This window comes from Dryas octopetala, chromosome 3 (genome assembly GCF_963921425.1).
Source record: "Dryas octopetala chromosome 3, drDryOcto1.1, whole genome shotgun sequence".
Taxonomy (NCBI): domain Eukaryota; kingdom Viridiplantae; phylum Streptophyta; class Magnoliopsida; order Rosales; family Rosaceae; genus Dryas; species Dryas octopetala.
Window position 1 is genome coordinate 11,928,367 of NC_141368.1, and position 142,163 is coordinate 12,070,529.

A 142,163-nucleotide genomic window follows, 5' to 3' on the forward strand; every position below is an offset into this window, starting at 1 on the left:
GAAATTTCCGTCGAAATTTCCATCGAAATTTCCATCGAAATTTCCTCGAAGCTCGAAATTTTATTCCTTGTTTAGATCAAAGATTGTCAAGATATGAAGATGTCTAAATATCTTTATTTTAGAGACAGAGCATTTTGCAGCTAGTAATCAATCTGTCCTCTCAACTACAGTAGATTCATAAATTTGACTTGTGCTCAACTTCCACCACTTTATTATGACAACTACTCAACAAGTCTGTACCACTGAAAAAAAAAAAGTATAACAATCTGAACATTATTGCAACAATTCAACAAAGGGTGACAATTCTGAACATAGCCATGGTGTACAATAAATTATACTCATCATTGATGAGAAATCATGAATACTTTTTTATACATATATATAATTCATTCACTTTTTTTTTTTTTTTTGGGAAATTAAAAGTTATAAAATTTGAGAAGATGATAGATAAGTACTATATCACCCAAGCTGTGAGTGCCCGCCACTTTTTTAATGGGCAAAAATTCCAATGTGCTTAGGCAACTACAGATGATGAATTTGAAAGGGAGAAACTAGCTACCCTTATTGTAGGTGCACTTGAAATTGTAGCTGTACAAATCAACCATACAATCATTCACATTCTTTGTTTCTTTAGTTTGAATCATTCATTCCATCATGATCAGTTCAATTCTTGGGTTTTACTCTCTTTTTTGTGGGCTAGCTTCAGGATGGTCATACACTCATTGTCTCATACTCTTTACAAAGCAATGCAAATTGCAAAGCATCAAATGGCAGAGAAGCATACATCGATATTACCCAATAAGTGGAACCTTTTACACAAAAGTGAAGGATATAGAGGGAGAGACTTGGCTGGGAGAGAGAGAGAGAGAGAGAGAGAGAGAGAGAGAGAGAGAGAGAGAGAGAGAGAGAGAATGGTGAAAGGGATTTTTTCTCCCAACTTTCTATCTCATGGTGTCACTGGACCCAACCATCCATCCACACCACATTCATACATATACACCTTTTTTTTCTTTTGAGAGCAATTTTTGATGAGAAAAGTATTTGCCTATTTGGCTTTAGACTTTTGCTGTTAAATTTGAAATAACTTAACTAGTTAACTGTGTGTGAAAGGTTTTCCCTTTTTCTCTTTTCGTATTTCTACCCCACATTTTCAATCCCAATTATTATAAATTCAAAAGGAAGAAAAGCTTAGCTAACCCATGTTGAAAGTTGGAAACCCAGTCACTGGATCCTCCCAGTCTGGGTTACTTCGATGAGCATCCGATTCTTCATAAAATTGCAGAAATGTTACTTTCAATATATTCTTCATTTTTTTCTTAAATTTAAAAGTTCTAATTTGATTCTAATTTGGTTGGGGCACTAATTATATTTTTAGAACAAATCGAAAACAGGAGCCTTTTGTAAATACATTTATATCTACCACACCAAAAGTTCTTTTCCAAGAAACATTTTTATACTAAAACAAAATAAAAGGTGAATGGTTTATGTGGTTTGATCAATTTCTCACTTTAGTCTTTAATTATAATTTAAAAGTTTCAACCAAATTCTTGTGGTTTACTTTAGTTTGCAATCAAGGTCAAATTTCCAATTTTTTTAACGGTTTGATGACATGAAGACGAGGTGATGACTCTAGAGTCTAGATAGACACCATGGCTATTTTGGTTATTATGCATAGACTTTAAGGCTGCCACATCATCAAATCGTTTAAAAAATGAAGAATTTTACGAATTTGATCTTAATTGCAAACTAAAGTAATCAACATGACTTTGATTGAAAATGTGTAAGACCACGGGACTAAATAGAAAACGACCCAAATTACAAAAAACAAAAAGTGTAACTTGACCAAATACAAACAATAGCAAATTTCTATAAATCAATAAAATATTTTAATATAACATAGTGGTCAGTGTGAACATTTTTTCTCATAATGGTCACTCTGTTTTATTATTTTGTTCTATAATGATCAATAGACCCAGCCCACTTGCTAATGTTAAGTAACATTCGGCTACAATAATGACCACATTGTCACACCGACTATTGACATAAATATAAATATGCATGGTAGTGTCAGTTTAGAAATGAGGTTTAGAGTTTAGAAATAGTATTTAGGGTTAAAAAATGAGATTTAAGGCTTAGAATTGTGATTTTGGAGCTAATGGTTTAAGGTTTAGGTCTTGGCTTTTGGACTCTTCTAAAAATTTGAGAGCTAAATCCTCAAATGTTTTATTACGTAGCAATCAAGCACAAATTTAGTACAAATTTAAATCTGCAAGTAGTGTATACTTATTGATTTATTATAATTTATTTTATTTCATTTTGGCCAATAATGACCAAAAATAGAATTACAAAAAAGTGGATTGAATAATATGTAAATATGAATATATTTTGTGATTTATTTGTAATTAGCCCTAATAACAATGACTCGAAAATAAATGGATCTGTAATAGTCTTTTTGAAAAATTATTCCCCCCCAACCCAACCCAAGCCAACCCAAGGATTACCAAAAGCTGGTATCCCCATCAATGCCATCATCCTCACAGGTGGCATCGGATAGATAAGTTTTATTCACTACTATATGATATAACATGTCCACGTGTTATAATAGTTTCCCCAATCTCTTGTATTTTATTTGCATCATTGGGTGAACTTCTCTGACCACTCACTAGTCACTAGACTCACTACTTACTCGGTATGGATTTAATTCCTTTCTTTTCAATTTTTGATTTGATGGAGTTGATTGAATAGTAAGATATCCACATGAGAAGCATATTGTCCCCCCGCCAATTTTCTTTGCTTTTGTGCTACTTCTATTAAGACCATATCACCGAATTTTCTTTACTTTTATGCTACTATTATACTTAAAATCAAAACGAGGTTGATTGAGATTATAAAATATAATGCTTAAAGTTTATATTATTATTATTATTATTATTATTATTATTATTAATTTTTTTCTCAAAAAAAAAAAAGTTTATATTATTTTTTTCTAATAGCCTTCAAAAATCAAAATTAGAACTTTAGAAGTACAATATGTACACAAAAAATATGGAATACTCGAGGCGAGATGTAGTCCATAGATAACTAGAAAGAGACAATGCTTTAAATTAGAAACAGCAACCAAGTACGTAATCGGTAATCCTTAAAGATTTTCTCAGACTTTTCTAAACAGTTGGTGGCAGAGGCCAAAACCTCACAATAAACAAAGGCCTGAGGATGACTTTGGAAGTTTGGAAGCTGCAACAAATTAACAATAACAATAAACAATTGGACCCCTTTAATAGCCAAAAAAAGACACAAAAACATTTTTTCCCTAAATTTGGGTGAGTCGTGTGACAATTGATAAGCATCCAAGTAGAGGCTGAAAAGTTCAAGAGGAAAGGAGTGATATATGCGCGGCAATCCAAAGAGATGATGCAACTGTTTGCTAAAGAAAGTGGGATCCTACTGTCACTTTTCCACACTGGACTAGATCACCAAAATCATCCAATTTTTGTTTTCAACTTTTTAAGACAGTGGGGCCAAATTGACAATGAACCAAGAAAATTAGGGTGGTGCTCCTCTTGTAGGATAGAAAGTATAATTTTCATATTAAAGTTCCATGCCTTCTTTGAAAGTCTCTTGTTGCACTCATTTGAAGACCCACCAAAATATCTTGGCCAAAATATACTTGAATTACAGTAAAAGATCGATGCTCTCTTCAAGAAACAAACTATTACATATTATTCATAAACCAAACAAAATAAATTTACTATTTCTTAAGATACTAACTCTCATCTCACCAATTGATTGGAAAATGTCCAAATTCGAATCCTCATATCCTCCAAAATCTTCCATGTTTCAATGCGACATTTAAAACATCAAAATAGCACATATTTCCTTACCTGACCTCCTCACCCTAACCATCCCTCTATTGGAACTGATTGGATAGCACCATGGTTGCCCTTTCCTTTTTTAAGGCAACTTTCACTCACTACCACCTATGAAGATTCAATTACTTTTCATACAAAATATTGAATGAATTTCAATTTAATCTATAGCTTTTGCCTCTTCCATAGACTCTATAACCCAATTTTTTGGTAAAATCTAATCTTGATACCAAATATCATGGTCTATAGATAGACCTTATCCTTATACAACCAAAAAGAAAGCTACTCAAAAACTCGTGTACAATTCAGGATAAGAATTCTCTAATGCGGGATGTGAAGACTGTTCGAACTTTGTATATGACCTTTCAAGTACCGTCTCACATCACATATTAATTCCGCATCTTTCATCCCATGTTAGACAAAACCCTCAATCTAAGATATTATAATATCTTTTTTATATAGGACATTTGTACATAAATACCATATTTCTTACTACTGCAAGTGGGAAACAGTAACTTTCCTCAGTCTCTGTTTCTGGTCGAACCAACCTCGTCTTGTGATAGTACAATACTGACCACTATATCAGGTTTGGGAATCGGATATGAAAACAGAAAAGAAAAAGAAGAAAGAAAAAACCAGAGGAAAATGTGACGTCGATTTTCCACTATCTTCCAAACCAATGTCACAATGGTCATTCAAGAAAGAAGAAAACAAGAAGCAAAAAGGCAAGCAAGAGGATAAGCGAAAAGAATAGGGAATACATTAGGAAAGAACCAACCATTCACATTTTACTTAGTTTTTCCCTTCCACATGGCCTGGACCCCACAAGCCAATAAGATTACACACTTTTGGTGCTATGGTGGACCCACCAAGTTTTCTCTGCCAAACAGCTAGCACAAAAAGGAAGGGATCTACTTCTTTGAGTCAAAACAATACACACACACAGATGGTCATCATGTTTTTGGATACTATAGCCAGGACTATCTAGTAGTTGCGAGACTTTGAGAGACCCTTGTTTTACCTGACAACCCCCAGGGCTGTTGGGCTGGCATGCGCAATCATATGTGCTTATCTGCTATATTGTTTAACCAAACTTGGCAGCAAGTGACACGGTCTAGCCTCATGCTTTCATGGTGATGCTGATGAGGAAGGGTTGAGCACATGCTGCTGCTGCTGCTGGTCGTTAGGAAAGCCGATATCCTCAAACAAACCCTGAATCGTAATAGGAAAAGGAAGTGGCTGGTGTCAAGCATTGATTAAGTTATAACCAAGGTTGCAAGCTACACAAACCATCAAAGGGGCACATGATATTATCACAACCTACCCACCCCCCCTCTTTCCAAAAACCATCTCCTGGGGGCTGGCTCCTAAGTTAAACTTTTACTACAGTCCGAGAGAACTTTTTTCTTCATATTACAACAGGATTATTCAAGTTATTTTATCAAGTCCCGGTGGAAAAATTAACATGACGTTCTTATCACATGACAAATACAACTATGAAAAAAAAGCAAACCATAAAAAACATATATGTGATGAATTAAAGATGCATCCCAGGAATTTAGTCATATATGGACCTACCATGGCATCATTGATTGCATAAGCCACACAGTAGTGCTCCTGAAAATCAGCAGTTTGGGAAAAAACTTAGAAAAAAAAGTTAATGAATATATTGATGAACATTTGACAATAAACCTCCACTGCCCCCCAAATAAAGGAGAGATGGAGATAACCCGAATGAATAAATCAGAATTTTCAGTATCAAAGTATGGGTGACATGTTCAGCCTCCCATAAACCGGACCAATGGTTGCTTGTGGCCCTACACACTCTACGTCACTGGAATCACTGGTCTCATGACTCATGTACCTGCATGCGGACGCTCACACGTGCATAAGTGCGTGCACACACAAACACAGAGGGGGACCAATTTAACTAATCTAGGCCCACTACTTCAAATCCATGTCAAGTTTCTTTTACCAAAAGATTGTAGCATTCTGTTTTCTTTTACAACAAAAATGAGGAGTCGACTTGCCTGCATCATGTGCCATTCTTCAAATTCATCGAACAATTCCAATCGTTCAATCCTGAACAACAAGACATCACATATGAGAATCTTCCCATGAATATTTCAGAAATGATAGTGAGTTTCCTGATAAAAAGAGCAAAAGCATGGGCAGAGAAAACAAAAACAGAAAAAGAGAGAAAAAAAAAAAACCCTTTATATCCTAGAAACAAGAAGCTTTAGAACCTTGAAAAGCAGAGGTGGTACCACAATATCACAATCATAGCATCTTGGTACAACCATATAACATCAAGGGAATTTTAAAAAATACTGATAATCTTATAAAGGCTAAAATCAGGGAAAAGATTTCCAGAGAGAGGCCCAGTGGGTTCTCATTTTCTGTAAAGTAAGAATCTAGAAACCCACTATCTGGCCCTTCTCAGCATTCATCATCTGAACCCAAATTTGAAGTTTTTATTCTAGGAATACTCTCAATATGTTAGAAATTAATATCTTCTCCCAAGGATAGAATTGCATATTGAATGAAACATTAAACCTAGATGCAACTCTAGCTAGCAAAACTTATCACTCACGGACTCAGAGTCCTACATGCACATAACTGGCATAACAGATTTTGCATGTCCACTCATGTGCATCTCTGCTGACAAGTATCTACTGTAACCAGATCCATCTTCCAGAGGGAGAATCTTGACATATCAGAATAATCAAATTGGTTACTAGAAGATCAAATTCATAGTAGTTAAAGACAAATATTAGCATTTTTTTAAACAAGCAGCAAAGACAGGCTAAATGGGGGAGAGGGGAGGGGGGGGGGGAGACACCACTTTGCTACGCAGGCCAGTCATATCAGCTACATTTTGAGATGATAGACAACAGGAAATCTTACAAGAGCAATGAATGCAAATCTAAGGTTCTGATTTGTCTAGGCAGATTGCCAATCAACTAGCAAGTTGAGAGAATACGGTTTAATATGAGTTAAATTTACCATATCACATAATCTACTGAGCCAAGCATTAGCATAAAACCTGGAGTAAGTAGCATTATGCGAAGTGGTTCCACTCCCATCATAAAGGGGAGGAATACGACTTTGCTACACAGGGCAGCTATCTGTCACATTTCAAGCCAATAATACGACCAGAAATCTAATGAGAGCATTGATAGCAGATCCAAGGATCTGACTTGTCTAAGTAGTTTAATAATCAATTAGCAAGTTAAGATGGTGCAGTTCAAATACGTGTCCAATCTACAGTATGACATATTCTATTGAAGCTGCATGGTTAACTTGGACTATCTAAAGAGAGGTGCGTTAACCAGTTTTACTGAAACTCTGAACTCCAAAAATTCAAGCAGGATAAGATGACTATCAAAAAATTCAGAAGGCGCTTAGTTTCACATATTTGTAGTACTTTAAGTTATTAAATAAAGAGTAGACTTCGATAAATGCTAACCCAAGTTTTCTGGTAAAAGTTATGAGATGGAAATAGCAATAAAGCATGTGTGGGTGATTTAAAAGTGAAGATTGTCCTCTGCGCTCTCTAGCTCTATTTAATAGTTGTTCTGCTCATTGCCTTTGTATTGTTTGAGTAAACCCTCAGGTGAACTGCTGGTTCACTATTTTTGTATAGTTAGTCTTTTCCATTTATAAAATCATTCTGCTTCCAACACCACCACCCCCCCCTAAAAAAAAGAAAAGAATGAAGCATGTCATTGCAAAGATGAATAAGCTCCTAAATTTCCAAGGTATACATTAGACATACCTGCGTCTTTCTTGAGCTTCAACAAAAGTACTATATACTCTCAGCATGTCCCAGGCAACAGCCCTCTGAAATCCCACACATTTAAAAGTATTATATAAAGATAATATTGGATGAATAAAAGAAACCCCAAAAATAAAACAACAAACTTTAATTTGAAAGGAAGCCAAATTTCAATAATCAACAACAGAAACGTCTCAAGCTACAAATACTTAAGGAGTTCATTGTTCAGTATGTGAATTTACTATTTGACCATCAAATAAGAAACATAAAATTACTATGACCTACAACTTGAATGCCTTCAGCGAACAATATCTCGAGAGAACCTAAAAAATGTCACATTTTTATTTGTACACATCTAATTTCATTCCTCCCAGGCTTCATTTGAGGCTAGATTGATTACATAATTCATTAAAAAGAGTCATTCACTGTTGTAAATTGTGTGATGCAGCCATACCCAAAAGAAAAGTTTCTGGTGTATCATCATATACATCTAAGGCAATGAATCCAGGAGATTATAGTTTATTGCTGAAAAATAGTATCTTATAAAATCTACCTGCCATCCTTGGTCAATAAATAGTTTTTCCTTTGCCTCTAATGTCGGTGTATCATGTATGCCCAAGAGTGCACAGCCTCGACTCTGAAAATACAAACACAATAGCATTATTATGTGCATATCAAATATTTATTGCAGATAAGATGAGATAGTGTTGAGCAACATAGTTTCACCTAAAGGGTTAAAAAAATTTTACAAGTATCATAAGCAGTGACAATTGTTTCCGGACCGACAAGGTGTAAGTGTCTAGCCTAGACGATCTTCAAATGATAAGCATGTGTTTTAATTAATTTATCTATTTATTCTTTTCTTTACAAGAGATTTTATTGAAAAAGAAAAAGGAAAAAAAGAAAAAGAGATGGTACACAAAAGGTAAACGTTATTGCAAGATTTTGCCCTGCTCTCAGGCAAACGCTGGGAAATGGAACAGAAATTTTTTCATGCTTATCACAGAACCTGAATTTTGTAATTTGAGGTTGGGCACATCTTATAATAATCTGATGAGAAGATCTCTCGTTAGATTCATTTTGGTTCAATTCCTTTTTCATTCTAATTGTGTGCTTTTGTATGAGCAATCTCCTTACCCTGCTTTTTAATTTTTTTTTCATTACATTTTCTACCTATTATTAATGAATTGAAAGTTGAAATAATAAAAAGGGGAGGATCTGTAAGGGCTCAAATGAATACACTGCTGCATTCTAAAGAGAAGAATTATTAAAAAATAAAATGCTATTAGAAGAAAATAAAAAGAGGCAAAACAGACCTCCAAGTTTCTGATCATCTGGTGCCCAAAAGCATCATCTGGATGAATCTGTTGAAGCAACACCATGAGATGTAAAGAAAACCATACATGTAAGAAACGCATATAAAACCACCACTTTAAAATACTTAATCATAAACCGAAGAAGGAAGACACCAAAGTGAAAATTTCCGCACACACAAACACCAAAAAGGCTTCTTAAGTTTAAAGAGGCATGTAACCTGCTCATATAAGAAAAATACAGCCGTTGAAAACGTTTTTGATGCCCAGCCAACTATGGCACGACTTGAATCTGGATCCAAGTATATCAAAACGCATTCTGCAATTATAAAAGTTGGCAGGCTGATAATAATATTAGAATAAATCAATTTCATCACCATCTCAAGACGAATTAAATGACCAGATTTCATGATTCTGTAAAGGAGACTAAAAAAAAAAGAAACAGAATTGATTTTTTATATTTTTATAAGAAAATTGACTGAAATCATTAACAAATATTGCAGGTTCCCATGCTTTTGGGCCACAATGATTATTATTTGATATGGAAGTATCTGGATAAGCCATAGAAGAAGACTCAATAACCTAAAACTCCAAAGAAGTGGTCAAAGTGTGGTAGTGAAATCTAATTCAACAACAAAGGAAGAAAATTGACTCTAAGCACATACCTGGGATCCATACCAGCCAAAGCTATAACATCTTTTAAATGTGGTATGTTGCGCAAATCAACAGGGAGTAGTTTATAGTGGTCACTGAGTACTTCTCCTCTCTCTGCAAAGTAAAGATGCCAAAATGATGTACCAAGAACAATTTGAATATTTGAATTGTATAAATAGGAAAACTAAAAATAACTTGACAATCCTAAAGATATGATTCAAAGTTTTCAACCACAAGATAAAGGGGAATCAGCCAGGAAACTTTTACAAGCACTCCAATGAACAATGCAGCCTTGCATAATTCATATAGGTACATAACAAATCAAAGAGAGCACTCCAAAAACACATGTAGTCAATTGGGAAGCATTCAACCTTAGATTTATAGCATCAGAAACACAAGAGTACCTACCTCGTGAGATTGATGCTGTTGCACTAATTTTGTCCCTCAAAAGACTGCAGGTTTCAATAAGTGTGGCCTTCTTACTGGTAACCTAACAAACAAAGACCATATATCTTAACTTTCTTGTGTGGTATTGATGTAAGTAATATTGCAGAATTGAAAAACAATAATTCACTGCATTAGATAACTGAAATTCTAATAAAGTCCATGCAGACATTTGACACTTGCTCAGACATGACAGGATTGGTTAGCATGAATTCATACACCAACTATTCACTCACAAAAATTCTAATGTAACTTGCTCCGCAAAGAAAAGTCAGTACGTTACCAACATAAGTACAAAACCGTTGGGATAGTAGTGATGTTTCATAATTCTCACCTCCTTAAAATCCAGCTCAACATATAAATATGGCTCTTTCCCTTCATCCTGCCAGAAAAAAAGGATCAAAGAAAAATTGTGAATACACCCATAAATACATACACCGTAACTGACACATGAACAGAGGGAACAAACAAAAGTAAAAAAGAATCATGCAAAACGTATTTTACAAATACAAAGCTAAAATTAAGAGTAGTTGCAACAATTTGTGCTTCCAAGTACAAAATCAGACACAACCCACAACATAAAACACAGGCACCTGCAACTGAAAATATGTGGTATCAAAGCCAGCTCCAAGTGACAATATCTGCTTCTTCACGTGACCCTTTTCGCCGGCATTTCTTTCAGTATCAAGAAACTGGTTCATGAGCTTCCGAAGAGCAGCCCAACGGGCAAAGTAGCCTTCAATTTTATATGCAATATCAAGAAAGCAAAGAAATTAAAAGCAATAAGTGGGAATGAAGTAGCTAACATCATAAGTTGTCAACTGTTAAATATATTTGATGGAGCAACTGAATCATACCACGGTTAATAATCGGAGATCTTCTCACAGGTCTTCTCACAAACAAATGGACATAATCGTCTTTCATGTACCCCTTTTTCACGCAGGACCTTTTAGCCATACAGTAGTTCAAACTTAGCATTTTGCATCTAAACTAATTAAGCACCAACAGTGACACACTCACACTTGGAATAAAATTTCCCTCAATTGTTTCTTTAATTTTCTCGGCAACCAAACAGAAGGTATGCAGACACGCATATACAATTCGACCAGAACAAAAATAAATTATATGCAAATTTTGGAGGCAAATCACAGCAAACAAAAAGACTCTGATAGGCGTAATTGAAAAGAAGCTGAAACTTGAAAGATCAAGGTTAAGGGGGCGCACAGTTTGCTGGCCGAAGCGTCGTCGTTTGTGGCTTGAACTGCTTCTCTGTTGCTGCGCGAATCAGCCATCGTTTCGAGATTTGGAGGTTTTTCTTTCTTTTCCTGGTTTTGCCTTTTGGGTCAGTTTGTTTACTACGCGGCCTTACTACAATAAATTATAAAACTAGTATCTAACAGACTAACACATATTAATAAAAAAAAAAAAAAAAAAAAAGCTAATTACATATACTACCCCAAACTATGCCTATTTAACACTTTGCCCTCTGACTAAAATTTTGGCATTTTATCCCTAAATTCAATTCCATAAAACCGGTAAAAATTTAATTTCTTCATTAGTTAAGAACAGGAGTAAAATTTCGATCTGAAAAAATTTTTAATGGAAATTTTGATTTCGACAAAATTAAACAAAAATAACGAAAATTGCTATCAAAATACATAAATTTTGAATGAAACTTGATCATATGTTTATTTAATATATTATCTACAACATTGATAAAAAATATTGAAGAAACTAAATTATATAATAGGTTTCATGTGATATAAGATGAATATAATGAGTGCTCGAAGTTAATATTGTTAAAAAAATGGGTCACTAATTAATAATTATATAAATAATACCTCAAATTTATTTATATTACAATATTAAATCATGAATTAAATAAGTATTCAATAAGATGAATATAATGCATGTTAGAGGCAAATACTGTTAAATAAAAATGGTTCACTAATTAACAATTACATAAAAATAATAACCACTTTTTAAGAGATATAAATGTATTACAATTTACTGGTTTAGAGTTTAAAAACTATTAAACGAAGAGGGCTGTTATTTGCACACCCTTCTTAATAAAAAATAAAAAAAAACAATGAGAAAAGACTAACACACCCCTTCTTTCTTAACACACCCCTAATTAGACTCCAAAAAAATTTCAGACCCGTACAAACCAGTCGGACCGCGACCCGACCCGGCTAGATATTCGTCGTCTGGCCACCTCCCGACGCGAGACCGTTCAGGATCTCTTCGTCTTAGCAGCGCCGACCTCCCTGTGGGGTCCAATCCTTCATCCCGCTGCCGTATAATCTGGATCGAAGTCGAGAAGCTTCGGCTGCCACCGGCTTTCTTCGCTGATTCCGGTCGTTTTCTGCCACCAATGGAGGGGGGAGTGGTCGGATGAGGGGGGGAGGGGCTGGGTGGGTTGGGTGAAGGGGGGGAGTGGTCGGGGGTGAAGGAGGTGGAGGTGTGTGTTGGTCTGAGTTGGGTGAGGGAAACAAGGAGGGGTGTGTTGGACTTTTTTCTTTAGTTTTTTATTTTTTTTAAAAGAAGGGTGTGCAAAAAGAAAAAAATGGGTGTGCAAATAGCAGCCCTCTAAACGAAACTCCAAAACGGCCAAACCAAACTCAAAACAAAATTCCAAGCCTTTTTTTTTTTTTCCCAATTATCCAAAGACCTCAAATCCCATCAACCCTAAACCTTTTTTTTTATTCTTTTTTATTTTTTTTTCTTTCCTTCCTTTTCTTTCCCCTGTGACTCTCTAGTCTTCCTCTCAATAGTCTTTCTCACTTTCTTTTTTTTGGGCCACTGCATTAGTCTTTCACTCTTTCTCACTTATCTTTCATTCTTTCTCTTTTACCTTTTTCCTTTTTATGCCCCAAAAGTCAAAACTGCTCCTAGCCTTCCCCACTCTCCTTTCTCTCTGTTTTTTTTTCTCCTCCTCCTTCTCTCATTTCTCTCCACAGACTTCACCCCCTTGTCTCTCTCTCTCTCTCTCTCTCTCTCTCTCTCTCTCTCTCTCTCTCTCTCTCTCTCTCTCGGCATCTCCATCACCAGCCCACCTTCACCTTTACCCTCACCCTCACCTTCCTCTCTTTCTCCCTTATCTGCCCCTGTCGCCTAAACCCACCGAAAACTCAGCCCCCTTTTTTTTTCCTCCTCTCCACAGCCTCAGCTCCCAAGTGAGAGAGAGATCTGAGTTTAAGAGAGATTTGGTCTGGGGCTGGGAGTTAGTCACAATAGCAAAATTTTGAGAAATTTTACAAAAACAGTCGTGCTCCGTGTTCGAAATTTCAGTGAAATAATACAAAAAAATAATGGATATGAGATAAAATTTTGGGACCCTAAAAAAATGAAAATATTTAAAAAAATTAAGTTTATAGAGGGTCAATCAGGGACTGCTTTTTTTTTTTTTAATTATTCTTTCTTGCAAGTTGAACACATGACTTGCTTGACCGACACATGGATTAATTTGCAAATTGAGAAAAACTTAGGTTAAACTACAACTCAACGAGTCTCTCTATGCGTTTAATGACCTTCTTTTTAATTATATATATATTATATATATATATAAGGGAGGGGAGGGTATTGTTGGTGCACAAAATCCTAAATAAATCGGTCAAACTAGACCTAGAGATGGAATATGATCCAATTCAATTTCGATTATTTTTTTTGCTCAATTGGAATAAATTTTGATGCAAATTATAAAAATTTAATTCAATAGAAAAGTCGAACATGATTAAGGGCCAGTTTGGTATTAATGTGAGAAAAAACAATTGTGAAGTAAAACAGCTGTGAAGTAAAGTCAGCTGTAAAGTAAAGCAATTGAGTGTTTGGTAAACTATGTTTTCAAAAGTGCTGTGAGTGCAACAAACAGTATCAAAGTGTTTGGTAAATGTTAATGTAAAAGTGCTATGACTGTATATAATTACTAAAATGGACATGATGCTGAAAGTGTCTTTCACTTATTTGTTTGGTAAAACTAAAATGTTTTTATGTAAACTATTTAAAACCCCCAAGTTTGAACTTGGTTATTTATAAACCTCCACCCTTAATAAAACTATTTTCCAACCCCCTATTGGACATTTAATCTCTCCCAAAACCCCCTAGTCAACTAATAGTTTGACCCATATTTTTTTAATGTTCCAGTTTTACCCTTTTTTAATTTATCCCATTGATTATAACACAATAGGGGTTAGAATCACTCAACTCACTCAGACTCTCCCTCTGTCTCTTTGAGTTCTGTACGTTCTCTCTCTCTCTCTCTCTCTCTCTCTCTCCGCGTGGCTGTCCCCGGTGCTTGCTCCGTCGTCCGGCGACGGTTGCCGGCGATACCAGTCCCGATCTTCTCGTCTCTCCTCCCTCTTCCTCCCCCTGTATTCCACTCGCCATGAAAGCTAGCGTCCACGCCGGATCGGGTCTAGGCAGACTCGAGCTCCCTCGCCGGAGATCCGCCAGTTCCGGCGACGAAGAGGTGTCGGACCGTCATGGATGGCTTCCTCTCGTCGTCCTAAGTCCACTGGTGCCCTCAGAAGATTTGGACGACCCCTAAGTCCGCCGTTTCGAAGGAGAGAAGCCGGCGACATCCTCGCCGGCGATCTCTGTTTTCCGGCATCCATTTCCGTCGAGTCAGGTACTAATATTCTTCTCCTCATTGTACTCTTCAATTCTATGTGTTTGGATTGGACCAATTGTTGATGAATCAAAAAACCCCAAATCGAACCTCATTGTGTGTTGTTGTAACTGTGTATTGTTGTAAATGTGTGTTGCTCCAAAAATGTTTGAGTTCTGTGTTCTGCGTTTTGTGTTCTGTGTTTTAGTTTACATTTATTGATTAAACAGTTTCAGTTCGTGAAACAGTTTCAGCTCATGAAACAGTTTCAGCTCGTGAAACATGAGTTTTAAATGAATTTTGAATGAAATTATGGTTTTGAAATATGATGAATCAAATTTGCAGGTAGAAACAGATCGAGGCAGTGGCGGCTGTCGTTTACTCGTCGCGCGTGAGGTGATCGGATGACGTTGTATTGTTGGCTACTCCTCTCATCTCAATGACTTGTTGTATTGTTGGTTTTTTTTTGATAAGGTTGCTGTGTTCTTTTTAGTGAAACGGAATTCAGTAAAGGTGTAACTATTTTAGTGAAGTGTAATTGTTTTAGTAAAGGTGTAATTGTTTTTTAATTAAGGTGTAATTGCATTTTAGTCGAGGTGTAATTATTTCATCACTTAATTTAGTTTCAGTAAGTGAATTCATAACTGAATTCTTCAATTTAGTGTAACTGAATTTCTGAAATTCAGTTTCAGTGTAATTAAATTCTTGAAATTCAGTTTCAGTGTAACTGAATTTTTGAAATTCAGTTTCAGTGTAACTGAATTTTTGAAATTCAGTTTTAGTGTAATGAAATTCAATTTCAGTGTTTGATTTTAGTTTTAGTGAAATATTGAGTTTTAGCAAAAACTTCAATTTCAAAAAAAAAAAAAAAAAAACAATTTCACCAAAATACAGTTACAGTGACGTCAGCATGTGTCAGCATGCGTCAGCGCGCGTCAGCATGCGTCAGAAGGGTAATTTAGGATTATAAGTTTTAGGGGGTTTTGAAAGAGTTTCTAGATGGGTGGGGGTTTAAACAAATTTTTTTGGTGAATAGGGTATTTAAAATTAGGCACTAAATGTTTTTTTACTTATTTTTTAAATTTGTGGCTACAAATTTTTATTAGCATTAATTTTTTAAGAACAACATTATTAAATAAGTATTCCTATTATTTTTTTAGGTATATTATAATTTTAATCGTACAAATAAAATATCATAATTAATTATCAAAATATAAAATATAACTAACACTGGACATATTTTTTAATTTAAAATAAACAAATAAAAATTATAGAAATCAATAAGGGTATTATAGGTAAAATAAAATATTCATCGTTGTTGTGATTCACTGTAGCTTTCAAAAGCACTTAGAAACTTGCTTTCTGTTTTTGCTGTGGGGAGTTGAGAATTGTGGGGGAAAACAATTTTTTATTTTTTTACCAAACACCAAAACTGCTGTAGGTGATTGAGAATTGGCATCCACAGCAGCTTTTGGGTCCTCCACCGTAATCCCAAACGGAGCCTAAAATAGTTCAATGAAGAATAATTAAGTTAAAATTATTTTTATTATTGTATAAAATATTATGTTAACTACTGTATCGCTCAAAGGTCCATACTGCGTGAAAAGACGATTACGTCCATTTGTTTGTGAGAAGAACATGATTCTCACCCACAAACAAAGCCTCACCTCCCATGCTTTTTACCTCAACCTGCTGCGAAATGGGTCGATCATTCTTGTTGAACACTAATTTGTCAACCATGAAGCCCTCCATCCAAAACTACTTTAAGTCAATGCCTTCCTTTGGTTTTTTAATAAATCTTCGAACATGCCATAGGTGGTCTCCCCTGGGTTGCATTTCACAAGCTATGACCGAAAAGCAACAGCACCATCACGATGTGGGAACCAATCATTCGTACAGGCAAGTATCTTGCTTCCGACGTGGGTTTGATGAGATTTTCAAACCACACCTAACTGGTTATATGAAAAAACAAATCGATATATTTAAGTATATCAGTTTTTCTTTCCTCTTTCTCGCACACACAGCCAGATGTGTCTACAATGCTCGATCCGCGCGCATGATGGGCGACCCGTCCGGAACTCCGCCCTCCGACCACCGCACGGCACAAGGCGATTGGCGACAGACTCACCTCGACGGCGCCGACCTGTTTGTGCCACTCCCTTTCCCGGCCGACCAGCACACGTGGCGGAACAAGGCTTCAAAGTCGCGCCTCCTTTGCTGGAAATTTCCTCTTTCCAGCCGACTTCGCCCACCTCAGAGGACAGTTTTGGTATGCTTTTTCTCATCTCCTCAAGCTCTTCAAAACCCACATAGTCTTTCAAATTATAATTCGTTATTTTTTGAGTTTCCATGTTAGCCACCTTAGGGCCATCGCGGGTCCATTCATTCCGGCGCCCTGGAGGTTTTCCTTTGGGTGTTTTGACCCATTTCAGGCCTTGAGAACCTCTAGAGACCGACCCCAACCAGAAAACTCAAGGAAAGTTTGTGTATTGATAAAAAAACCCATTTGGGCCGCCACCTTGGATGGCCACCAAGGTGTTTCTGACCACCCAACGACTGCCCAATGGTTTTGTAACCGTTATAAGACTGCTAATAAATTGTTTGTTCATTCTAGAAGACTCGACCCACGCCCGTGATGAGCGAGCAAGAAAACTGGCAACATTCTCACCTCCCTGGCTCCGACATGCCTATGCCATTCCCTTGACCGACCGACCACTCCGAAAAACTTCGACCACCTCAGAGGACAGTTTAGGTATGGGTTTTCTCCTCTCCTCGAGCTCTTCAAAACCCTCATAGTCTTTCAAATTATAGTTCTTTATTTTTCGAGTTTCCATGTTAACCACCGCGGGTCCATTGATTCTGGTGGCCTGGAGGTTTTCCTTTGGGTGTTTTGACCCATTTTAGGCCTAGAGAACCTCTAGGGACGAACCCCAACCAGAAAACTCAAGGAAAGTTTGAGTATTGATAAAATACGCATTTGGGCCGCCCAACCTTGGGTGGCCACCGTGGTGTTTCTGGTCACCCACCGACTTGCCAATGGTTTTGTGACCCTTTTTAGATTGCTAATAACTTGTTTGTTCAATCTATATGACTCGGTCCACGCCCATGATGGGCGACCCAGCTGGAACTCCGCCCTCTGACCACCGCACGACGCAAGACAACTCGCGACAGACTCACCTCGCCGGCACCGACCTGTCAGTGCCATTCCTTGCCCGGCTGACCACCACACGCTGCGGATCAAGGCTTCAAAGTCGCACCTCTGATTTTAATTTGTATGATTTTATATTTTGATCTTTTTAATTTATATGATTTTATATTTAGAATGAACTAAATTTAAGGAGGGTGTACTCAATCCAGATTTTTAAAGACTTTTTTTAAGTGACAGACTTTCATAGACTTTCAGAATTATGATAGACTTTCAAAGAGTTTTATAGACTTTTATAGACTTTCATGAAGTTATATTAAAAAACTTTCATAGACATTGATAGATTTTCAATGACTTTTTGATACAAATATTATTGTGAAATATTGTAAGATAATAGCATCCGTATATCACAAAGGGCAATGAAAACGCAATGAAATCAAACAGAAGGGCAATGAAAAAGTAGTGAAATCAAACAAAAATTGACAAGTTGATGAAAGAATAATCTCCAAGAAATCAAGATTGTTAAGAAACCTACTAATATATTGAATGATCTAAAACTGATTTTCAATATTTGTCAAAACTTACTATTCAATGTTACATGGATAATGTTAAATTCATGTAACGTTGACGAAAACGAACTTCCAAGTGTGAAGACAATTAAATTAAAAAATAAAATAATACATAATGAGAAATGCATATAAGTTTTAAAATTTGAAAGAAATAATGTTGTATTACTACTTAACATATAAGTCAAAAATTTAAAAAATGTTGAATTAATCTCTTTATTATTGTATCTAACAGATAAATCTAACTCAAGTCATCCTTGAAACTCTCAACGTAAACATACAAAAAATAAAAAGGTAGAACAATATATAATAATTGACATGTTGTAAACCCATAAAACTAACTTCTGGAGCACTGAAGTCTGGAGTTAGAACCGTATATGACAGGTCTATTTATATGTAATGGCATAGTGATGGGACAATATAAGGAATAGGTGTATCAATGTTGGAAGGGACATACACGCGCGCATGTAATGCTAAAGGAGGCGGAGAGAGAAAAAGGGAAGTCTTTCAAAGTCTTGAGGGGAAATGGAAGAGAAATAAGAAGATTTGGTATGTATACTTTGATGCCAAAAGTCTTTCAAAGTCTATGGATTTGAGAAATCTGTGAAAGTCATTGACATTTTGAGTACTGTATGACTTTCATAGACTTTTAAAAAGTCTTGATTGAGTACCCCCTGACTTTCATAGACTTTTTAAAAGTATATAAAAGTCTTAATTGAGTACCTACTGACTTTTTAATTTAACAAAAGTCTTTAAAAGTCTTGATTGAGTACACCCCCCTTAGTTATTTGGTGGAAGCTTTATAATATTATGTGATAGAGTACTTGATCTTATATTGATGATAAAAGCTTAACTCTCGTATCTCCAAATTTCCGGTCTCATTTTAGAAAAAGGAAAACAATTACTTAAAAAGCTTTGTTACTTGTTTCTATAATTATGACCTTAATTTTAGTCTTGTCTTCAGAAAGATATAATGGGAATGCTTATTTCTAAACTTCTTTGTTAATGGTTTTTTTTTTTTCCTCTTTTGAGAATGAATGCCAAGATGATTAAATGACACCAGTTTATGGAGCAAATATAGGCCTTGTTTGATTTTAGTTAGTTCGAATGATGTCTGGGCTGGGACAACTCTGCCCATAATGGTTTGTTACTCCTCTGGCCCCCTGTGTAAAAAACAAGAAAGAAATCTGCATATAAAGTAATGGCCCATAATGATTTGGAATTTGCTAGTTCACTACTTCTATCTTTCAAGTCATTGAAATCACTGAAATTGGACACTGGTCTACAATTTCATTACAATGCAGAGCATCTTTTACACCCCTCAGGGGGACTGAAGCAACCTAATGGTGCACCTAATGACAGAGTATTGAGTTCTATTGTCATAGTAAATGGTCTCCAATGTAGCATAGCCCTTTACAAACCTGAATGTTCCGGTCCTTGACACCACCGCGAGCTCTTTAAGCCTCTCAAACTAGCAGCCGATGCCTTGTATCTCAAGGGAGCTACCATTGTATTCCACATTGGTGAACGCAAGTGACATTGAAACGTGCACATTAGAGCCGGACAATGACGAGGCCACAATGATGCCTTGGGCTCGACCAACTTGGGCTAAGTGGCTATCAGGGGTTTCTGTGATGGGGTCATCAAGAGCAAAAATGGTGCCAAATGAGGTGAAAGACTGAGGTTTGCGTTGGATGCCAGTGATTGGGACAACACTGGCATTGGGTCCAGATGACAAGTCTTGCAAGTAAAACAATAGCATGGTTTATTTAGGCCTTTGAGCCTGGGCTAGAGATGTGAGCAAGACCAGAACCAACAAGGACATGGCCAGTTTGGTGGGGCTTGAAAATGGGTATAATGCCATTAGTGGGGAGATCAACAACAAATTGATGAACAGAAAAAGAATTGGGTAATCAATTTTGTTTGTACACAATGGTTGGTGCACACAGTGGTGTTAATTTATATATGAATGAGAAAGAGACGATTAAAGTTAACCATTTCTCTGCTAACCGTCAAAGTAAAATGTTGAGTGAACACGTGAATATGATGTTGTTTTATGAGACGTTTCTAAGATTTGATGGGTGTACCATGTGAGAAGGCGAACTTAGAGCATGTCCTTAGTACCGTTACCCTGTGGATAGAAATTCAAATTTGGGATCAAAAAATTAAAACATAGACGTGAAGAGAGAAAGAGCAAAAGGCTACAGTATTGTAGTGAACTAATTATGTGTAAACGGTTGTATATATCGTCTCTTATAATAAGTAGTCACATAGCTAAGAATGAACTTGTGGAAGAGAGGTGTATACACCAATTACAAACCAAATTTTTCTTTAGTTGAAGGAAAATTTTCCTTTAATATTTAACTCAAGCATAATTGTATTTGTTGGGATTAAATTATTCTCTTTAATTCATTGGAGTGTTTTTATTTATAAGCTGCAAAATTGCAGATCAAGAAAGATGAGCCCGATCTCATCATATTTGGGGGACGTTTTATAAGATAAAGGTATATTTAGGGCTGGGGTTGGTACGGTTACCGAACCGCCAGGCCCATACCGACTACCGACCGACTATGGTCGGAATGGGCAAATTCCCAACCGCCACCACTATCTCCAATGGCGGTAAACCGACAATTGGTCTTACTGACAACACGGTCAGGTCGATGCGATGCGGGCCCATTTCGAACCAATTAATGGGCCTTTTTTGGGTTAAATTTAGGAGGTTTTTAGCCCATTTTTTGGCTTAAAACAACCAAAAAATCTCATATACCAGCCCATAAGCCCATTTTTTGGGTCTAATACAAGCTTCTAATAGTGGAGTCACTCAGTTTATTTATAATAGGAAAAAGGCTAATGCCTTATGCTTCTTTTTGACGTGGGATTATAGCAAAACAACTAAACAATTAACATTTTAGTCTTTCACCATCTCTCTATCTCAGTCTTGCACTATCTCTCAGACTCTAAATTCTCTCTTTGACAAAAAAAAAAAATCTCAGTTCTTTTTTCTCTTGCTATCCTTATTTCCCACCATCGCTCTCCCTTTCTCCCACCGTCGCCTTCCTTCCCTATGAACCTTCAAGTTTGCGAAACACAACACTCATCGATCTGGGTCTTAAAACGGGAAAATGGAGGCGGTGGCCGGAGAGGATAAGGGTGTTAATGTTATTGTGGTCCAGATTGCAAAGCAGCCCCGTAACCCCGTACTCACTAAGTTTCTCTGTGTCTCATGCAGTCACGCTACCCTTTCCTTTTCCCTCTCCCTTTATCTCAGATTGTATATAGGTAATTGAGTTGATTGGGTTGATTGGGTTGATTGGCCTCTGGGGTTGTTGATTCACATATGGGTTGTTGTTGTTGTTGGGAAATTGATTGGGTTGTTGTTGTTGGGAAATTGAGTTTGAAATGAGAAATTGGGTTTTTGTTGTTGTTGTAATTAGGTCGAGTTTGCAGGTCGACGGAAAGAAAGGAAGCCATAGAACAGAAGAAGAAGAAGAAGAAGAAGAAGAAGAAGAAGAAGAAGAAGAAGAAGAAGAAGAAGGTCGGATCGGTATCGATATATCGATGGTTTGGGATTTCCAAACCTCCATCGCCACCGCCCACAGTCGGATCGGTTGGATTACCGCCACCGACTATTCGGTCACTCGTCAGAACGGTTTTGTTCTGAGCGGTTGCGTCGTTTACGGTGTTTGGATCAGTTTTCTCGGTTAGCCAACCCAGCCCTAGATATATTAAACTAGGCCCATGTATATCATGTCATGAAAAGGTTGAAGTTATAGCATGTCCTTAGCGTTACCCTTTGAATATGGATGTAGATTCAAATTTAGGATCAAAATTCAAACATATATTGGTGTGAAGCAGAAAGAGAGCAAAAAGGTACCTTAATGTAGCGAACTTGCTTAAGAAGCTACCGTATTGTAGCGAACTTGATTGCACTAGTAGTATGTATGTATCTTATTTCACAATAAATTATCACATGACTAGTATGTGAGTGGTTGTTGTAAAAGAAAGATGGTGTATACATTGGTTACAGACAAAACCTTCTCAAGTTGAAGGGGTTAGTCGATGTGCCCATATTCAACTCAAGTATAAATTTTGAGATTAAATTACTCCCTTTAATTCATTGGTAAGTTATTGTAGACACCAAAATTTTGGTAAAAAAAAATTGGCAAAAACTAAAAAATTTCACCATTTGACTAGTCAAAGATGATTGGTGCAAGCTATGGACCCCACACACAAGTACACGTGGCACATGACTCATCAAGATAAAGCGGGCCACCGAAGATGATATATGTCGACATCTGGGAAGGCTATCAATCAAATCAAGTCAAAGGCTAAATTAAGGAATAAATTGTCCTTAATTAGTTAATTGTCTAAATTAAGGAATTCATTGTCCTTAATTAGTTAATTGTCTAAATTAATTAATGACATTGATTCAAATCATGAGTTTTGGTGTTGTAAATGACAATTCTAGGTTACTCACAACAGTTTTGGTGTTTGGTAAAAAAACAAAAAATTGTAGTATCGTAGGTGTGCAGTGAATGAAAGTTGTTGGGTCCATTAATTAAAATTTTTAGTTGCCCAATATATCCTTAATTTTATATTGATGATTAATATGGTATTTTATTTGTACCATTAAAATTACAATATACCTAAAAAATAATATGCAAACTTATTTAATTATTTTGTTTTTAGCAATTTTAATGTTATAAATTTGTAGACAAAAAATTATAAACAAGTAAAATGCATGTTTTTTATCAAACAAATAAATCAAAAGCATTTTCAGCATTATGTCTATTTTAGTAATTATAAATAGGCACAACAATTTTATATTAAAATTTACCAAACACCTTGATACTGCTTTTTATACTCACAGAATTTTTGAAGACATAGTTCACCAAATACTCAACTACTTTACTTTACAACTGATCTTACTTCACATTTGTTTTACTTCACAATAGTTTTTTATCACACTAATACCAAAATAAGCCGTAAATCAATTCAGTTAGCTCATATTTAAATCAATCCAGCCTTAATTTCATAGGTCAAAAGTTTAATCCCACAAATCAAGGGATTTTAAATTGGAGACTCTAAACTAAGAGTCTCTCTCTTGCCTATAAATACAGGCGTTTAGTTCAGAAGAAGGACCTCTGAAAACTTTGGCAAAATTCTGACAAACTTTGGCCAAAGATAAAACACCTAAACACTCTCAATGTTCTTCATAAAGCTCATCGAGAATCAACAAGCATAATATACACATGCCAATTCTTTCACCACCAAAGCCGAAGAACCACTGCCACGTGACACACCTCGTGGTCAAAGATTGATCAAGATCAAACCTCAACGGCCCTTGATCAAATTTCAACCGTTCTAGAAGACTTGAAGATTCAACCATTCGATTCAAGAATAAGTGTTCATCACCCTTGAGTTAAGCACAACTTTGGAGAGCGAATTAGAGGAATATTCTTGTAAAGAATAGACACACAGATTTTTTGGTCAATAGTAATTACATTAGAAGAAAAGGGAGGGGAGAACCCCCATACCCCAAATACAGCCAAAACAAACTAAGGAGAGAAGCAGTTATAGATAATAAAGAATAAAGATATGAATAGGGAGAAACCGGCCTAGCAAGCAAGGTGCTTCTATTTATAGAGACAATGAGAGGCTTAAATGATGAGGATTGAGTCTATTTGAATTCAAAATCAAATGCCAATCTCTTATTCAAATAACATGATCTGATCTTTATTTTTGAATTGGCATCTAATCCTTTCCTTTTTAAAACGCTTTTCCTCTCATTTTGAATGCATCCAACGTGGGTTTATATCTCCAACCATATTTTTTTAATTTTTATGGTTCAACAAAAGTTGAAAAACCCTTTCTTCTTTTTCTGTTACAATTAACCCTTCCTAATATTTGGCTGTAGATTATATAGACAATGTGGGAACGAACAGAGCAAAAACAAACAATTGAGTATACAGCTGGAGATTACTCATTTATTATAATATATGGAGACTAAATTACTAATCTTGAATCTACTTTTCATTTGCATGTTTTAGTTGCCCATCCTCTTCCAAAAGTTTCAGGATCAAGCTAGTAGTATTGTTTCTAGCTTAGTCTTTTATTTCTGAAGTCTAAGTGTGGTGTGAGCTCTGCAAGCTGCCACTAAAGGTGCTTTAAGTACTTCCATAGTTTAGAACTATTGTAAATATTTAGAAATTGAAGAATGATCTTAATTGTTGCATACATATATCTTAGCCACTTTTTCCAACATTAGATAAGCTCTTTTTCATGTGAGTTAATTGCTGTATATATTTCTTACTAATTAATTAGCATTTAGGGGTTTTTCAATATATATATGTTTCGTTAACCGCACTGTATGCCAATTGATCCTTAATTAGGCCCTGAGTTACATATAGAAAAGCTGGCTAACACTCTATATAGTGGGTTATATGAGTTTGCACAATATTCCTTAGAAGACACATGTTTGCACAATATTCAGATAGCCGGAGACACATGTTTTTTCAAAAACTGATATCAATCTAGTGGTGTCTATCAGGATTTTTGTAGTAGTGTTACAGAAAACAGACTCTCTCTCTACCTATGTATTATGAATTTGTTATATAAATAATGGAAGATTAGTTGAGGTAAATAGAAGGACAATTTGATTTGAGAATCAAATAAGTGGGAAATCAAGCAAATTATCTTCAGCAATTATATAGACCATAAATATGGTAAACAGCAAGCGAGGTATCTTTCTAGAATGGAGGTAGTGCTCCTCTTTTAACTTGTGATCAACTTGGCCCCATATAAAGGATGGACGACTTGACTTCAAGTAAAATTTAACTTATTAGTAAAACTTATCCAAACACTAGCTAGGCAGAGGACAAACAAATTAAAACTATACTAATTAAGACATCACCAGATAAATGGATAATTAGAAGAAACTTGTGGTAGAGGTAAAGCCAACCAGCAACACCAGGTCAACAAATTATTTACACTAGTAAAACTGAGCTACTCAGATTATTTTGATGAGAACCACATATGCATTTTACTGTGGTTTCCTATTAACTTCATAAATTTTCCCCACAACCAAATAATAATTGAGAAATTTAGATCAGAACAAGTGGGACGAATGGTCCAAATTAAGAGAATTGTATTTTGCGGTCACTGACTGTTTCCTTTTGCTTTTGTCCACAAAAGGGTAGGCCTATCTGTAAGTTGTCCCTTTAACTTTTTGACTTATGGGTCGTCCACTAATATTTATCTCTGCAATTTCATATCAGTTTCATTATCATCAATACCAAAGATGTAGCTGATGCTCTCAAGTTCACACATCAAAAACCAAATTAGTCGTCAACTGTTCTCAATTCCATTTGCAAGTTAACAAGAAATCAATCATGGCTTTGGAGGTCGTGGGTGGAGCTTTTCTCTCTGCTTTATTTCAAAAGATGGCTTCTGGGGAGGTCCTGGACTTCCTCAGGGGAAAGAAACGGACCCAAGGATTACTGGACAAGTTGAAGATGACGTTGTTGTCTGCTGATGCTGTTCTCCAAGATGCCGAGGAGAAGCAACTCACTGACTCAAGAGTCAAGCAGTGGCTCGAGGGGCTTACAGATGCCGTCTATCATGCTGAGGACATGGTGGACAAGATCAAGACTAAAGCTTTAAAGCGCAAGCTCAAAGCTGAATCTGGGAGTATCAAATATAAGGTACTAATAAAGCCCATCTCTTCTGCGTTTCATGCTTTTGACACAAAAGTAAACTCCAGGATAGAGGAAATTCTTGACATGCTAGACTCCATTGTAAAGCAGAAAGACACCCTTAATCTGAAATCAGATGATGGACACACAACATCAGAAACAATTCTACCACCTTTTTTGGTTGGAATGCTACCACCTGCAACTACTTCTAATTTGGTAGATTCTGATTTCTATGGAAGAGAAAAAGAGAAGGAGAGCTTCCTCCAGTTATTGCTATCGGCTGATGCGACTGGCAATAAGATAAGCGTGCTTCCCATTGTGGGCATGGGTGGTATCGGAAAGACCACCTTTGCTCAGCTCATATACAACCATGTTAAAGAGACAAAACATTTTGACCTCTATGCATGGGTTTGTGTTTCACAAAAATTTGATGCTGATAGAATTACACAAACAATTTATGAGTCAATCACTAGTGAAGAAGCCTCTGATATCACGAATCTAGATATGCTTCAATGTAAATTGAAGGAAGCCTTGATGGGGAAGAAGTTTCTTTTCGTTCACGATGACGTATGGAATGAGAATTATGATAATTGGAATCCTTTATGGCGTCTTTTTCAGTCAGGAGCACATGGAAGTAAGATTATTGTCACAACACGCATTCAAGGTGTAGCATCTATGATGGGCTGTACTCCTCAGATTCGTCATTTAACAGAAATAAGTGAGGAAGATTGTTGGTTGCTATTTGCAAAACATGCCTTTGAAAACGCAACCGATAGCGAACGATCAAATCTTGAAGTAATAGGAAGAAAAATTGCTAGAAAGTGTAAAGGTCTTCCTTTAGCTGCTAAGTCACTTGGAGGTCTCCTACGCTCTAGATTAAATATTGTGGAGGAATGGGAAAAAATATTGAATAGTAACATATGGGAGTTATCTCCAGAGAAGAGTCATATTCTGCCAGCTCTATGGTTGAGCTACCATTATCTGCCTCCATATCTGAAGCGTTGTTTTGTTTATTGTTAATTCAATCTTTCCAAAGAATTATGAATTTGGAAAATTAGAATTGATGTTGTTATGGAAGGCTGAAGATCTCTTACAACCCAAACATAATGAAATGATGGAAGAAGTGGGAGAAGACTACTTCAATGATCTAATCTCAAGGTCATTTTTTCAGCGTGCAAAGCATTCAGAGTCAAAGTTCATCATGCATGACCTTATTAATGATTTAGCAAATTTTGTATCTGGAGAATTTTGTGTTAGGTGGGATGATAATGAATCTCCCAACATTGTGACCAAAACTCGTCATTTTTCATATATGGAAAAATATGGTAGTCATGGCTTTGACAAATTTGAGGCTTTATATGAAGCTAAGTATTTGCGTACTTTCCTCCCATCTCTAGAATATTGGTTCGATGTTAGGCTCCGAATGCCAGATGCCAAGGTACTACATGATTTCTTTTCAAAGTTACAATATTTAAGAGTGCTCAATTTTGCAAGGTATGATTTGAAGGAGCTGCCTGATTCAATTGACAAATTGAAACATCTAAGGCACTTGGACTTGTCTTACACTTCCATTCAAAAGTTACCTGATAGAGTGTGTAATTTGTATAATTTACAAACATTATTGTTGTCCTATTGTGAAGCTCTTACTCAGTTGCCAATCGACTTTGGAAGACTAATCAACTTGCGCCATCTAGATATTGAGGGTACTAAAGTACAAAAGATGCCACCACGTATGGGAAAATTGAAAGACCTCCGAGATTTAAGTTACTTTGTGGTAGACAAGCATACTGCAGGGCATGACATTTTAGAGTTAAAGGAGCTTCAGTTTTTGCGAGGAACACTTCGTATCTCGGGACTTGATAATCTGGTTCATGTAAAGGATGCTTTAGAGGTCAACATCATGAGGGACAAGAAGTATCTCAATGAACTAGTTTTGAGATGGAAACCAAGTATAGTCGATGATTCACACCAAGAAAGAGAGAGAGAAGTTCTTGAGAAGCTCCAACCTCATACAAACCTAAAAACGCTTGTTATTCATTCATATGGTGGGACAACATTTCCAAGTTGGTTAGGGCCGGAGACTCCCAACTTGACGGAGATAGTAATATGTGGATGTGAGAAATTGAGGTCGCTGCCTGAAGAGATGCACAGCCTTCTCCCATCACTTGAGTCTCTGTGGATACAAGATTGTCCAGAATTGGAATCATTTCCGGAAGGGGGATTGCCGTCAAAATTAAAATTTCTTGAGATCTATTCTTGCAAGAAACTGATGGCAAAGCGGATGCAGTGGGGTCTACCAAGACTCACCTCTCTTACAGACTTGACACTTGGCTTCGAAGATTGTGAAGAAGTAGTAGATGATTCATTTCCGGAGGAGGGGCTACTGCCCACCACTCTCACTTCTCTCTTGATCTCCGATCTTTTGAATGTTAAGAAGATGGACAGCAAAGGGTTTGTACACCTCAACTCTCTTAAAGAGTTGGGGATTTTGAGATGCCCTGAGCTGCAGTGCTTGCCAGATGAAGGGCTACCCAATTCTCTTTCTGGTCTATGTATCTTGGGATGTCCTTTGCTTTCAGAACGGTGCGAGAGAGAGAAAGGGGAAGAGTGGCCCAAGATTGCTCACATCCCCAACATATCCATCGATCACAACCGCATATGATATTGTATGAGAATGTGTTGATGGGTCCCACTCCCACCCAGTTGTGTTGATTGTAATTATGCAATTCCCTCTCAACAGGTAATGTTCTGCAAACTCGACCTGCTTCTTTGTCATCGGCATTCTGTAACGTAAAGTCCATTTTGCATGTTTCATTTGCCCATCCTCTTCAGAAAGACTGTACGACTGTGCAATTCTTAATTTAGTTTTCATAATCCAATTGCCAATGCGTCTTCTTCGTTATATATTCAGAAGCGAATTGAAACTGGGTATTGATTGAGGGATTACCAGCGTTAATGCCCTCAACTTCCAATTTGTAGTGATCTATAATTCTATATATACAAGGAGCTGCTATTAGACTCTTTTGTTTCTACATACATGAATTGACTACTTCTACATGAATTGACTCTGTACATGAATTGACTACTTGTAGACTCTTTTAGTCTTTTGTTTGGTTCTAGATTACTCATTTATTATAATATATGGGTACTAACCTGAATCTAATTTCCATTTGCATGTTTCAATTGCCCATCCTATTCTGCTAAAGCTTCAGGATCAAGCTAGCTGGTAATACTAGTGTTTTTATCTCTGCTATACATATTGCTGGTGTGGTATCAGCTCCGGATGTTGCAACTATATAATATGCTCCCACTACATTAAGGTGCTTCACTTAATTCCATTTTTGTAAACTTTAATTTGTATATATTCTGAAATTGAAGAATGAGATCACGTTGTAATGCTAATTGGTGATTAACCTTAGGTCCTGATTTATACTTAGAAAAGATGGCTAATGCATCCTCTTTGTTCTCTGCTCTTATACATGCAGTACCTCTGTAACAAAATTTTTTCAGAGGCCATCAATTCTGGTACCCCTTTAGGACGCCCTGGAGAGCCACGAGAGGCGCCTTCCTTGGGGGCATCTCTGTGCCTCTTACAGAACTGAAAAACCTAGTTGTGTATATATATACTGGGAGACTTGGAGATCACACTACTAGACTCTTTTGTTTCTAGACACATGAATTGACTACTTTGTGGATTGTATTGGAAAGTTTTAAACTGATTTCCCAACAGTATGCTTGTATACTTCTTGCTCTTTTATTTAACATCCTTGTCATTGATATATTTTGTAAGAAATATTTTACACGAAGGAACGAGCTCTTTTGAGTTTGGATACTGAAATGTTTGCTCTAGAGGTTGGTTTCACTTGCGCTCTGGTACACAGCCACACAGCACTCTAATAAGTTTCTAATGTTTCTATTATTTCACTTGCTCTTTTGCACCTTTGCTTCTTTGATCTCGGTGAAATTTTGCTTACTCTTTGCATTTTACCAGCAGCAATATCATTAATCAATATATTCAAGTCCAGTGGTTATTTTTTCTTAAACAAAATATGTTTGAGTAGTTTGTGGTTAAGTTGGCTAATTATGCTATTCTCACTTCATCATTTAAGTATTTTTCTGGGAGTTGAGATCTATATATACACAAGTAATGAAACAGAAATATGAAAAATGGTAATGGAAGATGAAAGGAACAAGAGTGTTGAACTTTTATCTCTGAGTGCATTTTACCTAAGAATATTTTGCAATTCTTAATTTGTTTTCATATGCACTTGCCGACCACTTTGCGGTAATTTTGTCCTAGATTGTAATAATGCAACCGATTGTCCTGCTAAGTAAGTAAATTAGTAATTTTCTTTTGAAAGTTTTTTTTTTGCCCACTAATTTTGTCTTGAAAGTTAGAGTACTCTAAATTTTTTTATTAAAAATTAAAGTGCTTTCTATAAATATATTTGAAAGAGTTTTTTTTTTTTTAAAAGTAAATTACAATTTAGTATCTCAATTTTACATGTTGTTTCAACTTAGTACCCTAATTTTGAAAACTTATAAAACAGTAGCTCAACTTTCATTTTGTGTCAAAATAGTACCTTCATTAGTTTTTCTGTCAAATAAACCGTTATTTGCTGACGTGGCAGAGGTATTTTTATTTTTTTCCCAAAATTTAAAAAATAATAATATTTTTAAAAACTTTTGAATAAAAAAATTTCTTAAAATAATTGAAACTTTTAAAAATAAAAAAAAAACAATTTGGGGGGAGATGGGAGGGGGAGGGTCGGGGGGTGGGGGGGTGAGGGGGTTGGGTAAGGGGGGGTGAGGGGGGAGGGGCGACGAGACTGGTGGATCGGGCAGGGAGAGGGGGGAGGATGGGGTGGGGGCAGGTTGGGATGGCTGAGGAAGGCTGGGTGGGGGTGGGAAAGGGAGGGGATAGGGTTGGGGCTGGGGGGAGGGGGTGCAACGGGGGCTGAGGGTGCGACGGGACTGGGGTGGGGGGGGGAGGGGCAGGGGAGAGGGCGGCTCGCCCCCTCCCCTCCCAGCCCCCACCCCTCCTCTCCCCAACCTGCCCCTTCATCCTCCCCCCTCTCCCTGCCCGACCCACCCCTTGCCCAACCCCTCCACCCGGTGGGGTGGAGGGTGGGTCAAGCAGGGAGATGGGGAGGATGGGGGGGGGCTGGCTGGGGAGGGGAGGGGTGAGGACTGGCTGGGGTGGGGAGGGGAGGGGAGGGAGATGGGGGCGTAGGGCATGGCTGGGGAAGGAGGGGGAAAGGTTTTTTTTATTTTATGAAATTTTTTTATTCAAAAGTTTTTAAAAATATTAATATTTTTAAAATTTGGGAAAAAAGACGAAAATATTCCTGCCACGTTAGCATATAACGATTTATTTGACAGAAAAATTAACGGATGTACTATTTTGACACAAAATGAAAGTTGAGATACTTTTTTACAAGTTTTCAAAGTTGGGGTACTAAATTGAAACAACATATAAAGTTGAAGTACTAAATTGTAATTTGCTCTAAAAAAAAAAAACATGGACCTATCACCTATGTGCTTCTTCAAAAAGTACTAAAGAAATCTGTTTATAATCCAAGAACACTTATATATTTTTTTTTTTGCCAAGAATCCAAAAACACTTTTAACCTATGAAAAATCCATGTACTTTTTTTACTCTATTTTATCTTTAAAAAAGAAGAAGATTTTTCAATTTTTAAGGGTAAAATAGTAATTCAATGCTTATACACACTACACAGACACCAACCGAGCTTTGAGCAATCTCTGGGTTCGAATAGAGAATCGTCTATGCAGCTTTTATTTGGGGTGGTTCTCAGAAATCCTCTCTCTGTCTCTCAACACTGAAAACCACTGTTTCCAATTCCCTCACTAGTTACTCCAAAACCCCTCTACTCTATTTTCTCTCCCAATTACCTCCAAATTCAAACTCTGCAAAAACCTAGCCTCCCACTTTTCAAGTTTTCACTTTTCACTTACCGTCTTATATTTTTTTCGATTTATATTTTTGTGGTGTAAAGATGGACATAGAGCAAACTATTTGCACCAATGGAGGGATGACTTGCATTAATGGCTTCAACTTCCAATTTGTAGTGATCTATTAGCTACAAAGCTAGACTCTTTGGGTGTGTAATTTTCAATTTTGTGTGAACTTTGGGTGTGTAACTTCAGGTGGAGTTAGTGCATGGTAGAAAGTACTGAGCTGAGAAGCATGAATAAAGAAAATTGATCTTTAATTTGTTCAGAATCATAAGAGAGAGTGTTTAAAACTATAAGCTTTAGAAGATGCTTTACCAAATAAAAGGCAATTGTCAGCAAATTAAGAGCAGAGAAGAAATTCTGTTCTGCAAGGAGCTGTAAGAACTCTGATACCATGTAACTTGGTTTTTCTTATTAACTTAATAATAGACAACTTGAAACATCTAAGGTACTTGGACCTGTCTCAGACTTCCATAAAGAAGTTACCTCGTACAGTGTTTAATTTGTATAATTTACAAACACTATTATCGTCACATTGTGATGCTCTTACTGAATTGCCAACTAATTTGGGAAAACTAATCAACTTGCGCCATCTAGATATCAAGTTTACAAAGTTACAAAAGATGCCACCACATATGGGAAAATTGAAAGACCTCCAGATATTAACTGATTTTGTGCTACATAAGCATAGAGCAGGGTTTGACATTGTGGAGTTAAAGGAGTTTCAGTATTTGCGTGGATCACTTTGTATCTCAGGACTTGGTAATATCGTTCATTTTAGGAAGGCTTTGGAGGCGAACATCATGAGGGACAAAAAGTATCTCGATGGACTAGTTTTGAAATGGAAATCAAGTGTAACTGCCGATGCACAAAAAGATAGAGAAGTGCTCGAGAAGCTCCAATCTCATACAAATCTAAAAAAACTTACAATTGATTCTTATGGAGGCACAACATTTCCAAGTTGGTTAGGACATCATTCTATGATTGAGCATATATGATTGCCCAAATATTGTGTTTTTCTCCGATGGGTCCCAGTCCCAGTTGAGTTGAGTTATAATTGTAATTATCCAATTCCCTCTCAATCAGGTACTTTAATTTCTGCAAACTCTGCTTCTTTGTCATTGCATTCCATATTTATGGGTCTATATATTGAAATTCCAAATGTTTAAACTGGAGTCCATTTGAGAAGAGCCAAACAAGATGTCATCATGGTTCAACAGGGAAACATCTTCAAAATTTTCATTAAAATAATAAATTTTGCATGCCATTTTAGAGCTTGGATGAATCATAATGCTCTGTAACTACTAACTAGTTAGTTACTGCGTTCTGTTTCTAGACACATGAATTTACTTCTTGTGGATTGTATTGGAAAATGTTAAACTGATTTCCCAACAGTAAGCCCCATGGTTGTCGATTATGTAACAGATATTTTCCTCATTTTTGTTCTCTGAATTGATTTTCTCTTTGGAAAATGCTTGCTCTGTTTTTCAGGACTCAGATAACTTTTTAATGTTTGTATTTCACTTATGCTCTGTTGACCTTTGCTTTTTTCATCTAGGTACACCTTTGTTGCATTTTAGAAGCCTCATTAATCTATATATGCAAGTCCCCAGTAGTTATTCTTTCTAAAAAAAGAAGGTTAATAGAGACTACCATTCTTTCTTTCCTTCTTAATTTGACAGCTTGAAAGTTGAAAAACCCTTTCTTCTTTTTCTGTTACAATTAACCCTTCCTAATGTTTGGCTGTAGATTATATATAGACAATGTGGGAACGAACAGAGCAAAAACAAACAATTGAGTATACAGCTGGAGATTACTCATTTATTATAATATATGGATAGTAAATTACTAATCTTGAATCTACGTACTTTTCATTTGCATGTTTCAGTTGCCCATCCTCTTCCAAAAGTTTCAGGATCAAGCTAGTAGTATTGTTTCTAGCTAAGTCTTTTATTTCTGGAGTCAAGTGTGGTGTGAGCTCTGCAAGCTGCCACTAAAGGTGCTTTAAGTACTTCCATAGTTTAGAACTATTGTAAATATTTAGAAATTGAAGAATGATCTCAATTGTTGCATACATATATCTTAGCCACTTTTTCCAACATTAGATAAGCTCTTTTTTTGTGAGTTAATTACTGTATATATTTCTTACTAATTAATTAGCATTTATGGGTTTTTAGATATATATATGTTTCGTTAACCGCACTGTATGCCAATTGATCCTTAATTAGGCCCTGAGTTACATATAGAAAAGCTGGCTAATGTATCTTCTTTTGTTCTATGTTCTTTGCATGCAGCTTCTAATCAGTAAACAAAAACTTTTTGCAGGTGTCTTGCTTGGTGGCATTTCTATGCATACCTGCAGCTTCTTACATACTGACATTGTTGCCTCGCTAGCAAAAAAGAGATTGTGCCCTTTGTAAGAGATGTATCTTGTGTAACTGCTGTTTTCAAATGTTTTCAAACTTGAATTATTGTTTCAGCTGATTGGTCTTCTAGGATTCCTTAAGAATAGGTCTTCCAGTTTTATAGATAATTAAGTCTTTTACTTGTATATATCTAGCGGCTGCTGTGAATAAAGTTTTAAGATTTTCCAATCACCTTTTTTGGTTAATCTCTATATGGTATCAGAGCCATAAAATCTCTCCCCTGTTAATCTTTTTTTTTCCTTCTCAACTCAATGGCAACACCTCACGCCATTCTCACTTCCAACAATCATCAACTCCTCACCATAAACACAGCTGCCCAAACTCCCATCAAACTCACCTCCACAAATTATCTTTCTTGGAAAATTCAATTTGAATCCTTATTTGTTGGCTATGATCTTCTGGGGTATATTGATGGTTCCACACCCTGCCCTCCCCAAACTCTCACCACAGACACTGTCACCACCCCCAATCCAGCCTATCGCACTTGGGTACGCCAAGACAAATTAATTCTGAATGCCATCATTGGCTCTCTTTCTCCAACTCTTATTTCATTTGTTGCTCGTGCCACCACCTCCAGGGAAGCTTGGAACACCCTCTCCAACACCTATGCCAAACCAACTCGTGGCCGCATCAAGCAAGTCAAAAATCTTCTTAAAAATCCCAACAAAGGCACTATGACTATCACTGACTTTCTTCACTCAATCAAAGCTCGTTCTGACGAGCTTGCTATTCTAGGTGCCCCAATGGATGCAGAAGACCTCACTGAAAAAATTCTAGATGGCCTTGGAGAAGAATACAAAGAACTTGTCCGGGCCGTTCAGGCTCGTGACAACCCAATCTCGTTTGAGGAGCTTCATGAAAAGCTGCTCTCCTTTGAAGCTTCACTTCCTGTTCACTCAAAGCCCGAGCTTCCCCACCCTATTACAGCCAATCCTGGCAATCGGACATCTTTCACCACCAACAATTGGCGACCCAACCAATCAGGCACCACTTGGCGTCCCAACTCCAATTCCTCCTCTCAACCAGGTCAAACCACTTGGCGTCCACCCTCCCAAAATTGGCGGCCATCTTCTACTTCTAGCCCCTCAAACCGCAACAACAATCGGCCTCCACCACGCCCATATCAAGGCTACTGTCAAGTCTGTGGTGTCCAAGGTCATACTGCCAAGCGTTGTCCATCCTTTCAATTTGTGGCTGTTCAACCCTCCTCTGCTGCTGGATCTCCGGCCAATACCAGACCGTGGCAACCTCAAGCTCAATTTGCAGCAAGCTCTAACACCAAACCAAATTGGCTACTCGACAGTGGAGCATCCCACCATGTTACTACAGACCTGAGTAACCTGTCTCTTCACACTCCATATCATGGTTCTGATGATGTTATGATCGGTGATGGTACCAATCTCTCTATCTCTCACACTGGCTCCCTCTCCCTCTCCTCAACAAACCATTCCTTCACTTTAAATGATGTTCTTTGTGTCCCTAACATGCAAAAGAATTTAATCTCTATCTCTCAATTTTGCTCCTTAAATAATACTTCTGTTGAATTCTTACCGTCTTGTTTTCATGTGAAGGACCTTAGCACAGGAAGCATTCTCCTGACCGGCGGTACCAACGCAGGCGTGTATGAATGGCCAGCATCCTCACCTCCTGTCACTTCCCCAATCTTTGCACTCTCCCACATCAAAACCACTTCTTCAAATTGGCATCACCGCCTTGGTCATCCAGCCTTTCCTATTTTAAAATTTATTATTTCCAATTATCATTTACAATCTTCTTCTCCCATGCCAAAAGAATTCTCATGTAATGCTTGTCATATTAATAAAAATCATAAGTTATCTTTTTCAAATTCTTCACTTGTCTCTACTAAACCATTGGAAATAATCTTTTCTGATGTATGGACCTCCCCAATTTTGTCGCAAGATGGTTTTAAGTATTATGTGATATTTGTTGATCATTTTACCAAATATATATGGTTCTATCCTCTCAAACAAAAATCAGATGTGCATGACATTTTTCAAAAATATAAACCTCTTGTAGAAAATTACTTCAAACAAAAAATAATCACTATTTATTCAGACAATGGGGGAGAGTATATCGGTCTTAAACATTTTTTATCCCACCATGGCATCACTCACTTAACTACACCACCTCATACTCCAGAACACAATGGATACTCAGAAAGAAGACACAGACATATTGTGGAAACTGGCCTGTCTCTCCTTTCTCATGCATCTATTCCCACCACATTTTGGCCCCATGCCCTTGCCACTGCCGTTTATTTGATTAATAGAATGCCCACTCCTGGACTTAACTTTACATCTCCATATGAGGCAATTTTTCAAAAGAGTCCTAACTACTCCAAATTGAAGGTTTTCGGCTGCCTATGTTACCCATGGCTTCGACCATATACATCTCATAAATTAGAACCTAAATCCCAACCTTGTGTATTTTTGGGATACTCTCTATCCCAAAGTGCTTACATCTGTTTCAATCTCTCCACCTCCAAAACATATGTGTCTCGCCATGTCCAATTTGTTGAAACTAATTTTCCATATAAATCACTCCCTACTGACCTCTCCCATTTAGCCACCACCAACCCAGCCCAATGGTTTCCACCTGTCACTCCCATTCCCGTCCCTACTACCCCGTCGCTGGTCACCACCACGCCATCAGTGGACCGCCCTCAGGAGCTGCTGTCTTCAACAGGTCAGTCACACTTTCATTCCACTGCACCATTACTGCACAATCCTATCTCAATCTCTCCAATACCACAAGCCCACACCGAGCCCACATCACCCATTCTACAAACCGAGCCCACCCCACCCATGCCACACACCCAGACCACCCCACCCATGCCACGAACCGCGCCCACCCCCCCTATGCCACGAACCGAGCCCACCCCACCTGCCCTGCAAACCAAAGTCCAACCTTCACCATCTCCACCCCCACCGCCACCACCTCCCACCCGCCACCCTATGCTTACCCGAGCCAAAAACAACATTGTTAAACCAGTTCAAAAACTCAATCTTCATGCCATTAAGTCACCATCACCAATCCTTGAACCCACCTCTATCACTCAAGCCATCAAAGATCCTAACTGGCGTCAAGCCATGTCTGAAGAGTACAATGCACTTGTTTGTAATGGAACATGGGAGCTTGTTCCTTCTGCCGGTATTACCAATTTGGTAGGTTGTAAATGGGTTTTCCGCATTAAAAGGCTTTCTGACGGTTCCATTGACAGGTACAAGGCTCGCCTTGTAGCTAAAGGCTTTCATCAACGGCCCGGTGTGGATTTTCATGAGACCTTCAGTCCAGTTATTAAGCCCACTACTGTTCGATTAGTTCTCAGTATTGCTGTAAGTAATGGGTGGTCACTTCGGCAACTGGATATCAATAACGCCTTCTTGCAGGGTCACCTCACCGAAACTGTTTTCATGGCACAACCACCAGGTTTCGTGGACCCGGATCATCCAACACATGTTTACAAGCTACATAAGGCCATTTATGGTCTCAAGCAAGCCCCACGTGCCTGGTACCATGAGTTGCGCCAATTTCTCTTACAATCTGGGTTCCGCAACTCCCATTCAGACACATCTCTTTTCATATATAATTGCTCTGGCTCCATTCTTTATTTATTGGTGTATGTGGATGACATTATCCTAACGGGTAACAATGTTGCAGCTGTCACAGAGTTTGTTGCTTCCTTAGCTGGTCGCTTCTCTCTCAAAGACCTTGGGTCCTTATCTTATTTTTTGGGTGTTGAGGTTCTTCCTCACTCTAATGGTCTTTTACTTTCACAGAAGGGTTATATTGATGACTTGCTGAAACGCACGCACATGCAAGGTGCCAAACCGGTCCTAACGCCATTGCCTACTAGTTCTTCTACAATTTCTGTTGCCCATGGCACTCTTCTTCTTGACCCCACTCAGTATCGTGCCACTGTTGGGAGTCTGCAGTATCTCTCTCTTACTCGGCCCGATATCTCCTACGCCGTCAACAAGATGTCCCAATTTATGCACCGCCCTACTACGGACCATTGGGCTCTTGTGAAACGCATCTTGCGTTATCTCAGTGGTACCATGTCCAAAGGCCTTCTCCTTCACCGCAGTTCACCCATGTCTCTTCATAGTTTTTCGGACACTCTTCATGCATTTTCAGACGCCGACTGGGCTGGTAACAGAGACAATTACTCTTCCACTGGTGCTTATCTTGTGTATTTGGGTAAAAATCTGATTTCCTGGAGTTCTAAAAAGCAATCCACTGTTGCTCGATCATCTACCGAAGCCGAGTATCGCTCTGTGGCGGCTACTTCTGCTGAACTCCGTTGGGTGTGCTCTCTTCTGTCTGAACTTGGTATTCCCGTTTCTGCTATGCCTGTAATATATTGTGATAACGTGGGTGCCACACAACTCAGCTCCAACCCTGTTTTTCACTCTCGCATGAAGCATGTGGCTGTTGATTACCACTTCATCCGGGATCAGGTACAATCTGGCATGCTACGGGTAGCCCATGTCTCCTCTGTGGATCAACTTGCTGATCTTCTGACCAAACCTTTATCTACAGCTCGCTTTCAATTGCTCTGCTCCAAGATTGGCCTCTTTGATCGCGGCTCATCTTGAGGGGGCATGTAAGAGATGTATCTTGTGTAACTGCTGTTTTCAAATGTTTTCAAACTTGAATTATTGTTTCAGCTGATTGGTCTTCTAGGATTCCTTAAGAATAGGTCTTCCAGTTTTATAGATAATTAAGTCTTTTACTTGTATATATCTAGCGGCTGCTGTGAATAAAGTTTTAAGATTTTCCAATCACCTTTTTTGGTTAATCTCTATACCCTTCTAATTGGGTCAATAGACCCCCAATCTCTCTGCTCTTTGTTCTGGACAAGGATGGCTTACCTTGTCCTCCGAGGATGGTGCAGGTTGGAGCTGTTGATTAGTTTCTTGTTGCAGGCAGTTCTTTCTGTTTTTAAGCTTAGTTTTTCTTCTTCGTTTTCTTTGCTTTGGTTTTCTGTTGTTGGGGTTCAGAGCTGGGTGCCATCTCCTCTGAACATTCCCTTTTGGTTGTATGCTTGTTCTGTTTTGTTTCTTCAATGAAGTATTTTGACCAAAATAAAAACTGAGCATACTATTTGCATTGATGGCTTCAACTTCCAATTTGTAATGATTTATACTTAGCTACTAGCTAGACTCTTTTGTTTCCAGATACAGGTATTGACTACTTCTGGATTGTATTGGAAAATTTTGAATCAATTTCTCAATAGTTTGCCTAATGATTTCTTGCTATTTTGACTTGCTAGCAACTAGACAAGGAATTAGTTAATTGGGAATAAGGCTCTGATACTATATGTCTAGACAATCATTAGACTTCCAAAGCTACCTTAAGCTATTAGCTAGGGAAGAGGCCAATATCAAGCGAGCTAACACTCTATATAGTGGGTTATATGAGTTTGCACAATATTCCTTAGAAGGGAATTATTCAGATAGCCGGAGACACATGTTTTTTCAAAAACTGATATCAATCTAGTGATGTCTATCAGGATTTTTGTAGTAGTGTTACAGAAAACAGACTCTCTCTATATATGTATTATGAATTTGTTATATAAATAATGGAAGATTAGTTGAGGTAAATAGAAGGACAATTTGATTTGAGAATCAAATAAGTGGGAAATCAAGCAAATTATCTTCAGCAATTATATAGACCGTAAATATGGTAAACAGCAGGCGTGGCATCTTTCTAGAATGGAGGTAGTGCTCATCTTTTAACTTGTGATCAACTTGGCCCCATATAAAGGATGGACGACTTGACTTCAAGTAAAATTTAACTTATTAGCAAAACTTGTCCAAACACAAGCTAGGCAGAGGACAAACAAATTAAAACTATACTAATTAAGACATCACCAGATAAATGGATAATTAGAAGAAACTTGTGGAAGAGGTAAAGCCAACCAGCAACACCAGGTCATCAAATTATTTACACTAGTGAAACTGAGCTACTCAGATTATTTTGATGAGAACCACATATGCATTTTACTGTGGTTTCCTATTAACTTCATAAATTTTCCCCACAACCAAATAATAAATTGAGAAATTTAGATCAGAACAAGTGGGACGAATGGTCCAAAACTCCAAATTAAGAGAATTGTATTCTGTGGTCACTGACTGATTGTTTCCTTTTGCTTTTGTCCACAAAGGGTAGGCCTATCTGTAAGTTGTTCCCTTTAACTTTTTGACTCATGGGTCGTCCACTAATATTTGTCTCTGCAATTTCATATCAGTTTCATTATCATCAATACCAAAGAAGTAGCTGATGCTCTCAAGTTCACACATCAAAAATCAAATTAGTCGTCCTTGTTTTTGCTTGCTCTCTTCAGAACTACCTTCTCTCTCAACTGTTCTCAATTCCATTTGCAAGTTAACAAGAAATCAATCATGGCTTTGGAGGTTGTGGGTGGAGCTTTTCTCTCTGCTTTATTTCAAAAGATGGCGTCTAGGGAGGTCCTGGACTTCCTCAGGGGAAAGAAACGGACCCAAGGACTACTGGACAAGTTGAAGATGACGTTGTTGTCTGCTGATGCTGTTCTCCAAGATGCAGAGGAGAAGCAACTCACTGACTCAAGAGTCAAGCAGTGGCTCGAGGGGCTTACAGATGCCATCTATCATGCTGAGGACCTGGTGGACAAGATCAAGACTAAAGCTTTAAAGCGCAAGCTCAAAACTGAATCTGGGAGTATCAAATATAAGGTACTAATAAAGCCCATCTCTTCTGCGTTTCATGCTTTTGACACAAAAGTAAACTCCAGGATAGAGGAAATTCTTGACATGCTAGACTCCATTGTAAAGCAGAAAGATACCCTTAATCTGAAATCAGATGATGGACACACAACATCAGAAACAATTCTACCACCTTTTTTGGTTGGAATGCTACCACCTGCAACTACTTCTAATTTGGTAGATTCTGATTTCTATGGAAGAGAAAAAGAGAAGGAGAGCTTCCTCCAGTTATTGCTATCGGCTGATGCGACTGACAATAAGATAAGCGTGCTTCCCATTGTGGGCATGGGTGGTATCGGAAAGACCACCTTTGCTCAGCTCATATACAACCATGTTAAAGAGACAAAACATTTTGATCTCCACGCATGGGTTTGTGTTTCACAAAAATTTGATGCTGATAGAATAACACAAACAATTTATGAGTCAATCACTGGTGAAAAAGCCTCTGATATCACGAATTTAGATATGCTTCAATGTAAATTGAAGGAGGCCTTGACGGGGAAGAAGTTTCTTTTCGTTCACGATGACGTATGGAATGAGAATTATGATCATTGGAATCCTTTATGGCGGCTCTTTCAGTCAGGAGCACATGGAAGTAAGATTATTGTCACAACACGCATTCAAGGTGTAGCATCTATGATGGGCTGTACTCCTCAGATTCGTCATTTAACAGAAATAAGTGAGGAAGATTGTTGGTTGCTATTTGCAAAACATGCCTTTGAAAACGCAACCGATAGCGAACGGTCAAATCTTGAAGTAATAGGAAGAAAAATTGCTAGAAAGTGTAAAGGTCTTCCTTTAGCTGCTAAGTCACTTGGAGGTCTCCTACGCTCTAGATTAAATATTGTGGAGGAATGGGAAAAAATATTGAATAGTAACATATGGGAGTTATCTCCTGAGAAGAGTCATATTCTGCCAGCTCTATGGTTGAGCTACCATTATCTGCCTCCATATCTCAAGCGTTGTTTTGTCTATTGTTCAATCTTTCCAAAGAATTATGAATTTGGAAAATCAGAATTGATGTTGTTATGGAAGGCTGAAGATCTCTTACAACCCAAACATAATGAAATGATGGAAGAAGTGGGAGAAAACTACTTCAATGATCTAATCTCAAGGTCATTTTTTCAGCGTGCAAAGCATTTAGAGTCAATGTTCATCATGCATGACCTTATTAATGATTTAGCAAATTTTGTATCTGGAGAATTTTGTGTTAGGTGGGATGATAATGAATCTCCCAACATTGTGAGCAAAACTCGTCATTTTTCATATATGGAAAAATATGGTAGTCATGGCTTTGACAAATTTGAGGCTTTATATGAAGCTAAGTATTTGCGTACTTTCCTCCCATCTCTATCTCTATCTCTAGAATATTGGTTCAATGTTAAGCTCCGAACATTGGAGGCTAAGGTACTACATGATTTGTTTTCAAAGTTACAATATTTAAGAGTGCTCAATTTAGCAAGGTATGATTTGAAGGAGCTGCCTGATTCAATTGACAACTTGAAACATCTAAGGCACTTGGACTTGTCTTACACTTCCATTCAAAAGTTACCTGATAGAGTGTGCAATTTGTATAATTTACAAACATTATTGTTGTCCAATTGTATATATCTTACTCAGTTGCCAACCGACTTGGGAAGACTAATCAAGTTGCGCCATCTAGATATTGGGGGTACTCAATTACAAAAGATGCCACCACGTATGGGAAAATTGAAAGACCTCCGAGATTTAAGTGACTTTGTGCTAGACAAGCATACTGCAGGGCATGACATTTTAGAGTTAAAGGAGCTTCAGTTTTTGCGAGGAACACTTCGTATCTCGGGACTTGGTAATCTGGTTCATGTAAAGGATGCTTTAGAGGTCAACATCATGAGGGACAAGAAGTATCTCAATGAACTAGAATTGAGATGGGAACCAAGTAGTATAACCGATGACTCACACCAAGAAAGAGAGAGAGAAGTTCTTGAGAAGCTCCAACCTCATACAAACCTAAAAAGGCTTTTTATTTATTCATATGGAGGGACAACATTTCCAAGTTGGTATGGGCCGGAGACTCCCAACTTGACGGAGATAGTAATAAGCGGATGTGAGAAATTGAGGTCGCTGCCTGAAGAGATGCACAGCCTTCTCCCATCACTTAAGTCTCTGGAGATATATAATTGTCCAGAATTGGAATCATTTCCGGAAGGGGGATTGCCGTCAAAATTAAAAATACTTGCGATCTATTCTTGCAAGAAATTGATGGCAAACCGGATGCAGTGGGGTCTACCAAGACTCACCTCTCTTACACACTTGAGACTTGGCTTCGATGATTGTGAAGATGATTCATTTCCGGAGGAGGGGCTGCTGCCCACCACTCTCACTTCTCTCTGGATCGATGGTCTTTTGAATGTTAAGAAGATGGACGGCAAGGGGTTTCGACACCTCAACTCTCTTCAAATGTTGTGGATTTGGAGATGGCCTGAGCTCCAGTGCTTGCCAGATGAAGGGCTACCCAATTCTCTTTCTTATCTAAGTATCTCGGGATGTCCTTTGCTTTCAGAACGGTGCGAGAGAGAGAAAGGGGAAGACTGGCCCAAGATTGCTCACATCCCCATCATATGGATCGATGGGAAGCGCATATGATATTGTATGAGAATGTACGTGTTGATGGGTCCCACTCCCACCCAGTTGTGTGAATTGTAATTATGCAATTCCCTCTCAACAGGTAATTTTCTGCAAACTCGATCTGCTTCTTTGTCATCGCATTCTGTAACGTAAACTCTATATTATTTGAACTGTACTCCAAATGTTTGAACTGGACTCCATTTCAGGAGGCCCAAACAATGAGGTCTCACTCTCATCATGCTTCCACGGGAAAACATCTTTAATTTTCTCGCTAGAATATTAAACTTCAATCTGCTTTCCATTTTGCATGTTTCATTTGCCCATCCTCTTCAGAAAGACTGTACGACTGTGCAATTCTTAATTTAGTTTTCATAATCCAATTGCCAATGCGTCTTCTTCGTTATATATTCAGAAGCAAATTGAAGAATGACATCACATTGTAATGCTAATTGGTGATTAACCTTAGGTCCTGATTTATACTTATAAAAGATGGCTAATGCATCCTCTTTGTTCTCTGCTCTTATACATGCAGTACCTCTGTAACAAAATTTTTTCAGAGGCCATCAATTCTGGTACCCCTTTAGGACGCCCTGGAGAGCCACGAGAGGCGCCTTCCTTGGGGGCATCTCTGTGCCTCTTACAGAACTGAAAAACCTAGTTGTGTATATATATACTGGGAGACTTGGAGATCACACTACTAGACTCTTTTGTTTCTAGACACATGAATTGACTACTTTGTGGATTGTATTGGAAAGTTTTAAACTGATTTCCCAACAGTATGCTTATATACTTCTTGCTCTTTTATTTAACATCCTTGTTATTGATATATTTTGTAAGAAATATTTTACATGAAGGAACGAGCTCTTTTGAGTTTGGATACTGAAATGTTTGCTCTAGAGGTTGGTTTCACTTGCGCTCTGGTACACAGCCACACAGGACTTTAATAAGTTTCTAATGTTTCTATTATTTCACTTGCTCTTTTTCACCTTTGCTTCTTTGATCTCGGTGAAATTTTGCTTACTCTTTGCATTTTACCAGCAGCAATATCATTAATCAATATATTCAAGTCCAGTGGTTATTTTTTCTTAAACAAAATATGTTTGAGTAGTTTGTGGTTAAGTTGGCTAATTATGCTATTCTCACTTCATCATTTAAGTATTTTTCTGGGAGTTGAGATCTATATATACACATGTAATGAAACAGAAATATGAAAAATGGTAGTGGAAGATGAAAGGAACAAGAGTGTTGAACTTTTTGTCTGCCCCTGTTGTGGCTTCATGTTAGAGGTGGCGCCATTAGTAATCTCCCGAAAAAAATTCGTTTTTGTTCTTTTATGAAATATTATAAATACATCAACTACGAAACACTTATTTTAATTTTGTAAGGGTACTTTTGTATAAACCTATTAGGTCCATTAGTTTATTGTGATTCAAAATAGGGTACTTAATTGTAATTTACAACATTACAAGATCTAATATGACAACACGATGGCCTGTTCGCACAATAGCTCTACGGTAAGTCTTTTCGTTGGAAGTACATAATTTTTTAGATTTATTACTCTCTAGTCTCTACTACCAAACAATTAAAAATATTAACCATAAATGCAATCAATAACACAATTAAGTTAAAGGATAATTTGAGTGCTTGATTTTTTATATTCATTTTTTATTTGAATCTGAATATTTGTAAGATTGATTAGGTTTTTCTATAATATGTTTAAGTATGTTTTAAGAGATTTATTGGTTGAATGTTTAAAGTTAGTGTTTCTTTATTGAAAAAAAAAAATATATATATATATATAATGTAACTGCAATTATAATTGCATATGCACTTGCCGACTACTTTGCGATAATTTTGTCCTAGATTGTAATAATGCAACGGATTGTCTGCTAAGTAAATAAATTAGTAATTTTGTTTTGAAAGTTTTTTTTTTTGCCCCCTAATTTTGTCTTGAAAGTTAGAGTACTCTAAATTTTTTTATTAAAAATTAAAGTGCTTTCTATAAATGTATTTGAAAGCGTTTTTTAAAAAGACATAGACCTATCACCTATGTGCTTCTTCAAAAAGTACTAAAGAAATCTATTTATAATCCAAAAACACTTTCAACCTATGAAAAATGCATGAACTTTATTTACTCTATTTTATCTTTAAAAAAGAAGAAGATTTTTCAATTTTTAAGGGTAAAATAGTAATTCAATGCTTATGCACACTACATGGACACCAACCGAGCTTTGAGCAATCTCTGGGTTCGAATAGAGAATCGTCTATGCAGCTTTTATTTGGGGTGGTTCTCAGAAGTCCTCTCTCTGTCTCTCAACACTGAAAACCACTGTTTCCAATTCCCTCACTAGTTACTCCAAAACCCCTCTACTCTATTTTCTCTCCCAATTACCTCCAAATTCAAACTCTGCAAAAACCTAGCCTCCCACTTTTCAAGTTTTCACTCACCGTCTTATATTTTTTGCGATTTATATTTTTGTGGTGTAAAGATGGACATAGAGCAAAAGCAAGAGGAGCTCATCGATCACTTCGTGAAGCAAGCCTCGGCTCTCGACGGCTCTGCCCTTTCCTCTCTCGTCACCGAGGCCACCTCCCACCCTTCTCTCTTCGCCTTCTCCGAGATTCTCGCCGTCCCTAATGTTCTCCAGGTTCCTATTCTTTCCTCTTTTGTTTTTTTGTGAATTTTTCTTTTGCTATGTCTCTTTGGCTGCTGTTGCGTCTGCTTTGGCATAGAGTTCTCAGATATGGGTTTATTTTATCTTTTGTTTTTCTTTTTGAAATTGGTTTTCTTTTTCACTTAGAAAGTAAAAACGAACGGAGAATGTTGAATGTTATGTTGGGAGAGGATATAATCACTGCAAAATTCTGGGTTTCCCATTAAATGATTGCTCCCGTTTTGGTTGAGAGAAGGGTTTTGTTCTTTTAGGAGTTGGGTCTTTGATAATGAACAAAAGCTGTCTAAATCAATTTGTTTGAAGCCAAAAGAAGCATAAATTGTTTCTTGTTATTGCGTTTTCTTACTATGAATTCATTATATTCATTAGTTGTTTGACTGTGGAATATGTGCAGCTTGATGGAACTGAAAATTCTATGTACCTGGACGTGCTTCGTTTGTTTGCACATGGCACATGGAGTGATTACAAGAGTAAGTATCCAAAATGTGCTTCGTTTATTTGCCCATGGCACCAAAACAATTAGTGTTTCTTTTCCACTTTCATGTCTATTGGTTTAGGGTTTGTGTCTGAAACGTAGTTGATTTATAGGTGATGCCGGTCATCTTCTGCAATTGGTCCCTGATCAGGTCCTAAAGCTAAAGCAGCTTACTGTGCTTACACTGGCTGAGACAAACAAGGCATGATTTCTCAAGTGCATAATCCTCTTTTCTTTTTCCCAAAGTGCATGTTTTGGTTGTGATTACATGGAAGTTGTCACTTTTGGTACTTGATTTTGTACATGCTTAAAATAAAGTCATCATAGAAAAAAGAAAGGCATGTTCACGTTTTACCTACTTTAGCTAAGTTCTACCAGCAGGAATTCCATTGTTTTAGACTTAGTTACACTGGGAGCAAACGAACTGCAGTTTACTGCTTGAAATGAAATGAATTCTGTTTGTAATAAATTACAATGCCTGTTAAAGTACTGGAAACTCTGAAAATTTATTTTCATATAATTTTAGGAGTTAATATTAGTGGATACCTTATCCACTGTATTGTAAATTTTGTTTCTTCTTAATAAAAGTTGTTTCCTATCAAAAAAAGATTATATGAAAAGTTATTTGGAAATTTGGAATGTCAGAAGTTTATTAGGTCCAAACCCTGAAAAATAGTGCTTTTACATGTCTTAGTCATCTGATGCCTGGCTCTAGATCAGATCATGAGATTGTTTTTCCAAAGGCCTTTTGATGGAGAAAGTCTATAACTTTGTAAGTATGTAAAGTAACATTACATTGGATACTAAAATTTATCCCATTCTTCTTAGAATTATAATATCCTGACGCATCTCTTCCTTACAATTATATCTGATGCACCATGCATGTTTTTATTTTTTCCCCATTCAGCTACTCTTTGGGGGTTTTCTTCTAGGTCACTATTCAGTAGAAATCATGCTTTTGTATGTTCAGGTGTCTCATAATGCCTTTCTAAAAAATCTTGAAAGTTTTTCCAGGTACTGCCATATGATCAACTAATGCAGGAGTTAGACGTTGTAAATGTACGTGAACTCGAGGATTTTCTCATTAATGAGTGCATGTATGCGGTAATTATATTCATCCTTCTACATCAATTTTTTTCCCAATATATTAAAACATGCATTTTCTACTGGACACCGTATAGAATGCTGTTGAATGAGGAATCATAAAATTATTGGATTATTATTCAAATACATTACAAGTACAAGAAACCTTTCCATTAGTTTAACAGGGTACAGTATACTACTTTGGACTCTCCTCTCTGTCTGCCAATTTGGTTTGGTGTGTGCATGAGCAGTGAGCCTGCACAATGATGATTTTATTGTTTCTACAACAATTAAAATAATCTGTCTACTTGCTCGTGCAACAATATTCTTTTGAATATTGAACAAGTGTCTGAAAGTTGGTAATATTAGTTTTGGTCTATGAAGCACGGATATTCCAAATATTGCAGGTGTGGAGTATCCATTACGGATATGGCCCTGATTCCCCCTGATACACTCCGACACTTATCGGATACAGATTTGGAGTATTCGGTTGACATTTTTGTAAGTTTGATTTTGGATTTAGCGCAATATGCGTTGGTTATGTGCGCATCAGAATACAAGGGGTGTTTTCTTTTTCAATTTGCCTTTTTTCTTTTAAATTTAAAATGGGGTTGTCAGAGGGTATTTTTAATAAGTTTTGATTTATTTTTATTTTTTAACCTGATGGTCTGAGTAGTATTTAAAATCTTAAGCGTTAATATGAAATAAACAGCAGTTTCTTTTCTGATTATTCGCATGACAGAAGTACTAAGGTTGGTTTTTTAGCTATTTGTAAAGAACTAATGAGTAATCACATATGAATGATGGAATGAAATCAATGGATATGATTATTCTTATTATTATTTTCTTCTGTGTTCTATTGTTATCTTTTAATTACTATCGTTTTGCACAAAATAAATAATGAATAAAATTCTTGCTTTCTTGGTTTTGCAGATAACTTTTTAAACATATATAATAGAGTATATGCTATTTTATTATCCTATCCTTGTTGTGGTATCATATCTCATATTCGTACCTGTGAAGCATGTTACAGTGGTTCCTCTTCTATCTCTATCTCTCTTTCTCCCTGCCCCCTCTCTCTGCGCGCTTACATGCTGAATACGGTCCTTCCCTTTCTAGTAATAATATGTAATTAATATATGTATGTGAGGGATGGGGCTGATAGGCTATTTTTTTTTTTTTTTTTGGGGGGGGGGGGGGGGGGGGGCGGTCTGGTTGGATAGTTTAACGGATTTAACTGAAAAATTGGAGCGAAACATGAAGGAGAAGTGTGCTGATTATTACTTGGATTGTTTTCTTTTAGGGCATAGTAAGAGGAAAGCTGGACCAATTGCGAAAATGCTTTGAGGTTTGAGCTTTTTATTACTTTAGATCTTTGGATTTCTTTCTCCTTGTTTTGTTTCCTACTTTCTTTCTTCTTTTTGGTTTTGTTCAATTCTCTGTAAGGAGTATCTAATCTGTTATTTCCTGTGAAGTGCAGGTCCAATTTGCTGCAGGGAGAGATCCGAGACCTGGACAACTTGGGAGTATGATACAAACACTGTCCAACTGGTAACATCTCTATTTCAATGGAATTGGTGTAGTTTCTCTGCCCCTCTTGGGTTGTATGTCCAATATGCATTTCTAGAACATCTTCTTATCCAGGAAGTGATTCTCCAACACATGAAATTATGTTCTTCTGAAGCCATTAATGTCCGATCTTGATTGCTTGATAATTTCATGACCAATGAGGTGTACAATCTCATGCTATGGTCCGTGGAGTTTATCTTACAAATTTGCTAATAATGCTTTGTATGACCATTTGTCACTAAATACTCTTTGTTTATACCAACTAGAAAATATAAAAAAATTAAAAAAAATAGTACCATTCTAATGTAGTAATACATTCTTACTTCGGATCTTATTGACAAAAGTAGACTTCCACTATGCTGACTTCTAAATCTAATAGTATTATCTTATTTTTTCTATAAATGGAAACCTAGGTTGGTTACATCAGACAATCTTCTTATCTCAATACAAGAGAAGATAAGGTGGGCTGATACTATGACTGAAGCTGCCAAGGAACACAAAAAAGAAATTGAAGATAAGGTGGAAGAAGTAAAGAAGTCATTCTCCCTCAAGGTCAGTTTAATCCAGTTTTATTTTTTGAATTGTTTCTGCAAGTAATCCTTTCCTAGTAAAGTGGATGAGTTGCATTTGATGATTTGGACATTCGATCACCAAAAATAAGATAGTGCTTTTGTGATGAGTTATTCTGAAGCTAAATGGGGGACATCAGAGTAGAGGAAACAATTAAAAGAAGGAAAAATAGAGAGAGGGCAGGGAGGGTGGGGCTTAGAAGTTGGCTTTGTATCTTGTACTGAATACATGCTTTAAATGCTTTGTTGTTTACAATGCATTTACTACAATAACACGGGTTAACTATCAGAACTGCTCCGTATCCTAAATGTTGTTATGTCTTGCAAAAATGCAATTTGCAGCATGCTCACTCATTTGTGCATGCATGTGTCTGTCTGTGTGCATGGGAAGGGAGGGGGAAGGGAGGTTAAAAAAAAAAAAAACCCAACCTGTTCACTTGGAGCAGTTTCTGGTGAAAGGTTCATAAAGGTCTGTATTAACTTGGTACCGGAAATGCAATTTGTCTATTCATAATTAGATGTGCAGTTTGCAGCTGTATATTTCATTCACAGATGTGAGAGATCAGCTGGATGTTTATTTTTGTTATTCCGACCTGTTTATTTGAATCTACAGTGTTAATCACTAGATGAATGAGTGGTTTATCCTTTGCCACTCCACACACAAAACACCTCCCATAGAGTTGATTAGAGAATGTTTTGTTTCATTTTGGCATATGTTGGTCGATGTGTCTTACTTACGTTGTGGCAGAAGTTCCACACTGTAAGCAGGCCGACATTGACTTCCGGGGGCACGAGGAGATCTACTCCGAACCTGGTGGAGTGATGGACTATGAGGAAGACCGAAGTCGACCGAAGAGGTAATGCAGTTAGACTCCCCACTCACTTAGCTCTGTTTTTGTATTGACAACTGTGTGGCTATTATTTTTTTAAATCTCTCTCTTGTCTCTCCCTCTCTCTAAATTGATATCTAAATTCATCCCTTGCCACCATCCTCCATACAGTAAATATTTTAGAGCTTTTTTACTGCCAAAATTAGCATCTGCAATATTTATATCTTTGGTTTGGATCATCAATATGATTTGACTTCATTCAACTGTTTGACCTGGAATTGCAGGAGACGGCACCCAATATATAGATGAGAGTTTTGAGGTGGAAAGGATAGTGCTTAGGCAAGTTCAAGTAGCCTTGATTTTGTTCATGGTTTGGACTTTGGAGCAGTGACGGAACTTGGAAAGGACTAGGGGCCATGGCCCTTGCAAACTTATTATTGAGCATATTTGTTCTCATATTTTCTTTTCTATTTTCTTAATTTTGTGAACATTACAGTTAAATCAAATGTGACCTAACTCAAATCTCACAACATCATTTGGATTATTCTTTGTTGTTGGTAATATAGTTTTTTCTTTTTGGCATTTAATTGACCATATTGCCTTTTTTCTTTTTCTTTTTTATTTATAAAAGACTGGGTTATTTGAACCCAATTTGTATCTAATTCTTAGCCGAACTTTTTGAATGTAATTTTTTCCCCACATTTATATTTGATAAAATAAGTGGACCAAATTTTTTTTCTTACACAGATTTGAACGTACCCTCATCCTATGTCGTTTGAGTTAAGGTTCAAGTAATAATTTTGTTAAATTCCAAATGTGGAAATCAAAAATACAAAACAGGCCATTGCAAATATTATTTAATTGTCAATTTCCTTTTTTAAAATTTTTTAATTTAGGGATATGGAGCGATGTTCTGTTGAATTTGCTGGTCATTCTCTCCAGCTTCCTTTAAAGTTGTAGAAATTTTTGGTACGACATGAATACATGATGGATATAAAAAAGGTCAAACAGAGAATGAAAGTTTGAATTTAATTTAATATATTCGTCAGAATTGAATTTCGCAAAAAATTAATTATTATATATTAATAGAATTTTTCTTTCATTGGTAAGGAGTAAGGACTCAGCAAAATGCTATTTGCCTTTTCTTTCTTATTATTTTTTCTTACTAATTTTGAATTCATAAAGACACTGTTGACCCAAAAAAAAAAAATAATAATTCGCTTTTTCTCGTCAAATATGTCCATATGCTGTTCAATGCAGTGGAACGTTTTTCTATTGTTCTATGCAACATGTGGAAGACATGGTATGCTTGCTTGTGTTTCATTTCATTTCTATAATATGCATTATGCTTGCTTTTGGTTCCATTGGGATGATAAATAACATCAAGTATGTTATGAAAACAAATTGCTTAATCTTACTACCGACAAATTATTTACTCTTTCCCAATAACTATTTTCCTTGTTATTAAAGCTCTAATAGATGAGTTATTATCAACAGGAGAGTTAGAAAAAAAAATCGTTCTATCTCAACATAGAGATTATATATACACTGTTCTATATCAAGATAGAGATTATATATACACTTGTTACATAAAAGTTATATATAAGAGATAAAAAAGTTTTCTACCACGTGCATACACTCATTATCTTTATTTTTTTTATCACATTATTTATCACGCAATGAAAAAAATAGAGACAATAGATAAATGACCGCTTCTCTCTTGCAAAAGCCATAATACATAATAGTTGCTGATAAAAGATATTTCAAGAGAGAGCTTTGTGGATAAAAAAAAATAGTGCACCTTTTTTTTTTTTTTTGTTGATGTGAAAGAAGACTTGGATAAACCAAAAAAAAAAAATTTACTCCCGAATATTAGTCAGTATAGGTCATATTATTTTGGATTTATAAGCAAAGAAATGCTTGATACTGTTACGATGTGGCGTATCTTTAGAGAGACAAAATCGATTTTCAAGGCCTTGGCAGACCTCAGTGTCTTTTATTTGGTTAGAAAAAATTAAGGAAATGCTTAGTAACAAAATGAGATCAAGATAATGAAGTTAATCTTCGCTTAAGAATATTCTGATTTTTTAATTTAGAGTGGGAAGACGAGTTGAATTATGATGGCGAGTGCATGAGATAAAAAGGCTTTACCATTATTAGAAGGAGTTGAATTATGTTAAATTGCTTCATATAAAATAAAAAAATAAAAAATCTGAAGGAGTTTATAAACGTAATCAAAGATTGACAATTTTGTTTGCCGGAAATTTCTTCTATCATAACTTCATAAGTTCATAACTCAACTAGAAAACAGAAAGAAAATATGAGCATTCAGATGGACACAAGACCATCACATGTACAATTCGTCAACCAATAGTTGGTTGCCAAGTGTGAATGACCCCGTTTGGAACACATGAAACTCTTCATGAGCCGCTTCATCCAACTCGGCTTTAGCCGCTGACTCGACTCCACTCCTCCTCCGCTTAAGCTTCGGCGAGCCGCCATCCGACGACCCGGATGACGAAGACGACGGCTCCGGTGAGCCACGCTTGGGACCCACACGACGAGCCTCCTCCAAATCATGAGAGCCAATGAGGTGAGGAAAGTTGAGCTTAGCCTTGGAGCCACGCATTTTGAAAGCGGCTCGGTCGTAAGCCAAGCCGGCATCCTCAGCCGTCTCGTAGGTTCCGAGCCACACTCTCGTCCCGTTCTTTTTAGGGTCTCTTATTTCCGCCGCGTACTTCCCCCACGGCCGCCGCCTCACGCCCCTAAAATGCCTCTCACTCACCCGCTCCTTCAGCTGCGAGTGAACTTCACGCGCCGCCGCCGTCGCCACCTCTTCGAATTGGGTATTGAATGCTTGAGGCTGAGGCTCTAATATCATCTCCAAATCATAGTTCAAGGTTCCCACTGTATCACCCCAGCCCTCTACCTCAAAGTGACTGCTGGAGGTTGAAGTTGGAGAATCGGCCAAAAACGGTTGCTGGGTATCAAAATCATCATCTAGAAGATGTTGGCGGATTGATTCCAAGAGAGCCCAGTTGGAATTTGAGATGGTTTCTGTGGACATTTCTGAATATTAGTTGATGGGTTTTGAATGTAGTGACTGAATCTGTGATCTGTAAATCTGATCAATGGCTTTTGAAGCTGTTTTGATTGTACTTGGGAGCCTTATCAGGCTTTCTATATATACTACTACATGGTGATGTGGGGGAGGCTTATTCGACTTTTTGCTTGTGAAGCGTGTTATTATAATATTGATCATGGGGGCTACTTCCATGAAACTTCACTATGCTTTGGCAGCTTTGCAGCGGAGGTTTTATCCATCACATGTTTTATATGCTTCAAATAACGTTTTTTTTTTTTAACCAAAAAAAAAAAAATAACGTTTTTTCCCCCCTTTTTTTATTTGTTTGTTAATTTGTCTTTTTTTTTTTTTTGTCCAAATGTTTATTAATTTGTCAGATGCTTGGATTCGTTTATTAATAAAGAAATAACAAAAATATTTTAATTTCCATCCTTCCAAAACGTTTCTTAATAATTGGATATTTAGATGCCCATATTGCATTGGTCCTTCTAAGAGTTTAACCTGATTTTCAGTTCAGTCTATATAATTCAAAGAGTTGCAAGCGTACCCATATAGAATTATAGATTAGTTTAGTTTGAGATGAAGGGGAAAAATTCAACTCCATTTGTTTAACTTTTTGACTAACATGCTGATGCAAAATTGTAAAATAAACATAAAAGCTATTAAGGGACTTACGTAAAAATCATGACATATTAATTATAGAGGTTAAAAATATAATATCGAGTCGAACTATAATGTCTGCATTACTTAAAAAATTAACAGAGCTAATTTATTCAAATTACAATATTTTCATTTTTTTTTTTAATAAAAGATAAATTCGGAGAAAGAAATCATTATAGGGAGAATGGGCGATTATGGTTTTTCTATAAATTTATTTGCTTTCTTCCCTATTGTTTTAGCTTCTTTTGTTGAATTTCTTTTGAAGAACAACTGCGGTTTTTTCATCCTAAGACTTTTGACTTTTTTCTCTTTAACAGAAAACCCTTATTTTATTTTTGGCGTTTGTTGATAGCCTCCACTCCAAAAGGTATTTAATTCGCTTTAAAACAAAGGTATCAACCACTTGCATGCCTATATTCATCTCATCTGTCTCTTTCATAGTGAAGAATATTTGAGGTGTAGGTGATTGTCTAATAATAGTATTATATATAGTGGTGGCTGCCTCACCCAAATAATGTTTTATTTGCCTTATTTAGTGCATTTCAAATGGTGGCTGCTAAGAAATATATGATCACGACATCACAACTTGTTTGTGCTTTCACGACCGGAGCATGTACGTTATATTGATAGTGCATGCCTTGTCACCTTCTCCTCCATTAATTAGAGCTACTCCAACACTTATGCTCTTTATATTTTAATTACGTGTTAATTAACAAGCTCATTAATTAGATTAATATTAAATCATGTGTTAGCATATATGTTAATATCTTATTTGTACAAAATAACTATACTCCAGAATAATTTTAAATTTAAATAAATAAAACATTATGTACTATATCATTGTGAATCAAATTTTGTATCATCTCTCAACTTTGGACCAATACTCTTCAATTTAACCACTTAACTAGGTTCAAGTTTAAAGATTTTATCTTAAAAAGTCTCCATATATACAAGCATAAGAATATTTCACTTAATATTAAAAGATAATTAGGCTTAGATCCTTTAGAAAAACAGTTTTTAGATGGAGACCGGGAGTGTTTTAAAATTTATAAAAAAATTCTTTTAATTCATAATAATTTATAAGAACATCCTTTTAATTCATAATAAAGTCATTTTTAATTTATAAGAAAATCATTTTAATTCATAATAAAGTCCTTCCCCGATTTGAAGGGTATTTCCCCCATTCGAAGGGTATTTCCCCTCCTAGGGTGTAGAATGAACTTTGTAGAGGCTGCATGTTAGGTTTTAACTCCGACATTTTGGGCTCAAAATCTTGAAGTTAAAACTTAACATAAAGCCGTCAAAAAAGAAAAATAAAAAGACTTAATTAAAAACTCTAAATCACTACTAGTTTTAGTCTAAAAAAGACTCATAAAATAGACTGGACTCTAAGTCTTCCTATATTTAATGACACTTAGTCACTTATAAAAATGCATCACTTTATATACCTAAGGATATTATAGTGGATCCACACCATTCATAACATTAGCTACTTAGTTGATTAAAAATGTAATCATTACTTAAAAAGTTTTCTTTGGCTCAAAAAATCATTACAAGAATAACCCCATTACAAAAGTATTCTCTCATACACTTTTCTTTGGTAAATAGTATTCTCTCACATATTGCGGCAGGGTCACTAATTCTTCATTAATTTTAAGGGGAAAAGGAGCAGTACATTTCCTTTGAACTGAATCCATGCACTTTTCACATTGATTACAAAATTTACAAGTAATAATGTAATATAATTAATCAGGATAATGTAAATTCAAAATGCTGCTGTATGTTAAATTATCACATTAATTGTTGTGGACAAGTACTGGGTACATGTGCCAAGTTGTTAATCAGTGAGGCTCGAGTGCTCGACAAGTCTATCTCTAATCTGTCCTGCCTTCCTCTCAAGTTCCAAAGTATGGGCCTTGCGTGTTGATCAGAGGCAGAGCATCTTAATTTGTATGGAAACGTGACATATATATGACAAATTGCTATTGCCTGCCATTTGCCGATACCATATATGCATACATGTTTGCTTCATAATTAATTATTGGAATTAGCCTTGTGGAATTCACGTATGGTGTTTTTATTTTTTAATTCTTGACATTTTTTTAACATTAATTACTGGTTTTTCTTCTACTTTAAGTTCACTTTTTGTGCCACTTTATGTTGATAGTAGTATAAAATTGAAATTGAAAATGTCTTGCTTCCCCTGTGCGCCTCCAAAATTTACCACCCATTAATTAACCAAAATCTTATTAATATAATTTCTTTTGCTTTTACAGTTTTACTTGGTCCATTATGATTTTTCTTTTTTTCAAATGGTCCACATGCATATTTAAAAAGAAATTAATAAGATAAGAATGTGGGTATGCTGAATTGAAAAAAAAAATGATGTAGCTAGGTAGCTAGCTAGGGAAGGTCGTTTACTATGATTTGGTCATATGTACATGCAAGTTCATGAAATTCAACTGCGGAACAGGGTAAAGATGGACAAAGAGTTGAAAATAGTAGTAATTAAGATATATGTGTGTATTATTGATTGACTGGATGCATGGTATATGGGTTTTTGGGTAGGTCTTAGTGGTGAAAGACAGTTCATACTGAGGGTCACAAGTTGCAGGCAAGTATATAGTCGATTAATTAAGTTCAATTATTTTAGTTGAGTTGAGCATGAATTGAATTCAATGCACAAATTGTACATATATTTAACTCTAATTGGGTTGTGCTTGATTCACTACAATGGATTTTATGGAATCACCATTGACAGTCCACTCCTATTTCTTTTTATTTTTTTTCATCATAAAGAGGGTTGAACCTTCTAATTCTATCCTCGATCACCCAATTCATCCTCTGCACTTTTAATAAAAATTCGTTTTTTTTTTATAAATATATTGTTTGATAGAAAATAGAAAAAACGTCATCCCCCTCTCAAAAAATGGTTATTTTGTGAATATTCGTTTCTTATTTATTTAAGGATTTCTCAAAAGATTTGTTGTAGATACTTGGTGATTAATTTAAGACATGCAAGTTATATCTCTAAATTTAATTAATCTATAATTACTTGTGAAAGTAGTTCTAATAATACCAAGATTACTTTATTTCTTTTTTGTTCTGAATTTTATGAAAGAAATTAACAATAGTAAATTGGAAAAAAGATATATTTAATTAACTGCATAAATAATGAAGTTTTTGTATGTATTATTATATGAAATATGTACTCAAAAAAATTATATGATGCCCCTTTGAAATTTTTGACTTCACCACTGTTCTTCGTGCCTCAAATAGTTTCAGCAAATAACGAAAAGGATCGAAAACAGCAAAAGTGGTTCATTAATTAATTTATGTGAGGCCTTTCTTCCTTTTTTAAAATAAGGATCGAAAAGAAAATGCATGCTTAAAGTACAGTTGCAATTACATACACAAAAAACAACTTAATTGCTAGAGAGCTTGAGTGAGGCCTGCGATCCCCTTCTGTATATAACTCGAAGCAGTAATCATCTAATTAATACAAGCACTTTGATAACTCATATTAATTAATTATCTTATGGAATTTAATCCCATTATGCACTACATATATCTCAAGCCGCCGAGCCAATCCCAGCCTTGCTCCGCTTGGGAGACTCGTTATCCGATGTGGACACCGACGAGGACGACGTTGTCGAAGACGAGTGTTCGGGCGAGCGGCGCCGCTTCGGGGTTACCCTAACAGGCTCCACGTTATTCGAGCCGATCAAGTGTGGAAAATTCAGCTTGGCTTTAGAGCCGCGCAGCTTAAAAGCGGCTCGGTCGTAAGCCAGCCCTGCATCCTCGGGCGTCTCGTAAGTCCCGAGCCACACCCTCGCGCCGTTCTTGGCCGGATCTCTTATCTCCGCCGCGTACTTCCCCCACGGCCTCCTCCTCACACCCCTGTAATGCCTAATCACTTCTCTCGGCGCGTGCACCTCACGCGCCACCACCGCCTTTTGTGTCTGCTCCCTCAATTTAACCTCCTCGGAGGTAACCCATCCGATATTTACAGCGTCCGCCTGCACGTTGTCATCGACTTTTAGCGGCAGGTCCCACCAATTCTCCGTCGCAAAAAGTTCATCGAAGCTTGATGAAGCAGTGGTGCTATGGAAAAACACCGGAACGACGTCGTCACTGCCATAACTCATTGCCGGCGGCTCCATATCGCCAAGAAGATGTTGGCGAATGGACTCCAGCAGAGCCAAGTCCGATTCATCTACTTCTAGGGCTGTGTGTCCGTACATATTTGTACTATGTTATATATGTATAATGCACGTAATTAACACGCAGTTCTTGACTTGAAGGGTTTGAGTAATCTTGGGTCGGTCTCTGTTTGTACAGAAGATTTAGAGAGAGCGAGAGCGAGAGAGATCTAGAGAGAGAGAGAGAGAGAGAGAGAGGAGTTATTGTGAGTTTGTGATTGATTTTTGCTACAAAAGCTTTATATATAATCATCGTGTCATACGTAGCTTCCATGGACTTTCATGGCTGTGCGTGAAATAATTAATAGGGATCACTCAGAATTTTTTAGTCACGTGACTCACGTGCAAGAATTATGTAATACTTAAATTAGTACTATTTAGTACAGTAGTTTTGGTACAGTGGTTGTAACGTACTAGACTAATGTACCGAAATTTTAATGTATTATTTTATATTTTTAATAAAGATGGCCGGTGTGTGTAAAAATAATCGGTTTATTTTCATATTTACTTTCTAAAACTACTGTTTTGTTTCATTTTATACTCTTAAAGTTTTTCGTCTCAATTTACCTTTATGTTTTTCACGTGTCTTAAATAACCAAAAACTGTCAAGTCAGTCAATTTCATAATCAATTTACCCTACCATGTAAATGCCACGTCAACAATTAAAACGGTAGAATGAACGCAATTGATGGTTTCAGGTTATATGAGACGCAGAGAAAATTTATAGGGGGTAAAGTGAGAAAATAAACTTTAAGAGGATGAAGTGAGGCGAAACTATAGTTTAAGAGTAAATGTACAAATAAGCCAAAATAATTTAAGGTTTTATATAGATTGAAAATACACTTAAATGATTATACTTATTTATAAAAGTTCAAAGTAAATAATAAAAATACATACATATATAAGAAAAGAATGCCACTGATCAACGTTAATACTAATAAAATTTTAATCATGTCTAGATCTCCAAATAAATCCAGTTAAAATCCAATGCAAATCTGATACTAATTGGATATGGATTAAAATGTAAAATTTGATAGTCCGAATATGATCTGAATATGATAATCCAATTATACATGAATTCGGATTTGGATATAGGTAAATTCGATCCAAATCCTATCCATTTTCAAGCCTAGTTGTAGCATAACCATATCTAATGGTGCAAAATGACTATTGAGTATACCATAGTGAAAAAGTAAACTCATCAATATTTAATGGTCAAAAAGTAAGATCAAGTATCCTCAACTTATTTTTATTTAATCTTGAATCTCCACCTTTTATTATAAATCTAATAGTATGTGATTAAAAGAGGAAATTGATTCATATATAACACCTTTTGTGAGTGTGTATGAAATTCCATCCATGCATTTAATTATAACCTTTGGATTTGTAATATATGGCTAGAATTGAAACAAGTTCAAACAACAAGAAATTTCCAACTAATGGATAAAACTATTTGTAGCACATTTTTTGTACCACACTGATACCAAATTCCCAAACAAAGCTAAGATTACCTTGCTTATGTGTCTCACCTCCAAGAGTATTATATGCACCAATTACTATCCTAACTGACGTGACAATATTTTATTTGTTCATATATAGATTCATTTTCTACATCATTAATAATAATAAGTAATAAACGGGGACATCTTTTGGTAACCTATTGTTAGGAAGAAAAAAAAGTTGATACCTTTAATAGCTAGGTATCAATATATAATCCATTATTGTTCTCACCTCTATTACAAATGTTATATTAACATAAAAAAAAATGTGATACATTTAAAAAAGCTTTTTTATAATAGGAATAGGTTGAGGCTGACTTGACAATCTAAGAAATAGAAATTTTATTAAAAATGGAAAAATGTTTATATGATGAAGTATAAAATCATAGGTGTTATCATATTATTAAATTGAGATACCAATTAAGTCAGCCTTATCTGTATTGCACGAAGTTTCTCTCCTTAGTATTACTCTTAAATAATCCAAGTATCATAAAGACAAAACCTAGCTGCTAGCCTGCCACCCCCAAGCGCACTCTTCTCTCTCCTCAACCTTATATCTCTCAACCCGGTATTACCAGGGGTGGGGGCGGTGGCTCCTGTGTTCCTCACAGGCCCGTTGCTCCTACCCTTGCCTCTCCCTTCTCCTTCTCTTTTTATTTTGTTGTTTTGGTTGGTACTATGTGATACTATCCTCCCTCTTTGTGAGATCTTTTTCACCTCTCCATGTGAAAGTTTTCTTTTCAATAAAGAAGAGATTTTCTAATCGCTCTGGTTTGGTCTATCCGTGGCATTGTGCGCGATTTGTGCGTTGTGCGACATCGGATCCTGCTTTAGCGACGCTTATTTGCTTTCTGGAGATCTTTCTTCCAATTTGTCTATGGTTCTCGTCACAAGGAGTAGGGGTGTCACTTTTCTCGGTGGTACCAGTCCTACCGGTTAATATTACTGCCCGATCTGCCACCTTGATCTACTGTCAGACTCGATTTAGAAATGTTTGTTGGATTGTGGACCCAAACGCAATTAGTTTGCTAATTTCAATGGTACCTCGTTGGCTCCGCTTGAATGCTGTAGTGTCTGCTTAATGCTGACGTTACAAGATCGGACTCTTATTTCGTTGTAAACGTTTAGCTTGTTTGCTCTATTATTGTAGGACTTCTTGCCATAACTTTGTATTTTCTATGCCTTTTTTATTGTTTTAATGCAATGTTATTGCTTTCTAAAAAAAAAAAAATCCAGGTATCATAGATAGATTACATGGACTTTTATGGCTGTGCGTGCAAATAATTAATTGACCACGTACTCTACATATTTTAGTCACATGCAGTAATTGTGTGATACTTAAATTAGTACTAATTTAATCATTAAATTATTGAAATGATTAAGTTAATTGGATTATATGATTTGATTTAGATTTTGACAGCGTGGTATGTTGGATTCCATTATTCCAGGTGACGTTTGCAGCCGAATAGGGGCAAAAGCTCCACATCATGAACAACGGTCCATAATTTGTCTTATTACATGTGTGTTAAACACATGAACATTAATTATCAACTTAATTGTCATGTATTTGTATCTTCTTGGAGTTGGGATTAAGCAGCTGGTAGGAGACCCGTTTCCTTATATTATTTTTCTTTTTGACTTATCATGGATATTTAGATCTGGAATAAGAGAGATGTACTGAAGGTGACATCCAAAGGGTTACACTGAGATAGAAATTGTGAGAGTGTGAAAGTACATATATAATGAAAACAAAGTGTAGGTAGGGCTGACTGGCTTGCTAATTTTGGTCACTCTCAGGACATGGGAATTGTTTTTTGGGATCGATCAGTCTCCTGAGGCTTGTACTAGATTTTTGGTTGAGGACTCTGTGGGCCGGGTCTTTCTAGATCGAGCCTGCCTGGTTCCTGGCTAAGCTGTTTTTTAGTTTAATTTGTTGCTTATATCTTGCTAGCACATTGTTCTTTTTGCTCTTCTGTATTGTTCTAACAGAAATGAACAATTTATTTGTTCTAACAGAAATTAAAGTACTCTTGAACACAATTTTCCACCCTAAACCAAAACCTGAACATTATTTTGATTACCTATACCATAAATCCTAAAATACTTAAACTTGGACATAATGTCATCAAAGAAGACGTGGCCTATTACAATTTCGTTGCCCAAAACTTCTATGCTACGAATATTGGCCACAAAATTGCATTATTTTGTAACAACACTTTATGGTGACCAAAAATTGGTTTTATAAAACAAAAAGTTAACTATTATGACATAGAGAGCCAGAAATAATCTAGGATTAATACTATAATCTCCATTTTAGACATGTGCAGTATGTGAAACTCTTGTTAATTAGTCATCAAGATTCGATTTTCGTTGATGAAGATGTAAGGCAACACAGCAATAATATTACTATTTTTGGAAATTAAATTAGGTTTGGAGTGTGAAACACGTGTGGTCACTGGTCCACTGATCAGAGCTATTTCAAATGCGTTGGGAATAATCAAATGCCATCGTGTTTCAAAGTCCACAATAACATTTTTATTTGTTTTTTACGTTTTATTTATTGAAAATTATTCATTTTGTTGTATACTGTGATTTTTGTTTTTCATGGATATTATTATATAATGCATTTGCATGTGCGATGTTTTTTATTTTTCTTCCTTATACGCACAGTTTTATGCTATATCAAAAATGTACTAGCAACGTATATATATACATTATACAATGAGCAAGTACTATTATTTATGTTTGAATATTTATAACATATGATATTCATGGACCTCATGATGTATTTTTATTCCTTTCCAAGTTTACTTCTTGGTTTCAATACACAGAATTACAAGAGCATTTGACTTAACTTGGTGGTTGGATAAATTAAAAAGTAATTTTGGAAAGTTTTAAGTTAAACGTACTACTGATCTTTCCCATTTTTTAAGCTATGCTGAAGTTTAGCTAATCAAGAAAACTTAGATGATCACCTTTAATTAATAATTAACTTAGTGCGTGCCATGAATGGTTAATTTGCTAGTTGTCTAACACTTGGTTTTGATTTAACTTAATGATAGTAAGTAGACGCAACTTGCTTAATTAAGTCGAATTTAATTTGTTTTGGGCTATTAGCTTTCTGTAAGGAGAAATGTCAATGTCACCTATATATGCGTGGTGGAGTGATAGACAATTATTGATCGGTATAGATTTTATAGTGAGTCTCAAATCAATTAATGATTTTGTAGTCGTTCATTCACGCGTATTAGTGTGATTGTATATAAGGAGCTTTTTAATTATGTACGTAGTAGTTACAAATTATATATAGAATAACATTATTTTGCTAACCTGCTTGTCTGAATAACACATTCAAATAAGAATTTATCTAAACAGTATTTTTCAGATTAAGAGTTTGATTATGCCAAACTGTCTAATGAAAGTTTTTTTTTTTTTTTTTTTTTGGTACGTTGTCAATTATTTTATAAAGATCAGATCTCTAGATGATATACACATGAATATTATTGAATATCTAGGAGGAAAGAAAACGCATGCAGCATGCCAATGGCCAATTGTGCCTGACACTGGTGTACCGTGGCTTGCTAGTCCCCAAGTGCACAGTAAAGAATATTAATTAAACTTCGAGGATCTTGAAAATAGTAATCAAATGTCAAATTAGATATTGGTTTAGTCATTACAGCTAATTGTGTTTGATTAGTGATTAGTAACGATCCTGTTAAAGATTGGACCTGGCTAGCTAGATTCTTGATACAAATTTAGACTATTAAAACCACAATATCTATATAGAAAGAAGTTATCAAATATTATACAGATCCTCAGCGTAATTTGACTAAATCCCATAGAAATTAGCAAAATAAAGTCTTCTTTTGTGCTGGTAATTAAAAGTGTGTGTCGTGTGTGTTCATATATAATTGATATTAATTGCAAAGCTTTGAATATTAAAACAGGCCAACTCGTTTCAGTCGTTTGTAAACAATTTTACGAGAATCTGCTTTATTTTCATGGATTCAGATTCTCTATTAATATCTTATGAATGTGCTAATTTTATACTAATAAATTAAAACTATGTTACAGTTAATAAACACTGATTTTGATTCCTATATACCCATTTGGTCATGCTCATTTGGAGTCCTTTGCATTTTGATTCATTCTCATTTTGATTCATGCTCATCCCCAATTCTTTCACATTTTAATTCATACTCATTCTGATTCCACTTTAATAAGCATGCCTTAAATTAGCGCTTACCACTTTATTAAGGGAAAAAAAAAAACTAGAGTACTGCTGCTACTATCACTAAATATGTTTATCAAATTCTCTTCGCAAGATAATGTGACCCGGCAGTAATAATTTATTAATTAAACTTAGTTCCACTCTAAGAATCATTTTATGATACTCACACGGTAAACAAATTTTGTATAATTTTATAATTCCAACATTTTTTTTTTAATCTTCTGAACGAATGTACGTAACACCTTGATGAGCCAAAATTGGTCATGTACTTTATGCCATGTTCATAGGTAAAGAAACATGGTGGCCGGTGGCCGGTGGACTTTGAACCTCATCCCGCATGGCTGGCCGGCTAGATGCTTCAAGCCTTCAAGAAGGTTGGGCCAGAGTTGCTCGACCAAGACTTATTGTATCTTGTTTGTTTCTTCTTGATTTTACCTCCCGTATAAACAGAAAAACAAAAAGTCAAACAGTATGTTCCCGTGGTGCAACTTAGCAAGAAATTTTTCAATGTAACTAATACACCGTTATATGGTGTAATCAATTCAAAATATAAGGGTATTATTAGATGGTATGTTTATATTAATATAATATATAGTATTAATAATATTTACTCATATTATGATACATATAGACATTTAAAAATTGAAATTTTTTTAAAATAAAACAATCTTATATGACAAATTCGGAATTGGCTGTATATCTAATTTAAGTTATTTAACCAAGAAAATGAGTTAAATTCAAACAGAACTTTCAAAATAGAGCTAGGCCACAAAGTTAAAAAAACAAAAAATAATTTTTTCCAATTCTTTGGGTCTCATTTGCATTATGTGTCAATTAAATCATTTTTGGTAAGGATGTAATCAATCTTCTAGTTAGTGTTTTGTTCTTTAGTTAAGCATAATTAAGGCCGATGATATTGTATATGCATGACCAAGGTTTCTCGATCGATTTAATGATCCATTTTATGCATGTGTCAATAGCCCACCTCTTTTTTTATAATTTTTCTTATGCATGTGTCAATTAAACCACGAAAAGATTATTATAACAATTTAATGATACCACTTCTTCAAACTTGAGTGACTTGAACTCTTCAAGAAGAAATTGTTATAGACCGATAATTTCTCATATGCTTTGTTGATTCAAGCAGGTTTTCGATTAAATATTTCTTTTCTTTTTTATTGTCCTTTCATTCATCTACCAAGATCAATTAAATAAAACAGAGGGGGTTTTGCTGGCGATCAAATGCCTTTTTCCATCAAAAAGAAATTGAAATGTAAATCAGATTGTAGTGTTCTCTTTGCCTCTTTGAAGATTTTTTGGGTGTCTGTAGGCCTCGTTTTGTTGCTGCTTAGTCTTGTTGTTTGGGGTCCCTGACCCCGCAGCCAACCAAGAAAAAAAAAGGTCTCCATATTCATATGTTCTTTTCAAATTATGAATGCGACAGTACGTGCTATTAAGTTCACAATCTCACACGTGTTTATAGTTTTTCATGGAAGCAAGAATGTGAATTAATGCTTTTTGCTACACACGTGTCACGTACTTCATTGTCTTTGATTTTTGCCGTTCTGTCAACCCATCAAGAGGAATCAACGAACACGTTCACACGGTACATGTTGATGCAAAGTTACATCCGAAAGAATTTAGAAATTTATCTTAAAATTAATTGGATGGAAAGAGTAACTTAAATCTTTACAAGTTACTATACAAGGTTATACATTTTCAATGTGGGATAACGCTTCACATTCTCACACTCCCCCACACGTGTGGCGTTACTTAAGCTAAACACGTAGACAACTCATATTGGGTGATGTAGAACTTGTGTAGCCACTCGGCCTAACACACGTGGGTGAACCTACTCAGATACCATGAAGAAATTTAAACATTCATCCCAAAATTAATTGACAATAAAAAAAATAGCCTAAATCCTTATAAGCCATTATGTAAAGTTATGCATTTTTAATATGGGATAATATTTTACATTCTTACAACATCAACTTATAGAGATGTAACGCAAACCGGTTTAAATTTACTCTACCAAAATTTCTGAAATAGAGAAGAGATAAATGCATGATACTAGCTAGTCTCTTAATTTGTTTTTTTTTTTCTGGGTCATCAGTGTGAAAGCATCAAGTTGTCTCTCTTCTTATCTACAGGATGATGATATGATTGTAGCTCACTCATGCTGCTTGTCAAAGAAAGCTGTCTTGTTTTTAATAAATAAAAAAAGCAATGAGTAATTTGCTTCTTATCCGAGAAATTTTGTTTTTTTCTTTTTTCATGCATATATGCCAATTAGTTTTTTTTTGTTTTTTTTTTCAAAACTTTGCGAAGTTTTCATACTTTTGAGATGGGAAAAAATTTGCTCTTAATGGATATGGATGTATATACATCTTCTTTGTCTATTTCACGTGATAAGTTATGAGCTAGAGAAATAAATATTACAACTGTGTTTTAGTCTTATGAAATCTTTTTAAAATCTTCTAATTTATGAATAAATTTTTTTCCTCAGAAAATTCGAGTTAATTTATTTAGGTGTTTGCTTACTGATAAATAAAAAAATAATTCATGACATGCACGTGATTTATAAAGCTCTGAAATTTCATACAAAGGATGAAATTAATATGAAGTTATGTAATTTAATAATAAATTATTATAGAAAAATATTATAGAGACTATATCATTGGAGAGCAGTTTTGCTCACCTCCTTTAACTCAGGTGTATGCTCACCTCCCATCTAAAATACTGCCACGTGTTTAAAAAACTAACTATGAGTTAACTATTGTATTTAATTATTTATGATGTTATAATGATGAGAGAGAAAAATAATTTGACAACTCCTTTCTTATTTTATCCTTATCTTTTATTACTCAACTTTTTTTTATCACCCGTTAATTTCTCTTTTCTCTTTTATTTAATTATTTCTAATAATTTTTACTTCTTTTGTTTTTTTGCACTTCTCCAGTACACCTCTAGTATTCAAAAAATCACATCCATTTTTTTGGGTCTTCTCATGTATACACATTTATCTATTTTTTTAATTAATTAAAAAATAAAAATATTCTAACAACACATTTGCAATATGAACAAAAAACTCATTTGCAAAGTTTAATCTATGTTGGCCAAACAAAAATCTAAAACAACTCATTTACATACATAGAAAATCCAATAAAAAAGTTACATGAGTTCAAAAAAAAAAAAAAATTATGTCGTTGCAACTATTCTTCTCTCTTCAAATGCTGCAACACCTTGGATTGACCTAAGAATTTGTTTGATCTGAAAAGGTCATGTATGAGACAAGAAAGAAGAATTCTTAGGCAACAAAAAAAATGTGTTGTTGGATTATTTTTTTTAATTAATTAAAAAAGTAGATAAAAGGTGTATACATGAGAAGACCCAAAAAAATTGGATGTGGTTTTTTGGGTACTGGAGGCATACTAGAAAAGAGCAAACAAAAAAAAATCAAAAATTATTAAATGCATGTGGTTTTTTAGATACTAGAATAAATAAAAGAGAAAATAAAAATTAATAGGTAATAAAAAAGTGAAAAAAAGTTGAGTAATAAAAGATAAGGATAAAAGTAGAAAAGAGTTGTCAAATTATTTTTCTCTCTCATCATTATAATATCATAAATAATTAAATACAATAGATTAACTCATGGTTAATTTTTTAAACACATGGCAGCATTTTAGATGGGAGGTGAGCATACACCTGAGTTAAAGGAGGTGAGCAAAACTGCTCTCATATCATTGTACCACATTTGTGACTTTCTAAGCTAAAAAGAGAGAGAAGGAGAGAGGAGAAGAGATCAAAAGTGATTAGGAAGCCACATCATGTGGTATCACAAATGTGGTACAATGACATGCTCCCTACCATTACCCATTATTATAACATGGTCTTATATGCATGCTTTTGTTATGTCTTTTGAAAGCATACGCATATATATAAACTATACGATCATACGGGGGTACATCTCTATCTGTATCCTCCAAAGGACCAAAACCATTCACTACTACAAAGGCTCAGAGAACCTAAACAACACAATCACTGTTTCTATATTTATATATCACATACAATAGTAAAGAATGGACTATGATTTTGCTCTTTTGGAGTCCATTCACCAACATCTTCTCGATGATAATCATTTTCACACTCTAACAAGTACTTTTCCACCACCAATGGATCATGATCTGGGCACACTCTTCTTGGCCCAGAATTGGACCGACTCTGTTGACATGGTGGGTGAGTCTTCTAACTCTGGATGGAGTCCATTGGACCAAAACGATGCCGTTGCAGCACTACCCATTAAGTGGGAGGCACCAGAGGTGGTAAATCAACATGCGGTGGCGGCGCGTGATGTTCACGCGCTGCCCAAAAGGAGGCAGAATTACAGGGGAGTGCGGCGGAGGCCGTGGGGAAAGTATGCGGCCGAGATTAGGGACCCGGCTAAGAACGGTGCCAGGGCGTGGCTCGGGACTTACGAGACGGCTGAGGATGCGGCTTTGGCTTATGACCGAGCGGCGTTTAAGATACGCGGCTCGAAGGCTCTTCTCAATTTTCCGCACCTCATTGGTTCCGGTGCAGCCGAGCCGGTTAGAGTGACTCACAAGCGGCGCGCTGCGGAGTGTTGTAATTCGTTGTTGTCGTCGTCGGATGGTGGTAACTCGCCGAAAGCTATGAGGAGGAGTGGGGTTGGGTCGGTGGCTGAAGCTGAGTCGAGTAAAGGGAGCCGAGTGATGGCGTTTGAGTCGATGTTAAATGGTAGTAACTTGGTGTTCTCATGACCTAATTGTGGGTTTAATTTTTTTTGTTTTTTTGCGCTTCTAGTCAGAGTATTATCGTCACGTTGAAATTGATCATTTGAATAAATAATTTGAAGTTTGAACCAATTAGTTATTAAATTAATGATATTCATCTCTGCAATATTGAAGAGAACTTAAATTTAAATCCACCTTCTTCAACTAAAATAGTAACAATTAACAGTAGGTTCACTAATATTTATATACATATATATGAATTCTTATATATAAAGACAAAGTATATTGTAGTATATTTTGTAATTGTAGGTTCTTTATTACATATTTAAGATTTAATTGGTTGTAAGTTCCTTATTGCATATTAATTTCTAATTTAATTGTGTAGGTTCTTTATTAGTCTATTTTATATATCTAAGTATTGGGTGCGGTTATTTAGCCCCATTAATTTATTAATAGCCCCAACACTTTAATGAGAATATAATTTCATACTCTACCATAATGTAAATTTATCAATAAAGACATACTAATTAAATTAAAAAAAAATCATTTAAGTCAAACTCATCATCCATCCCCACCAGCCAGCCAATAGCCCTTCCCTGTCGTCATCTCATCGTCGGCAGATATGACCGGCAGCCCTCCATCGCCCCCCTCTCTCTCTCTCTCTCTCTCTCTCTTCCTATTTCTATTTCTATTTGCAGAACCACCAAAGCAAAGGTCTCTCTCTCTCTTCCTATTTCTATTTGTAGAACCACCAAAGCAAAGGTACGTGGTGGATTGGTGGTTCTACGTTCTTCTTCTTCTTGTAGCAAAAAAAAAAAAAATGACCAAATTTGATTTGGCCTCCATTGTAGCAGACCAGAGAGAGGAATGAAAAACAGAAAATGAGAGAGAGAGAGAGAGAGAGAGAGAGAGATGACGCCGACTGGGCAACGTCGCAGACATCTAGATTGGGCGACACTGTATTGTTGTGTGGGTAGGGAGGGAGTTTGCAGAAAAAATTTAAGAATGAAAAGAAAAAAAAAATAAAGGAAGAATAAGGAAAGAAAAGGAGGAGGGGTTGGGTTTGTATATAGATCGTAGGGATGATTTTTTTTATTATTATTAAATAGGGTTAATTTCAGTTCAGTACCTCAAGTTTGCTTCAAATTTAATTTAGTACCTCATGTTTAAAATCTTGTAATGTCATACCTCATCTTTCCAATTAGTTGCAATGTCATATCTCCGTCAGTATGACTGTTAAAAGATCCGTTAAATGCTGATGTGACACTTACGTGGCACTCCCACAATGCTGACTAGATGTCACGTAGTCTGACAACAGGCTATGTCATACCACGTGGCATAAAAATAATTAAAAATCTAGAAACATGGCACATCATACCACATAATTATTTTTAAATTTTTAGATTTTAAATTATTTTTTATACCACTTGGCATGATGTGTCATGTTGTCAGATCACGTGACATTTATTCAGCATTGTGGGAGTGCCACGTAAGTGTCACATCAGCATTTAATAGATCTCTTAACAATCATACTGACGGAGGTATGACATTGCAACAAATTGAAAAGATGAGGTATGACATTGTAAGATTTTAAACATGAGGTACTAAATTGAAATTTGAAGCAAACTTGAGGTACTGAACTGAAATTAACCCTATTAAATATGTCTGAAGGGAAAAAAAAAAAAAACTAGCAGAAGGAAGGAAGAAGAAGGACGAAGGAGGAAGAGTACGTATGTGGTGGTGGTGGTGGTGAGTCTGTTTGTTGGGTATAAAAAAGAATAGGTTGAGTGTATAGTATTAAGTATGTTTGTTGGGTATTAATAAGGGTGTTTTTGAAAAAGTTGTTGAGTATAGTAATAAGTTTTTATAACTTTAATTTTGGAGTTGAGTGTAAAGAGTATGGTGGAGATAAAAATAAATTAATTGAATCTAAATAGCAGCACCCGTTAGTATTTATAGATAAATTATTTGGAGTTTATTTCTGTTCGACCACCACCTAGAAATAAATTATTTGGAGTTTGTTTTTGTTTTTACTTTTCAAGGCCATTTGTTTCTAGAATAATTATTGCAGTTATTTATTATTTCAGGATCACCTATGTCAACATTAAAAGCACCAAAATTTAAGGAGCAATAATAACCTTTTTAAAAAATAAATAGTCAAACAATGAAGAAAACGTTTAACATGTAGTTGAGGGTACGTATAAAAAAGATTTACAAAATCTAAATTTTAAGAAAATATTGACTAGAAAAGAAAAAAAAATATATATATATATAAAGTGGATGAGTTGTCAATAAGTCAAAGAGTCTAACACATGAAAAAAAAAAAAAAGAATTTTAATTGGATAAATATGAGTTTGAAGGTGATTTTCCTAATTTACTATCTTTTTTTTAATTCAAACAAGGAAAAAAATAAGTGAAGGACAAAACATGCCCTAACACTTTTTCTTTTATTTTTTAATTTTTTCATGAATGCTATTATTTCTATAGTTAATTACAAAAAAGTCCACTTTTAGAGCCCTTTATACAAAAAATCCACCTAAAAAGTTGAATGATAAATAAGTCAACATTATATTTTTTTCCATGGTTTTTTTTTTTAAAAAACTAAGCAAATTGCTACAGTAACAATGATTGCTACTGCTAAACAATAGTAATTAATAGAGTGTTTTTACAATTTAAATAGTTACTGTCCAACAGTAATAATGATTACTAATGCTATAGTGTATTTTGACAATTTAAATAATTATTATTTTACAGTAACAATAATTATTATTGCTTAGCATAATAGTTACTGTCCGATGTCAATAACAATGATTGCCACTACCAAACAATAACAATTAATTGTCAATCAGCTTCTTTCTTTTTCCTTTTCGTCTCCCAAGGCCTGGGCATCAGATCCCCTTTTCTTATTTTCTTATTTTCTCTTTTTTCTTATTTTCTTTTCTCTCCTGCGCATGTGGCCCTCATCTTCTTCTTCCTCAATCTCTCTCTCTCTCTCTTCTCTCCCTGCATCCTCTCTCTACCTCTCCTCTTTCTCTCAGCCCCGACCTCCTCCCTCCCCTTCCCCCTCTCTTCTACTCTTATGTCTTATTTTCTCAACTACCTAGCTACCTCCACCCCCAAAAATATTTGAAGTCATAATCCTCTCTTCTCCACCCTTCTTAAATTAAATACCCCTTACTAGAAAACACTATTCCCACCCCTCTCTTCCTCTTTCTCCATAGATCCTAACACTACTCCTTTGTCATTCATTATAAGGTTTGGATAACAAATTTCTCACCCACGATAAACTTGATCAAACATTAATTCTATGTGTTGTTGGGATCAACTCGCCGAGATATATCAAAGATAAGGAGGGTGACGCACTCGGATCAGTGAGATTTATCATATTTTTTAATAGAAATTATTTGAAAATAGTATTTCAATTGGTCGACTGTACTTGTTGTAATAATTATATTCTATTAATCAAACTTTAGGTAATTAATTAACTGATTTATTTAGTTAATATTCTCTTCTGAGAACATGATTTTGTCGGGGTGACGACTGACCACCACTCCAGTGCTCCACTATAGTGTCGCCTAATATGGCCAATATCCACTTCAGAGCAAAGTCATTAATTAACAAGTAAGCTTTGTTTAACCTTAGTGGTCGATAACCTTTCTCTTTTGCAACATTCAGATTAACTTATTTTCTATATTTTCAAGAAAATATATTTTATAAGTTTTTGAGTTTAGCCCAAATGGTAAGGGTGAGTGGAGTAAGTATTAGGATTAGACTCGATGTAGGATTCGATTTCCATAACCAAAAAAAAAATTTATATTTCTTTAAGACCTACCTTTATTGACGCATATTCTTTTACTGCATACTTAGAGAGAATTTTTTTTTTAAAAAAATTAGCTTTCCAAATTAAGGAAGTACAAATTAGTTGGTCAATTTGAAGAGTGTATATAGTTTAGCAGATTTGGATCATCTTCTAATTGCTTGTGTGCTAATCTCATACTAATTAATTAAAATGCTTCGTTTTACATTGTAGTTACATGATCGGAACCGTTCATTTTTTAGATCACTTTTAAAGATCATCTCTGCAAAAAATCAACAAAATCGAAAATAATTTATTTGTGCAACTGTTATCGAATAAATAGACGGTGAGTTTAATTGTAACTAAACCGTATTTTTTTTATAACAGTTACACAACTAAACGAATTCTGATTTGGTTGCTATTTTGCAGAGACGATCTTTAAAGAGTGATCTAAAAAATGAATCGATTATGAGCATACTCTGTAAAACAGCGCAGTTTAATTAATTAGTATAAGATTAGCATATAAGGAATTATCAGAGAATCTGAATCCGAGGCTAGCATTGAAAAGAATGTGGCCAAAGTTGATCATTTCCTTTTTGGGACTTGTACTCAAATTGGTAAAGAACATTTGCTCATACAAATAAAGATAGACTTTCAAGAAAATAAAAGGGAAAAATTTACAAACAGGACACATACTTTGATGGTTGTTTTATTTCAGGACATTAATTTTGCTTTGTGTTAATGAAGGATACATACTTTCATTTTGTGTTAATTAAGGACCATGTTTTTTTTCAGTTTTTATCTCAACTTTGGCCCGACGTTGGACCCATCAAAACTCCACCAAATTCAGAAAAATTATACTAGGTTTAAAGATATGCATCTCCTCTTTACAACCATATAAAGATTACCCAAATCAGATCTCTACAACTCCAGATAATCGGCCCTAAAGTAGGGTACCCGAAATTGTTTGATCTTCCAAATTTTTTTTCCAGAGGTCCGATTTGACAGTTTCGGATACCCTACTTTTGGGCCAATTATCTGGAGTTGTAGATGTTCGATTTAAGTGATCTTTATATGGTTGTAAAGAGGAGATGCATAGCTTTAAACCAAGTATAAGTTTGCTAAATTTGGTAGAGTTTTGATGGGTCCAATGTCGAGCTAAAGTTGAGATAAAACATGGTCCTTAATTGACACAAAATAAAAGTATGTGTCCTTCATTAACACGAATCAAAATTAATGTCCTGAAATGAAACAGCCATCAAAGTATGTGTTATGTTTGTAAATTTTTCCCAAAATAAAATTACATTATGGTGCTTACTTCGCAATATAATTATTCGGCAATTTAAATCGTTAATTTTTTAAACTTTTTTTAAAGATCATATCTAAAAAATCAATCAAAATATTAGAATTTTTGATTATTTGATAATTATTAAGGAAACTTCGATTAATTAGGTCCATCAAGTGAACAGTTTTTAGACTAAGCCGATAGTGTTTAAAATTCATAGTCAAATCCTTTATATTCGTAATCAAGTCATTTTATGTCACCTAGGATTTTTTTATTCCAAAATTGCCTATATTATTATTTTAAATATCTAAAAAGATAATTCATGAGATTTTAATCTCAATACTTTGTGGGATTTAAATACCACAAATTAAGAGATTTAAATTCCACAATATAAGAGATTTAAATCTCAAAATTTATTATATTTTAATTTTAAAAATCTCACAAATTATGAGATTTGAGCTCTAAACTTAAATTCTACTCAAATCTCTAATTTACCCTAACTTATACAATAAACCCAAAACCAATATCCTCAAGCTTAAATACATGGATTTGTACATTTTAATTGGACCAAATACATTTGTTTGTCCATTTCAATACATTGTACCACTACGCGGTTTGGTACATTTTAGTTGTAAGTACCCAAATATCAGACCAAAGGTCAATCATATAAGGAAGTTGAATCCCAAATACGCTAATTGGTACATTTAGGTGTACCAAATACATAGATTGGTACATTTAAGTTGCACCAAATAAGGACTTGATTATGAATTTGAAATCACTGCCGGCTTTTGTCTAAACACTATTTTTTTAAGGAACTTAAGCCTAATTAGCAATAATAATTTGAGTATTTCTGAAAATAATGACTAAACATTTTATCATTAGACCATATTGTGAAGCAACCTATAATGTGATTTTTTTAAAGGAAGATTAATTTTAGAATACTTATAGGAATGCAGCTTTTAATTAAGAATATGACTAATACTAGAGAGATCATATCTTTCGATTATATTAGCTGATGATATTTTTCAATTATTTTAGTTGATGGGTGTACCACAGGGATGAGAGTAGACCTTTTCCAAACTAAATAAGGCAAATTTCAATGATTTCTAGCTTTTCTATAACGCACCAATGCCACCAATACAGGTACTCTCAGTTTAGCTGATGATCGAAACACCAGTGAGAGGGTGTGCACAACAGAATTATTGTCATTTTTTTTTTTATTGGACAGTCTGGACAGATTTCTCATGATTTTCATTGATTGTTCATCTGATCATTTTGATTGTATCTTAAAAAGGAATAAGCATATTATGCGGTTGGCATGTCTTTCACAAGTCCCCAACAACTACTTTTTTTTTTTTTTTGCAATATTTGCTAAATTAATAAAAAGATTCGATTTCAGATTAATTATTTAAGTACTTAAATTGCAATTGGCATTAAACTAGGGTTCGGGAACTGCATAAAACGTGTACGTGTTAGAGGTTTTCTTTTAAGATATAGGTAATAGAGATGCATCCATCTTTATATTTATAGATGTCTACATTTTTCTAGAGATCAATTATTTTCTTGTTCTTTCCCATAGTTTACAATATAATAAACATTACTTTAGTACATGTGCATTTTACAGATATATTTCTCTTCTATAACATGTGATAATCATGGTGCTTTTATTTAATTATTTTTCTTAATTCCTTCCCCTTTTGGTACCCTAGTCACAGAGATGGCGGCAAAACTCTAGCATACTCCATATTATAAAATTTCTTTAAAGTTTATTGAAATTAAAAAAAAAAAATCTATATTATACCATACACAAAAAATTTTATACATTTCCATTTCCATTGTTTTTTCAAAAGCCGGCCAAATTAAAACCATACAATTCGTGCAAAAGGGGTGAAGGTATTTTTTAATGACTTATATATGCTTCAAAGTCATTAATCTTTACTGAAACAAGAACAATATGAAACTACTTTTTTTGTTGGGGGTACAGGGTACTGAATGAAAGTGCTTTTTAATTCTCTTTTCTTTTGCCATACTTTTTAATCCGGCCTCTTAATTCATTGCCTTTAAAGTATTGCATTAAATACTCCTAGAGGGATGTTTCTTGATAGAAAAATCACTCGTAGACATGGTATTATTTTCCTTTTTGGAAGTTTCGGCAACTAATAATTAGTACCTAACAAAAATAAAACTAGCTAGCTAGTGATATATAGTTTTGTTCTTTAGCAAGAAAAAATACATATGATGAAGATTATTCCTTTTGAGAACCCAATAGAAGTGACATATTATTAGTAATTTATAATCGTTTCTTATTTTCTATTTTGTAGTGTGCATATGATGCATATCTCAACCCATATATATATATATATATATATAGGGGATATTGGACTATGATATGGATCATGTTATAGCTAGCTACAACCAACCAACATTGGGATAGAATAATCAGGCCAAAAATGAACTGTACCATATTGCCATCATTAATTAGCCTAGTTGCAATCACTGATTTCAAAAATATATATAAATAAATACACAAACTGACCAATAGATTAATTTATCCTGCTACGTTATTAAATTATTTCATTAATAAATCAATATTTTGCAACATAAATCTGCATGTGACCAAAACTTGGAATCAATGAAGGCTATGGAAGCATCATGGAGACAACAACTATTAATTAAATAAGTTAAATAACAACAGATATTACAACATACCCCATAGCTCACACACACATATATATACACACAAACACACACAGCTTAAAACCACAACTACATCCTCCAAAACCATATATTCAAATCCAATTCTAAAACCTTAACAAGCAGAAACCCACATCCAGAAAGATGTTTGGAGAGAGTACTAGTTTTGAAATGGAGTCTGATTTTGCTCTTTTGGAGTCCATTCGCCAACATCTTCTAGACGACAATAATTTTGATGCCACTTTGCAAACTCCTCCAATGTATTGCCGGAGCTCAAGCCTCAGTGCCCTTTTCTTGACGGAAAGTTGGAGCGACTTGCCACTAAAAGTGGACGACACCGACAACATGGTCGTTTACGGTGCTCTGCACGATGCTGCCGGCGCGGGGTGGAGTCCGTCGGATCGCGCCAATGATGTTGTTGTGGCAACGCCTGTGAAACCGGAACCCCGAGAGGTGGTCGGGGAGGAGACTGTGGAGGCGCGTGAGACTCAAGCGCCACCGTCGGGGCGGCACTACAGGGGAGTGAGGCGGAGGCCGTGGGGGAAGTACGCGGCGGAGATTAGGGACCCGAAGAAGAACGGCGCGAGAGTGTGGCTTGGGACTTACGAGACGGCTGAGGGTGCGGCATTGGCTTACGACCAAGCTGCTTTCAAGATGCGCGGCTCCAAAGCCAAGCTCAATTTTCCTCACCTTATTGGCTCAGAAGGATCCAAGCCAGTTAGAGTGGCCCCGAAGCGCCGGTCACCGGAATCTCCTTCTTCATCATCGTCTTCCTCTTCGGATAGTGGCGCACCAAAGGCCAAACGGAGGAGCGGGGTTGGCTCATCAGTGGCTGAAGCCGAGTCGGGTAGTGCAAGCCGAGTGGAGATGTTTGAGATGAGTCAGCTGGCTGTTGTTGATCAATGGCTAAATGATTTTAACCCTACAGTACTCCCCAAGCCACAAGAATTATTGATTGGTGGTTATGATTAATGCTTGGTTAATTGCTTAATTAGAGTTGGAGACTCTCTAATTGTAAAGTTGATTTATTTTTTTTTTTTATTACCACCCCTAGTTTTGTACATAATGGAGGCTAGAAATAAAAGCCTGAGTTTCGCATCATCCTTGCCAATTTCTTATTTTTCATGTTTTTCCTGTCGAAATTTAAATCCCAACTTTAATTTTTATTCATATATCAACCTACTACATAAATATATTAAGAACGGTTTCTAGTTTTTGTCAAAATAAATTAAAACAAATGCCCTTTGATAATTATATAAGTACCAATCACATAAAGGTTGCAGGCCATATCAAGCAATATCAAATATTAAATCACATAAATAATTTAAAGCAAACATAAAAAATTATATATCATCGCTGTCCAAAGTTGATCTGCAAAATCTTCGATTACACATAATTATATATCTAAGTTGACTTTGGCTCACATATCTACTTCATTTAGATTTTGTGAACTAATTGTTTCCATTTCATATATTCCGGTTGTTTTTATTATATTCTATTAAGTAGAACTACGTACTTAATTGCTCCAAAAAAAAAAAAAAAAGTAGAAGTACCTATACGTAAGTATCTTATTTCTCACAAAACGACCATATACCATAACAAAATGACAAAGCCCGGCCCACCGGGGGAGTTTTTTTTTAGGCCAAATTTTCTACGTATTTCTTCAATTATGCATTTATGCCTTAAAATCTTACTTTTCTTCCAGTTTTCCGGGAATAATTCCTTTTGATGGCTTTCAATAAAATACATATCAGCTCCCTTTGGTCTATCCTATTTACGGTTTGAGCTTTTGATCATCCAGGTTTTCAGAGATTTAAAGAAAAGAAAAATAATAAATTGATAAGAATAAACCCAATGCCGCATCAGGATGTGGGGAAAAAAATTTTCAAAGAAAGTTTATTTTATAGGTTTTGATGGAAGAAAATATGAGCTCTTATAGGTTTTGTTTCAACTCTATATTGGCTTGTACGATTATCCACGCCGTCTGATAATCTCCTTGCTAATGAATCTGGAAACAGAGTTACAATCATGGAGTTTTCTTTCTGATACAGTGATACACTGATACTGGGTTATCATAAAGTTGAATTTGGGTAAATAACATTATTTTAATTTTGGCCTTTATCATCATATGAGCTGGCAATTGATTTAATAGGTGGACCAATCAAAATAATTGGATACACCACACCGTACTATACAATAATTTATCATGGTGATGAGCCCATACTTTTGTTTGGTGGTCATATGTAATTTCCTCTCTCACAATATATATTTGGAAACCACCGTTATACGATGAGACAATCATACATGTTGTCAGAGGATGATCATATATGTCGATCACATGAAAACTCCTCCACATATCATGAAGGTTGCACTTGCCAGCTCAATATTGGTCTAAGCTGACCCCATGACAGCATTTGAATTAATTTTTATTTATCTCACAGCAAATTTGAGGAGAATATCTCGCACGTCATGTTAATTAATTTTACATTGAATAATGACAAGAAGTGACCTTGTTTATTTTTCTTATAAATGAGACATGTCACAGTGCTATTATTTTGCTCAGATATTTCTCCATTATTATTTTAAGGGTCGGAGGGTTCTCGTCCGAAACCATAAAGTACTATTCTCGCTCACAATTCGGTATTTGTCTTGTAGGGTATTCACCACTTGGAGCATGGAAAAGAGAAAAGCGCATACCCCTCTTAGGTTTGACCGTTGGTACTTGACTTTTCAGCCAATTTTGGTCATCAACCTTCATTGATTCAACAAATGATCGATTTTTATTAACATGTATTGTAATGAAATTGTAAACAATAAATCATATCATGGATTGATATGTATTTCCTTGTATTTAATTACGTCCATTGGTAACTAATTAAATTGATAGAGATAGCCTTGTAGTTGTTTTGTTTTGTTCTATTTCTTTCTAGTTTTCGTGTTTGTATGAACCTCTTGTAGTCTTTTGGCTGACTTTCTTTTAATTGATAGAGGTATTTTCATTGCCCAAAAAATAAAACAATTACGTCCATTGGTAGATCTGTGCAGGGACGAGTGAGCTCTATCCCTCAAAGCATTTCCTAATTTTATTATCAATCATATTTTTCTTAAAATAACAGTAAGATACTTAATAAAATGCTACAAATTAAGAGAGGTTGAGGTAGGTAATTGGTTATATATCTTTCTTATCCCGTGAACAAAAGTTCTTAGGTCGGATCTGCACGCCATTGATATATATACGTCATTTCTCTCTCTCTCTCTCTCTCTCTCTCTCTCTCTCTCTCTTAATTGGTTCAAAATTGTTTGATTATCTTGTGATCATAGTAAGAGGTTGATGCGCAATACATGTATAAATATCTTTCGATCAACAGTTATCAATATATATAGGCTAATAGTCTACTTAGATATATATTGCAATTCTAAAACTTTTGGCATTATTTGAGAGAGTTAATTACACTTATACCTCCTGAGGTTTATCATCTTTTTACATACACCCCATGAGGTTTCAATAATTACACATACACCCTGAGGTTTTAAAACTGTTACATATAACCCCTACAAAAGAAAAAAAATAAATAAAAAAGAAAATATTTGTATTCAGGTTGGACCTTATATCTTGAATAATCTTATTAGGCTATTTAATCCCTTAGCATGCTTTTTTGCATAATTTCTCATCATTTTTGTCTCACTATAGGGGGTTATATGTAGCAGTTTTAAAACCTCAGGGAGTGTATGTATAATTATTGAAACCCTAGAGGGTGTATGTGAAAAGTCGATAAATCTCAGGGTGTGTAAGTGTAATTAAGTCTTATTTGAGAAGATAAGGACGGACCACACATGTACTTTTGGGCAAAATTCACTAACACATTTATTTTCATTTAATTTGTAGTTACCAATTTAATTACATAGAAGAAATTACAAATATTCAAAGGTTGTTATGTGTGAATCTTGAGTACTCTCATAAACCAAAAAAGAAAAAGAAAACTAACCAGCGCATTAATTTGTGATATATATATGACTCAATTTGAAAATCAAGACAATTTATATCCACACCAAAAATGTCTCGAAAATGAAATTTAGTTCATAAATAAAGTTGGAAGTTGGAAATGTGAAATGATAAAATACATACATGCACAATAAAGACAAGACAAGTAAAGAATCCAAATCCATATACAATACAACTGTAATAACTTTTATTTGTGTCGTTGAACTTTTATTCCTCTTTGCCTTCACTCAGTATTCGATCACTTCATGTTGGGTGAAACTATTGTCTCCAGGTATAAAGCCACTTGAGAAGAGTCTATGTCCCCATTCAATATAGTTCGGAATTTTCTGTGTACCGGATTGTATATCACTAGCTTCCTCTGATGCAAGAGCATAAGAATTTCACCATTCTTCAAAATGCACAAAAGTGACATTAATCCCATGTATTCGGAATCCATCTTCTGCGGAATGGTTGTGAATACAGTCCAAGATGCCTTCACCCCGTATTCCTTCATAACCCAGACTTGATAGTCAGACCCATGGGGACTGTGAAGCATACTCAGGCATCCTCCCAGAACCCCCAATCCATAGAATGAGAAGTTCTTGTCACCATCACCCGGTAGTTCCACTTGGCGGTACGTCTCATCTACTAGATCAAATGAAACGATTACGAAAGGCCTCTGATCACGATCATGATCATGATCGTGATCAGCAGTACTAGTAGTCTTTCCACGACGGACTGCCCAGTGGAAAGCTCCATTCAAAAGGGTACCAACCACGTTAAACAAGAAATAACAAGGGAGGCTTTTGATTCTTCTCCATGCATTGGTCTTGAAAGTAAAGATGTCGATTTCGGTGAGGAAATTGCCATCCTTACTAGAAGAAGTGGCCCTCACTATTTTACAGTCATGGTTGCATGAATCATAGCCAAAACCATAGAAGTAGTCCTTACCCTGAGTGAAGCTCACGCTTGGTACTTCATGGACGTGCCTGGTGGATGGATTGTATGTGATTATACGTTCAGAGTCGAGCACCAAACATACGAGGCCATTGCAAGAACCAACAATCTTGATGTCTTTAACTGGGTGCCTCACCGATACAGCAGCTTCTACTTCTGCATTTGTATCTGCATCTATTGCTTCTGTTGCTGGTGTATTATTCAGATTGAGCTGTACATGTATATGTACGGACTGAAGGAGGGATGACGATGATGAGATGAGCACATGATCAAGATCATGATGGTGATCTTGTTTGGTCGTCGTGGAGCGGATTAGGTGTGACTTGACGAACTTTGGGTCGGAGATGAGAGCGAGCCATGACTTGGAAACGCATCTGAAACGGAGCAGCGACTTCACCGGCAGTTGCAAGAGAATTTCCTCTACGATCTCAAAAGCAAGCCGTCGATGATGAGTGGGAAATGAGCTTTCCATTGCAAGAGAATTTCCCGTCAAACACATTTGCATGTTATGCGTGTCTGCACCATAGTCTTCTTATACGTACGCTAGCCTACAAGCTAGTAATGTTATTGGCTCGAAATCAAATCATCAAGGAAACCCAATTTCATGTAGCAATTTAATTTGTCAATGCACTCTCCACACTAGTTTGTCCAGGTGTGCTACGTCTATATCAAATCATACAAAGTTATAATTTGTCTCCATCAATGGTATGACTCTATCACTCATGATAGGAGCCTGATTGAGAGTTGAGAGTGATCACTGATTAGGATAAAATTATCTTTAACATAAATAATTAAGTTGAATATGATATATCATCATATGTTAATATTAATATAGAGAGTCAGTGAAAATTGTATAAAATTAATAATACTACTACGCATGCGTTGAAATTAAAAATACTAAATATTACAGATGATCACGTCCTGACAGCCATGTAGCAGCAAACTCATGCGTGTCTACTTAATATTCCAGAAAATTAGAACCTTCTTAATTTTTTTATATATATAGGAGATAATTAATTAATCAATGGCGAAATCATGCACTGAGGTTGATGACGAGATTGGAAAACTACCTGAGTGCGGCTGATATGGAACAGTGGGCCCGCGGCGGCCAGGCAGAGCTTAGCTAGGTGATGGCGTGCAATTCGTTGGGCATGCACGCAGGAGGAGGAGGAGGCCATGTACGTGATCATATATGTGGTTGCCAACTAGTCAGTAAGTTATTAGGAAACTAACCATGTTTTTGGGCTCATCATATAATTAATCTCATAATCTGAGCCGTTTATTTTTTAGATCATACTTCAAAGATCATCATTGTAAAAAATCAACTACATTAAAAATTATTTAGTCATCTAATTGCGATCAAATAAATAGATAATCACTGTTTTCGATAAAAGCATATAAATAATTGTTATCATTATTAAATGGCTAAATAACTTCTGATTTTGGAGATTTTTTATAGAGCCTAAAAAATGGATGGTTCAGATTTTGAGATTACATTGTGCAGTGGGTCCAACATGGTCGTTAGCTTTGTATTAATTTGCTAACCAATTAGTTTTAGAGCATTATATATATAAATATATATATAGGAGTGCTCTAAAGCTAATCAGTTAGCAAGTTAATATGAAGCTAACCATGTTTTTGGGCCCACCACATAACTAATTTCATAATCCGAACCATCAATTATTTAGGCTCTACTTCAAAGATCATCATTGTAAAAAATCAACTAAATCGAAAATCATGTAGTCATCTAATTGAGATCAAATAAATAGACGATCAGTATTTTCGATAAAAGCATATAAATAGTTGTTATTATAATCAAATGGTTAAATGACTTCCGATTTTGGAGATTTTTTACAGGGATAATTTTTGAAGTAGAGCCTAAAAAATAGACGGTTCGGATTTTAATATTATATTGTGCAGTGGGCCCAATATGGTGATTAACTTTGTATTAACTTACTAATCAATTAGTTTTAGAGCATTCTTGTATATATATATATATATTTATATAGGCTTATTACCACTTTTGTCCCTGAAAGTGTAACGAAATCTCAATTCACCGCCTGTCATGTTTTAATTGTCTCAATTTACCACCTGATAGTATATTATGTGTTGTAAATATCATTAATTATGTGGCTGTCCATTATCATGTTCAATATTTATCTCATGTATTATCTAGAGCAATTGTATAGATAATTATGAGGAGTCCAATTCATTGTAAAATAGGAGACCTTAAGGGTCTATCTCAGGTCATCCAAGAGCCTATAAATAGAGGCCTTATGTGAATGAGAAATACACTCTGATTCCTCTCTAATTCTCTCTTATGTTTTCTCTTTATTTCTCTTTATTTTATAACACGTTATCAGTACGATAGTCTCTTCTATATTTTATTTTCTTATAAACTCTTTTAGATTTAAGAGTCATATGGTGCAACCTTGTTGCTTTTGACCAATACTCTTAATCTTAGAGTTGTTCTATTATGTTTTTTTGCATCGAAACAGTACCTAGATGACTAACTTTGTGCTTTATTTATATTATTATATATATCTTAATTCTTTTGACTTTCTGATTCAAGCAATAGTACGTATTCTATGATTATTGGCTTCTACATATTATTCCTTTCAAGATGCTTTATATCTCTATCCTAACCAATATGTATATATGTATTGATTGATACCTGCGATGTTATATTACCACCTATATCGTTTACTTGCTTTAAATGTGGTTGTTATATATATACTTGCTGTTAGATACACTAAATGATTATTATTATCGGCTCAAGTGCTTCTACATATATATCATGTTAATTGATTAATTACTACTAGTTGATTCATGATGCTTGATACAAATATATTTAATTTCATGGTTGTTTATCGGCAAGTACTAGAAAACTATGATTGTTAACTTGTATCATTATTTTATTCATATGTGTATTCTTGTAAATATGGGTGCTGTAATTTAATCACTTCCTCGTTAATCAGGATGAGCGCACTACTTTTCTATTTCATTAATCGGCTACCTTATTATGTTATTTAACAATCATATCAGAATTAATTGTTGTTTGATCCTTAATTATCACAAAAGTGATCAAGACCATAAGTTCTTTGATCATCAAATTAAATTGAGGGCCTGAAGTTCCTCAATTGCATGTTATACAATTAAATAGGATAAAGACCTGAAGTTCCTTATTACTTAACATACAAGGACCTGAAGTTCCTTGATCCATACAAAAGTCTTAAATTTCCAATACCTAGTTTGAGAACCATAGTTCTAATGGGTACCAAAATTTCAAACCCAAAGTTTCGAATATATCAAAATTGATGACCTACAGTTTATGGATCATAATATTATGAACCTGAAGTTTCATAATTAATATGATTATATTATATAAATTTTCTTATGCAATTTTAATGTCAGTATTATTTTAATTATATTTATGTTCCACTACTCGTTGTATATTATTATACATTGTAATATGTGATTATTCATACATAAATGAAATAAGGGCCTGAAGTTTCTTATTCTCAACATTATAAGGACTTGAAGTTCCTTGACCTTAATTATTATAAGGGCCTGAAGTTCCTTATCAAACGATCCAATCGAAATCTGAAGTTTCGCGATCCAATCGAAACCTGAAGTTTCGTGACTCAATCGAAACCTGAAGTTTCATGACCCAATCGAAACCTAAAGTTTCATGATCATTGGTCAATATTGGAACAATATGCAATGAAGTACACGTTCGATGATAGTGCATATACTACATATTCGATCATTGATGTCTTGATATTGTTATACACTCGGTTTTGCTTTATATATGATATACACAATGATTATCATATATTATATTAGGACCTGAAGCTCCTTGATTTTGATTAATCATATAATTATACGAAGATTTGAAGTTCTTCCATTTTTATGAGGACCATAAGTTCTTTGGTTCTTATTATGTGATCAATCATAATCTTGAAGTTTCTTGTTTTTATTATATATAATAAAGACTCGAAGTTCTTCAATCTTTATCCAATCGTGTAATTAAATGAGAACCTGAAGTTTCTCAATCTCTATATACAAATCATGACCCGAAGTTTGTTGATTCTTTTTATTAGAACCAGAAGTTTCCATAGTTTATTTTAATGAAATGTTTTACAATTTCTTCTTTAATTTCATCGTTCTATTTATTTCCTTATTTTAATTCTTAGCTATGCAGAATTTCATCATTCTTTTTATATGGACCTGTAGTCCTAAACATCGAACCTGAAGTTTCGAGTATAGATATCATTTTGAACTTGAAATTCTAATTAATGCAGCCTCAACCTGAAGTTTTGAGCAATTTATTTTGGCCTGAAGTTCAAAATATATGAATCTTGTTCAGAACTAAAAGTTCTAACATAGTACAAACAATAGGAAAATAAGGACTTAAAGTCTAAATATGAACCTGAAGTTCAAAGCTCGAACATTTTAGACTCGGAAGTTTTAAATTAAATTTAAGTCTATATTTTGAATCTAGAACCTGAAGTTTCAGAAATATGTTAATGTGACATGATGTTCATGTTACAACTCTTGATGAGCAAATATTTAGAACCCGAAGTTCTAACCAACTCCAAATTTGAGGTTTTGGGAATACATGAGAACATATTATTTGTATTTAATATGCCAATATTGATTGAACAAGAAGTTCAGATTTATAAATTTAGATGTTGTACATTGGTAATTAATGCTTTCCATTATGTACACTAGTTGGCTATATCATTTTCTTTATATAGAACCTGAAGTTCTAAATCTTTGATCTGTACTGTATTTATGCCTCCTGTCACGGAAAGGAGAGATCAAACTTATAAAGAAAATGATATTCTAACATATATAACGTGAAGTTCCTTATTCCTTGATTTTACTCAAAACCTGAGAAAATTTGAAGTTCTCGAAAAATATGATCAGAACATGTAGTTCTACATCAAACAGTCAAATAAGAACCTGAAGTTCTTTGACATTTTGTTTCTTTATCAGAAGTGGATGAAATTTGGAGATGCGATAGAACGTAATGTTCTTATGATTGATTAAAATTTGTAGTTCAATGTGCATTACTTAATCAAGTTAGAACCTGAAGTTCCTTGATTTTCATGCTCTATGTTATAGAATCAAATTGAACTAGAAGTTCTTTGATCTATCATTCCATGATTTATAACTCAAATTTTTCATAACTCCATAATTTTTCTTATGAACCTAAAGTTCTTGATTAAGTTTAGATTAAGCAGAAAGCCTTTATTCATATGAGCTTGTAGTTCTATACTTTTAAACAAGATTTAAGAACTTGAAGTTCTGCTTATATTTTGTATAGAAATTCGGAGTTTCATGGCTTTTAATGAACTTGAAAGTTTCATAGCTTCAATTTAGAACATATATGGCGTATATGTTCATAGTTATTCATAATTAATTTATTGATTCTTATTATAACCTGAAGTTAGATGCTGAAGAATTATTTGAAACCAGAAGTTTCATATACCTACATGTGCATTGCAAACCTGATTATGTTTCGTCTTTATATAACCTGAAGTTATATAAGCATTTGAGTTTGTATAACCACTCACTCTATTGATTTTCATATATTCACTTATGAAAATTTTCCCGCCGTTAGGGGGAGAAATGACCGTTCCTGAAGAACGGCGTGAAAATAGTATAATATGCATATACTAGTCTTTTTCATACCATTCAATATGGGAATGAAATATGAATGATAATGTAAATCTAGTAAATGCATTTATTTGAAAGCTAGATGCATATATATACAACAAAACTGCAAAGTCACATATGGAAGTTTTATATATGTCAACATGGATTGATGTCCTAACATGGTAGTCCATCAATTTGGCGGAAAATGGTTTATTGCACGCCTGAAGCGTGACAAATCTATAGGTTCCAAAGTTTAGCTCCCCAGAAGTGGAGAGTATATGAAATGGTCCACACAAGCCCAATTAATTAAATTTAAAGATCCACATTCTGTACACAAATCATCCTAGAAGAGATGACAGTCCCTGAAGAGACTATAAAAGCCCCTGAAGAGGCATGTGTACCTATTACAAAGATATATATTTATATCTAAAGCATGCAAATGAGAATTGTGAGATCGTTGATATATTGATGATGTGTTTTGTCTATGGTAGCTACTAAAAATCATCATGGGCTATAATAATGTGGAACTACGTTTACTATAAATGTCGACAAAATTAAATGATTGGCCAAACTGGAAAGAGGCAATTCCAGTAGAATTGAACATCATTATAAACGTGGAATAATGAGAACCTATAATTCATACACCAAAGATGTTAACCCTGAAGGTTATAGAGTGTTTGAAATAAAGTAAATAAAATCACTATTTATAATGGCACAAGGTTTCTCTAAAGAAACATGGGATTGTGGTTATATATTCTCCTGTTATAGATGCAACCACATTCTAACAAATTTGGTAAATTTAATGTGTTCATTGCATATGGAGAAAAACCTTTAGAGATTATGAAATGCCTGAAGCATATCGCCTGAAGCGATTTCCTATAAGATATAGGACAAATTACTAAGTCAAATCCTAAATTGAAAGTGCCATGAAATATTATGTGCTTGAAGCAAATCCTTGAAGGATTGAAAGAGCCTGAAGCTCAAAGTATGTACTCAACTTTAACACTATGAATATGGTCAAAAAATTGCCTTATTGAGTACTTTGATTAGAACCCGAATTCGGAAATAGTTGCAACATTTTCAAACTTTTGAAAGAAGTTATGAATTAATTTAGGCTCCTGAAGAGCTCATAAGATTATTGAATGCTTGAATATTGGATTTGATATAAATAACCTTAGGAAATGAAATAGTGTCTCGAGCTGCAGATCGAGTACTGTACTAGTGAAATTCTTATGCCCAACGGTTATTCAATCTATTGGCACTAAGAATGATTACTTGCTTCCTAAGGAAGATGTAAGAAAGATCTTTGGTCCAGAAGCACCATATCTTAATGTGCCTTATTCAACTTAAACACAATGCAGTAGACCGAATAAGCATCGGTGATTGTGTCATATAATTTTTCCAATACTCAAAGTATTTTCATAATAATTCATCTCTTTTAGAGATAATTGTTTCTAACCACTTTATTTATTGGAATTATATTTTGTTTATATTGCTCCAGGATTTCAACATATGATGACAAACATATATCCCCTGATAGTATGGAAGCCATGTCCATACAGGCATTGTCAAACTCCACTCTTTAGAAGATGAGATGTGAGATACCATTATTTGCGGGATTATTGAGCCAGTCAAATTAAAGCTTGTTGTTATCAGGGGGAGCATCCAACCATTTTGCGTGTTGTACTCTTTTCCCTTCGACTAGGTTTTTGTCCCATCGAGTTTTTCCTAGCAAGGTTTTAATGAGGCAAAGCGCATCCAACATTGTATCAGTGATATTGTAAAAGTTGCACTATTTTTCCTTCGCTTTGGTTTTGTCTCATTGGGTTTTTCAAAGCAAGGTTTTAACGAGACAACATTCACTGATTGGAGAAATATATCAATATCAGGGGGAGCGTGCCATCAAACATTGTACTCTTTTTCCTTCGTCCAAGGTTTTTGGTCCCATTGGGTTTTCCTGGCAAGGTTTTAATGAGGCAGTGTCGTGCGCTCATCATATCTATCAGAAACACATGAAGATTGTACTTTTTTCCTTAGCTAGTCTTTTTCCCATAGGGTTTTGGCTAGTAAGGTTTTTAATGAGGCAATTGTCATATTCAATGGACATCCAAGGGAGAGTGTTGTAAATATCATTAATTATGTGGTTGTCCATTATCATGTTCAATATTTATCTCATGTATTATCTAGAGCAATTATATAGATAATTATGAGGAGTCCAATTCATTGTAAAATAGGAGACCTTAAGGGTCTATCTCAGGTCATCCAAGAGCCTATAAATAGAGGCCTTATGTGAATGAGAAATACACTCTGATTCCTCCCTAATTCTCTCTTATGTTTTCTCTTTATTTCTCTTTATTTTATAACATTATGTGTTTTAATGTGCCCATTCGGCTCAATTTCGTCATAATTTATGTCAATTTTGGTGACGTGGCAGGGTATATATATTAGTCATTTCGCCACTTAGACCATATATGAGTTGCCACGTGTACAAAAAGAATAATAAAAAAATTCTGATATTTAAAAAAAACCAAAATAAAATATAGAAAAAACCTTCCTTCCTCCCTCGCCACCCAGATCTAGCCACACCCAGCCCCTCCATCCCGGAGCCACCCCCTCCCCCCCAGCCTTAGCCTCGCCTCGCCCCGCCCCACCCATACCCAACCCAGCCCCCACCAACCCCCTCCCACAGCCACCCCTCCCCCCAGCCCGACCCCCTTCCCCCAGCCCTAGCCTCGCCTCGCCCCACCCAGCCTCTCCCTCCCACAACCACCCTTCCCCCCAACCCTACCCCCACGCCGCCCCGCCCTACCCATACCCAACCCAGCCCCGACCCACCTTCTTCCCCCTACTTGGCCATCCCCGACCAACCCCCTCCCACCCACTCCCACCTAGCCTTTCCCTCTCGTAGTCACCCTCTCCCCCCCAGCCTCAGCCCCAGCCCCGAGAGAGTCCTGAGATGCACTCGAGATAGCCCGATTTCTTGGGTACCTCTGCAAATCGCTTGATTTCATTTTCAGTTTTGGTTTTTGGTTCTTGCATGTTTGTATAAAAAAAGTTTGTGACTTTCTGGTAATTTTGTGCTTTCTTTTATGGGCATAATTACTGAACAGGTTAAGAGGGGAGGGGGAGGGTCGGGACTGGGTCTAGGGGAGGGGGTGGCTGCGGGAGGGAGTTGGTCGGGGCTGGGTTGGGTATGGGTAGGCAGGGCTGGGGTTGGGGGGGAGGGGGTGGCTGCGAGGGGAAGGGGCTAGAGGGTGGGTGGGGAGGGAAGGAGGGAGGGAGGGAGGGTTTATTTTATTTTATTTTATTTATAATTTCTTTATTTTTAAATAAATTTGTAAAATATAATAATTTTTAATTCATTTATTTTGTCAAATGAATGAAAATACAAAAATAACTCTGCCACGTCATTAAAATTGATGAAAGTTATGACAGAATTAAGCCGAAGAGGCATATTAAAACACATATACTATTAGGTGGTAAATTGAGACAATTGAAACAACATGGGGTGAATTGAAATTTCGTTTCACTTTTAGGACAAAAGTGGTAATAAGCCATTTATAAAATGAATATTCGAAAAGAAAAGAAAAGGCAAATTGAGATGGCTTTTTACCCAAAAAGAAAAGAAGCAAAGATGGATTGTTTACCCATAAATGCAAAGATAAGACGCGAGTTTGGGAGTTGATTTTCATCTTTACCTAAAACCGTAAAGATCAAGTATCTAAATGATGTTGTGATATCTCTCTAATGTTCATGAGCTAGAAGAATATATTAATAGAAGATAAAGAAAAATGTTTTCACAAGTGAGACATATGCTCAACTCATTAATTTTTAGAACAATAGACATTCTATTCGATCTATAACTTATATTGATTTTTTTTTTTTTTCAAAACTTAGCTGGGGCCATAACCTCGATCTCTTAGTCCCTTATATGTTCCGCCTCTGCTCTTGGTGGTCCATTGAAGGCAAAATTGGTGTCTCTGTTCGACATTGATGTCGTCTCGGAGGGGCTGTGAATTGGAATGATCAATGAGTCAAAAACTTTGGTCTTACAAACAAGGCACTCACTTTGATTGCTGTAGCAGTACAACCAGTACAAACAAGGCCAGCAATATAAATGACAGCATGAAGTCACAGCCGGCTCTCTTGCCATCTTCAAACACATGTTGCAGTCAAAAGGTGATGCAGAGCGTGGTGGTGGAGAGAATGGACCATAAAGTCCATGACTTTCATGCTCATCATGATGTTGATGATGACGGGAAGCGACTGAATCATCCAAAGATGGAGTATACCCATCACTGTCTGTTTCATCATGTTCATGCCCATCATACTCAGAATCAGAGATGATGCTGTCTTCATCGAGCAGCGATGAATCCCAAGAAGCAAAATCCGAGACCGAGATATCATCCAAAGAAAAAAGATCAGAGTCATCATCCCAAGAAGAAAAATCCGAGACATCATCATCATCCTTATGTTTATGCTCTTCTAGGTTTGGGATTGTGGAGCGAAAAATCTCATGGGGCAACATAAAACGATTCAGTTGTCTTTTAGTTTCATTGTTGGAAGCCATGAATAGAAACAAAGCAAAGAAATCAAACACTAATTAAGAAGCAAGAACGAAGCGATCGAACAACAAATGCTAGCTGATAGTAACTTCTGATGTTTTCTTTCCGAAGAGACTACTGTATATATATATATATATATATATATATGGGTGTGCAAATTTAAACCGATGTCTACTAGGAATAACCTGTCAGTCTACTAGGATTAGGACTAGGATTTCTTGGTCTGCAAGAATATTTCTAAGACGTTTTCAAAAAAATAATATTGGGATCAAGTAAATGGGTCGGGTAAAACTTGGGCAAAGGCCCAACAGATCATTTATTTGTGATTTTGTTGATTGTGAATGTTGCTGCTTTGTGAGTAGTTCCTTGATGATTTTACTTTAGGTTTTTTATTTTTTTTTTATTTTAGTATTACATTCTAATGATTTTTTATTTTAACTACCAAAATTTTATTTTAATAAACTGTAATGAATACAGTTGTAATTACTTGTGAATTCCCTCGAAAAATTAAAGAGACAAAATGTAAGAAAAGGAAACATTGGTTTGGATTTTGTTTTTCCAATATGATTTAATTACTTGCCAAATAAGAGTTTGTGAGAATACCTCCCCATCAATCAGCTAGCTTTTTTTGTGTATAATCAAGCAAATTTGTTGGATATGTAGAATTAGGGAAAGTTATAATTAAAAGAGGGGAGAAAATGCCCTTCATGGGTGAGCATTTGTGCAAGGAACAGAACAAAATACAAAACTGGGTGGGGGTATAGTACACAACATTACTAAAAAAACAAAATTTTCAACCCTTCAATAATGGCTGAAATACAACACACGGACTTTAATTAAGAATAGATCGAATATATATATATATATATATATTCATGTGAATGTATGTGTTAATGTTAAGGAAGATGCAGCTGCCAGCTGCCTCTCTCCCTTGAAAGTGTGGAATTCAAATGGATAACCTTATCTCATGTGGTAAATTAATTCAATTTTTAAATTAAGATGACAAATTAATTTAATTTTTAATTTGAGTGGTGATCGAAGTGTAAATGGAGTCCTAATTTCAATGGGTGACTTATAAAAAAGCCAATTAATTATCAATAGTTGTAATTTTTTACAAATATAAATGTGGGGGAAAAATTACATACAAAAAGTTGAGTACAGGTACAAAATAATTGGGTTCACATAAACCTAATTTTCTTTAATAACAAAAAAAGTGCAATATGAATATATGATCAATTCAGTACAAAAAATAATAATAGAATAGACAAGAAAAAAAAATGTATTTACAAACAACAAATATACTCAATATATTAATATTCTACGATTTGTATTGAATTTTTTTTTTCTCAAAAATTTGCAGGGGCCATAGCTCCTCTTAGTCCCTTTTACGTTAAGCCTCTGTCTGGAGTCTCTAGATTGTCTGCACACCCATCCCAACCAAGTCAGAGACAGCATCACCATCAACCTCTTCTTCTTCTTCTTCTTCTTCTTCTTCGTCTTCTTCTTCTTCTTCTTCTTCTTCTTCTTCTTCTTCTTCTTCTTCTTCCTCCTCATCATCATCAATATCATCATCCATAAAAACATACACTTCGGGGACATCATCATCATCATCATCGACATAAACAACATTATCATCCATAAGAACATACTTTTCTGGGACATCATCATCATCAGCATCCACATCATCATCCATAAAAACATACTCTTCTGGGACATCATCATCATCGACACAAACAACATCATCATCATCATCAACATGAACATCGACATCATCTTCCATGTGAGCATACTCCTCAGGTTCTGGGATTGTGAAGTGGAAAATCTCCTGGGGCAGTATCACACGCATCCTTGGACGACATCTTTGAAAGCCACAATTCAGTTGTGTGACGTCGTTGTTGGATGCCATGAGTCGAATTACAAATAATGCAAAGAACTCGAAGACCAATTAAGAAACAAGAACCAAACCCAACAAACTAATTGTAAACTTGTAATTGCAACTTGTACGTTTCTCTCTAAGAGACTGAGAGTGTGTGTATATAAATATATGTGGGTGTGGTTTCCAAATTGAAGGTGGAAATCTAAGTCAACTAGGAACACTGGAATAGGCTCTCCTAAGTCTACTAGGAATAGGTTGGGATCAAGTAAATGGGTAGCCTAAAATCTTTAGGAAAGGCCCAACCAATCCTATTTAAAGAAAATTCTAATCCAAAAGTATTTAGAATTTTATTTATTATTCTTTTGCCGTAAATCGTAATCATTAAGCATTAGCGATCTTAGTTTCAGTTGCAGTTGGTGGTCTCTGGGCCTCTGGGCTTGGTGGGCCAAAAAATCCCTAAAACTCACAGCCCATCCTTTCCCACCTTTCAAAGCCCATCCCTGAGCCCAAACCCCTGATTCCCCGCCACTAAAATTTCTCAGTCACTCCTGCGCTCTCAGCTTCTCTCTTCACTCTTCTCATTTTGCTTTTCTTCAATTCTTCATCTTGCTGTTGTTCTTGGGATCATCTTCTTCTTCTGAGCCTCACAGCCTCATTCACCCACAGACCCCAGGTATTCCTTTTTCTCTTCTTTTAGTTTTGATAATTTAAAATTTAAAGTGGGTTCAATTAAGATTTTAATTCATGGTCTAATTTAAGGTGTAATTCAGGTGTACATTTTGAATTTAATTTAGGTTTTAAATTAAGTGTGGTCTGATTTTTTCAGCTCTTCAAGTTTTTCATTTTCTTTGTAATTTTTTTATTTGGGCATTGATTAGCTTTGGTTCCTCCGATTTAGCTATTTGATTTTGGGTGGGTTTTGCTCATTTTCTTATAAAATGTTGCAAATTCCTCTCTCTCTCTCTCTCTCTCTCTCTCTCTCTCTCTCTCTCTCGGGTACAATTGCATATTCCATTCTCATTTCCGCTAAATGCATTTTTTCCTTACAGTTTTAATCTATTTATGGACCGCTGGTGTGGAGTTTTGAAGGTTCCATTGAACCCTAATGCCAGGACCTGCTACAGAGTTGCAGCATCTCTCTGCCTCTCACCTACTTCCAAAACACTAAGTGTAAGTTCACTAAATTCTCTATACTCAACCCTTTGAAGAACTATTGCACAGTGCCTGCCATTCATGACTCAAAGAAAATGTAAACCTTTTCTTGCCTGTCTGCAACTGAATTCTCCTGAATTACTCACACTTCCAGTCATGTTTTCGTCTTTTTCCCGAAAATGGTAGAAATGCATGAATAGTAATATCTGAATGTACCCATCTTTTTTTCAGGACTGATCTTAAATCCTAAGTTTCTGAATTACTATTTTTGTCTCCTTTCTGTCATTGAAGCATGAAGACCTTTACTGTGTCTTGAACTTTTCCTGGGAGGCAGGTTCCTTCAGCAAATGCCATATTTTTCACTGGAGATCGAGTTGCGGATACTAGGAATCCAGTGATTGGGAGGCTATCAGACTTACAAAATATAGCTGAAATACTGGTTTCGAAGGTTGGTGTTTCGATCAATGCTTGGGTTATTGAGGCTTCTGTTTTCAATGGGCCTTTTTCTGTGTATAAGGACTTTGTACCATCTGTTAACCAATGGGGAGAGCCAAAATCATACTGCCCTACGGGATTCCCAGCTTCTGGGTCGACTGTTTCGCTCTTATCAAGTTGCCTTGAAGAGGTATATTTAGTAACCTTCGGCATCTTCAAAACCTTTTTTTCACTTGACTGAGAAAGTATTAAAGATATCTACATGCAATAAGCTTTCTGGCATCTGTTTTTCTAATTCACTTTCCCTAGTGTAACGCTTTATGGGGAAGATAGAAGTGTTCATGGAGAAAAAATAGGCTCTGCATCATTATGAATGTATTATTTATGTGCCATATTTTAAAATATGAATTGGATAAGAGAACTGAGGCTATTATTTAAAATCCTTATCCTTCATCTAAACTAACTCCTATTCTTCAAGCCTTTGATGATTCCCAAAGTCTAAATTTGTGATGATGGCAGGTGAAGAATGACATTTCGAGACAGAAAGAACTGCTCCTACCAGGAATATCCGCATCACAATGTATTCAACCTAAAACATTTATCTTTGGATTTAGCAAGGGTGGTACTGTAGTTAACCAGCTAGTTACTGAGCTTGGATTCTTGGATGCCAAATTCTCTGGAGGTCCACTGCTTTTGGAGGAAAAGCAAGCTGGTGTGGAAGAAGAGATTCATATCATACCGAGTTCTAAAGAAAGCCTTTTAAACAGCATAAGGGAAATTCATTACGTGGATGTTGGATTAAATTCACCAGGCGCATATATCACTGACCACGGTGTGATTGAGAAAATCTCCGAGCACCTTCTACAAGGGGCTACAGGAATCCGTTTTGCCCTTCATGGAACTCCCAGGCAATGGTGCGACAGAAGGCGAGCTTGGATATGCAATGAAAAAGACAAATTGGTTCATCTGCTAGAGTCTGAAGCTCAGAGAAGTGGAGGGAAATTACAGGTGTGCGAGAAAATTTATTTTGCTGATAGGCCACCTGATTTGCAGATGCATTTTGAAATAATTGAAAAATTGGATGTCAGTTAAACCGCTATATATTGTAAACCATGATTGTAGTTATGTTATGGAATAAAAGTAAATGAAGTTTACAATTATATTATGATGAGTTATCTTATGAAAAAACCATGATTGTTGTAATTATGTTATGAAAACCATGATTGTTTTAATTCTTATACATGTATAGTAAGAAAATGGCAGTTTATAATTAATTGCAACATGCCTCTCCATGATAATCACTATCAGGCTTATACAAGAATCTATGAGTTATGTTAGTGGCAAGAAATTGTTAGATAATTAATTTCTTTATTTCTTTTTCTAGAGGAATACCATGCAAGACAATTGGTCAAAAGTTTGCACCGTTGAGTACCATCTCATTAGTTTTCATATAATGACTTGTCTGATGCCTATGCTGCTATTTGTGTTAACACAGCCTACAGTGTTTGGGGCCAAATTTGTAGCTTAGCAAATTTGAAAATGCCAATACAATGTTCTTTTTCCTTCTTTAATTCTTATTGAACAAACTTGTATCCAGAATATCACGTTCTAAATTGAAGACGTGTTTTGACTCTAACATGGCTTGTGTAGCTGTCATGTTAGAGGGAATTTTAAAAGCTTAAAAATAGCAGTAGGCATGCCATACTAAGCCGTCCATGACTTGTTTACAACAGATTTTATAGGGGCAGGAAAAGAAGAAAAAAAAAAATTGGACCTATTGGATTATTCATTAGTGTAGTATGATTTGTATTAAATTTGCCAAATCATAGCTGCTCAATTTTTTTTGGAGAACTTCTCCATTGTTTAAGATTGATGATGATTTGACTATAAGAACTGTTAGTGATTAATTAATATTTTTCTTTGTTACATTGGAGAGAATCAAATTCTTGACCCATTTTACTCATAACTCATTATACCCCCCCTCACCTTTGGCTAACCCAAGGACTTATAATTAATGCGTCTCTGATTTGTCAAACTAGGATCTGCTGTACATATGTACAATGCTGCAAGCCTACAAAGTACAAACCAAAGATTTTCATTTGTCTAGGTAGCAATATTCAAGGTACAATAAGCCGGCCTTGGACCCTTCTGGTAATTGATGAGCCAAAACTTTCCACAAGCATGTTTTACTAAGCTACCTGAAACAAAATATAATGTGACTTAGGACAACTTGAAGCCGATTCCAATCTTAGTCCTCAAACAAAGTATATACATAGAGGAATGATTTGACAATAATTTTTGTCAGAAAATTTGTCATATTATATTGTTAGATTGTAAATAAAGACAGTACTTTCATGCCATGCATGAGTTAATTTTATTCACAGTTATGTCAATATAACATGTTGAAGCCCCCAAAGAAAGGAAAAACATTACTGCATATAGTTACAAAAAATTCAATATTTTTACTCATTACAGTTCGTTTTTTTTTTAATGCTTTTTGTAATTATTTTTATCTGAAATGTCAAGTCCCTGTTGCACAAAATCCACCCAAGAATTAATAAATACAAAAATTCTTCTGAAGTTTTGAATTCAATTCTAATCAAACCATATCTGCAAAGTAATTGAAGTTGTCAGATGCTAGGTGTTTAAGAGCATGGAATGTATTATGTGCCTGGTGATGGTCGCCTTGAATATATAGTAGCCAAGCTTGTCCACCATGTATCCAGACACATAATTTTGTCTCAATCTAGCACTCTATAATACTCGTGTTAAAGTGTTTTTTCTTAGCCACTCTCATGTTAAAGTATTTAATTGCTTATGATACTCTTTGCCCCAGGTGTATGTGTTTCCAACTTGAGTAGTCTTCCTAATTCTACTTCATTGTTTGGCTATTCCAAACAAGAATGACTTTGGACTTTTCATTCCAACGTTTGCAAGCATTATGTAATTTTCAATAACTTTAATAATCAGCAAAATATTATAAATATATGAATTAATGTGGTGACCACCGTAATGTCCATAAGTTACACATTTAAATGGTTTGTAACCTATGTTTTAATGATCACTTTTAGTGATTTATAACCTATGATTTATGGGCATTAGATCATTGTCTCTATCATTTATAAGCCTATAAATGGACAGTCTAATGAGAAGAATAGTAACACTCTGGATTCTCCCTAATTCTCTCTTATATTCTCTTATTATTTTCTTTAGTTTTATATAGTCTCACCACGATGATATGCACAGCTTGGATGATGCAATAACATCATAATCTACCGGTGTGCGATGTGGTCGATGAAATTGCATTTGCTATACTATTTGCATTATTAAGTTGATATGTTTTATCTATTGTCACTCAAATAGTCAAATATCTATATCATCTATTTATATAGAAACATGGTAACTTGCTTTATGAACTGATGTTCAACTTTGAAATTGTTTCTTTATTATGTTCTTTTATCTGTGTTTCTTTTTATTATTTGCTGAGATAATTACAGATTTGATCCACATATTTTATAACTAGTTCAATTTTGATCCACGATTTTTTTTAAGTTTAGTTTTAGTCCACTAATTGTTCTACTTGTTCAATAAAGGTCCATATTTGTTATCTCAAATTTGTTCCGCTTTTTATCTTATCAAATTCCAGCCAAATTCAACAAACATATACTTGTTTTAAAGCTATGTGTCTCCTCTTTACAACCATATAAAGATCATTTAAAATTAAAATTCTAAACTCAAGATAATTGGTCCCAAAGTAGGGTACCCGAAACTACCAATTTTTTCTAGAAAATTTTTCAGATTTTTGAAACTTCACCAAACTTCAATTCTTTTATTCTAATACTCCAAATTGGTTCATATGACTAAGAAATGATGAAAGATAACTTATACTTCAATTATAATTGAAGAAAACACAACAAAAATGATTTAAAATCATAACTTAAAAAAAATCGTGGATCAAAATTAAACTAGATATAAAATAAGTGGATCAAAATTGAATTTAAAAAATATCGTTGAGCAAAATTGAACTAAATATAAAATAAGTGGACCAAATTTATAATTTCCTCTTATTTGCTTGGCTGCATGCTTTTGTTCAATTAATGGCCAACCAATATAATTTTGCAAATCATGTTTACTTTTATAGTTGATTTTGTATACTATTGAATTATGATTTTATTACTGTATACTATTGGGCATTGCAGCTATTAAGCCTATTATCACATAAGAGATCAGGTTTTGACTCTTAATTAAATAAGGTCCTGATGACCTCAGCAATCTTATGTATAGACCTTTAAAGCTTTTTACAATGAAATAAGGATTAGAAGACCCTCCCAAATGAGTACTCAAAGTTCCTCCATATTTATAAGTAAATCAGAACTCGAAGTTTCTTGATTGTTTTTATGAGAACCAAAAGTTTTCATATTTTATCAAGATCCAAAGTCTTTGATTTATTTTATTGTAATGTTTTCAAATTTTTTTCTTTAATTGTTATTTTTAATTTCTTGTTTTAATTCTTAACTTTAAATTACTTCATTTATATGAACCTACGGTCCTAAAATATCGAACTTGAAGTTTTGTGTACTCATGTAAATAAATAAGGGCCTGAAGTTCTTTGGATTTTGCCATGAGATCAAATCATAAACTTGCTGGTTTTATTAAAATACCTATCTGAAGTCCTATGAGATAGTCTCGGGATATTTTTTTATTCTTTATTTTCCTTCTTTAATTATGATAGCAGTTTTATTTTCTCACAAATACAGGTCAATGACAATTGAGAGGTTTGGCCTAAAAAACAAAAAAGACAATCGAGAGGCTTTACTAAGAAGCATAAGCGTTTATGCTCAAATCTGCTCAAATTGTCAAATCTGATGCTCTTAATTAGTATATGCATTCTATAATGTTGTCTTTTTAAATCAAATACCATGTTGACTTTTCATAATCTAAAATATCATTTGGCAGTGAGTAATAATAACTCCCAGTTGGCTATTTGGTCAATAATTCGTTTTGCTTTTAATAAATTGGATGTTTCTCTAATTAATCAATGGGAACATTGTTAAAAACGTGAAATAATAAGAACCTATAGATTAAATACCAAAGATATTAAGCCTTGAAGGTTACAATGAGTGTTTGAAATAATGTGAATTAAATTACTAAATACGGCACAAGGTTTTCCCTACAAACTTAGGATGATAATTTTTCCTATCATAGATGTAGCCACATTTCTTTAAGTACAGTTATTATATCAATGTGAGATTTATGGAATGTTGTCACTACATATCTATGGAGATTTAGATGCCAATATATATATATATATATATATATATATATGAAAGTCTCAGAAGGATTTAAGTTGCCTGGAACAAAACCCTGAAATATGTACTCAATGAAATTGAAACAATCATTGTATGGGTTAAAACAATTTGGGCGAATGTAGTATAATCGTCTTAGTGAATATTTGAAAAAGAAGGTTATATTAATAATCCCATATACCCTTGTGTTTTTTTATTTTTTATAAATAAATCAAGTTATAGATTTGCAATAGTAATAGTATATGTCGATGACATTAATTTAATTGGCATACCTGAAGAGATTGTAAAAATTGCCAATTATTTGAAAAATGAATTTGAAATGAAGGAGCTGGAGAAAACAAGATATTGTCTCGACCTGCAGATCAAGCATTATGCAAACGAAATTCGTGTCCATTAATCAACCTATATTGAAAAGGTTTTAAAACTTTTCAATATAGAATAATCGTTAAGCACTCTAATGGTAGTCTGATCTCTTGATAGTAAAAAGGATCCATTTCGTCCTAAAGAGGATAATGAAAAGATCCTTGTCCCATGGTGCCATATCTTAGTGCAATAAGTACTTTATTATATTTAGCACAATGTACTAGATCAGATATAGAATTTTTAGTAAATCTGTTAGCAAGATATAGCTTTGCTCTAACATGCAGACATTGGAATGGTATCAAACATATCTTACATTACCTTCGTGGAACAACATATATGGGTCTGTTTTATTCAAGTGAATTTTCTAATGGCTCAAGTCTTGTTGGGTATACAGATTCTGGATATCTTTCCAATCTGCGCAAGAGTTGTTCCCAAACTGGATATGTATTTATTTGTGGAAATACAGCAATCTCAAAGAGGTCTACCTTATTAAATTACCACATTATTCACTCAATTACTTATTTATTCAAAGACCAAAATGTTTGTCCTATTTAACATGGAATATAAATTAAGGATTCATTAATAAAGGGGTGTTTCTGAGTTTTTATTTATTGAAAAAGTTTATTTGGTCGGCTTGGATGGGAATAGAGATGGAGACTATGGAGTTATTAAATAGCCACATCATCCACTCAATCACTCATTTATACAAAAATCAAAATTGTTTGTCCTATTTAACATGGAATATAAGTCCACGGATTCATTATTCATTAATAAAGGGGTGTTCTGACTTTTTATTTTATTGAAAAAGTTTACTAATGGGCTTTTTCAGTTTTTCAATAAAAATTATTTCCCAGACAAAAAATAAAATAAAAGTTCCACTATCTTAAAATTTCAATAAAATTCAATCCTACCCCAGTGATCGTTTCTACAATCACGAAGTAAATTAAATTCAATTTTTGCCATCACTATCAAACCACATTTTTATGGAGATTATAGGTTTTATGACCTGAATTATTATTAAAATATTCAGATGGCAAAAATATTTTTATATAAAAATCTAAAATCTTTTAACTAAAGAAAAAAATCGTCACTAATGGACATTTTAGTTATATCAATCTGATGTTTTATGCTGTCATATTTTGAATTCTATAGAATAATTGATAAAGTGAATTTTCAATTTAATATATGATGTTATAAAATAGACTAATAGAGCCTGTCGTATCAATTTTAGAAGAAGAATTTTGCCTCGATCGTTAATTCGTTACTTGTATAATAATGTGTACGGCATCGAAGACCATTAGAGGTCGAAAGCATAACAACAAATGGCGGCGAAGTAAACTACCATTTGAAAAAAAAAAAAAAAAAAAAAAAAATTGTACATAACAAACTAACAAAGCATTGGTTGCCACAGCTTTTTGCTGGCTGTGGCCGGCGGACTTCGCAAGCGGCGCAGATGTCATCTTGCATAAGGCCCTACCACCTCCAATGTCTGTACTCCTCTCTCCTCCTGCATGGGATTTTCTTGCTTTTCTTTATTTGTTTAATGGTGTTGTACTTTGCCCAGTTCAAAATGATGTTGATTGGAATTTGGAGGTGTCTGGTGCCTTGGTTGTACGGTTGTACCTTTATATATATATATATATATATATATATACATGTTAATGGGTTAGTACATAGCACAATTCGTGGTACTCTACACACCCTCCAACTGTTTGGCTCTTGGGCTCAACGGAGGTTAAGAGGGTACTCAGAGTTGATTCCTAGGCAAGAAATATAAAGGTCCAACTTTTGCTTAGTATTCATCAACATTGAATAGCAGGCAAAAGAGCTTTTCTGGGTTCGGATTTATATTCTCGGTTAGCTACTTCCTTGGTTTGAACACTGTGATTGTGTTTGACTGCCTTTTCATTTTCTCACACTGTTTTGTTAATGGTACTATAACCTGTATGTTGATTTCTTTGACAGAAAAGTTAGTTATGTTTATAAAAATCGGTCTCTCTTTTATTTTTCTTTATATTGAATAGCTGAGTAAAAATTGAAGGGAAAGGCTGAAAGATTAATAACTGTTACTGCAAGCAATTTTATTTCCTTGCAAAGAAAATTAAAGGAAAAAGAAGGCAAATTTGATATGAAGTAATGACTGTTCTGATTCCCTACCTTCTACTTGCTTGCTAGGTGGAGAGTTGAGGCTAAGGGAAACCCAAGATGGTTGCGGAGTCAATTGCCCTCGAGGCGATCATCAAGGAAGCTGTTGATCTGGTATGTGTAATGATACTGTTAAGGCATGTCCAAGTTATTTAAATTTTAAGCCTTCACTTGCCAATGTCGTCTCTCTGCACATAATCTAAATTCCTCCTCAAATGGACATCAAAAGTAGTTTCAAGTAGCTACTACATTTTAACACAAAAGCCAAATTACAGTATAATATTTCTTTTAATAGGTACTGAATAGGCCTAAAGAGAGAGGGGAAAAGGAAAGAAAAAGAAAAGAGAGATAGGAACAAAGCAAAGAGAAAATTATATTTCTATTACTGTATATTTTGTTTGTTATGTATGAATAGCCCTTTTTAAAACTGGGAGTTGATTTATGCAGGAGAATGCAACCCTGAAAGAAGTTTTTGACCATCTTAAATGCACAAGAGATGGTTTCAGCTCTGATGAAGTTCAAGAGCGGTTGGATTTATTTGGTTATAATAAACTTGAAGAAAAAAAGGTCAGAATGAAAATATTAAACATGAGTGCTTCTTTGTATGTGTACTCTGGTATCACTGCTCTACTTCGCTCCTTGATTGATTGTTCTACTTCTCAATTCACCTATAGGAAAGTAAATTCTTGAAGTTTTTGGGCTTTATGTGGAATCCTCTGTCCTGGGTGATGGAAGCTGCAGCTATCATAGCCCTTGTTTTTACGCAAGGAGGGGTAAGTCTGTAATATGAAGCTTACTACTTTTATTCTTTTTCCATTCCTGTAGAGTATGAGCATAACATATTGAAAAGAAAAAAAGAAAAAAAAAAGGTAATACATAGGCCACTTCAGTTTTTATTGAAGATTATCCTTTGACTTTAACTTTGTTTTAATTATTCTCAGTATTAATTTGAAAAAAATACTATCATTTTTCTCAATTGGTCAAATTTTTGTGATGATTTCTTCATAGTGCAATGAATTCAGCTGAGCCTAGATGGTGACATATCCTTGTTATGTGCAGAAAAAAGAACCAGATTATCATGATTTTGCTGGCATCCTGGTCCTACTTATTATAAATTCTACCATCAGTTTTATAGAGGAAAACAACGCAGGCAATGCAGCTGCTGCTCTCATGGCTCGGTTGGCCCCAAAAGCAAAGGTCCTTCTCCTCTTCAGAGATTACTTAGTTTTCGATAAGCTAGTTCATTTCAGCTTGAACTTCCCTTTCTTCTTTTGTTTCTTGTTGAAACTCTTTCCTATATTACCCTTACTCAAATTGTTCATTGATCAATATTGCTCATGATAGATTGGAATTCCTGAATCATGAAGATATCTTTCCTTATTTTCATGTAGTAAGAAACAATGAATTTCACATTTTGTTTCTACTTTGTTTTGACTTCCAATTGCTTACCAGGTCTTGCGTGATGGAAAATGGGCTGAAGAAGATGCTGCTGTATTGGTTCCCGGAGACATAATTAGCATCAAACTTGGTGATATTGTTCCTGCTGATGCACGTCTTCTTGAAGGAGATCCTTTGAAAATTGACCAGGTAACTGACCAGAATATGATGATTATATATATATATATATATATAAGTTGGATGCCATGGTACAGATTGTGTTGAAAAGACCCTGTTCATGAGTCAGAGTCAACATTTTTTGCCTGTTTCTAAACTTGAATTTATAGGCTTTTTCTCTGAAATCTAGGAATACTATATATTTGTGTCTTGTTATGTCGTATATGTATGTCTTTCTGAATTTGAGATTCTCTTTATCATTTGCAGTCTGCTCTTACCGGAGAATCACTTCCAGTGACCAAACATCCTGGTGAAGGAGTTTACTCAGGATCAACATGCAAGCAGGGAGAAATTGAAGCAGTTGTTATTGCAACTGGGGTTCACACTTTCTTTGGAAAGGCAGCTCATCTTGTGGAGAACACAACACATGTTGGCCATTTCCAGCAGGTTCATTTATAAGCCATTTTGTGTTGAGTGTTGGGTGAGAACAGATGAGAGTGGTCTAGAACTCATGGTGTTCCTCCACATTTTTAACAATAACTAATGTAGCATGGTGCTCAATGATAAAAAATAGTAATAATTGTTTTTCATGGTTGCAGGTTTTAACAGCAATTGGAAACTTCTGCATTTGCTCCATTGCTGTTGGGATGGCTATTGAAATCGTAGTAATATATGGAATGCATGGAAGGGAATACCGTGTTGGTATTGATAACCTACTTGTCCTCCTAATTGGTGGGATCCCTATTGCTATGCCAACTGTTCTTTCTGTCACGATGGCCATTGGTTCACATCGTTTGTCCCAGCAGGTTTGTGATTGCGCAAACTCCACTTAGAAGATTGATTTGGGAATTGAAATTGAAAACATTTGATAAAGTTTCCCATTGATAGTCAAAGGTATGAAATAGTTCATAATGGGCATCCATGTTTTGTGCAGGGTGCCATAACAAAGAGAATGACTGCCATTGAAGAAATGGCAGGAATGGATGTGTTATGCAGTGATAAAACAGGGACACTAACACTTAACAAGCTTACGGTGGACAAAAACATGATTGAGGTTTTACTCTTGGTCCCTTCAACTCCCTTTAAAACTGTATGGCATAGCAGAAAACATTGTAAATCACTTGACAGAAGGAGCACATTTTTGTAAGTTCAGTCACTGACACACATCACAAGAAGATGTATTTTGAGTGACTTGTGTGGTCTGCATCCAAGAGAAATGCACTAGGACCACCATGTTTTACACACTTCTTGCATCAGGTGCTGTCAAACTTTAGAAAATTACATATTTTTGGTGATCAATGAAGATCAAGGCAGCATATTAACTAATCAAAAATCCCACTCTTCAAAATAAATTAAGAGAACAATATGTTTTAATTTTCATTTTATTCTGATATTATCCATGTTGCACAGGTTTTTGCCAAAGGTGTTGACAAGGATCTGGTTATACTTATGGCTGCAAGAGCATCAAGGTTAGAAAATCAAGATGCTATTGATACTGCAATTGTTTCGATGTTGGCCGACCCTAAGGAGGTATTCTGCAAATTAATCTTTCTAAAGCATTGACTTTTATTCTTATCTTTAGTTTTGGGTTGATCTTTATGTAACCTTTATTACAACTTTGTAAGGCACGAGCTGGAATCAAAGAAATTCACTTCCTTCCATTCAATCCTACTGATAAAAGGACCGCACTTACATATATTGATGCTTCTGGTAAAATGCTTAGGGTCAGCAAAGGTGCACCAGAGCAGGTGAAATACAAATTTTAAAAATTTTCAAGCATTCCTGTAAAACTTTAAAATCACTTCCAAAATTTCTGAGCTCTAATCAAACATATGCTATGTAGATTCTTAATCTGGCACATAACAAATCAGAAATTGAAAGGAAGGTGCATTCGATGATTGACAAGTTTGCAGAACGTGGACTACGATCTCTTGGTGTTGCCCGCCAGGTATCTAATATCTTATCAATTCTTTATTGCCTTGTATACGTGTTTTTTTGTTTAGAATTTGGGACTAATAGGATGATTCCTCTAGGAAGTACCTGCTGGAACCAAAGACAGTCCTGGTGGCCCCTGGGAATTTGTTGGCCTTCTCCCTCTCTTTGACCCTCCTCGCCATGATAGTGCTGAAACAATCAGAAGAGCTCTGGATCTTGGTGTCAGTGTTAAAATGATCACAGGTGCATGCCACTGCTGCTTGTGATTTTCAGTGAATGCTCTGTTGTAAATGTTATCACCAAATTTATATTCTGAAAGATGATGATTTAGGATATAAAAGGAAAATATTATGAAATAATTACAATTTTGTATGTCTTTGTGTAACACAATAGAATTTCCAATCCATTACGGATGTAACCTTCATGCATCCACATTTTCAGGGGACCAACTTGCAATTGGTAAGGAAACAGGAAGGCGGCTTGGGATGGGCACAAACATGTACCCCTCTTCAGCCCTGCTTGGTGAAAGTAAGAATGGGGATATTGCTACCCTCCCCATTGATGAACTTATTGAAAAAGCTGATGGTTTTGCTGGCGTCTTTCCGGGTTAGTCCAGCTCTTTTATTATTTTAAGCCCTGTGGTTTTGGCTTTTGTATCAAGTTTCTGACCATGTCTTTATCTCCTTCAGAGCATAAATATGAGATTGTGAAGAGATTACAAGCTAGAAAACACATCTGTGGAATGACTGGTGATGGAGTGAATGATGCCCCTGCCTTAAAGAAAGCTGATATTGGAATTGCTGTAGCAGATTCCACAGATGCAGCCCGTAGTGCTTCTGATATAGTTTTAACAGAACCTGGGTTGAGTGTGATCATTAGTGCTGTGTTAACAAGCCGTGCAATATTCCAGAGAATGAAAAACTATACGGTAATCTAACATGATTCACAACATCCAATAATTACTTAGTTAAAGCTTTAGTTGTTCTATGACAAATGCTTAGTTTCGTTTTTCTTCTTTCCCCTCCCCAGATATATGCTGTGTCAATCACCATACGTATTGTGGTAAGCTTCCATCTTAAGTTACAATTTTGTATATGGAAACTTTTTAGACTGTTTCTTGCCATCAATCTTATCTCATGTCCAACATAAATTTGCAGCTAGGTTTTATGTTGCTGGCTGTCTTCTGGAAATTCGACTTCCCTCCTTTCATGGTTCTTGTCATTGCTGTTCTTAATGATGGTTAGATTTGCTAGTTTTACCCTTTGTGTCATTTGTTTAATGGATTTTACATTGTCAGTTTGTTGCATTATATTTTTCCTCCTGCTCATTACCCAACTTGTTGGCTTGCTTATAGGTACTATCATGACCATATCTAAAGATAGGGTCAAGCCATCTCCAGTTCCTGACAGTTGGAAGCTCAGTGAAATTTTTGTAACTGGGATTGCCCTTGGTGGTTATCTGGGTCTAATGACTGTTATATTCTTCTGGGCAGCCTATGAAACCAACTTCTTTCCGGTAAATGGCCTCCCTTTTCTAGTCATGTTGTGAAGAATTTAATGAACTTCTTTTGTGGCTCGCTGACAAAATGCAGGGTGTTGGTTTTCATTAAAACAAAATTAATTTGTTTTTGTGAGAAAAAAAAAAAAGAAGTTTAACAGAATAAATAAATAATGAGAGTAAACAAAATAAATGGGAAGTACTTGCTCTATGTGCTAATGTTGCACGACCTTGTTGGTTCAGGAGTTGGAAATAATAAATACTATGTTAATTTATGTCGTATTTACAAAAGCAGCATGATGAATTTAAACATGGCATACTAATAACTCTTAGAGCTTCCATAATCTTATAAATGTTCAACAGTTGACATGCTCGTTGTAACGTCCTATTGTATGTTTATTTAAAGAATAAATGAAATGATGGATAGGATTTTATTATTTTCTTGATTTATGACATAGACCTTCTTCTTGCAGAAACATTTTCGTGTGGAGGACTTCAATCAACACAATTTTAATATGTCAAATAAGAATGAATCTACTCGGCTAAACGAGATGATGTCATCTGCTCTGTATCTTCAAATCAGCACCATCAGCCAGGCCTTGATATTTGTTACTCGCTCCAGGGGCTGGTCTTTCTTTGAAAGACCTGGTCTTTTGCTTGTAGTAGCCTTCATTATTGCTCAACTGGTACTGAATTTTAAAATTTGGTTAGCTGAAACATATTATCTGTCCAATACAAAAATGAAAAATATATATGGGTTCTGAAACAGATGATAAAAACCACTTTATGCATCATAAGCCTTTTTGTCTTCCAATGACATTAGTATCTTATGCTCTAAGCCCCATACTTGCAGATTGCTACAGTAATATCTGCCACTGCAAACTGGGAATTTACAAACATCAGAAGTATTGGTTGGAAATGGACTGGTGTAATTTGGTTGTACAATATTGTCACTTACATGCTGCTTGATCCTATCAAATTTGCTGTCCGTTATGCGCTCAGTGGAAAGGCTTGGGGTTTAGTAGTAGACCAAAGAGTGAGTAAATCTTACCACCTGATTAATAAGAATTAAACCAGTATTTACACTTAAACCATATGAGTACCTTAGTTAAAATTTGTTAACCCAAAAATCAAAATTTGATGGTTTTCCAACATCCTAATTTTGTCATTATGTAGCTGAAAATTAAATACTGATTTGAGATGCATTTTGTCTTACCTGCAGACTGCATTTACGAGCAAAAACAACTTTGGTAAGGAGGCTCGTGAGGCTGCATGGGCAACTGAACAGCGAACGCTACATGGCCTGCAATCTGTTGAAACAAAAATGTTTACAGAGAGGAGCACTTTTAGGGACATTAATCTCATGGCAGAAGAAGCTAAAAGGAGGGCAGAGATTGCAAGGTTAGTCTTTCTACTGAAGCTTACAAGATTATTGAGCTTTCCTTGTTTTGCTTAGTTTTCTTAATTTTTTATTTTTTTTTTTGCAGGTTGAGGGAGCTTCACACTCTCAAAGGGAAGGTTGAGTCATTTGCCAAGCTGAAGGGTTTAGATATCGATGCCATTAACCAGAACTACACTGTCTAACTGTTTTTCCAGACTAGTGACCCTGTTCTCAATTTGTTGTTCGCATTCTCCTTCATATATATACCTTTTTATGTTTTTGTTAACATAAACAAAGTCCTAGCTGGTTGTTGAATAAGGTTGATACAGTTCATGATGATACTTATATAACAAGTCAAATTAAAATGGAATTGCGTTTATTCAAAACATGTCTCAATGAGGAGAAATTCTCAGTGTCATTTGGGTTACAAGAACACATCCATCCATTGTGCATTTCTAACAATGTGAAGTTTTAAGAAATGTCCATGCACATCACAGTTTCTGTGATGCTTGTGTATGTTCGACATCCATTTCGGTACTTGGCCATACATTTTGTTTCCAGAAAGATTCAGCCACTGCAATTTAATTTGATATCTTAGGAAATTTGAGCACTCTCTTGGGTAGCACAGGTGGAACTCCATTGTACCACTCAGACGATTACCATGTAGAAAATGGAGCTTGAGATTAGTAAGATTGAATAATGACTCAGAAATTGTACTCTGCAACTTATTCGTAAGATTAATAATGACTGGACCACTAAATTTGTTTTGTGGAAGCTAGGCTTAAATAAATGAGCTGCCTAAGATTACCAAGTGAAGATGGAACCAACCCTGAGATTGCATGTACCCAAATCTAAGTCCTTCAATAAATCAAGCTTTTCAATTGAAGAAGGCAGGTTTCCGAAAAGGCTTGTGTCCCTAAGTATTAGTGACATGAGAGGAATACTTTGATTCGAGCTACCGGCAGTTTCTCATTTAGATTTTGATTCAAAGTTTTCAATTCGTTTGCTTTCGAACTCTAACACTTCCAATCTGTTTCTAAGACTCTAAAAAGTAAAAACATTGTATAATACTTTATTTATAGTTCTAATCAGATAAATTACATGGTTTCACTTCAACTCAGTACAACCAAAACTGAAAATTTACTCAGTGCACCCAGAACTGCAAACCAGTTCTTAAAACATGAAGAATTTTTCATCATGTTTCTATTTATCTGTTTGACACATCCTGCTTAATAGACTCACTAGCTCTTGTTTATTAGGCTGCTTACACTCCAGCCCAATCTTTTCTTACCCACCCAAGAGCAGCTCACGTTTCCTTAAGCTAGACACATGCAAGCTGCACACTCACCCAACTCATGATGCCTTTTGCAATTAACTAAAGAAGCTACCCATCTAAAAAATAGTAGGAAATCTCACCCAATAACCCATTTCCTTAAAAATTCAATGGGTCCAATTCTGGTAAGAAGAAAACAATTGGTCCAATTTATTAAATAATTACAACTCTAAACTTGCTATTAATTATTTCATAATCATCTTAATCACTTTCTGAAAAAACATTTTTATTATTTGACCAGTGGAATCAGAGCATAATTGAGAAATATAGAGTGATCCAGGAAATCCCATAGTGATTGGGCTAGCAAAAGGATCGTAAATTTATAAGCTATAATTGTGTTTATCCTATTTCTAATGGGACTCTATAAACAAATTAAACCAAGGAAAGGAAAGCACAAATATTCCAAATCCTATAAGGAATGGATATACCGCAAGCTGCTAACTTGTTTATAAATAGCAGACTTATGCAGCCAAATCAAACACAAGTGGTACAAGTAAATTTCAATCATATTCGATCAGTCAATTAATCATACTCCATATTCAGTAATTTCAATCATACTCGATCAGTGAAGATGAGGTTGTCATGCTTATTCCTTTTCTTCCTAATTAGCGTTCTATCAACTAAGCATGGAGCAAGTTATTCGGTGGTTCATCATAACCTCCAACGTTACCTTCAAATTGACCTCTCGAAGGTGACTGGCCCAGAAAGCATTGCTTTCGACTGCCATGGAAGAGGACCGTACGTCGGAGTTTCAGACGGAAGAATCTTAAAGTGGCAAGGATCTCAGCTTGGTTGGACTGAGTTCGCTTTCACCTCCGCATACGGGCCAAACAGGTAAGTTGCATATATATATATGCTAATATGCCATACATCTGTTTTGTTTAATTTTAAGCTAAAATAAATTTTTATGGTGTTCTTTTTTTGTAATCTAACGATAACGTTGATAGCCCTCTGCCTCCAACTTGTTGTGAACTTTTATGCTTGATTTTCCTTTTTAAATCAAAAATAAATTTGATTGAGTGAATTTTATATTAAATAGGCCAAGGTTATTATGCGATGGCTCAACCAACCCAGCCACAGAACCAATATGCGGGAGACCACTGGGCCTAAAGTTCGACCCTATAACTTGCGAACTATACGTTGCAGATGCCTATTTTGGACTTCTAAAGATAGGACCTAATGGTGGTCTGGCTCAAAAAGTTACCAATTCTATTGGGGGAGTGCCATTCCGTTTCCTAAATGATTTAGACATTGACACCGGAACAGGAATGGTTTATTTTACAGATACCAGCACAATATACCAAAGAAGGTACTTATATATTACACGACTCAATGGATGATTTTATCAATTTTTTTAAAAAAAATTTGTTTAACATTTTTTTTTTGTTTTTTGTTTTTCTCATAAGGGCATGGCCTTCGGTAATCAACTCTGGTGACAAAACAGGAAGGTTATTGCAATATAACCCTTGGACAAACGTGGTGACAGTGTTGCTCCCTGGCTTGGGTTTCGCAAATGGTGTGGCTATGAGCAAGGATAATTCTTTCCTATTAGTAGTCGAAGGTGCCACAAATAAAATTCATAGGTTTTGGCTTCGTGGACCCAAAGCTTATAGGGCTGAACTTTTTTTTCAACTAGAAAGGGCTGCAGATAACATTCAACGAAATGACAAAGGAGAATTTTGGGTAGCCCTAAATAATGGGGGGGTCCCAAAAGCTTCAGTCGTTCCATGGTTAACCGGAAATCCTGTAGCGATAAAGCTTGATGAGCAAGGTAATATATTGGAGGTGTTAGATGGAGATGGTGATACAAGGTTCCAGTCTATTAGTGAAATTCATGAATATAATGGCTGGTTGTGGGTAGGGTCGCCGACAAATGCTTATGTAGGAGTTCTGAGGGTTTAGATAACAAAAGTATTAATTCCTTAATTACATGTAATAAGTCATCTATCTTTAATTTCCAATAAATTATTATTGGATATTGATATGTTAAGTATGTGTAATTTTCTTTTCACTTAATTAGCGAGAAAAAAAAATTACTCGTAAGTTAACACATGTCTAAGTTCTCCCATAATATTACTGCAATGAAATTGCTTAGACTTATCCTTCATTACAACTTTAATGCTAGACCCTTTTGATATTATGTGAGGAATTGCCTCAGTTACATTTGTACACCTTCTTGCAAATAAGTGAATAAGTAAAGGAGAAATTGCTCGAGTGTTCAGTGAACTGGGGATGACTTTAACCCATAACAGAACAAATGGGAGAGTTGCAATAGTTTTTCCAAAGCTTCTAGATTTGCAATTCTTTTCCGTAAAATATATATGTAATAGTTTTTCAATTGCAAGCTAATGACATTCAGCAATCTATCATCGTCTACTCCACAATCTCGAATTTCTTGGACAAGAACATCACCATGCATCAGTTTGCACCCGCGGGTCATTTAATTAGCTCTTTCCCTGCATTTCCACCATCATTTAATACACGCACCATCATATATTTCCTTATTAAATCAATATATGTTTATACTATTAAATATATATATATATTAAAAATACCACGTGTTTTCTTTTATTGGCCAAGAAGCCAGTTCTATTCTTGTGGAATAGAACCGGCTACACCCGATCCCCTTGTAAGTTAAGGGTTTCGAGTCTCAGCCTCCACTCTCCAGTCTCACTCTGTCACTCATCTCTCACTCTCAGCTCTCACTCATCTCTCTCGTCTCTCATGATCTCATCTTTGCATCATACCACTGCCTCCAGCCTCCCTCTCACTCTCTCATCTCTCAGCTCTCACCTTTCAATCACTCCGATCTCTCTTCTCTCATCTCTGTCGCAGCTTCAAAAGACAAAAGGTATGTATCATCCGTCTCACTCTCATCTCTCGTCTCTCATTTCTCACTCTCTCATCTCTGTCTCTCATCTCTGAAACTAGTGATTTAGGATTTCGAATTGAAATTAGGGTTTAGGGTTTGATTTGGGGTTTAACGGTTTAGGGTTCAAATTAGGGTGTATGTGTGCAATTTTAATTAGGGATTTACTGATTTAATCAATTTGATTTAATTTGTATTTCTGATTGGTGGCTTGGTGCAGTGCAGTGCAATTATTTGGTGGCTTGGTGCAGTCAGTGCTAGAAGGTAGATATCTGGTTTTTGCTGTTTGATTGTGAATTTGTTAGTTTAGGACTGTGATTGTGAATTTGTGGTTCTGTGTGAATGTGATTCTGTTATGATGACTAATGAGTGTTAGTTTAGGTCTGGTGATTGTGAATATGTGGTTGTGTTTGATGTTGAAGGCTTGAATGTGATTCTGTTTATGAATCACATTCAAATTATGTTGAATGATTGAATATTTGAATGTTAGTTTAGGACTAATGCATGTGACTAAATGACTGATGCATGTTAGTTTATGAATCAAATTCAATTCTGTTTATGACTAAATGACTAGTAATGATTAGTTGATTATTGTAGAGTGTGAATCTGTTAGTTTAGGCCTTTAGGGTTGCTTGACTGCTTGTGAACCTGTTAGTTTAGGGTTTAGGGTTGTTTGTGAATTTTTTACCTGTTAGGTTAGTGTTTTAGGAAATTGTGACTATGTTAGGTTTAGTTTGTGACCTTAGGTACAATAAATAATGACAAACTTGCTTTTTCATTTAGGGTTTAGGAAGGATGGACCCCCGATCACAAGACACCCCAAGTGACAACTCCTCCACTGCCTCTGCCACTTCACCAACACCAACACCAACACAATCAACACCTACACCAGCACCTACACAACCTGCACCAAGTGGTGGCCTTCCACCACTACCAACTGGGAAAAGGAAACCAGTCCAGGACAAATCCCATGTTTGGGATCACTTTGAAAAATATGATGATGTGACTGAGTTTACCAAGGAGGATGGAACTAAAGGTCAAATTATCAAAAAGAGAGTTAGGTGCAAGTACTGCACTGCTCACTATGTTGTTGACCCATCTGTGAATGGTATCTCTACATTTAATAAACACATAGAACACCAATGCAAGGCCTACCCTGGGAGATTACAAGATAAAAGGCAAAAGACATTGTCTTTTGACCAAACAGTGGGCAATTTAGTGGCTAGGGGGTGTAGTAAGGATGATTGTCTCAAGGCTTGTGTGGAAATGGTGATCATAGAGGAGTTACCTTTTAGCTTTGTTGAAGGTAGAGGGTTTAGGAGATTTTGCAGTGTTGCTTGCCCCATTTTCCAAGTCCCATCCTGTAGGACCCTTGTTAGGCATTTCTTGGCCTTGTATGATGAAATGAAGGACAATTTGAAGAATGATCTAGCCTCACATAGGGTATGCCTCACAATCGACACTTGGACTAGTTGTCAAAACATTAACTACATGGTCCTCACTGCCCACTTTATAGATAGTGAATGGAATCTACACAAGAGGGTTTTGAACTTTAGAGTGATAGCCAATCACAAGGGGAATTCAATTGGGAAGCTTCTAGAACAATGTTTGCTAGAATGGGGTGTGGAGAAGGTTATGACCATCACAGCAGATAATGCCACTACAAACACTAGGGCAATTGAGTATCTAAAGGGCAAGATGAAGCATTGGACAAATGCTAAGATGGTTTTGGGAGGGAAGTACTTGCATGTGAGGTGTTGTGCTCACATTGTGAATTTGATAGTTGGGGAAGGGTTGAAGAAACTTGAGAAGTCAATCCTAGCTATTAGGAATGCAGTGAAGTATGTTAGATCCTCACCTCGAAGGTTGGCAGATTTCAAGGATTGTGTGACTAGAGAGAGAATTCCATGCAAAGGTCTTGTGGTGTTGGATGTCCCAACTAGGTGGAATTCCACCTATTTGATGTTAGATGCGGCATTGAAGTTTGAAAAGGCTTTTGAAAGGTTGGGAGAAGATGAAGAGAACAACTCATACTTGAGTTGGTTTGGTGAAGAGGAAGAAGGGGTTTCCAATCCTAGGAAAAGGGTAGGACCACCAAAGGGGAATGATTGGAACAATGCCACTGTTTTTGTGAACTTCTTGAAGGTCTTCTATGACATGACCTTGAAAATGAGTTTGAGTTTACAACCTGCTGTCCATGAAACATTCCATGATTTAATTTCCATTGAAGAGGAAATTAAATGTTTGTTTAGGGATGAAGATATGCCTTTCGGAGACGATGATCTTGATGAATCTGAGGCACAAATGGTGTTGAATGACATGACAGATGGTATGAAGAAGAAGTTTGAGATGTATTGGGGGGATCTTGACAAGATCAACCAATTTTTGTTGGTTGCACTTGTCCTTGACCCTAGATACAAATTGGGCAACTTGGCCCATGTGCTCCAAAAATATTGTTTGGATGCAGAATCTGCCACCAAGAAGAAGGAAGAGATCAAAGCCATACTCATCAAGATGTTTGATGAGTATGCTGCACCAAAACCCCAAAGTGAAGGTTCTAGTATTAGTGGTGTGACTGGTCCTACTACCTCAATTAGTTCCACTACTAGTACTAGGAAATCTTCTTGGGAACTTAGAGTGGGAAGACAAAGGCAAGAAATGACTAGGCAATGGATGGAAGAAGTTGCAGCAAGTAGTGTAGTGGTTTTGGAGCATGAGGTGGATAGGTACATAAAGGATCCTATTGAAAGAGTGGATCCGGACTCTGATTTTGATATTCTTAAGTGGTGGAAGCACAATGGGGTTAACTACCCTGTTTTGGCCCTAATTGCAAAGGATATCCTTGCAATTCCAGTTTCCACAGTGGCTTCAGAGGCTTGTTTTAGCACGGGAGGAAGGGTAGTTAATCCCTTTCATGCTTCTTTGACTCCAAAGATGGTGGAGGCTCTTATTTGTTGTCAAAACTGGTTAAAATCCGAGGATATCTCCTCTTTACAGTATGAACCATCCATTGAAGAAATGGAATTTTATGAAGCACTTGAAGCAGGTACTATTATGTGTTATAACTTTGTTTAATGTATTCAACTTTCTTAGATTGAAAAACTGAATTATAACTAATTTGTTTTACAGAATACATGTCCTCAGCCACTTTAAAGAAAACTGCCCCTGCTGTTCAGTGTTAAGTAAACTGCCTAACTGGTAAGTTTTTTGACTTCCACAGGTTCAATTTTGTTAAGTCGAATTCCACAAGTTTATCTGTTAAGTTGTTTTAGTTAACCTTTTCAATTATTGATTTATGGTGAGTGCAGGGCTGCTGGGACAGATCTGTTTGGGGTGGAAGAATGCTGATCCTGCTGAGTGATGAAGATGAAGCTGCTGCTGTTTGTGTTTGTGTTTGTTTGTAATCATTGTATAATTTTACTTTTTGGCCTTGTTCAATGTTTATTTGTTTGGGTTTGTAAACCTAATTGTGACACTATAACTTTGAATTTTCTTGGCCTTTAAGTTCTGTAACCTAATTTGGATTCATATCAACCAACTATATACAAGTATTCTCTATTTAATAGAGGTTGTGGATATACCTATGCGAAATTCACTTGAATAAGTTGAAATATGACACAAAATATAATTAGTTAAAAAGAATAGACATTAACTATTATGTCAACTTTTTATATCTTTACTTTCTCAAGGTACATACACAACTTTGATTTCTTAACAATGAAAGGATTACAACTCCACGTTCTCCCATACAAATATAACTGAGCCAATTTCTCCCATAATATTATCGCAATGGAATTGGTTAGGCTTTTTCTTCTCCACAACATTAATGCTAGGACTATTTACCCATAAAGACTAAGAGTTCATTATTGTTGTCTAACGCTGAAAGCCTAGAAGGAAATTCTATTGCTGGGACTTGTAATCTAATTATTGCCATGCAAGTGGAGGAAAAAAGTATGAGAAAGAGAGCACATAAATGCATGTACAAAGTTCAATAACAATTCCCAATTCTACTTGCTACACTAGTTTTACTTACATCCCAATTGCAAAATGTACCACATGAGGTTTATATATAATACAAAGATTTTTTTTTTTTTTTTTTAGGAAAATGTTTTGAGTCACCAAATCGAAGCTATTCAGATACTAAACATTAATGAATATTGGAATAGATACAAAAGAAGAAATATAAAAAAGGCCACCATGATAGACTAAAAGTGAGACCAAATGTTACGAATGTTGATGATTTTATACAGCGTCATGCAGCTTCCAAGAAAATGAAAGAAGGAAGACAAAAAAAAAAAAAAACTTCTGGTAGCTCTGTCCTTTCTATTGACCAAGGAGTCAATAGAAACTAACCAAGTGAAGGTGAGCTGCCAGAAGAAGGCAGGTTTGCATGTACCCAAATCTAACTCCTTCAATGAATCAAGCTTTTCGATTGAAGAAGGCAGGTTAATTTCCAAAAAGGCTAGTGTCCCTACTCTCTAACTATTACAATGTGTTTGGATGAAGTAATTTTAATTTTCACAAAAATTCATAAATGATGGAATTTAAAACTCCGTTATTTAAATTTCTATAAATTACATTTTCTATTGTTTAGATATATGTATATAGAATTTTGTAAATGATAATTACAAATTTTAATTAATCTAGCCCCACCGACTACCCACCCACGCCACCACCTTCCCCTCCCTCTGAGTCTCCAACCACACTCGTCTCTCTCTTCCATTCTCTCTTCTCTTCTCTCTATATACTCCTCATCTCTTCTCTGCATATTAAAATTCCTTCATAAGATTGATTTTTTTGTTCTCCAATTCCAAGAGCCCAGCAACAAAGACAAAAAAAGCATCTCCATTAATTGCATCTTCTCAGAATAAACTTGGAAATCAGGTTGGGATCAAATTGACGGGGATCCCAAATGGCAGACCAAACAAAGATTAGCCCAACATATTCCAATCACAATCGTAACTGTTACACAAAAAAAAAAAAAAAGAATGGCAAGGCTGCAACAGCTGCCGCTGGAGGGAAGTGAGAAAGAGTTTAGAGAGAGAAATAAGTGAGAAAATGAAAGGGGAGGAGGTTATGAGGGTGGTTGGATGGAGGGAGGGGAAGGAGGTGGCGTGGGTGGAGATGGGTGGGTAGTGGGCTTTATGATTTTTTGTTTTTCTAACCTTTTAATTTCTTAATATTATTTGTGGGTAAAAAAATTTGCAGATGTGGCAAGATCTAAGTCACAAATGATTATTAGAGGGCTGAGATCAAAAATCAGGTATAATCTAGTAGGAAGAAAACTGGCAAAAGATCCAAGTCTGGATGGTGGTTGTGGTGGGTGGGTCTTTTTTCTTAAAATCTCAAATGTCATGGAATTTGGAAATGACACCTATTTAGGTGGAATTTAAAATCAGAATTTATGACACTCATATTCCATAATTTCTCCCGCGTAGAATTTTAAGATTTCCTTATTAATGATGCCAAACAAGGGAATTGGAGATTTTTATTTCTCAAATTCTGACTTTTAATGAAATACCGAGTTAAATTTTTCTATCCAAACACACTGTTAGTGACCTGATCGAGACGAATACTTCGATTAAATTCAGGAAAAAGTCCAGTGGTTCATTCTTGCACTAAGAATTTTTAAGTTTTGTAATTTGAAAACTCTTATTAGGAACTCACCAAACAGCCCACATTCATCTAGAAGGAGGGATGTCAAAATGATAGATCATCTGAGCAACCATGGATATATGTGAAGATTTTCCAAACTAATAAGCAACCATGAATATTAAAAGTCAATCAATATATCCTAATCCTATGATGAAATTCGTATATATTATATGAAGAAGCAAATTCCACGTAAGAATTTTAAAATCAAGAAGCATACAAATTCTGGTTATTTGCCTGAATTTAACCGAGTAGTCCAAACTCAAATATATATTCTCAAGGATAATGATTTAGGATATAAAAGGAAAATATTATGAAATAAGTACAATTTCGAATGTCTTTGTGTAACACAATAGAATTTGCTACCGGTTAGAGATGTGACCTTCATGCATCCACAGTTTCAAGGGACCAACTTGCAATTCTTTTCCGTAAAATATATAATTGTAATAGTTTTTCAATTGCAAGCTAATGACATTCAGCAACATCTAGTCCACAATCTCGAATTTCTTGGACAAGAACACCACCAGCATCAGTTAGCACCCGCGGGTAATTTAATTAGCTCTTTCCCTGCATTTCCAGCATCATGTTTACATGACAACACGCACAAGCTCTTGGACTAGTTTGGTTTCAAAATAACATAATTAAACTGCTAAAATGCAAACCAATGTTTCAAATCAAGTGACAACCAACACTTGTTGGGTTAGGGGATTAATAGATACCTTCTTCATTTGTTGAGTTGGTGCTACCACACCAGATGGCCTAATCCGAGGAGATGCAAAAGCAGGCCCTTGAAGAAACGATGAATTATGTCCAAGAGGAACACCCAGAAGAGAAGACAATGCCAAAGCGCCTCCCAAAGCACGCACAATCTCTCCCTGAACAAAACAAAAAGGACCCAATTCAGAAATACTGCTTCCAAGCCCAACCATCCACTTTTATAGTCACAGAAACGAAGAATCACACATACCCAACATGGCAAAATACCGGTGTGAGTCGAAAGGAGAGTGAGTGGGTGGAGTGGAGGAGGAAAATAATGTTACCAGCTGAGACTGAACTGAGCAAGAGCTATACAAAATATCAACAATAATGTTTGTAAATTATACAAAGTGCACACCGTATTGGGTAACATTTCAATGGAAGTTTAAGATAAGTCCAAGTGCCTCAAATGCTTCAAGTTATCAATTGAATTACGCAGCTCCTTCAAATCATAGCGTGCAAAATTGAGCATTCTTAAATATTGTAACTTTGAACATAGATCATGTAGTACTTTGTCCGACATTCGGGTCTTATCGATCACCACGATACACATCTAGAGATAGAGATGGGAGGAAGGTGCGCAAATACCAAACTTTCATATAAAGCCTCGTATTTCTCAAACTCAAGTCAAATATAGTTTTTCATGTACGAAAAATGACGAGAGTTTTGTGCACAATGTTGGGTGAGTCATTGTCCTCCCACCTAACACAAATTCTCCAAACACAAACTTTTCTAAATCATTAATAAGGTCATGCATAGTGAATTCAACAGTCTTTACTGCATGTTGAAAAAATGATCTAGAAATTAGATCATCAAAGAAGCCTTCTCCAACTTCTTCCACTATTTCCTTCTTTTTTGGTTCTAAAAGATTGAACATTCCACAACAAAACCAATTCTGATTTGTTAAATGTATAATTCTTGAGAAATATTGAAGAGTAGGCAAAACTATGCTTAAGATGTGGAGGCAAATAATGGTAGTTCAACCATAAAGCAAGCAAAATATTACTCTTCTCATACGAAGACTCCTATATATGCTGTTGTTCATTATTTTTACCCATTCATCCATATTTAATTTAGAGCGTAAGAGACCTCCAAATGATTTAGCAGCTAAAGGAAGACCATTAAACTTTTGAACAATTTGATTTGAGCGTGCACTAATACTTTCATTTTCAAATGCACGTTTTGCAAATAACAGCCAACAATCTTCCTCAGCTATTTGATTTAGACGGTGAGTTTGAAGTGAACCACCCATCATAGATGCAACTCCTTCATTGCGTGTTGTGACAATAATGCTACTTCCATGTGCACTGGACTCAAAGGGACTCCTTAAGAAATCCCAATGAGTATAATTCGCATTCCATACGTCATCATGAACAAATAGAAACTTCTTAGTGATTGACTCATAAATTGTTTGTGTTACCCTAACAACATCAAATCTTTCTGAAACACAAACCCATGCTCGGATGTCAAAATGTTTTTCCGATACTCCCCATGCCCACAATAGGAATCATGCTTATCTTATTTGAACTTGCATCGATCACCTGGTAGCGATAGCTTAATGAAGCTCTCCTTCTCCTCATCTCTTCCATACACATTAGACTCTTCTACCAAAGAAGTTAAAGGTAGTATTGTTTCTGATATTCTGGGTCTACCATCCGTTTTCAAATTAAGGGCATCTTTTTGCTTTACAATGAATTCTAGTGTCTCAAGAATTTCGTCTATCCTGGAGTTCACTGTTGTGTCAAAAGCATGAGATGAATCAGAGATGAGTATACTTTAAGTAAAAGAAGTTAATTTTACTTGCTTTACCTTTAAGTCAAGTCGTCCAATTAATTACCTATATAAATGGGGTATTCAGATTAAATAGAAGTTAAAATAGGAGTAGCTTCCTTCAGGACCCTTACCTATATTTGGGCCTTTTATTGTGGAAGATTTTGGTAGATTGCATGGCATAGTGTAGTTCTGACTTCTGAGTTGTTTGGGTCGTTTGGCCCAGATTACTGTGTCACCCAAAAAATGAAGTACCTTATAATTAACGTTCTTGGTTTGTTACACACTATCACTTTGAATTAATTTCCGAGTCCCAAAGAGAAAGTTTTGTAGTCAGTCTTTAGAGGAAGCATTTCAGTAACAAAAAAGTGGATAACAAAAGGGAAAAATTCCTCAAAATTAAAATCGATCGATGACAAGGAAGTGAAGAGAGGAAGAAATCATTAGGCATATTGTTGAGAAGTTAATTTAAATTTTCCATTACAATCTAGAATAGTCAATTGATGTATCTAGAAACAAAAGAGTCTAATAGCAGCTCCTAGAGTCTATAGAACTACAAATTGGAAGTTGAAGCCATTAATGAAAACTAAATTTAACTTCCCTCCGTCAATACCCAGTTTCAATTTAACTTCTGAATATATAACCAAGAAGACACAGTCTTACAGTCTTTCTGAAGAGGATGGGCAAATGAAACATGCAAATGGAAAGCAGATTGAAGATTCGTACCCATATATTATAAGGCATTCTGATTCATCGAAGCTCCAAATTGACGATGTTTTCTTGTCGAAGCATGATGTGAGTGAGACCTTGTTTGGGTCTCCTGAAATGGAGTGGAGTTGAAAGATTTGGAATTTTCAAATGTAGAGTTTATGTTACAGAATGCGATGACAAAGAAGCAAATCGAGTTTGCAGAAAATTACCTGTTGAGAGGGAATTGCATAATTACAATTCACACAACTGGGTGGGAGTGGGACCCATCAACACGTACATTCTCATACATCAACTGGCGCGAACCATCGATCCATATGTTGGGGGATGTGAGCAATCTTGGGCCACTCTTCCCCTTTCTCTCTCTCGCACCGTTCTGAAAGCAAAGGACATCCCAAGATATCTAGCAACAAAAGAGAAGTGGGTAGCCCTTCATCTGGCAAGCACTGGAGCTCAGGGCATGTCCAAATCGACAACGTTTGAAGAGAGTTGAGGTGTCGAAACCCCTTGCCGTCCATCTTCTTAACATTCAAAAGACCCTCGATCATGAGATAAGTGAGAGTGGTGGGCAGCAGCCCCTCCTCCGGAAATGAATCATCTACTACTTCACAATCTTTGAACCCAAGTGTCAAGTGTGCAAGAGAGTTGAGTCTTGGTAGACCCCACTGCATCCTGTTTGCCATCACTTTCTTGCAAGAAATGATCCAAAGTGATTTTAATTTTGACGGCAATCTCCCTTCCGGAAATGATTCCAATTCTGGACAATCTTGAATCCGCAGAGACTCAAGTGATGGGAGAAGGCTGTGCATCTCTTCAGGCAGTGACCTCAATTTCTTACAATCACTTATTTCTATCATGGTCAAGTTGGGCGCATCCAGCCCTCCATCGGGAAAAAATACAATATTTGGGCAACCAGATATTTTCAATGTAGCGAGGGATAGGTGTGTGGGGCATTTAGTAAGGGACATATTCACTTTCTTGCAAGATTTTATCCCAAGTGATTTTAATTTTGACGGCAATCCCCCTTCCGGAAATGATTCCAATTCTGGACAATCTTGTATCCACAGAGACTCAAGTGATGGGAGAAGGTTGTGCATCTCTTCAGGCAGTGACCGCAATTTCTCACATCTATGTATTTCTATCTCCATCAAGTTGGGAGTCTCCGGCCCTAACCAACTTGGAAATGTTGTTCCTCCATATGAATAAATAGAAAGCGTTTGTAGGTTTGTATGAGGTTGGAGCTTCTCAAGAACTTCTCTCTCTTTTTCTTTGTGTGAATCATCGGTTACACTACTTGGTTCCCATTCCAAAACTAGTTCATTGAGATACTTCTTGTCCCTCATGATGTTGACCTCTAAAGCATCCTTTACATGAACCAGATTACCAAGTCCCGAGATACGAAGTGTTCCTCGCAAAAACTGAAGCTCCTTTAACTCCAAAATGTCATGCCCTGCAGTATGCTTGTCTACCACAAACTCACTTAATCTTCGGAGGTCTTTCAACTTTCCCATATGCGGTGGCATCTTTTGTAATTTTGTACCCTTGATATCTAGATGGCGCAAGTTGATTAGTCTTCCCAAGTCGGTTGGCAACTGAGCAAGAGCTTCACAATAGGACAACAATAATGTTTGTAAATTATACAAATTGCACACTCTATCAGGTAACTTTTGAATGGAAGTGTGAGACAAGTCCAAGTGCCTTAGATGTTTCAACTTGTCAATTGAATTAGGCAGCTTCTTCAAATCATACCTTGCCAAATTGAGCACTCTTAAATATTGTAGCTTTGAAAACAAATCATGTAGTACCTTGGCATCTGACATTTGGAGCTTAACAATGAACCAATAGGTGAAAGATAGAGATGGGAGGAAAGTACGCAAATACTTAGCTTCATATAAAGCCTCAAATTTGTCAAAGCCATGATTACCATATTTTTCCATATATGAAAAATGACGAGTTTTGCTCACAATGTTGGGAGATTCATTTTCATCCCACCTAACACAAAATTCTCCAGATACAAATTTTGCTAAATCATTAATAAGGTCATGCATGATAAACCTTGACTTTGAAAGCTTTGCACGCTGAAAAAATGACCTTGAGATTAGATCATTGAAGTAGTCTTCTCCCACTTCTTCCATCATTTCATTATGTTTGGGTTGTAAGAGATCTTCAGCCTTCCATAACAACATCAATTCTGATTTTCCAAATTCATAATTCTTTGGAAAGATTGAACAATAGAGAAAACAACGCTTGAGATATGGAGGCAGATAATGGTAGCTCAACCATAGAGCTGGCAGAATATGACTCTTCTCTGGAGATAACTCCCATATGTTACTATTCAATATTTTTTCCCATTCCTCCACAATATTTAATCTAGAGCGTAGGAGACCTCCAAGTGACTTAGCAGCTAAAGGAAGACCTTTACACTTTCTAGCAATTTTTCTTCCTATTACTTCAAGATTTGACCGTTCGCTATCGGTTGCATTTTCAAAGGCATGTTTTGCAAATAGCAACCAGCAATCTTCCTCACTTATTTCTGTTAAGTGACGAATCTGAGGAGTATGGCCCATCATAGATGCTACACCTTCAATGCGTGTTGTGACAATAATCTTACTTCCATGTGCTCCTGACTGAAAAAGACGCCATAAAGAATTCCAATGATCATAATTCTCATTCCATACGTCATCGTGAACGAAAAGAAACTTCTTCCACGTCAAGGCCTCCTTCAATTTACATTGAAGCATATCTAAATTCGTGATATCAGAGGCTTTTTCACCAGTGATTGACTCATAAATTGTTTGTGTTATTCTATAAGCATCAAATTTTTGTGAAACACAAACCCATGCATAGAGGTCAAAATGTTTTGTTTCTTTAACATGGTTGTATATGAGCTGAGCAAAGGTGGTCTTTCCGATACCACCCATGCCCACAATGGGAAGCACGCTTATCTTATTGCCAGTCGCATCAGCCGATAGCAATAACTTGAGGAAGCTCTTCTTCTCTTCTTCTCTTCCAAAGACATCAGAATCTACCAAATTAGAAGTAGTTGCAGGTGGTAGCATTCCAACCAAAAAAGGTGGTAGAATTGTTTCTGATGTTGTGTGTCCATCATCTGATTTCAGATTAAGGGTGTCTTTGTGCTTTACAATGGAGTCTAGCATGTCAAGAATTTCCTCTATCCTGGAGTTTACTTTTGTGTCAAAAGCATGAAACGCAGAAGAGATGGGCTTTATTAGTACCTTATATTTGATACTCCCAGATTCAGCTTTGAGCTTGCGCTTTAAAGCTTTAGTCTTGATCTTGTCCACCAGGTCCTCAGCATGATAGACGGCATCTGTAAGCCCCTCGAGCCACTGCTTCACTCTTGAGTCAGTGAGTTGCTTCTCCTCGGCATCTTGGAGAACAGCATCAGCAGACAACAACGTCATCTTCAACTTGTCCAGTAATCCTTGGGTCCGTTTCTTTCCCCTGAGGAAGTCCAGGACCTCCCCAGAAGCCATCTTTTGAAATAAAACAGAGAGAAAAGATCCACCCACGACCTCCAAAGCCATGATGATCTCGTCTTTGAAAATGGAAATTATGGAATTGAGAACAGATCGGATACTCTTCAACAGAGCAAAAACAAGGACGACGACTTTTGTTTTTGTTGCTTGAAAATGAAACTGATATGAAATTACACAGACAGTAGACAATTAGACATGGACGGCAAATTAGTCAATGACTCGAATAGCTAGAATTAGCACGCAAAACAGTCCTAATTGGACCGCTGGTTCCACTTGTTGTGTTTCTCAATTATTACTTACTTTATTATTATTATTTTGTAGCTGATTCGTTGTTTATTAATTTATTATTAATACACAATTTAGGTCCAGATCCGTTGTTTGGGCTTGTACAAAAAAATTATAATAACTTAGGACCACATCTGATTGAGATTTTATTAATGGCTCTCCTAGATTCCTTGTTGGTTAAGATTTTGAATGTATATCACATATGCAATTTTTTAGTTTATTTTCTATACAATTACTGTTATCACAATTTGTCATTTTGTGTAACTTTTTTCTAATAAAATGAATCTCATTTCTATAAAAATGAATATACACGACGAGTATAAGAGAATTAGGTATAATTGAGATTTTTTTAATTTTTTGGGTCGAAATCAATTGAGATTAGAGACTCAAATTCTTGTGCAATTAATAATATCACTCGATTAATCTTCAAATGAGATGGGAATGGGGATGGAGATGGGAAACAACATTGCACTCCAATTTGCTTTTACTTACAAGAACTTCAAGTTTAAGTCAAGAACGTATATGTTTGGGACCAATTAATAAAGATCATGCAACCAAATCATCACAGAAAATTTCATCTTTGCAACTTGCAAGGCAAGAACAATTAATTGGTAGTTTTCAATCGGTGGAATGGAATTGGATAATGGGTAGTCTCTCTAAACTCTAGTGTTTTGTTGGTTCAGTGGTCTGTGTGGTTCGAAACTCTAGTGTTTCGTTTCGTTGGTTGCAGACTTGCAGTGGTATATATGTGTGGTTCTACTTTGGTCTTGCTCTGTTTTGTCCATTTTGCTTGTTACATTTTGCTTGTAGTGGCCATAAATAGTTGATTAATTCTTCAAGCTTTACTAAACTAGAAAATCATCCTGACCAAAAACCTACAACTCAAATATTTGTTAATTTAGGTACAAGATTAAATCAAATTATGAGAGTAAAAAACAAAGTTGGTCATAAATTGTAAAAGTTAGAACATTCAATCGGAAATTAATTACAAATAAGTTGAAAATGCATGACATTATATATTATAAAGCAAGCCAATAGTATCATAGTCGCCCCAACCACCAGGCATGTTGTTGCCACCCCCTACAACCACCACCACTACTTTATAGATTGATGCATCCAAAAACACAATTTAAATTTGAATTTAACAATCTCGTTCTGCAAATGAACAATTTTTGAGCACTAGTGAACACTTATTGCATTCAATAGTTAAGTCTAATATAATGAGTCAATCAGTTTTTAATTTTAGTAATTACAAATTCAACCCAATAGTGATCATAAATTGTTCAAAATTTGTCCCTTATATTCAAATCCCATTATGCTTAAATAATTAGTTAGACAAATAAAAAACTTTACATCTCATCTTTCTTTTTAATTCCAACATTTTTAAACTTCTTTCTATTTTTTATCAAAAAAAAAAAATTCCTTTCTATTTTTCAAATTTCCACATCTAAAAGTAACAGTAACCTAACATTTTCCTTTTTAAAATTTAGAAGCCAAATTGAAACCTTACCCGACCCTTTGTGTGATTTGGGTCGGGTCTGAAACTCCCACCAGCATTTGAAAATAACTAAAAAACCCGCCATTCAAATGACAAGGAAGCAACTGAGAGAGATGTGTGATGAGAGACCAACTATGGAAATGGAGCTCGTTAGAAAGAAAATGTTTGGACCTTCTCCAACAAACAAACACAAGAGCCTCTCTTCTCCAAATCCATGCTTTCATGCTCCGAAACGCCCTCGAAACCAATGTCAATCTTCTCACCAAATTCATCACAACCTGCGCTTCCATCACCCTTTTCGGCTCACATCCAAACCCACTTTCTCTGGTTGAACACGCTCGCCGCGTCTTCAATCAGAGACCCACAAAATATGACACATTCCTCTGTAATTCTATGATCAGAGCCCATATGGGTATGCGCCAATTCTCCGAATCTTTCACTCTTTACAGATATCTTAGGCAGGAGACGGGTTTCGAGCCCGATGGCTACACATTCACAGCTTTGGCGAAGTCGTGTGGTTTAGATGTGGCCGTCTGGGAAGGGCAAGAACTTCATTGTCATGTTATGAAGATTGGGTTATGCTTAGATTTGCATGTGTCAACGTCATTGGTTGATATGTATGCAAAGTTTGGGAGGATGGGTTGTGCAAGAAAGGTGTTCGATGAAATGACGGAAACATGTCGAGTGTCGTGGACAGCTCTTATTTGTGGGTATGCAAGGTCGGGAGATATGGGTAATGCAAGGAGGCTTTTTGATAACATGCCTGAGAAAGACTCGGCTGCATTTAATGCCATGATTGATGGCTGTGTCAAAGTGGGAGATATGGACTCGGCTCGAAGTTTGTTTGATGAGATGACGGATAGGAATGTGGTATCTTGGACCAGTTTGATTTATGGTTACTGCCAATATGGTGATGTAGAAGCCGCTAAATCACTCTTTGATTCCATGCCCGAGAAAAATCTTATTTCCTGGAATGTGATGATTGGTGGTTATTGCAAAAACAAGCAACCCCATGAAGCCTTGAAATTATTTCATCAAATGCAGTCAACTACATTGCTCGAACCAAGTGATGTGACTGTTGTGACTATTCTTCCGGCTATTGCGGATTGCAGTGCCTTGGATTTAGGTTGTTGGGTACACGAGTTTGTACGAAGGAAGAAGCTTGATAGAGTAACCAATATCTGCACTGCGCTTGTGGATATGTACGCAAAATGTGGAGAAATTACAAAAGCCAAAAGACTCTTTGATGAGATGCCTGAAAAAGAAACAGCTTCTTGGAATGCTTTGATAAATGGGTTTGCAGTCAATGGCTATGGCAGGGAGGCACTGGAGATATTTTCAGAGATGCAACTCAAAAATTTTAAGCCAAACGATATAACCTTTACTGGTATTTTGTCCGCTTGTAACCACTGTGGTCTGGTAGAGGAAGGGAAAAGGTGGTTTAAAGCAATGGAGAACTTTGGGATCATCCCACAGATTGAGCATTATGGTTGTATAATAGATCTTTTGGGGAGGGCAGGGTGCTTGGTGGAAGCTGAGGAATTGATTAAGAGCATGCCTTATGATGTTAATGGGATCATTTTGAGTTCTTTTCTTTTTGCATGTGGGTACTATAAGGATGTCACAAGAGCCAACAAAGTCTTAAAGAATGCAGTCAAACTGGAGCCATGGAATGATGGGAACTTTGTGATGCTTAGAAATCTGTATGCCAGCGAAAGAATGTGGAGTGATGCAGAGGAAATTAAGAGGTTGATGAGGAAGAATCAAGCAAATAAAGAGGTTGGTTATAGTGCTATAGAGGTTGATGGTAGAGTCATGGAGTTTGTGGCTGGGGACAGGGTGCATACATCTTGTGAAGCTATACTTTTAACCTTACGGCACAGTTGGAAGCACATGATGGAAGAAGTGACATATTGATTCTATAGAAAATGGGTGAATTGCCTTTGAGACTAGGAAAAAGAGCATGAATATACCACTACCAACCCATGCCATTTCTGTGTTCCCATTTCAGCAATCTTTAGTTTATGTTGATAATTTGTGTAAGTTCTTTTAGAGTAGCCTAAATACTTACATTTAAGATTCCTTTTAAGGCACTTTTCAATTGGCAACTCAGCGAGGCAATTGGATGCTTGAGATTGCTACTAATCATTCGATGACTAATAGAAAAATTTTGAGCAGGCCAAATTAGATTTACTGCATACTTGTGATTGAGATCGTTTTGTATATTTTCCTATAATGGAAGTGTATAGAGAGGTTAAGTATTTATCAATTTATATATCAATACATTGTAATACATATGAGGAGTAGAGACTTTTCCCATTAATCACCTTCCAAAAGAAGTGTTGTTTACCAGAACAAAAACAATACTTGTATATATGGCAACAACAGAAAGATATCTTTGCAATTCAGTACGAGATACCATGTAGAGGACACAACAACACATGCCTACCCCAAGCTAGCAGTCGGTTCCAAGCGAAGAATCAGATTTCAAATAAGGATGGAAGGCCTAATTAACAGTGGATACCTTGCTTGCATTGAGAAAACAGAACATTCCGTATACCTTCAAACCTCTCTCTCTCTATGTCTCTCTCTCTCTCCCAATACATATACTTATGCAGACATTGTTGTTGGACCAGTTATGACAACGCTTCTAAAAAATGGGAATGTATATGAGCATCATGGGGAGAGGTTGGTTCACTTTCTTTTTCATTTTATGTAGTTAGTTGGCATTCAGAGTTTTACTTTTGGGTTTTATCCCCTCATTTTTTCACATACTTTGTTTTTGTTTCACAAATTCTTTCATTTTGTATAACACTTTCTGAAGTTCTTGAGCGGTTTATTTGCATGACAGGGCTGCCATCCACCCAGATGTTGAATTTTGTAATGGGAACGGTGTACAAGCAGTTCATAGAGAAAGATATCAAAGATTTTGAGGACTTCCACATCGCCATTCTTGATATTTTCAAGTAAGCGTGTATAAGTGTAACCACAAGTACCCAAATGTTAATTACAATATTCATAATGCTAAAAATAATAATAGACAATATTTTAGTTGCATTCAAATCATCTAAACACTACATAAATTGTGCCTCTTCAAGCGTCCTATATGCCATTGTCAACACTAACAAATTAAAATATCTATTTTCACAAGTAAAACCAGCATCTACAAGTGTAATCACTAATATGCGGGATCGATACAAGATGTGAGAGAATGATTTAATGCACTCTCACATCCCGCATTGGTTCCTTTTTTTTCTTCTCATATTAGTGAAAATTCATCATGTAATATGATTTCTGGTTTTTACATTTTAACCCTTATAAAAATAAAAAAACAAAAACAAAAACAAAAGAACAAACCATTCCCTGCCAAAGAACTCTTCTTTTTTAATCAGTCTAAAAGCATATTATTATAAAAAGATAAAAATTATTCTTTAATAAGGTCCTTAAAAAAGACTTGTTTCTCCACCGTTGAATCTGATTTAGAAGACCTATACTGGAGAATAACTCCATAAACAAATTTCAAATAGTCCGAATTCTATTGTAAATCTTCTGACCCAAATTTCAGCAGATCCATAAATTTTGGACAAAGAATATAAGTTGTTTGTAAGTATGCTTCTTTTTTCTTTTTTCTTTTTTCAATTACAAGTTATAGGTATGCTTTTTTTTTTTTTTTTTCTTTTTTCAGTTACAAGTTATAGGTATGCTTTTTTTTTTTTTTTTCTTTTTTCAGTTACAAGTTATAGGTATGCTTCTTCTATATGTTATTATGTTATGTTATACATCTTTCTTCTTTTAGGTTATAACAGATTGGATTATTGCCCTATTCTAATCCTAATCCATTTTTATACCCTCGCTCCTAACCCCATGGTTTTGTTATGTATCATTTTCTACAATTACCGCATAACAGCATCTAATCTTTTCCCCTTAACACAATCTTATCCAGCACCTTTAATTCTGCTTTGCCTGGTAAACACTACGATGTGCCATCACGCAAGGAAGTCGAGGTGAGTTCAAATCAACCATACATCTTCACATGCCAAGCTCTCTCTCTCTCTCTCTCTCTCTCTCTCTCTCTCTCTAACACACTAACAATTAGCAGGCTGTATTCCTACTTTGGAAACAAGCCAAAGAGCAAGAAAGGAAGGACATCATCATCAAGTTCATGAAGAAGAGTGTGAGCCTTAGCAAGGTTGATGACACTACCATGATCACAGGAATAGTAACACCTCCAGTAGCCATGGCTGCTAAAAGAGCAGGGGAGAAATATGTGCCCCAGCTGAAGATCATCAAGGCCATCCCCGACGTCTTCTTCGTGCCGACTGCAACAGTGATAGCACTCATTTCTGTGAAGATCTCCAGAAGAGTTTTCATGGGAAAAATAGCATCTTGATCATAACCTCAAGACGCATGAGAAGCCCGGTATGCCCATTAATAACAACGTGAAGTTCTGTCTATAGTATAATTTCATTATAATCTAATAGTGGAGCAGGCATATGTATAATAAGTATATTGTAATTACAAATTATGGTGTGGAAACTCTGTCTAAGGTAAATCATTTGTGAGAAATGTATCAGTAAAAAAAATATATCGTATAGAGAGGTATCAAACCATCGGTCTACAAACAGGAGGTGATTGGGCACTCAGTTTCAAACCCCTTATTTGCCCACCTTGCCCCTTTATTAATTTTGACTTATTTGCATATTTATCTCTTAAAACTATAATTTTGTTTCACTTCACCCCCTTAAAGTTTATTTTCTCAATTACGAATGAACTTGACGGTTTTGAATTATGTAAGAAACGAAAGAAACTTACACGGAATAAATTGAAACAATAAATTTTAAAGAGGTTAAGTAAGACAAAACTATTTCAAGGGGTAAATGTGAAAATAAGCTATTAATTTTCACATATTTGAACCTTTTTTTACCCTTTCATAATTAGTAAAACCAAAGAAAGAAAAAATAACCAGTGATGGCGATTTCTTTTAAAAGGTTTGTAAAGAGGAACTTTTCTGTTTGCACATAGGAAACCCTCTTAACTTTTCTGCTTTTAATTTCGGGCAGGGATGATTTTATTTGAACTCCTTTAGGCTTTAGGTATGAAATTACTTTGTTTGCCCCTCAAAAAATCTTTTAATACTTCTTGTCTTTTCAATTCAAACTTAAAATTTAAAACCCAGATTGGCTGGGTGCAAACCAGTCATGAAAATTTTTTACTCACAGAATTTGCTCCTTTCAAAAAACTCAAATTACTCCATAATTGCTTAACAAATCTACGCAATTATTACAACAACTTTAACATTAAAACATGGTAGTCCAAGTATAATGCCCAAATTCAATTACTGAAAACATCAATCAGGAATCAGGATACTAATGTATACACCAGGATGGATTGTGTTTGCCTAAATAAGCAGCATGTACAGTAATATTTGCATGTATGAGAGAACGAGATAAAGCATGTACAGCAGAATAAGCAGCATATACAAATATATCATAAGAAAAAAAAAATAGTCACTTATAATCCAGCTAACTTGAGGATTTCTGGATACACCTATACGAGCCAGCTTTTCGCCTCCCCCGATTTCTTGTGTTCCAAGGGAAATCAGTCCTGGTGGTTGAAACTGACTCTTGGGTTACCTTAGGTGCACTGGATTTTGTGGGCAACACAGTTTTCGAACCCGGAACAGGAAAATTGGTTTTCTGCTCTTCAATTGATAGTTGAGGCTTCTGTATGAGCTGATCTTCAACTTTTTCAAAATCATGTGGCTCTTCCTTAACTGCATTAGGTATAAGGTATCCATTCTCAGCCTGAAGACACAAGGAAAAATTAGTCGAACATATATTGTGTCACAGTACAACATAAAGGAACACAGATGGCCATCTTTATGATTGGTCCAGTATTATAGTCATATCCCAAAGAAACATTTTCAAGAGTCGGTTTTAATTATGATTACAGGACAAAATAACAGATGGCATTTGGTACCACCTTGTGAAATTGAGGGGTGGAGTCGGGGAAATAACTATAGTAAGTTTTGGAGATTTGAAAAACTAGCCCCACTTGTGCTCTTTAAAGACATTCAGCCATTTTTTCAAGTGCTCGAGCTCCCCTTGAGTTCGAGCACTACTCGAGGGTTATGTTAGAGACAGCTAAAAGTCTTTAATGGTAACAAAAAATGCCAAGCTTCAACATTTCCCAGTAAGTTTAGTTGCCAGTTAAAACTTGGGATATGATGGGGGAAATAATAACAGCAAGTTACTGGGTCAATTTATGTCAACTCGTAAACAGCAAAAAGTAACAGATAGACCTCAATAATCACCAAGATATTAGACCAAACTGTGGTCTTTACAACAAGATTACTTTATCATGTCAATTGTTGAGACAATTCTTTTCCAGAGATCAGTCAAGCTTTGCATAAAACCAGTACCAGATATCATTTTGGGAAAGGGAAATGAAGAAAACAGAAAAATGTCAAAACCTTTAAAATTATCATTCGCAGCTTTCAATACAGAACAAAAAAAAAATGAAAAATAAAATATCGGCTGCTGGATTAATAGGAAAAGATACTATATCAATAAACACAGTCATAAGTATTAATTTATTACCAAAAATTTTATACCAAGTTACCAACAAAGGAAAATGAGAGCATTTAAACCATTTCATAAAGGAAAAACTTACATTTTCATGTATACAGCCAACCCAAGGCTGATCTGTGTTTCTAGTCATACCAGGAACAGGGGTCAGCTCTCCATGGCTTGGAACCGCACTCTCAGACAAAAATAGATCTCCCATGTTACACTCAGAAATATGCTGAGATGCAGTTGGTAGAGTTTCAACTAGTAATCTATTTCCATTTTCAGGAGGAGAAGCAGGATTTTGTGCAAAGCCCTTCAACGCATCAGATGGTACTAGGAACTTGTTTATGGAAGAAATATTTCCTGGATTTTCATTCACCACCTTGTCAATTCGGGTCTTCAACTGGCAGACTTGTGAATGTACCACTTCAATCTTCCAAAGAATATCTTCCAAGGAACTATTACCATCTCTGAACTCAAGAGATGACCATATATCATTTATCTCAAACTCATTATTGCCATAACTAGTTCTACCTGCTGCTATATCAAAAAAAAAAAAAGGTCTCTTTAAAAATTTTGTGTGCTCATATAATAGATTTAAACAATAAACAATAATATACAGAACATTTTATTCACAATTAATCTGTTCACAATAGTTACAATATAGCATAAAACCAAAAGGCAATTCAAAGTCTCAAAATTTCCACTGAACAAATTAAATGCTGTGAAGTTCCAGAAAATGCACAATGCTCTATATCTACAAACCTCTTCCAACATCTAAGAAACTATAGGTAAAGTATGGCAATTAGATTAAATTAAATTTAGCTATGTATGTATTGACATTGTAATATTAAATTCTTGACCATATGTTTTCCGTGACAAAGTCTAACCTTTCAAATTCACACTTCTGACAGAGAATAAGTAGAATGCTCATGTTATGTATACTAAAAGAAAATTTCAGTTAAAAACTTGAGAATCAAAAGTCAGAACTCATGCACAACAGTTAAAAGGCTAACAAAGCACTAGCAAAGAATTAGTTACCAGTACAGGTTGGTTTCCTAGGATGGGGTAAGCACTACGAGATATCACTTTAGGGGGAAAGGAAAAAATTCTCATTGACGTATTTATAATGGGAGTAAATGCAAATTTAGTAAAGGCTTTCTACTGTTTTCACGATAAGATAAGCTGGTCCAAATTATTGTGTAAATACTAAGAGGGTTTACCTTCAACAAATCGGAGTTTAAAAACTCCTCGGTTGAAGAATTTAAGTGGTAGGAAAAGAGAGTAACCAGCAACTGAGGATACACATAATACATATAAAAAACACAAATACACACACACACACACACACATATACATGTATTTTTATATGCGGACCCCCCGGTAAGGAAAGTTCAGCTGTACAAGCAACGTATACAACCCCCAAGACTAAAGTCAAATCGATATCCTTGCTTACCTAGAGTACCAAAATCATCTTCCATAGAAGCAGCATTAGCAATAGACCTCTTATTTTCTGAAAAGCAGAAAGAACATATAAACACAAATCAGACTTTTAGTTGGCAACAGTGCATGAAGCAAAATTTGTGAACTTCATACCATTATAGGAGAACAGGTTATGGTGTGACATATATGACGCTATATCAGTAGTATCTTCAACTCTCTTTCTTTTCTTCCTTTTCATGACTTTCTCTCTTTGAATTTGACTAGAAAACGGTATTGACTTTGCATCAAAACCTTCTCTTGCGAACCTTTCAAATTCAAATTGCTTTATGTTATCATATTCTGCAAGTTCCCTATCATATTTCAGGGCCTGGGACCGAAGTTCCTTAATCTGTAGTTCTAGCCATTTACAGCGCCACATAAGAGGTTGTATGAACTTCCTCCAATGAACAGTCAACTTTTTCTTCCTAGAAAATTAGATACACACATAAAACCACATCAATGTGACAAAAAAATCAGTCAAACAAAGAAACAATATGTACCCATGACAACAAGTATGGTGAGCAGTATCATTAAAAAGAATGAAGAAATTACATCCTTTGGATCAGAATAAATTTGTAACTATGCCTTTGCTGATCCACAATCTAATTGATGTTCAAAGAAGTGTTAACAAACCTCAACATATGTACCTGACCAAGACTGAACTATCGATCACATAGTCAAAATATAAAGAATGTTATCACAAACAATCAAACACAACTGACAAGGCAAGACTAGTGACCAGATGATATTGAATCAAACAAAAAAAAAAACAACAGATCTCTTCCTTTTTTATTGGAAATTCAATATTATTAACGTGGTGATGGTCAACCCAAACCCACTTAAGACAAGTGAATTCCTAGGAAGCATGGATATGATTACCATGCAGGCAAGTATGGATAAAATAGAAGTAAATGCTGATATGATTGCTCCCCATGCACCAAGGATGGCTACCAAGTTCCAGACAGAGTCCCTTTACCTTTAAACCCATAACTGAAGGTGTGAGAAGATTTATTAGGGATGGCAATGGGCAGGGTTAGGGTCGAGATTCCATTCCTTGTCCTCATTCCCACTAAGATAACTTGTCCCCATCCCCAACTGCCAATTATGTATAATTTTGAAGTGTTTTAAAACTTATGTATGGAATAATGTACAGAGAAATTAAATATAATTTCTTTTAAATGTAATTGAAAAATCTAAGTTCAATTAGCAATATAAAATTAACCAGCATATAACATCACTAAAACAGAAAAAATTCTACCAAACAAAATCCGGCACTATTAATCAAGACATTTTAGTAGACAGAAAAAAAACCAAGCCCACTAGAAATACAAGTTGAACATTAAGATAACTACTGTTTATGAAACGTTAAACATCCAAAAACACAACCACCATAGTTAACCATCCCCAAATACAACCAACATAGTTTAACATTCAACGCTACCACCACCATCCTTCAACATCAAACACCGTCCAACAATATTTCCAACCAAGAAAAGAAAAGGAAGAAAAAGAAAAAGGGTGTATTGGTCTAAAAAAAGGTTATTTAGATATCTAAAAAGAATAAAGAGATTATATTCAACTCATATGCAGTGATTAATATTCATCTTGTAAGCAGAGATTTAAATTCATCTTATAAGCAGAGATTCTTGACAGAGATGAACCCATCCCCATCCAGTAAGCAGAGGTTAATATTCTTCTAGTCCCATCCCCATCAACTTTTTCCTAGCATTGCAGGTCACATATCTGCCAATCAGGCCTAGATTTCCATCCCTAAGATTCATTTAAGGGAACATTCAAAGGCTAAAAAATTTTACTAAAACGAGTGAAGCCAACCCAAATCCCTCTCATCAAGGCCTCAAGCTAAGAAAATTCAAAAATCATATATGTCATACAGGCTAAGGTTTTTTGGTACAACAAAAAGGGAGACCCCATTTTACAAACTTATTCAGAAAAAATTACATTGAACTTTGATATTTAATCAATATTTTGACAAATAAGCTTTAAAATGCAAACAAGAGAATCACTTACCTTTACGATTGTATGGAAGGTATGAACATAGGTTTGCACATCTTTCTATTCTACCTTATAGACAAGGTTTAAGTAAGACATACATTAAATAATTCAAACCACAACGTACCTTGTTCGAAATGCATCATAATATCCATCATATACTGACACAGATGCATTTCCACATAAGCGTGACTCAACTTCATCACAATCTGACAATGGACCATTCTCTGTCCCAGATATTGTATCACCAAAAGAACTCGAATTCTCTGTCAAATCCAAGCATTCACTTTCAACCATCTGAACATTGTCGGGACTTACACAATCAGTTATATTTAGCTCCTCATCCTCACATCTATTTGATGCGGTAGTTTGTCCAACCAATGATCCTTCCATGTCAAAGATATTATCTTTGTAGTTACTCACACAAGGCATAAACTTATCTTCCAGGTCTGGCGGGGTACTTCCATTCTCCTTAACAGCTAAAACTTCTATTGCAGCTTCTGACTTTGGGTTCAGCTCCAATTCAGGACCCATCCTGCAAATTCACGCAAAATCGTTTCCTTCCTTCTAGCAATCAGAAAATAATTAAAAACCAGGCAAGTTAATTTCAATCCAACAACAACAACTGCAGCCATATGAATACACAAATCAAATGAATTAGAGAAACCCCCACACTACTGCCTACCCCACTTTGTTTTTCATTTAGTTGTTCTATGAAAATGCAAAGTCAAGTATTATGGTTTGCATAACAAAACTTAACCACCACATAAATTGAGGAAAACCCACAAATTTTAGCAGGTGAACAAAAACCCTAACAAACAAGTGGAAACTATACAGTTTTTTCAAAGTTAAGGGGGGGAAAAAGAGAGAGAGAGAGAGAGAGAGAGAGAGAGAGAGAGAGAGAGAGAGAGAGAGAGAGAGAGAGAAACTAAACCGCCAAGTACACCAAACAAAACCCACAGTTTTGAGCACCAAAGGAAATAAAGGAAATCCCCAACTTTTTGAAGAACAAAATTCAACACTGGTAACAAAACATCAAGCCACAATTGAACACAGAAGACCCAAAAGATTTAACCACGAAACAAATTAGAGAAAACCCAAAAAGAAGAAGAAAGCCAAAGACGGGGGCACCAAGTTTCAATTTTTAAAACAATAACAGGAAAGAAACCCACGACTCTTTTGTCTTAACATCAAAGGCCCGCAAATTCAAACCACCAACAAAGAAATTGATAACACAAGTAGAATCTCTGTTTTCAATACCAAAAATAAAACCCTAAACCCTAAACCCTAAACAAAAATTCAGAAGAGGGAGAGTGAGAGAGAGACAGAGACAGAGACAGCAACCTGAGATTGAGGAAATCTTTAATGGGTAAGAGCGAGGAACAGCATGTCACCGCCTGCACACTTTAGCGAGTTGCTCGGTGACCGATTAAGTGAGACGTGTCGAATTCTGGTTGATTTGAAGAGAAAGCTCTCGGTGGGACTCTTTCTCGCTCCCTCTCTCACAGTCACAGACTCACACAGTCACTCTGTCTCTCTCTCTCTCTCTCTCTCTCTCTCTCTCTCTCTCTCTCTCTCTCAGACGGTCCAATCAGCAATGTGGTGGTCGGATCTGATCAAACATGGCTCGCACGTGGGACCAATGATGAATTTTTTATTGTTTCTGAACTTTCCGGTGATGATTGATGAGTTCACATGTCCAGTTCTGTCCGCTCATATACATTGGATTATAATGTTTTTCTTGGGCAATACTACATTGAATTGAGTCATATTCATGGCCAAAAAAAGAATTGAGTCATATGAAACCTAGTATAGACATTAGTCAAACAGATCATTTATATTTTTTCCCATAATTAAAAAATTGAAATTTCTAAAAAAGACACATTTGCTTACATAAAAAGCTTTTCTAAAACATGTTACACTTTTAAAATTTTAAAACTAACACATTTTAAAAGAGTAAATTATCTCCATTACCTGCTCAAAACCTATCTCATTGCAACATTGTCTCCATCATTCTCAACCACATTTTCATCCAAAGCCTTTCTCATCCATAACTCGAAAGTCGAAACCCACAAGCCCCCAACCTCATATATCGAGAAAACACCAACACGGAGCTTAAAAACCTTCAAGCTAACCCATTCTAGCCTCTTTGTCACACTCACATCATGAAACCCACCAAAGAAAATCATATGAGTCCCTCCATTGTCACAAACACTTGAAAAGTGTTTTTTACTCAATGAAAACATATATTGGCAACAATCTCAAATGAAATCGAAAGCTTATTTTCAGGAAAAAAAATTCTTTTATTTGTGTTGTTATTATTAATAATTATTTTGTATTTTTTATTAAATTCATTAGTCTAGTCATTTTTTACAAAGGGTTTAGTTTAAGGTTGAAATAAGTATAAGCATAGTGTATAAAAACTCTTTTTAGATTGAAGTCCTTTACTAAGATGAACATATACACTTCACCATTCATATTATGAGTTAAATTACACAAACACCTCCTAAGATTTGACCTGATTGCACATAAACCCTACATTTTCAAATTTCACACCCTAACTACCTCAAGTTTAATTTCTTTTCACATAAACCCCTTCCATTAGTAAAATGTTGACATCATCATAACAAATTTCAAAAATGACAAACAAGCCCTAAATAATAGTCCTAACTAAAATTAATATATCCCTTTTATTTGCACGTCCAACCCTTTTTATTATAGTAAGTAATATTCAACCTTTAATTATAGTCCATTTAATATCCATGATTTTAGAGATTTGGATTATGATTGATTTCTCATTTAATTTGATGATTTGCTATCAAGTTTATTTTGGTAGCTAGGAACATTTTCATCATGATGTATTGGACCTCGAGGCTAAGTTATGAAAGTTTCCTCTTGATAAATGAAAAATGAGAAATGTTTATTTTGGTTTTTTTTTTTTCAAATTTCAAAAATTTTCCTTATGGATATGAAGTGCATACATGTATATTGAATTCCATGTTATGTGAAGAATATTCCAAATTTGATGTTCAAGACGAAAAATTTGTATAACCGTACGTAACATCACCACGTGGTGTAACTAATAAATATGTTATGATATAGGTGGACGACGGATTTAGACTTGTAGACAATATATATTTATATTTAATCCACCAGAATGGTTTCTGACCATGTTCACAATCAAGCATATCATCTAGCAGTCTTTGATGAAGGCAAATATTTTATTTCTCCAATAGCAGGTTACAGATGGACACTTAATATAGAGCACATTAAGAGACATAGAGGTGGCATGATTTGTGACTTTGATAGATTTGATGACACTTGCCCTCAGCTAAAATTAATAGGAGAAGATGACAACACAAGTTTCTACAGTAGAGAGAATATTTTTACCAGTCCTTTTGGACCTGTACTCCACATGAGTGAAGAAACTAAAGATACTTTTGAAAAAATAAAAGAAATATTAGAAAATAGAGAGCAAACAGAAGAAAGTGACGCTCAATTTTGAGATAATCTTACAGATGAAGAGCTCCACAACATCAACAATATGATGGAAGTCTAGTCATGATCTACTCTCATCAAGGATCTTGTCATCTTAAATTCAACAATCTGATCATCTAAATTTCAGCAAGAATTATCTCATTGACAGAAGTGAGCAAAACATCCA

The 142,163-nt window shown here is 35.6% G+C and overlaps 15 protein-coding genes, 1 long non-coding RNA gene and 3 pseudogenes across 25 annotated transcripts; 11 read left to right on the top strand and 8 right to left on the bottom strand.

The window, feature by feature from the left end:
* Positions 1–4,604: 4,604 nt before the first annotated feature.
* On the bottom strand, positions 4,605–11,417 carry SBI1 (Leucine carboxyl methyltransferase). The gene is made up of 13 exons (XM_086236474.1): positions 11,280–11,417; positions 10,913–11,001; positions 10,649–10,791; positions 10,390–10,437; positions 10,020–10,101; positions 9,623–9,725; positions 9,179–9,299; positions 8,961–9,008; positions 8,198–8,281; positions 7,645–7,709; positions 5,897–5,948; positions 5,445–5,483; positions 4,605–5,078 (listed from the first exon to the last, which is right to left on the bottom strand). The coding sequence occupies exons 1-13, from the start codon at positions 11,345–11,347 to the stop codon at positions 4,995–4,997; spliced, it is 1,026 nt and encodes a 341-aa protein (XP_086092600.1). The 5' UTR covers positions 11,348–11,417; the 3' UTR covers positions 4,605–4,994.
* An 8,276-nt stretch (positions 11,418–19,693) lies between these two features.
* LOC147290927 (dirigent protein 2-like) lies at positions 19,694–20,236 on the bottom strand (annotated as a pseudogene).
* Positions 20,237–25,763: 5,527 nt separating this feature from the next.
* On the top strand, positions 25,764–27,151 carry LOC147290928 (putative disease resistance RPP13-like protein 1 pseudogene; annotated as a pseudogene).
* Positions 27,071–29,655, top strand: LOC147290929 (putative disease resistance RPP13-like protein 1). 3 transcript variants are annotated; one of them, XM_086238583.1, is made up of 3 exons: positions 27,071–28,806; positions 29,279–29,386; positions 29,552–29,582. In XM_086238583.1, the coding sequence occupies exon 1, from the start codon at positions 27,130–27,132 to the stop codon at positions 28,726–28,728; it is 1,599 nt and encodes a 532-aa protein (XP_086094709.1). In that variant the 5' UTR covers positions 27,071–27,129; the 3' UTR covers positions 28,729–28,806; positions 29,279–29,386; positions 29,552–29,582. The 3 variants fall into 3 exon arrangements, with proteins under 3 accessions (XP_086094709.1, XP_086094707.1, XP_086094708.1); XM_086238581.1 differs by having other exon boundaries at positions 29,273–29,386; positions 29,552–29,573; XM_086238582.1 differs by lacking the exon at positions 29,279–29,386 and having other exon boundaries at positions 29,552–29,655.
* Positions 29,656–40,736: 11,081 nt separating this feature from the next.
* Positions 40,737–44,727, top strand: LOC147290930 (putative disease resistance protein At3g14460). Its single transcript, XM_086237841.1, has 2 exons — positions 40,737–43,948; positions 44,381–44,727. The coding sequence occupies exon 1, from the start codon at positions 40,900–40,902 to the stop codon at positions 43,864–43,866; it is 2,967 nt and encodes a 988-aa protein (XP_086093967.1). The 5' UTR covers positions 40,737–40,899; the 3' UTR covers positions 43,867–43,948; positions 44,381–44,727.
* A 1,353-nt stretch (positions 44,728–46,080) lies between these two features.
* FUS5 (Proteasome component (PCI) domain protein) lies at positions 46,081–51,737 on the top strand. Of its 5 annotated transcripts, none has more exons than XM_086235357.1 (10): positions 46,081–46,496; positions 46,918–46,993; positions 47,112–47,200; positions 48,013–48,095; positions 48,489–48,582; positions 49,385–49,429; positions 49,562–49,632; positions 50,064–50,202; positions 50,968–51,076; positions 51,334–51,737. In XM_086235357.1, the coding sequence occupies exons 1-9, from the start codon at positions 46,338–46,340 to the stop codon at positions 51,040–51,042; spliced, it is 831 nt and encodes a 276-aa protein (XP_086091483.1). In that variant the 5' UTR covers positions 46,081–46,337; the 3' UTR covers positions 51,043–51,076; positions 51,334–51,737. The 5 variants fall into 5 exon arrangements, with proteins under 5 accessions (XP_086091483.1, XP_086091484.1, XP_086091482.1 ...); XM_086235358.1 differs by having other exon boundaries at positions 50,971–51,076; XM_086235356.1 differs by having other exon boundaries at positions 46,082–46,496; positions 50,988–51,076.
* A 1,576-nt stretch (positions 51,738–53,313) lies between these two features.
* Positions 53,314–54,210, bottom strand: LOC147290932 (ethylene-responsive transcription factor 1-like; annotated as a pseudogene).
* Positions 54,211–58,131: 3,921 nt separating this feature from the next.
* On the bottom strand, positions 58,132–59,098 carry LOC147290933 (ethylene-responsive transcription factor 1-like). The gene has a single exon (XM_086237921.1). The coding sequence runs from the start codon at positions 59,036–59,038 to the stop codon at positions 58,367–58,369; it is 672 nt and encodes a 223-aa protein (XP_086094047.1). The 5' UTR covers positions 59,039–59,098; the 3' UTR covers positions 58,132–58,366.
* A 9,710-nt stretch (positions 59,099–68,808) lies between these two features.
* Positions 68,809–69,507, top strand: LOC147290934 (ethylene-responsive transcription factor 2-like). Its single transcript, XM_086235848.1, has one exon. It carries the CDS (start codon positions 68,809–68,811, stop codon positions 69,505–69,507), a length of 699 nt encoding a protein of 232 aa, XP_086091974.1.
* A 7,854-nt stretch (positions 69,508–77,361) lies between these two features.
* On the top strand, positions 77,362–78,227 carry LOC147290935 (ethylene-responsive transcription factor 2-like). Its single transcript, XM_086235075.1, has one exon. It carries the CDS (start codon positions 77,400–77,402, stop codon positions 78,225–78,227), a length of 828 nt encoding a protein of 275 aa, XP_086091201.1. The 5' UTR covers positions 77,362–77,399.
* Positions 78,228–81,496: 3,269 nt separating this feature from the next.
* LOC147290936 (F-box protein CPR1-like) lies at positions 81,497–82,699 on the bottom strand. The gene has a single exon (XM_086235849.1). It carries the CDS (start codon positions 82,697–82,699, stop codon positions 81,497–81,499), a length of 1,203 nt encoding a protein of 400 aa, XP_086091975.1.
* A 12,194-nt stretch (positions 82,700–94,893) lies between these two features.
* On the top strand, positions 94,894–97,013 carry LOC147290937 (uncharacterized). Its single transcript, XM_086238294.1, has 4 exons — positions 94,894–94,972; positions 95,349–95,469; positions 95,786–96,076; positions 96,406–97,013. Exons 2-4 carry the CDS (start codon positions 95,362–95,364, stop codon positions 96,976–96,978), a joined length of 972 nt encoding a protein of 323 aa, XP_086094420.1. The 5' UTR covers positions 94,894–94,972; positions 95,349–95,361; the 3' UTR covers positions 96,979–97,013.
* A 5,893-nt stretch (positions 97,014–102,906) lies between these two features.
* On the top strand, positions 102,907–110,388 carry HA7 (H[+]-ATPase 7). Its single transcript, XM_086235384.1, has 22 exons — positions 102,907–103,042; positions 103,731–103,814; positions 104,148–104,267; positions 104,375–104,473; positions 104,760–104,897; positions 105,153–105,287; positions 105,522–105,701; positions 105,854–106,060; positions 106,189–106,308; positions 106,665–106,784; positions 106,880–107,002; positions 107,098–107,202; positions 107,288–107,432; positions 107,631–107,795; positions 107,879–108,117; positions 108,219–108,251; positions 108,347–108,428; positions 108,544–108,704; positions 109,160–109,372; positions 109,540–109,722; positions 109,909–110,087; positions 110,174–110,388. Exons 2-22 carry the CDS (start codon positions 103,761–103,763, stop codon positions 110,268–110,270), a joined length of 2,898 nt encoding a protein of 965 aa, XP_086091510.1. The 5' UTR covers positions 102,907–103,042; positions 103,731–103,760; the 3' UTR covers positions 110,271–110,388.
* LOC147290939 (uncharacterized) lies at positions 109,248–112,213 on the bottom strand. Its single transcript, XR_015121068.1, has 4 exons — positions 112,071–112,213; positions 109,903–109,996; positions 109,645–109,740; positions 109,248–109,568 (listed from the first exon to the last, which is right to left on the bottom strand). It is a non-coding gene; the product is annotated as an uncharacterized LOC147290939 (long non-coding RNA).
* LOC147290940 (protein STRICTOSIDINE SYNTHASE-LIKE 10-like) lies at positions 111,532–113,302 on the top strand. Its single transcript, XM_086235385.1, has 3 exons — positions 111,532–112,234; positions 112,440–112,709; positions 112,807–113,302. Exons 1-3 carry the CDS (start codon positions 111,972–111,974, stop codon positions 113,300–113,302), a joined length of 1,029 nt encoding a protein of 342 aa, XP_086091511.1. The 5' UTR covers positions 111,532–111,971.
* A 6,648-nt stretch (positions 113,303–119,950) lies between these two features.
* Positions 119,951–126,792, bottom strand: LOC147290941 (putative disease resistance protein RGA3). The gene is made up of 6 exons (XM_086235850.1): positions 123,462–126,792; positions 122,219–122,400; positions 121,732–122,117; positions 120,906–120,986; positions 120,641–120,796; positions 119,951–120,022 (listed from the first exon to the last, which is right to left on the bottom strand). The coding sequence occupies exons 1-6, from the start codon at positions 126,701–126,703 to the stop codon at positions 119,951–119,953; spliced, it is 4,119 nt and encodes a 1,372-aa protein (XP_086091976.1). The 5' UTR covers positions 126,704–126,792.
* Positions 126,793–128,558: 1,766 nt separating this feature from the next.
* On the top strand, positions 128,559–130,644 carry AHG11 (Pentatricopeptide repeat (PPR-like) superfamily protein). Its single transcript, XM_086236483.1, has one exon. The coding sequence runs from the start codon at positions 128,559–128,561 to the stop codon at positions 130,353–130,355; it is 1,797 nt and encodes a 598-aa protein (XP_086092609.1). The 3' UTR covers positions 130,356–130,644.
* Positions 130,645–130,899: 255 nt separating this feature from the next.
* LOC147290943 (calcium ion-binding protein) lies at positions 130,900–133,087 on the top strand. Its single transcript, XM_086236495.1, has 4 exons — positions 130,900–131,126; positions 131,290–131,404; positions 132,382–132,442; positions 132,538–133,087. Exons 1-4 carry the CDS (start codon positions 131,096–131,098, stop codon positions 132,826–132,828), a joined length of 498 nt encoding a protein of 165 aa, XP_086092621.1. The 5' UTR covers positions 130,900–131,095; the 3' UTR covers positions 132,829–133,087.
* Positions 133,088–133,746: 659 nt separating this feature from the next.
* Positions 133,747–140,178, bottom strand: LOC147290944 (uncharacterized). Of its 4 annotated transcripts, none has more exons than XM_086236487.1 (6): positions 139,844–140,178; positions 138,627–139,034; positions 136,604–136,914; positions 136,464–136,520; positions 135,111–135,547; positions 133,747–134,242 (listed from the first exon to the last, which is right to left on the bottom strand). In XM_086236487.1, the coding sequence occupies exons 2-6, from the start codon at positions 139,031–139,033 to the stop codon at positions 133,961–133,963; spliced, it is 1,494 nt and encodes a 497-aa protein (XP_086092613.1). In that variant the 5' UTR covers position 139,034; positions 139,844–140,178; the 3' UTR covers positions 133,747–133,960. The 4 variants fall into 4 exon arrangements, with proteins under 4 accessions (XP_086092613.1, XP_086092612.1, XP_086092611.1 ...); XM_086236486.1 differs by having other exon boundaries at positions 138,627–139,063; XM_086236485.1 differs by having other exon boundaries at positions 138,627–139,066; positions 139,844–140,176.
* Positions 140,179–142,163: the final 1,985 nt, after the last annotated feature.

Excerpts from the sequence above, each read along its gene's own strand:
- SBI1 (XM_086236474.1), bottom strand. The coding sequence starts at position 11,347 with ATGGCTGATTCGCGCAGCAACAGAGAAGCAGTTCAAGCCACAAACGAC. Across the intron at positions 7,710-8,197 it reads TTATTGACCAAGGATGGCAG|AGGGCTGTTGCCTGGGACAT; the intron begins GTAGATTTTATA and ends GTGGGATTTCAG. Across the intron at positions 5,484-5,896 it reads AAGAATGGCACATGATGCAG|GAGCACTACTGTGTGGCTTA; the intron begins GCAAGTCGACTC and ends GCTGATTTTCAG.
- LOC147290929 (XM_086238582.1), top strand. The coding sequence starts at position 27,130 with ATGTTGTTATGGAAGGCTGAAGATCTCTTACAACCCAAACATAATGAA.
- LOC147290930 (XM_086237841.1), top strand. The coding sequence starts at position 40,900 with ATGGCTTTGGAGGTTGTGGGTGGAGCTTTTCTCTCTGCTTTATTTCAA.
- FUS5 (XM_086235356.1), top strand. The coding sequence starts at position 46,338 with ATGGACATAGAGCAAAAGCAAGAGGAGCTCATCGATCACTTCGTGAAG. Across the intron at positions 48,096-48,488 it reads TTTCTCATTAATGAGTGCAT|GTGTGGAGTATCCATTACGG; the intron begins GTATGCGGTAAT and ends CAAATATTGCAG. Across the intron at positions 48,583-49,384 it reads AGTATTCGGTTGACATTTTT|GGCATAGTAAGAGGAAAGCT; the intron begins GTAAGTTTGATT and ends GTTTTCTTTTAG.
- LOC147290933 (XM_086237921.1), bottom strand. The coding sequence starts at position 59,038 with ATGTACGGACACACAGCCCTAGAAGTAGATGAATCGGACTTGGCTCTG.
- LOC147290934 (XM_086235848.1), top strand. The coding sequence starts at position 68,809 with ATGGACTATGATTTTGCTCTTTTGGAGTCCATTCACCAACATCTTCTC.
- LOC147290935 (XM_086235075.1), top strand. The coding sequence starts at position 77,400 with ATGTTTGGAGAGAGTACTAGTTTTGAAATGGAGTCTGATTTTGCTCTT.
- LOC147290936 (XM_086235849.1), bottom strand. The coding sequence starts at position 82,699 with ATGCAAATGTGTTTGACGGGAAATTCTCTTGCAATGGAAAGCTCATTT.
- LOC147290937 (XM_086238294.1), top strand. The coding sequence starts at position 95,362 with ATGGACCGCTGGTGTGGAGTTTTGAAGGTTCCATTGAACCCTAATGCC. Across the intron at positions 95,470-95,785 it reads CTACTTCCAAAACACTAAGT|GTTCCTTCAGCAAATGCCAT; the intron begins GTAAGTTCACTA and ends CCTGGGAGGCAG. Across the intron at positions 96,077-96,405 it reads TATCAAGTTGCCTTGAAGAG|GTGAAGAATGACATTTCGAG; the intron begins GTATATTTAGTA and ends TGATGATGGCAG.
- HA7 (XM_086235384.1), top strand. The coding sequence starts at position 103,761 with ATGGTTGCGGAGTCAATTGCCCTCGAGGCGATCATCAAGGAAGCTGTT. Across the intron at positions 104,474-104,759 it reads TTGTTTTTACGCAAGGAGGG|AAAAAAGAACCAGATTATCA; the intron begins GTAAGTCTGTAA and ends TGTTATGTGCAG. Across the intron at positions 108,429-108,543 it reads CATTGCTGTTCTTAATGATG|GTACTATCATGACCATATCT; the intron begins GTTAGATTTGCT and ends GCTTGCTTATAG.
- LOC147290940 (XM_086235385.1), top strand. The coding sequence starts at position 111,972 with ATGAGGTTGTCATGCTTATTCCTTTTCTTCCTAATTAGCGTTCTATCA. Across the intron at positions 112,235-112,439 it reads TCCGCATACGGGCCAAACAG|GCCAAGGTTATTATGCGATG; the intron begins GTAAGTTGCATA and ends TATATTAAATAG. Across the intron at positions 112,710-112,806 it reads AGCACAATATACCAAAGAAG|GGCATGGCCTTCGGTAATCA; the intron begins GTACTTATATAT and ends TTTTCTCATAAG.
- LOC147290941 (XM_086235850.1), bottom strand. The coding sequence starts at position 126,703 with ATGGCTTTGGAGGTCGTGGGTGGATCTTTTCTCTCTGTTTTATTTCAA. Across the intron at positions 122,401-123,461 it reads CCCCAACATATGGATCGATG|GATAGACGAAATTCTTGAGA; the intron begins GTTCGCGCCAGT and ends AGTGAACTCCAG. Across the intron at positions 120,023-120,640 it reads CAACTCAACAAATGAAGAAG|TTTGGAAAATCTTCACATAT; the intron begins GTATCTATTAAT and ends GTTGCTTATTAG.
- AHG11 (XM_086236483.1), top strand. The coding sequence starts at position 128,559 with ATGAGAGACCAACTATGGAAATGGAGCTCGTTAGAAAGAAAATGTTTG.
- LOC147290943 (XM_086236495.1), top strand. The coding sequence starts at position 131,096 with ATGGGAATGTATATGAGCATCATGGGGAGAG. Across the intron at positions 131,405-132,381 it reads GCCATTCTTGATATTTTCAA|CACCTTTAATTCTGCTTTGC; the intron begins GTAAGCGTGTAT and ends AATCTTATCCAG. Across the intron at positions 132,443-132,537 it reads CATCACGCAAGGAAGTCGAG|GCTGTATTCCTACTTTGGAA; the intron begins GTGAGTTCAAAT and ends AACAATTAGCAG.
- LOC147290944 (XM_086236487.1), bottom strand. The coding sequence starts at position 139,033 with ATGGGTCCTGAATTGGAGCTGAACCCAAAGTCAGAAGCTGCAATAGAA. Across the intron at positions 136,915-138,626 it reads TATGATGCATTTCGAACAAG|GAAGAAAAAGTTGACTGTTC; the intron begins GTACGTTGTGGT and ends CTAATTTTCTAG. Across the intron at positions 136,521-136,603 it reads TAACCTGTTCTCCTATAATG|AAAATAAGAGGTCTATTGCT; the intron begins GTATGAAGTTCA and ends TCTGCTTTTCAG.